The sequence below is a fragment of the Camelus dromedarius genome, chromosome 5 (assembly GCF_036321535.1).
Source record: "Camelus dromedarius isolate mCamDro1 chromosome 5, mCamDro1.pat, whole genome shotgun sequence".
Taxonomy (NCBI): domain Eukaryota; kingdom Metazoa; phylum Chordata; class Mammalia; order Artiodactyla; family Camelidae; genus Camelus; species Camelus dromedarius.
In genome coordinates this window covers 72,188,461-72,332,639 of record NC_087440.1, presented here as the reverse complement: position 1 = coordinate 72,332,639, position 144,179 = coordinate 72,188,461, and the positions used below count along the sequence as shown (strand labels likewise).

Here is a 144,179-nt window from a genome sequence, read left to right as displayed (position 1 = left end):
CTAATGCTTGTCTCTGAGCCTTGTTCTTGGGCCCAAAGCAAAATTGTGAGGCTTGGGAGCACTCAGCACCCCTTCTCTACCCCATGCCCTTTCTAGCAGCCCTACCCCACATCCCCAACCACACACACAGACATACACACACACACAAACACACACACACACACACAAGCAACTTCATATCACACCAGGCCAGACTCCATCGTTACGTAGAGAAGTAGATAGGGAGTTAGTGATATGTTATCCTTCAAGAGCACTTACAGGTCTAAAGTGGATGTAGAAGAAGGCAGTACTTAAACAAAGGAATAGTTGGTTGTGTACCTTAGAGTGTCTCAGTCAGTTGTAAGGTAATTTGTTACTATTAACAGTGAGACTACTACAATTTGTGAGCTAGCTACTTTTTGGAAAACTAAAGTCAATATCTCCCCTAAAACAACATCACAGTCCCCTGAATTTGAAATGTATTCTTAAGTGGAGGAGAGAGGATGGCGTGACAGCTAATTCACTGGTAACTGTGTAACTCACAGCCCAGTTTGAACACGGCACAATCTAACTGAATAATTAGGATCCCTGTATTCTTAGTAGCTGTGGCATTTAGAAAATATTACAGCACTTCACTTTCTCCCAGCCAATTTTTTTAAGACTGTATCAAAACCTGAGTACCCAGGGGAGTATATTCCCTGGCATGGGAGGAGTCCCTGTAAGGAATCCGCAGGCACGGGGGTGGGCGGGGTGGGGCAGTGCCTGAGACAAGAGGAGGCCCTGGCAGCTCGGAAAGCAAGCCCTGTCTTCCTTCAGCAAGGTGTCCGAACCCTGCCTCGTCCATGGACTCTTCCTCCACCAGGGTGAGAGAGCTCTCCTGTCCCACACCAGGGCCAGGTGGACCACCTGTCTTAGTCTGCTTGGCTGCCATACAAAATACCATAGACTGTGGCTTAAACAACAGAATTTTATTTGTCACCATTCTAGAGGCATGGAAAATCCCACATCAAGGTGCCAGCAGACTGGCTTCCTGAGGGGAGCTCACTTCCTGCCTTGCAGCCAGCCGCCTTCTTGCTGTGTCTTCACATGGTCTTTCTCCCGTATGTGCAAGCTTTCTCTTCTTATAAAGGCCACCAATTCCATCACGAGGGCTCTACCCTCATGACCTAATCTAACTCTAATTACCCCTCAGAGGTCCCATCTCCAAATACCATCACATTGTGGGTTGGGGCTTCAACGTATGAATTTGAGGGAGACACAAACATTGAGTCCAAAATACCAGTGATAGGAATGCTCAGTCTAAGAGACTGGTCTTCAGATGACTGATGCAAAAACTGAATCATTCATTCATTCATTCATCAAACTGATATTTATTAGAACTTACTATGGACCAGGCATGTACTGATTCTTATTAGTACTTACTATATCCAGTGCTCTGTGTTGGGGTTCCAGTGTTGATTCAAGTAAGTCTAGCTCCTGCCTTCAAAATATTACAATCTTCAAGACATGACAACCAGGGTCTGTGGGGAAGAGAGCACCAGATGTCAGCATAGGTATCCACAGAGTTCATTCATTCATTCAACAAACATTTAATGAGTTTGACTGTGGTCAAGGACACAGGGAGAAATCAGGCACAGTCACTGTCCTTACAGGGCTCACAGTCCAGGAGGTATAGGCAGATTGCAAATACAATGTAGTAAGCTCTACAGAGTTGAGCCGTGATATATGAGCATGTAACATGTGTGTGTATGATTACACAGCAAAAAGAGAAAGAAAATGATCAGAGAAATAGCACAGTAGTTCATCCACCATTCCTCCCACTAAGCACTGAGCCAGAATCAGCACAAGATGGTAAAGAGAATCTATCAGACCTTCAGTTTGTTCCACTCCCCATTACCTTTCTTGGTGTGATCATTGCCTGTCCCATTGACATCCATTTATTATTACAAACATACATTTTTTAATTCACTCAGTGTCCCTAAACTCAAGTCAACTACTTCATCTGGTCATCAGCCAAAGAGATGGGATCATTTTCACCACTGGCTGGGCTGAACTTCTTAAGGACTCTGATATACTTTGTGGATGGGTTGACCAGATAGTTTATCATCCAAACCAGGACACCACTGACAGAGAAAGTGAGATGATGTTGATAATTACACCAGAACAAGAGGCATAAACTGGGACTGTCCTGCAAGCCAAGCATATGGCATCTCTATGGGTGACTTAAGGGATTTTTTTTAATCTGAAAAGAGTTTTTTGGGAGGTGGGGTGGTGGTGATTAGGTTTCTTTCTTTCTTTTTTATGGAGGTACTGGGGGATTAGGTACAGGAGGACCTCCTGAATACTACGGATGCACTCTACCACTGAGCTATACCCTCCCTCACTGAAAAGAGGTTTTTTATTTAACAAATAATATATTTTATACAAGTATTAATTATAAGAATGTTTTCTAGTTTTTATCTTAATTTTATTTTTTAATAGATTAAACATTCACAATTATTCAAAAGGAACACAGTAAAAAGTCTCCCTCCCACTCTGTCCTCAGACACTCAGTTGCCCTCAGAGGCAACCAATGGCGTGTATATATATATACAATTTAACACAAATTATAGCACCGTATTCACACTGCTCTGCACTTACTTTTTTCTCTTAACAATATAACTTACAGATAATTCCATATCAACATGACAAGCTTCCTCCTAATATCCAATGCTTACTATTTTGCTGTATGGATGTACATAATTTATTTAAGTAGTCTCCATTGATGAGCATAAAGATTGTTTCTCATCTTTTGCTGCAATGAATGACCTTAACCATACATCATCTTGCAAATGTGCCAGTATATCTATGGGACAAATTCCTGGAAGTGGAACTGCTGAGTCAAAGGGCATAGCAGTTAAGATTCTATTTGGTTGTTCATAACAGAAAAGTCAGTAGAACAGTCACTTAAATAATATAGATATATTTCTCCTCTAAATAAAAGGACTCTGGAGGTGGACCATCCAGAGCTGCCATGGCTTCTTTTTGTTTTGTTTGTTTGTTTGTTTGTTTTAATGGAGATACTGGGGATTAAACCCAGGACCTCATACATGTTAACACACACTGAGCTATACCCTCCCTACTGTGGGCTAAGTGTCATAAGATACCAGGATTGTATCTTTTTTGCTCTGCCATCGTCTGTCTAAAGCTTATACAATTGTGGAGGCCTTCTTTTAAGTAAAAAAATACAAAATTGCAAATAATTATTTAGAATGAGGGTGGAAATCATAATATATTAGAGATTTTTTAAAGCTAAAATAACACAAATATCACTACAACCAGGAAAAATATTATAATTATTCAACTTTCCAACATATCTGTATAATAGTTTATTCCCTCCTTTTGGGGGGCTACATGATCTTTGATCACTTTTCCATAAGACAAGACTTTGTAATATCTTATGGAGAATAAATAAAAAGATAATTGAATTTTCCTTTCAGCATGCTTCATTAAAATTTATTTTTATTCTTGATAGCTGATATGCATAAAATATATGAGACATACTGTTAGTAGTACTGCTGGTTTTGCCTTACAAATGTAAGAATTCTGATAAACTATGATTCATAATGCACATCAAAAAATATTTGGTGCATTTATAAATATGTAAGCTAAGTTACTGAGCATGTTCTTGCTAGGAGAGAGCTTCCATTTTATTAGGCATCAGTGAGCCACAAATTCTCCATTTACAATTTTATACAAGTGGTAAGTGGAAGAATATTATCCTGACTTTGTACATTTTAACCTTTTTTTCTCCTCCACTACTGAAATCCTCTGGTGTTGAGACACATTCACGTTGTGATCTGACCTCTGCCCTGCACCATGGTAGCATAAAGCCTGGGGAGCTGGCACGGTGAGCAGTAGGGGTCTTCATGGAAGCCATTCCTACAACAGGATGGACTTGCAAGTGACTGCAAACCACAGAAGCAGATCCTGTTAGACACTAACTAACTGCATCCCCAGTTCAACTTCCTCTTAGCTGGATCTCCAAAATTCCCATGGCCATACTGACACCATCCAACAGAAGGGAAAGTGTGACACAAGGAAAATCAGAGTCGAAATAGACAGCAATCTGAACTATTTGCAGTTGAAATATATTACTTCTGAAAAGATAGTTACAAAAGCATATGAGCCTGTGAGCACATCTCTAGGGCACTCCTGGAGCCTTGGAAGATGCTTGTGGAAAGAAAGGGCCTGGAGGCTTAGGCTCCATTACCTGCAGGGTAATCTGTTCCTGGCCAGTAGGGTTTTAGGTTCAGCCTGGTCAATCACACACCCATGATTTGGAAGGAGGAAGGGAGGCAGAAGCCCCTCCTCCTTTGAGAGCGGCAGGTACTTAAGCGCCAGTTTCACTAGATAGGAGTTTTTGTGCTCTATACTCTGTGGTCCGTTAGGCTCTATACTCTGTGGTCCATCCCCCACTTTGGGTCCACAGGCTGTGTAGGGCAGCTACGTGGGTCCAACAGCAGCTCTTCCCTGTTTGTTGTTTGTCTGTTTCATTGTAATTTTAATTCTAATTCCAAACAAGCAAGAAAAGAATATAATAAATGTCCATGTACCACCACCTAGTTTCAACCATCATTAATATTTTGCCATTTTTTGTCTCATAACTGAATCATTTCTTAGTAAATTTAAAACATCATGTGTAATAACCTATAGTGAAAAAGAATATATATGTATAACTTGAATCACTATGCTGTACTCTAGAAACTAACACAACATTGTAAATCAGCTATACTTCAATTAAAAAAAAAAACCATGACACTTAACCCTTAAATATTTCTACATATATCTCCAATGAGTAGGGATATTTTTCCAATTAACAATGCCAATATTATATGTAAGAAAAATAGCAATAATTCTCTAATATCACCTAACACTCCCTTCATATTCACATTTCTATAATTGTCCTAAAAATATATTTTATACCTGTTTCTCTGAAACCAGGATCCAGTAAGTTTCATGCAGTAAATTTGTTTATTATGGCTCTTAAGTCTTGTCTTATCTAGGACAATTTCCCCTCATGACATTGACTCTTTGAAGAGATCAGGCCAGCTGTCATGTAGAATGTCCCACATTCTAAATATGTCTATTTCTTTATACTGTCATTTAATTATCCCTAGTATTTCCTGGGAAATGAGGTGGATCTAAAGTTTGGGTTTTTAAAAGCCATATTTATCGAGGTATAATTTATCTACAGTAAATAGCACCTTTTTTATTTTATAGTTCTACGAGTTTTGACAAATGCAAACAGTCATGTAATCTAAAAGCTTGGTTTGATTCAGATTTAACATGATTGCCAAACACTTTAAAGGGATGCTTTGAACTTCCTGTTAAACTTCATACTACATCTGCAGGCACATAATGTCTAGTTGTTCCACAGTTAATGATACTGATTTTGAACACTTCTGTACCTCTATGTCCATTAGCAAAAGTTAATGGAAAACCACAGTAATATAAGCAGAACCACCAAGAGAGCCTGAAGGAAGGAAGGTTTGGGTCGCTACACCAGATAGAGGACCCTGAACTGCTGAAGGTTGGCTGAGGACAAAAGGAACAAGGGCTAGAAGGCAGAAGGAGGAAGTTACAATAATCAACAGAGGCTGGTTGCAAAAATGTAGTAAATATGCACATATTCTTCCTTGCTTTATTAGGTATTTTCTTTTTCTTTCTTTCTCCTAATATTTTATACGAGGAGTGTTAGTAGCAGCTAATCTTATAATTTAGTCTTTAGAATAGCAAATGGGATGGGGACTGAACTAGAAGGGAGATGGACACAATGCCTGATGGGACTCTGGGTCTTTCTCTAGAGGGAGAGGGTGGCTACATTATTTTATGTAACCATGCTTTCCGTTAGATGGAAGCATTTTGTCCCTATTGATGCTGCTGGGAATTTAGATATGGACAAAAGGGTAAATGTGGATGCTGAGAAGCCACAGGGCTAGGCAGTATTAGACAGATACTGTCTACTAGCATTTGGTACCCCTTTCTATTCCCTTCCATACTCTCCCATAGGAGATAGGATATAGCTCATAGGAGCCAGAAACTTGGGAACTACATCTCCCAGACTTCCTTCATAACTGGGATATAAATACAGTTAGTTTTTACCAGTGAGATGAGCTCACATGAGATGAGCTCACATGAGATGCGAAAGACTGAAGGGGGAGGAAGCCATCTTTAACCTGATTCTGATGGCAGTTGGCACATCATCTTTGGCCACTGAGTTTTTGTAGTAGCCAGTCAATCAGTGGCTTCAGAGCCACAAGACAGCTATGACTTCCCAGTGTCTGAGTGGCAGCAACAGCTTTTCAGACCTCTTGATCACAGCTTGGGGCAGTATGATCAAAAAAGAAAGAGAAAGTGGCATAATCCTATAATTCTAACTTTTGCTCTTGCAGTCCTGCCAGTGGTTTTTTTTTACCATCACCTAAGTCCCTACATTAAACCCCTTTCTGCTTGAAATATCTAACATGGTTTCTGATTCCCTGAACTGAACTCTGATGTACTCTTCCAGAGTTTGTCCCAATTTGCATTCCCATCGGCAAAGCTGGAGAGTGCCTGTTTCCCTCGTACCCTAAGCAACACTGTATTATTAAGCTTTTAATATTAGTCCTTTGACTAACCTGATAGGTGAAAAAGGTATCTTAGTGTAGTTTTAGTCTGCATTTCACTTTTTATAAATGAGGGGGAACATCTTCTCATATGTTCAGAAATTATGTGGACTTCTTTTTCTATGCTTGTGCTACTGGCTTCCTATACCACAAGCTGCAGCCACAAGGCTTGGACCCCAGGCAACTAGTCATGCTAGGACACCAAAGACCTCCACATTGCCAAGTCCAATAATCAATCTTTAATTATTTTATTCATACTACTAGCAACATTTAACAGAAATGGCCAGGGCTCTTCTTTGAGACATTGTTCTTGACTTCTAGAGCCCATCTCTCCTAGTTTTCCTTTTGTATGTTCCATCTCATCTCCCCACCTCCATAGCATTGGGCTGCCTCAGCCCCCAGCCCTCAGACCTTCTCCACTGACACCCATTCACATGTGATCTCATCTACTCTTAGCTTTCAACCGTTTCTACAAAAACCTGGCAGTCCTTCTTGACTCCTCTATTTCACCACCCTCTCAACTAAGCCTCAACAACCTATCAGCTCTACTTTAAAAATTCATGCAGAACATCATGTCTACCACACCGTCACGGTCCCTGGCTTACTGGAGTGGCCTCCAGATGACCTCCCTGCTTCCACTCTTGCTCCCTACAATCTACTCACAGCATGCCTGCCAGAATGATTCCATTAATACGTAAGTCATATTAACTCACTCCAATCAAAACACTCCACTGGATTCCCATATTACTCCAAGTAACATCCAGCTCTTCCAATAGTCTTCAAAGCCCCTTTGGATCTGCCAGTACTTCTCCAATCTTATCTCTACTACTTTCCTTCCATATGCTCTGCTCCAGCCACACAGGCCTCCTTGTACCGCAAACACACCTAACATATCCAGCCTCAGGGATTTTGCATTCGCTATTCCCTCAGCCTGGAATAATCTCCTAGGTAGCCAAGCTGCTGGCTCCCTTTCCTCCCTGGTGTTCAAATGTCATCTCATCAAGGAGGCCTTTCTTATTTTAACTAGTAACTTTTACCCTTTCTCCAGAACTCCCATCTCCTTATCCTGCTTTCTTATTGCAGCACCTATGATTTGAGATATTTTCTACTACCACCCCCACTAGCACTATAAACTCCATGAGGACATGGACTTGAAGCTGTTTTAATTGTTGCTAAATCCCTAGCACCTAGAACAGTGTTTGGCACATAATAGGCACTCAGTAAATATCTATATGAATAAATGAATGAATGAAGCTAATATAAGACCTGTGGGACTTTCATGTAAATGGGATCAGGAGATGCAAATTTGGGGAGCAATGGGAGTGGGTGAAATTAACTTGAAGGAAAGAGGTAAAGCTGTGGATGGAAAATACTAAGTCATATGCCTTGTTAAGAGTTAAATGTCTAGTCAACTATATTTCAATTTTTTAAAAGTTAAGTGTCTAAACAGAAGATGAAGAGTTTAGTGAGAGAAAGATGAAACGCTGTAAGGAAGGTGAGGGTTAACAGTAATAGCCAACATATAAAACACATCAGGCACCTTCTATGCATTCATTTACAACAACCCTAGAGTTCAATACTATTACTATTTCTAATTTACAGGCAACTAAATGAGCACAGAGGGTTTGAGACTTGGCCAGGGTCACTGGGCAAAGCTGCAGTTAGAAGCTGGGCTCTAGCCTTCAAGTTTTTCCTACTGCACTGTGACTGCCTTGATAAGAGCTGATGAGGACTGCACCAAGGTTGTGGAGGGTGCTGTCTCCAGTCCCCATCTCTGTGCTCACCAAGAAATATGGGAAGAGCCCATCTGGAGTGAAGAAAAGTGGCCTTCCATGGGGGCTGAAATGCGTTACCGAAAGAGCTCTGGCTAGAGGACCGGGAGGCATGGGTTCTCATCCTGGCTTTGCCGCTAACTCTCAGGAACTGGATTAGTTACTACCCACTCTGACCATCCCCTTCCCCACTCTGCAAAGAGGGAGACAACTCATATAATCTCACAAGTTCCTTCCAGTTAGGAAATTCCACAGTCCATAAACAAGCACCAGCTCCATTAACAAGGAAGATTAGCACATAACAGAGACGCACCTTTCCTGTAACACTGGGTACAAGATGTTAGGGGAAAATTAACAAATAATTGGTGCCAGGTAGACAGACTTTTTCTGATGGAATCAAAACCACTAAGAAGGTTGCTGGGAATTACCACTTGGAAAAGGGGAGTTACAGAGAGGACTGGACAACTGAAGTGTTGTCCCTATATGTTGGCACTGAACACCTTGGAGGTGTGTTTATAAACAGAGTTCTTCCTTTTGTTATTATAATGATGAGCAAAAATGGAAACTCTGCAATATGTCAAGGGAGAGGCTGGGAATAAAATTTAATGCCTGACAACCTGGAAAGTAGAAGCCACAACCCTAAAAAGGAGGAGTTTTTAATGCATATACATAAATCTATAAATAACCTGATGTTTGTGTTGATTTCTACACACACCTGCCCACATACTGTGCTTATATGTGCATGCCTGGACACACATTTACATGTGCACATCTCAGAGTCCATAGGTATCTATATATACTCACAGGAGTGGCCAGATATATATTTATATATTAGAGCCTGGCTCTTTAAAATGGGGGATAATGACACTGAAAATTATTCTAAGCTTTTCAAAGACATAAATGACCAAACTGCCTCCTGACTCCTGAATAACATTACCCAGAAAGAACTTAATAACATGTTATTATCGCTTCTCCTCACTGACAGGATTTCAGGGCTGAAACAACAAACAAGAAGTGCGTTCGTAATCACCAGCACAGTCACCTCTGCTGAGCTGTGACCACTGCTAATTCCAGGTAAGCACTGTGGGGTGGAAGAAAGCCTGGGGCTGGTAATGTGACTTGCTGTTTGGTAATTGTCACCAGTTCAGTTGGACTGTCACCATCTGAGAGGGGGCTACAGGATGTTCATGAAACCAACAGAGAATCCCATAGCTGAAGGCCAGAGGAGAGAGAATGTGTTATGGAACCAAAACAGAATTTCTCAGTTCAACTGACATAATGTAGGTGAAATTCCCTGTAAACTGTAAAGTGCTTCACAAATGTGACTGTGAATGGGAAGGGCTGTGATTAATGGGTCTTGTTTAAGTTATCAAGGCTGCCATGTACAGTTGTACAGGCTGTGCATTGCTCAACTTCTGAGAACTTTATTCGTCTATATGAATGTTGTCCCATGAATTGTGCATTGCAGCAGCCCTGTCGGTGGAAGTGGGGCTAAGTTGGCTAATGAAGACTAGAATGGGGTCTGATGTTCCCCCTCGGACAATGCTTGAGCCCCAGTGACGAACCATCCAGAGAGGAGGTCAACAATTCTAACAGCAACTTGTCAATGATTTGGGAAATGTGCTGCAGGGTAATTAAAAGGCAATTACAAATAAGATACTTGCGGGCAGGAGCCATGCCTTATTTACTTAGTCTCCTGAGTCTTACAATATGTTTGGTATATGACAAATGTTCAGAAAATGTTTCTTGAATATAAGAATGGATGGATATTGAATGAATGAATGATGGAGACTCATCAGGGTCAGCTCCTGGGGAGAAGTGGTTGCAGTGATTGCCAAGGGTTTGTTTAGGTCAGCAGGTAAAACTGCAACCTCTGCCCCATGTCTCCTCTTCCACGAATCAGGTTATGACAAGCCTTTAGTGAAGGGCCATGGGCATGTCATGGGTTCAGCAAGGGTTTGTTCAAAATTTATGACCTGCCTCATCCAATACTGGGAGCTATGGGTCTGTGTAGTGGTAATGGCAGTGAGGTCAGCAAACAAGGCATAGTCATAATCCCTGCCACCAAGGATCTTACAGTTTAGATGGTTTAGTCAGATATAAGGTCACAGACAAGTGAAATAATGCTGTCTGGTGGTATGAGCTCAAATACCCATGCCTATAAAAGATGGTAAGTATTATAGGAGTCCAGGCCAGACGGCACAAATTTTTGCTCTGCCACTTGCTGTATGCTCATGAGAAATTTACTTACCTATTCTGAGCCTCCCTTTTCCAGTCTGTACGACTGAAGTAATCATGACTACCATGCAAGGCCCTTAAACAGATTAAAACAGATAATGTAATTAAAATGCATAGCATAGGGGGAGGTGCCAAGATGGCAGAGTAGAGACACTCACAGCTCACCCTCTCCCACGAATACACCAAGAATTACATCTACAAACCCACTGAATAGCACAGAACACCTACTGAACTCTGGCAAAGTTCAGTCTTTCACTTTGAAATACAGAAGGAGTCTCACAAAATCCAGTAAGAGAGAAAAAGAAAAAATCGGTGCGGGACCAGTCCTGCAGGGAGGGAGTGGCAAAGGAAGAAAAGCACCTTCACGCTGGGATGCCCTCTTTCTAGCTGAGAGGTCAGCAGGGGACAGAAGTGGAGCTTCTGAGGCCCAGAGGAGACAGTGGCAGCCACTTGGCAGACAGAACTAGGTAAACTGTCATGGAGGGTCCCTGCAATCTCCAGCCCTAGATACAAGCCAGCAGGGATGAGCCGGGACTGGCTTCTGGTGATCAGTAGGAGCCTGGGGAGAGGGCTGGGGCCCACTGCACAGAGGCAGCCTCAGGGGACTGGCAGACGGTGTGAGCTTAGGCTGGGGGTGTGTGTGGAACAGAATTGCCTGGGACCCCCATAAAAAAGCACCACTGTTAGTGTGTGTGTGGGGGGTGTACACAGCCACACCATAGCCACTTTCTCCACTTGGCTCCATTGTTGGTGTGTTCTGGTGAGAAGAGAGGCGGGGCTTGGGCTGCTGCACAGAGGAAGGGCTGAAAGCTGAATCCATACCCAGCAGCCCTGAAGCCTCACAGGCAGGACTGATATTTGCTTACAGCCCCAGGCAGAGAGGGTGGATTTGCTCTCTCTGGACCCTTTGTGGACCCGCGCCTCTGGGATGAACAGGCAGTGAGCAGAGTTCTGACTCATGATGGGGGCGAGTACAGGTATGTACAATAGGCCTGCGTACCTGACCATACGTGGAGGCAGGGCTCGGGTCTTTGCAGACCCTGCAGCACACCACAGATTCAGGTGTGTGACTACAGGCTCACTACAGCAGGTCCTAGCGCCTGACACTGGCAGGTCTGCACTGGTGGTTCCTGGGGCCCAGAACCTGGGGGACACCAGAGTGGGTGGCCAACATTCCCACTGCTAAGGCGGGGACAAAGGCAGCATCATCAAAGAGTACTTTCCAAGCCCACACAACAAGTGGCAGACAACACCACAGAGGGCACTCCCCAGTGGACATCTCCAGCCTGCTCTTCTTCCCAGCTGAAGCACTCCAACCCTGCCTACTACACACCACAGCTCAGAAACGGATCTAGAAGCCTCTATTCCTGTAACAGGGGAGCAGACCCGGCCCCTGTCAAGGTTGTGACAACCATGGAACAAAAAAGGAGGCCCTGCTCAACAACAATCAGGGTAGGCTCTGAACACTACAGCACCAACCACACCCTCAATCAAAGGAATTACAGCCAACACAGACGGAGGAAAGACGTGGCAAACATCCATACTAAGAACAGCCCTCATAACAAAACTATTAGATGCAACAGTCTACACAGGAACACTCCACTTTAAATAAAACAAGCAAACCAAAAAACAGCCCTTCAAGACCACAGTACATCACTGGTACTCCTAAATCCATAGAGCCAGAGAAATATAAGTAAAATGAAGAAGCAGGGGAACCACTCCCAATTAAAAGAACAAGAAAAGTCTCCTGAAAGAATGAACAATGAGATAGACCACGACAGTCTACTAGATCATGATTTCAAAAAGAGGGTGGTGAAAGCCCTGAAGGAAATAAGAAAGACTATAAATAGGGACAGAGAATACTATAAAAATGAGATAGAAACTATAAAAAGAAGCTAATTAAAAACAGAAAACTCAATGGCTTAGATAATAGCCAAGCTAAAGGCAGTCAAAAGCAGACTAGATAATACAGAGGAATGGATAAGTGACTTAGAAGACATGATAACAGAAGCCACCCAATCAGAACAGCAGACAGAAAAGCAAGTAAAAACAAACGAAAATAATATAAAGGGACTGTGGGATAATATAAAGCATGCCAACCTATGCATAATAGGGGCCCCAGAAGGAGAAGAAAGAGAAAAGGGGATTGAAAAGGTATTTGATGAAATAATGACTGAAAACTTTCAAAACCTAAAGAAGGAAACAGATATTTAAGTATAGGAAGCACAGAGGGTCTCAAAGAAGAAGAACCCAAGCAGACCTATACCAAGACATACTATAATTAAGATGGCCAAAGTTAAAGATAAAGAAGTGATTCTAAAGGCAGCAAGAGAAAAACAAAGAGTTAGTTGTAAGGGAACCCCCAAAAGGCTTTCAGCTGATTTCTCTACACAAACACTGCTGACCAGAAGGGAGTGGTAAGATATATTCAAAGTACTGAATGAGAAAAAGCTGTAACCTAGGATACTCTGTCAACACTACCCTTTAGAGTAGAAGGAGAGATAAAGAATTTCACAGACAAGTAAAAACTAGAAGAATTCAGCAATACTAAACCTATCCTAAAAGAAATATTGAAAGGTCTACTCTAAATAGAAAAGCAAAATAATAATAATAATAAATAAATAAATAAATAAATAAATAAATAAATAAATAAACAGAAAAGAAGCAGGAAGCTATAGAAATGAGAAAACCATAATTGAAATGCAATAACTACAATGAATTATAAGAGAATAAACACAAAGATATAAAAAAAAAGACATCAAAATCATAAAAGGTGGGAGAGGGGAGCAAGAGTATATAGATTTTTCTCTCTCTTTTTTTCTTTTTCTTTTTTTTTCCTTTCTTCTTTTTTTCCCCCTTCATTCTTTTTAGGATGTGTTTGAGCCTACCTGACTACCAGTCTAAAGCAAACAGATATAGTAAGAGGTTAAAATACTTGAAAAACAGGGTAGCCACAAATCAAAAGCATACAATAGAGTCACAAAAACCAAACAGAAAGCAAGTTAATACAAGAGAAAATTTTGAAATCAGAAAAATACTGTATGATATCACTTACATGTGGAATCTAAAAAAAAAAAAAAGACAAAGGAACTTATTTACAAAACAGAAACAACTCACACAGAAAACAAACTTACGGTTACGGCGGGGTAGTAGGGGAAAGGGAGTAGGAAGGGATAAACTGGGAGTTCGACATTTACAGATACTAATATATATAACATAGATAAACAACAAGTATACTGTATAACACAGGGAACTATATTCAATGTCTTGTAGTAACTTATGGTGAAAAAGAATATGAAAATAAATGCATGTATGTTCATGTATGACCGAAGCATTATGCTGTACACCAGAAATTGACACAATGTTGTAAACTGACTATACCTCAATAAAAATACATAAAATAAGTAAATATAAATAAATGCATTGCATAGTGCCTGGCAAATGGTAGAAATTTCCAGAATGTTGGCTCTTGTATAAGGACTTTTCAATCACAAGTGACAGAATCCCAGCTGATTGCTTTGTTAAGCAAAACAAAAAAGGGGGGGGGATTTATTGGTGTGTATGCATAACCCAAAAGTGCAGCAGTAAGTAGGCTTCAGGCAGAGTGGAATCCAGCAGCTCAATCCATGTCACTAGGGCTCTACTTGTATTTCCATTTCTTATACAAGCTTTCTCTACAGCTTTTCTAGGATAAGAATAGCTGCCAACAGCCAGAGTTCAGCTTAACCTCAGAAAAAAGAGCTTCTCTCCAAAATTGGGAAGAGGAACATCTTAGGGAGCACTCTGATTGGTCCAGCACAGCTCATACAACCATCTCTTATCCAATGGCTGTGGCCAGAATGAGATGGTCTGATTGGCGAGGCCTGAGTTGTATTCCCACTCCTGAGCTTGTTGGTTGGGGAGGTGTGTTGGGGGGTGGGGAGGAGGATATTTAGATGTATACAAATCTTGTGGAATGACTTTCTGAGAGGAAAAGGGATGCCTATTTCTTCTATATACTCTGAAGAAATTTAAAAAAAAAAAAACAGCTGCAAGTGTCTAAAAAAATTGGAGGGCTCATATTTCTAGATGGAAGCAAAACATATATTTCTATTGGATTAATATGCAAGCACTATGCATAAGTGTATAAATTCCCTCAGCTGCCAGACACACAAATGATACCCGCCAGCAGGGATAAGCGAGCTGAAACTTTGCGACCCCTGGTGAGCAGACCCAGTGCTACAGCTATTCTTTGCAAAGCAGGAAGCAAGAAAGTCCACTTGGGTGGGGTCAGGAGAGGTTGGGGGAGGTCAGAAGCTGAGTTTTGTTTTGAGGGTAGACAGTGGTGTGGTAAGAGGAGGGAGGCAGTGACAAGCTTGGTCTAGCAGACCTCCCAGTCCTCTATGCCTCAGAGCCCCTTCTTCAGGGGCCAGGAAGATGCTCGTGTCAGTGCCTATTCCAGACATGCACGGGCAGGGACGTCCTGGAGCCCAAGGAGGAGCCCAGGGTGATGCCGAGCAGCTCGCGATCAGAGCAGCACAGAGGGTCCCAGTGGGAACAGCCTCAGCCGTGACCGCTGGGAGGGTCCCGGCCAGGTGCCTGCACAGCCTCTGCACAGGCTAGCCAGCCTTTCTGAGACGCTGCGAAGCCGCTTCCGTAATGTTCTGTTCCATTTCTTGTCTTGGAAAAAAAAAAGGGAGGTGGGGGATACTGTTTACTTGACATCCTGTAACTGTGGCCTTGAGTAACCAAGCATTTAATGTCAGAGAGCAGGAGGGAGGAAAAGGGAGAGAGCGGGAGACAGAGAGAGAGAGAAAAATAAAGCAAAGGCATAAAATTTGCCATCACCATCGTCATTTTAAATCATTTATCATGTGTTTGTTTGTCAGTGCATATTCTTCTAAATTCAATTTAGGACAGGAGTTAGAGGAGGCCCCAGAGTCAGAGCACTAGTTCATATCCCAGCCTCCTGTAAAATGTAATCACTGTGTGAATTAGACAGAATAAGGGATGTTGAAGTACTGAAGAGCACCCAACATATAGAAACAATCATCCTCATTGGCTTTATGGTATCTTAGTCAGGGATTGCCTTCAAAAAGGTCCCCACCTTCTTGGAGTTTGTATCAACTCAAATATAGAAGCCCATTTTGGAGTTTCTACTTGTAATGATATCTGCTGGGCTGAAAAGGACACTTGGAAAACACATTCTGTGATTGGCTGACTTAGAAGAGGGCCCCCAAGATTCCCACACCCCACACACTCAACTCTATTCATTTTGGATAATCCCCTCCCTTTAAATGTGGGTGAGATTGCATATGATGGGATGTCACTCCATCATTCAGTTATGTTACTAGGCAACAGTGGAAGGATTTTGCAGCTCAATATTTTAACTCCTTGAGACGGAGTTAACTAAAATGGAGATTATCCTGGGTGGGCCTGGCTTAATCAGGCAATCCATTAAAAGAGGTCCTTCCTGAGGTTAGAGAGCTACTCTCCTGCTTGAAGAAGCAAACAGCCATGTTGTGAACTGCCTATGGAGAGGGGCAGCCATTGAGAGCCAAGGGCCTCCATCCTACAACCACAAAGAACTGAACTCTGCCAACAACCTAAATGAACTTGGTACAGGATCTCAAGCCTCAGGAAAGAACACAGCCAGGCTGTCTGGGTTCAGCCTTGATTGCAGCCTTGTGAGACCCTAGGCAGAGGACACAGCTAAGTTGTGGGACTCTTGACCTACAGGAAGTGTGAAAGAAATGTGTGCTATTTGAAGTGACTTAAGTCTGTGGTATTTGTTACACAGCAATAGAAAACTAATACATACTCTATATCTGCTTAAAGCCTTGTTGAATTCTGTTTTAAAATGGGGTGTGCCAGAGTGTGTGTGCGTGTGTTTGAGAGACTGGGGTGGGGAAGAAAGAGGGAGAGAATAATTTAAAGCATGGCCCCATTATTTTTGGATTATGATTAAAATACAGACTATCATTCGTTCATCAAATATTCACCTAGCACCTACTTACTATATGTAAGTCAACAGACAAGGAACTCAATCAGGATCAGAAACCGAAACTGGAAAACTGCTACTGCTGCTTCCTAAGGTAAGTAAAGGAAAAATGTTTAATGTTGAAATACGTCTCCTTAAACCACTCTTACCAGAGCCTACGCTTGTCAAGGATGAGTTTCTTTGAAATAGTGAATAAATAACAATAATAGTAATAGTAGTAGTGATGATAATAATAGCTAATGTTATTAAGTGTTTAGTATGTGCCACTTTACATGCCTCTTCCCATTCAATCGTCATCATAACACTAAGAGGTAGTAAGTGGTATCTTTATTATGTTTACGTTATAGAGGAAGAGACAGAGGAATAGAAGGTAAATGACTTGCTCATGGACTCACACAGCTGGCAGAAGGCAGAGCCAGAATTAACCCAGCTCTGTCTGGCAGATTCCATGCAAACAAGCTTTTGATGATCACCTACTATCCTGTGGGATCTTAAATGGTCCTTTTTGCTTCTTATCCCCTTCTCCACCCATCTTTCAGAGGACATCTCTCCCTTCTGTTTTTTTTTTCTGAGACAATGGTTGGCTGCTCTTGTCGGTCTCCACAAATTTCTTCCAGAACCAGAAGAAAACTTATAGCTACACGAAAACCACACCCTCAGCATAGCTAGAAGACAGAGAATGCCTAAACTTAAAAATCACTGTAAGTAAAAGAAGAAAAAAAATCCCAGTGAGCAATCTTTCACATTCCTGCTTCACTGCTGCGACGCCCTGCTGTGAGCTGCTGTGAGCTCAGCAGACCTACAGGCACATCTTCCGGGGGAGAAAAAGGGCCAAAGGAAGGGAGAGGCATCCTTTGGCAGTGGGGTGGTCCTGCAAGCCAAAGAGAACTTAAAAAACCAGACTTAGCTCATTATACATTCTTTAGCAAATGGAAGCCCCGGTATCTTGTGGCAGATGCAGATTTCGGCACTCCTCAGTGAGGGTATCCTCCCCCTCCCCATTTCCCCGTTCACTGCCGTTTTCCCCACCCCCATCATCAAGCAGCTACCAGAAGTCTCTGCTTATTGCCTGGGAAAGGAGGAAACTGCAAAACGGAGGCGGGGGAGTCTCTGATTGGCTTTTGATTCAAAAACCTAGCTATTTGGATTTTCCTTTAGGGAATGGAATAGACGCAAAACTTAAGCAAAGGATTTGGGAGGAAACATTAGGAATAAGATTTCCCCCTCCCCCTGCACCCTCCACCACTTCCCCCAATCCAACCCCAACTAAAAAATACTTTTTTCCAAGCCGGTAGGAAGGGAGATAGTCAGGGAAAATTGATGAAAGCTGAGACATCACTGGGTCCCAGAGGAGGAGTCCTACATCCTATTTTAGGTCTCAGGAGTCCCAGATGGGTGTGCGGTCAGAGTACACCTGCAAGCATTTCCTAGGTAGATCTGACTCTGGACTGGAGGCAAGACCCCAGAAAAGAAATAGTCTCATAGTGTCTCTAGTTTTATGGTCTCAGAGCAGCAGTCAGGTGACTATTACTTCCAGAAGTCATGATGAAGTTGCCCCGACAGGGTGGAGCAGAGAGGAATGAAGGTTGTCATTCTGGCAAACACTCAAGATAAGTGCCTCCAGGAAAGGTAAGTGGTGGCTCAAACTGGCTGAGGACTGGTCCAGCCCGGTGAATGCCTGCATGGCCAGACAGCATCAAGGGCAAGTTGGCCCCTCGGGATGCTTGGGTCCCATGGAAACCCTCAGAACTCAGGAGAGGGGGAGAGAGGACTATGACGAAGCCTCTGCCTTGTGACTGAATGGGCTCGAGTCTGAAGTGGGGAGACCCAGCGGCCTCCTTACCCCAGTCTCCATTGTGAGAGAGGTAGAACATGACTCTGGAGCACTGTTTGGGGAGCCCAGGCAGGGAGGGGCAGGTGGAGCCTGAGAGGGACTTCCCAGGGAGAAGAAAGGCGTCCCACAGCCCGGGGACTCTCAGGCTGACAAGACATCATTAGACCTGCTGCAATAACAACAGACATGATTACCACTCTTCCTCAATGAGACACGGCCAATACCCAACACCCCTTGCCCTGTTTGAATGCCCAGCACTAGACTGGGCATTACTGGAAGCTGAGGAGGGGTGAGGACAAGGAGAAAAGCAGAGGGGAAGAAGACTGAGGTGAAGAACTCTGGGAGTGGGGCCCTTTCCATTTGACCAGCTGGTTCCCAGAGGGTCCTCCGACTCAGGTCCCCAAGGGCTCCAGCCTGCCCACATGCCTGGTAATGCGGACATACAATCACCGTGACGGTAGGGCACGGCTGGTCCTTAGCATCCCCCAGAACAGAGCACCGGCACAGGTTGCCCCATGTGGGGCACTCATCACATTGTCATACCATATGTTTGTTTACATGCCTGCCTTTCCCACCCCAAGGGATGTCTTTTTTTTTTTTTTTTTTTTTTAACTTTGTCTCTCCTTATTCTGTAGGACCCAGCTCCTCCTAGGCGGACAGAAGGTATTCAGTGAATAAATCACTTCACAAACGCCTGGCCAACCTCTGGGACATGTCCCCTTCATTACCACATCTGAAATCACGTGGTGAGCTACTTAAGACAACCACTATCAAGAGAAATAACACTGCTCTGCCCTATAAAAAAAACCCACAGATGACGGGGAGGAAGTAACCCCAGTGCAATTTGACAGTAACTGTCCCGCTCTGGGAGATTCATGACTGCAGTCTCCTGAAGCTAGGTGTTTCATGACTTGGCTTTGGCTTCTCCCTCAAGGACCAACAGCACCTGAAAGGAGGGTAACCTAGTGATCCTGGCACCTGGCTACTCAATGTGTGGGCCCTAAACTGGCAGCATCAGCCTCACCTGGGGGCTTACTGGCAATGTAGGATCTCAGGCCCCACCCAGACCTGCTGAAACAGAGTTTGCATTTAACAAGAATACAGATTCAGGTTTGAGTAGCAAGGCCTTTGATTACAGAGAAAGGGTTAGGAGTGGGAAGACCCGTGAGGTGATGAAGAGCACCTTGGGGGACAGGTGTTCATTGCATCTATTAATTTCTTAACTAATCATTATTCAACAGTCAAAGAAAACCAGAGGGACCTACAGTACAATGTGTGACATTTGGTGCCAAAACCAGCCTGCCTGATCCCAGTGTGGCCCACATGAGATTTTTTAGCATAAAAACGTTCATAACTGAACCAGAAGGCCAGTGGGACGTACCCCCCTGCCACTTCCCTACCAAAGCCTTGGCCACTATCCCCTTTTCTTTAGGAGGACTATCTTGACAACCCTCAACCCCCCTGCACCCTCCCCTCCTCAGGAGAAATTGACCATTCCCTACTTTATTTGCAGCACAAAGTAGGAGCTCAATAATTGTGTGCCAAATAATGGAAGTGTTGTGCTTGTAGGCTTGGATCAATTAGTGACTGTAATTGAAGCTGAATGTAATTAATTATATAATTTTGGGCTGTTCAAGTTTAATTCTACTAAAATTACATCATGAGAATGGGGCATGAGGAAGGATTACAGATAGAAGGAGAGGAGCTAAGCTTCTAGGTACAGTGGGTACACAGGAGGTCGTTCCCTTGCCAACAATAAAAGATCCACGTGGCTGCACAACTAGGGCATTCTGATCCTGAATCCCATTTGGATACAGAGTCCAAAATCAAGGACTTCACCCCAGTAACAGAGTTACGCAGCAGTGGGCACTCTCAGCAGTGGACTCTGTCCAATTTGGGGACGTTAATCCTTGCCTTGATCCATTTCTACTGCTGCGTGTTTTCCATTATTCATGCCATGTGAATCTCCCTCGACTCCCACACTCAGAGGGCCTTTGAGCTAAAAAGGCTCTTTGGGGATCTTTAGGCCAGTGGTTTTTAGCCCAGTCAGACCTAACGCACCCTTTTTACAACAAATAGTTTGTAATGCCCCCAACGGTCCTGAAATGAAATCCACAGAAACTATAACCTACCTACATTACACATATATAAAACATCTACCTGCATAATTTTTGGAAGTCAGAGTGATACAGGTAGGTTACAATGGTCATTCAAATGCAGGCTCTGCATTGCCATTGGTTTTGTGCTTTCCCAAAGTAGTGAACAATAATTCCTAAAGAAACAAATCATCCCTCAATTCTCATGGTAATGCCATTCCTGGAAAATTCAACAGGTATTAAAACTATGGGGAAAAAATGCTTTGTGTTTACATGTAAAACAGGGTTAGGTTGTAGATTCAGTTCATTCTAAACAAGATTTTTACCCCATGAATATCTTGAGGGACATTTGGAAAATTCTTTGTGTTGAGTGAAGCTGTGCTGCCCATAGGAAAATGTCTATCATCCTGGCCCCACCCAATCAATGCCAGTAGCAGTCCCCCAGGCATTGTGATAATCAAAAATGTCCCCATACATTTCCAGAAAGTGCCAGGGGGTAGTAGCACCCCCACTGAGAACCACTGATTTAACAGTCTCCTTAATTTGCAGGTGAGAGATCAGAGGATGGGGGTCGAGAAGAGTTGCCCTAAGTGACCAGCTGGTCAGCACCCACCCATCTCTGGACTGTCATTCAAGGATCCCTCCTAGCTCCATGCTGCAGATTCCCAAGCTGAACACAGTGGGAGGAGATCAGGCTCTTGCCCAGAACTCCTTTGGTTCCATGCAGGAACTCATGATGACTCCCCAAAACCCTAGAAAATCAAAGTCCCTGCAGAAGAAAACAGCGATTTGGTGTCAAATAAAGTCCTCTAGGCTAGAGAATGACATCTCAATGCTTTTAAGTTAATCTGCCCAGATGAGCCCAAGATGACTCCTCCCCACCACCAGGAAGCTAGGAATGTTGTCATTGTGGAGAAGTTAATTTGTCCATCCTCCTGTCTTCATTATGAGAGCCCTTATACTATCCCAGGTAAAGACAGGATCCTACTCTGAGGCTCAAAATAGCAATCGGGCATTACATGCCAATACTGCTCAATCAGGAACAGTTGACTTTTGTGCTGTGTTAAGAAGGATTCTGGAACCATATCCCAGCTCAACCCAAGAGCATACAGTGATCAATTTGTGGAGTTTGCATTAACCACAGTAGAGGACAAGTATTTGCTATGTCTGTTTTAGAACCCTAGAGAAATCCAATTTATTTTCCTAGGTCAAAAGCTCATTAGCTTTGCCAGTGACAGCATTTCATGCTATTGGTTTCTCTGTTTAAAATCCAAGGCAAATGCCTCTTTCCTGATGGTTGACACAGTTTAATTGTGACATAAATTGCTTTATTACAAGTGGCAGTGCTAGAGTCTCATCTCAGAATCTCACTCATTCACTAAAAAGGCATGAGTTGGGCATATACTATGTACCAGTCATTGGAAGCGAGGAGATTTAGCAAACATGTCATATTGCATATAAGAGTCAACCTTTTTTAAAAGACAAAAACATTAATTTGAGAAGATACATGCACCCCAATATTCATAGCACCACTATTTACAATAGCCGATACATGGAAGCAACCTAAATGTCCATCAACAGATGAATGGATAAAGATGTGTACACACACACACACACACACACACACACACACACACACACGATAGAATATTACTCAGCCATGAAAAAGAATGAAATAATGTGATTTGCAGCAATATGGATGGACTTGAGAATATCATACCAAGTGGAGTCAGACAGAGAAACAAATATCATATGATATCATTTATATGTGGACTTTTAAAAAAATGATACAAGTGATCTTATTTACAAAACAGAAATAGACTGACAACATAGAAAGCAAACTTATGATTACCAAAGGGGAAGAGGGGAAGAAGAAATAAGGAGCTTGGGATTAACACATACTATTATATTATATACTTTATATATTATATATATATTATATAATTTATATATATATATTTATAAATTTATATATTTATACATTATATAATTTATATATTATACACTATTATATATAAAATAGAGAAACAACAAGGACCTACTGTATAGCACAGGGAACTATATTCAGTATCTTATAATAACCTATAATAGAAAAGAAACTGAAAAAGAATATGTCTACATACATATATATCTGAATCATTTTGCTATATACCTGAAACTAACACATTGTAAATCAACTGTACTTCAATAAAAAAAGAAGAAAGGAAGGAAAGAAAGAAAGGGAGAGAGAAAGAATCACCCTTTTCCAGGGTCCCTAATTCATATGGGACAATAATATGCACCACACAAAACTCAACATTAATACCCACCATTTTTCATCTAAAATTGATGTACCCTTAGTTAAGAAATCAAGATGACACAGTGCATAGCAATTGACTGTAATTAATGCCTTGAATATTTTTTGCTAGGACAGCTATATTTTGAGGAAAGTGTCTTTAGACAAAAATGGCTAAATACTGGTTATCTTTAAAGTTAATGAAAGCAAGCAATCTAGAAAAAGACATCCATAAGAATACAAAATAATCATTCAAAAAAGCTGCTTGTTTAATAAATACTTAATAGGAATACAAAATTAAGTTGACTACTCTTGCCTGAATTGGTTTTAAAAATTTACAATGAAAAAAAAGACAAGAACTAATAGGAAGGTTAAATGGATCTGAAAATACTCAAGAGTACTTAATTTGAGGTAAACTAGTCTTTGGGAGAATTGATCCTTGGGCAAAGAGGTTTTTGGCCATGTGACTGTAGGCAGGTTGGCTTTAGGTGAACTGAACAAGAGCCAGTTTGGTGGGACATGGTGGGAGGCAAGGAGACCAGTGAGGGGACCAGGTCTAAATCAAGATGCTAGTAGTAAAGGAGGGAAAGGAGAGTTGGTGGACACAAGACATACAAGATGGTATCGTTCATGGGGCATTGCTATGAAGGTCAACAAGGGGTAAAGGCTGACTCCCAGCTTTTGGACCTAGGTGACTGCTGGTGGCACCATCCACTGAGACAGTGAGTATAGGCCCCTTGGTCAAAATAAAATTTAGGAAAATACTGGCCCCAAGGAGAAACAAAGAGAAATACAGAGACAGTCTCATTGAAGCTTACTTCCAGGTAGAGCTGCTGACTGGCATCACTGGTCCCCGAGAGTTGTTTAAATCTCTTTCTCTCCTCCCAGACCATAGACTCCCAGTTCACCACTGCTCCCACTTGCAGGAGACTCTCTCCTTACCCAAAGCATATGCTCTTGACAAAGATACCCCAGTTCCTTAAAGGCAAGCATCATGTGTGATTCACCTTGTCTGTCCACTCCTCTCTCCAATAAAAGGGCATTGGAGGAAGGCACGCTACATGCATGAAGTGAGGCATGTGTTCATGGCCATATGATGACCAATCAAAGACCTACTATGGCCTCTGCTACCCTGGTGTCACAGAGCATGCAAGAGACAAAGAAATGTTCCTTGCCCTCTGAGGACTGCACGGGGCAGGTAGACCATTGAGTGTGGATGGTGGGAGTGGAGAGAAATGTCAAGAGAACTGGGAGGAGGAGGAGGAGGCAGATCAACAAGGGCACTGGTCTTGGGAAGCTCCCTACAGAAGGCAGGACTTGAGAGCTGTAACGAGTGTAGAAAGCAGAGGGCTTGGATGTCATGAAAAGCAGAGCGAGGCAGCGTGAACACCAAGAGCAAGGCCATGGAGATGGGGTGAGCTTGGTGTCTACAAAACATCAAGATCAGCCTGTTTAGGAATCTCACTACCCAGACAGGGAGAGAGAGGGGACAGCCCTCATGTGAGCGCTCATCTCACTCAACCAGACGTGTAAAATCAAGAAAAGCAGAAGAGAAAGGAGATTCCACATACACAGTCCAGTTCCCAAACTCATCCCTGGTTAAACATAGGCTCTGTGAACTGGCCAGCTCAGCTCTGGTCAACAGGGAACACCTCCGTGAGACTGTCTTTATCTTAAATGCTCCTAGGGATGTCTTTTTCCAACTAATACTGTGATTAAAGAGAGAGCTCCTGCCAGCTCTCTGGGGGTAACCTGTGTGCACAGCAACTAGCAGAATCGATAAGAGAAATTAAGCCTATTTCAGCCAAATAGCCAAGTTCTAAAAACACAATTAGGAAACAGGCATGACTACTATAAAAATTGTATCCATACAACTGGCATCCAGACAGAACAGCACGGCCTTTGTGTTGGTTATGACTGGAAAACAGCACCAAATCAGTAACCAGTCAGTAGCCCTGACTCTCATCGTCTCAGCACCAGCAATCACAATAATCACAAGGTCTCCATGCCTCCCACCATGTCCCACCAAACTGGCTCTTAATAAAACTTAACTCTGTTTGCTCTTCTTTGGCTCTCTGGAGAGTGTTCAAGTCTGTAATTATTTCTCTATTTTCTATCCCTGTAGACATCTTTGTTATTCTCCTCAAGACTTCCTCTGGGCTCTCCCCATCCTCCAAACATTGGCCAGCACCCTTAAAGATAATAGCTGCAATGATAAGGGCACTTTTGGTTAGAACTCAGATACCCAACTTAAAGTAACCTACACCAAAAAAAAGGAAGGAAGGCAGTTTTATTGGCTCCTATAATTAAAGAGCTAAGGGTGGATCTGGCCTGCAGGAATGGCTGGATCTAGGAGTTCAAAAGAGAGGCAAGCAATATAGCCACTGGAGCTTAGCAACCAGTGGAAAGATAGTCATTCTCCAAAGTCTTAGCTGAAAGTCAAAGGAAGGCCCTTGGAGTCATGACCTCATACTGGAACCAAGGTCTGTGGCCAGAGAGATGGCCATGTAAGCATTTCTGCAAGTACATTGCATATATTATCTAATTTCATCCTCCCAATGACACTATGAGGTAGGTACTATTGTTCCCACTATTCAAATCTAGGAATTGAAGCTCAAAGAGGTTGGGATACTTGCCCAAGGTCACACAGAACACTGAGGACAATAGGATTTGAACTCTGGCCAACTTGAGAGCCCAGGCCCTTAATTACTACCCTATACCTGCTGCCTCTGTGATGGCGGCAGCCACTGTCAGCAGTTGTTTGTAGATACTCTGACATGCATACACTTACATTTGGCACAAAAAGGAGCAAACACCCAGGGGCCAGGGAAGAAGACCTCCCACCTACACACAGGTTTGGAATCTCCAATAAGCAGGTAACAGCCAGAGTCCCTGACCTCTGGCCCCAGTTTCACCCTCTGGGGAACCTGGAAGGACTTCACGTCCCACCCAGTGTCAGCGTTGGAGGGTGGAGCCACTGCACCCTCTGGCCTTCCCCCTCCATTATTACTTACCAAGAGAAAGGACCACCAACCACTTGCATCATTCATGGCGTGGGCAGTCCGTCGTGGGCTTGCAACACTCAGCCACTAGCCCAAGCAAGACTGGTTTCCCCTCTGGGCACTGGGAGGTGGCTGTCAGGGCAGGCCGATGGAGGGCACCAGGCCCACCACTTGGGGTGACGAATGAGAGGGCTTCCTGCCAACCTCCCACTGGTGATTTCCATTTCTAGAACTGCAGAAACACCTGGAAAACAAAATTACTAGTGCCAGGCTGATCTTTTGAGGGGAGGGACTTGATGCTCACACACCTGATGTTACATTCATTTCTTATTGCATTTGTGTGTATGCTGAAAAAGTTAACATTTGATAAATGTAAACATTATAATTAAATGTAGCCATTCTATTACCTTGTGCTGGTGTATCCACATTTTGTAGTTTACTGGGAGCCTTTTAATTTGGAAATAGCCAGGCAGGCTTCTCAGTCTCAAAGAGGATCTCTGCCTAATGCCCACCTGTGGAGAAGTCCATAAGCTGCATTTCTTCCTTCTCCAGAAGACTCCTGGAATGTATGTGAGCCCAAAGCAGGGTCCCAACCCTGGCTGGGGCAATTTAAAGAACAGAAACAGTATGTCAAGTCAAAATGATGTTTCCCCAGGTATGATGTGATGAGAGGGTGCTTCACTTCTGTGCTACCCTTCCTCAAACCCGTAACCGCAGTCTCATCACAGGAAAACATCAGACAGAACAACCTTGAAAGACGTTGCACAAAATACCTGACCAGTGCTCTTTCCAAGTGTCAAGGTCATGGAAAACAAGGGACGTCTGAGGAACTGTCACAGAGCAGAGACTAGGGAGACATGACAACTGAATGTACAGTGTGTCCTATACCAGGGACACAGAGAGGACATTAGTATGGAAACTGGTGAAATATGAATAGCTCAGTTGAAGTAATGTCTAATGTTAATTCTTAATGTTAATAAAGGTACCGTGGTTATGTAAGGTGTTAACATTAGAGAGAACCGGGTGAAAGGTATGTGGTACTCTGTGGACTATCTTTACAAGCCTACTGTAAATCTAAAGTTATTTCAAAATAAAAAGTTTTTTTAAAATGTTTTAACTGCCTGGTCCTCACTCAAGCCAATTAAATCAGAATCTTGGGCACTCACAGCTTTCCCGGTGAGCCCAACGTTCAGGTAGGGTTGAGAACCATAGAACAGGGATTGCAATCGTGAGCATGTGCATCAGAACCCCCTGGAGGGCTTATTAAAGCAGATTGCAGGGTCACACCCCAGAGTTTCTGCTTCAGCAGATCTGGAGTGGGGTCTGAGATTTGCATTTCTAACCAGCTCCCAGGTTATGCTAATGCTGCTGGTCCCAGTACCACACCTTCAGAACCACGATCAGAACTTTGCAACCCAGAGCATGGTCCTCAGGCAAGCAGCATCAGCATCCCTGGGGAGCTGGTTAGAGATGCAGAACCTCAGGCCCCACGCAGACCCGCCGAGGCCGAATCTGTGTTTTAACAAGAGCCCAGGTGATTCATTTATACCTGGAAGTTTGAGAAGCACTGCTCTAGAATGAAAGTGCAGGGAGAAGAGACGAGGAAATGGGAGCTGAAATGTCAGGGATCGGTGGGCTGGACACCCATCACTTCACCACTTCCCCAGCCTGGCCTTCCTTTACACCCAGTAAAGAGAGAAACAGGAAGAAATATCAGAGAAATTATGCCACTATTAAACCAAAGGCAGAACCGGGCAGAAAGGGTGTTTTCTATCCCCAGCAGTGCTGGCCAGGGGCATGGTGACCTGGATGGGAGGGGAGCTAGCTGATGCTGGGGGCTGAGGTGGCCTCCGGAGAAGCCAGGTAAACCAGGCCGGGAGACACTAGCTGCAGGAAAACGGACATCACGGTCCAAGGTTTAATATTTACTCTGCTGAGGGCTGACCCCGACCTTCCTTTAGAAAAGGAGAGAGCAGCTTTGTAGTGGGCTTTACTTCACAGGAAGGAAGGAGGGAGGAACAGAGGTGATAGCCGAGTCTTTCTGAACAAATGGATTTTTACTAAAATATTTGCAGGCTTAAGGCTTAGGGTACAGGGCCTCCCACAGTCTGCCTTGGCCAGTTACCAATAGCAGTGGCACTAGGCCGCCTGGCATTCAAGGCCTCTCTCTAAATATGGGTCTCCCTAATTCAGCCCAACAAACATCATCCCCAGCAGGCCAGGCTGCCAGGAACATGGAATTCTCTGCAGATTTGTTCGTCCTATTTGGATCTTGCCCAGATCCCAACTCAGACCCAAGCTCCACTTAGCCATACCTCGAGGCCACGTAAGCCCCAAGTGTCACTCTGCAAGGCTCCATCCAACCCTTCTCACATTTGCTTCCACTGAGGGTAATTCTAAACCTCCCAAGCGCTGCCCCTGAGGATTTGTTGGGTGCCCTTTGGAGCCAGGATCATTTTCTGAGATGTCATTAGAAGTTCACATTCTCGGAGCCCTGCACCCCTGGCAGGAGGGCCCTGACAGCCTGTCACGCTGAGAGGGACCATCCCTGGTCCCGGGAGTGGGCTCAGACGCTGCAGAAATTAACCTGACAATCAAACAAGGCAGCATTCCTAGCGGAGGGAGAGTGGCACATATAGCTTCTTTTTAAATACACAGGTTTCAACATCCCTGAAAATAGTGGAGTATTCTCAGAGTCTGACTATCTGCATGTTTACTGAGCACTGACTACATATCAAGACATCTGCTCTTCCTATAAGCTGGGCACACATTTGAGAGGCTCTGGGTCAAGTGGGCATTGAGTCGGAATTCTCCCCAGGTGGACAAGAAGAGGGAAGGGGAACAAGAGCCAAACTGCCTAAATCAAAGAAGCCAACACCTAAATTGAATAAGGATCCAAGAGTGAACACAGAAAGCACTCTTCAAAGTAAGCTGGTGCTGACCTGACGAGTTGTCACTGCTGGGAGAAGAAACTCTTGGGATTTTACTGGGAAGCACCAAACCCAAATCAATTTATGGCAAGTTCCACAGGATGGAGAAGGGAGCAGGGCGAAGGCCCCCTGCAGAAGCTCACGTGAGCGCCTCTGAGTTGCAGAATAGAGATCGTAAGAGCCTCCGATGGCCTCACTCCAGAGACTGCTCCACCCCACTGAGCAGAAGGCACAGGCCAGCAGTCGGTCGGTCGATGAAGACACACCTCAGGCCAAATACACAGGATGAGAAGACACCGCAGTGGTTGTTATATAATGAAGAATTTTTCTGCTCTTTGTCCCTTTGTCTGCTCCTGGGAGAAGACCTCTAAATCCTTGGACTTTCTTCATGATGGGAGTATCTTTGTTTTTCATGGTGTGTCCCTGGATCACACCTGAGTTTATGCTAAATGATTCAAGATGGGGGTGAGCAGCCCACCTTCTCTGGAGAGGGTGGGGGATTGGAGGTTGAGTTCAATCATGTGGTCAATGATTCAATTAATTGTGCCTATGTAATGACACCCTGGTAAAGCTCTGAACGCTGAAGCTCCGTGAACACATTGCTGTGCCAAGAGGTTCCTTCCGCAGAGTCCAGAAGCTCTGCACTCGGGACCCTCCTAGACTTCGCCCTACGTGTCTCTTCATTTGCCTGATCCTGATTTGTATCCTGTATAATACACCTGTAATCACAAGTGTAGTGCTCTCCTGAGTTCTGTGAGTCATTTTAGCAAATTATCAAACCTGAGGGAGTTGTGGGAACCCCCAAATTTGTAGTCAGTTGGTCAGAAGTGCAGATGGCCCAGGGACACCCAAGCCTGCAGCTTGTGTCTGAAGTGAGGGCAGTCTTACAGGAACTGTGCCCTTAGCCTATCAAGTCTACACTAACTCCAGGTGGTCAGCATCAGAACTGCACTGCAGTATCACAGTGGTCCAGGTCCATCATGTCTTAGGCCTGAGGAACACTGGGACTCAGTCTGCACTTTCCAGAACTTTTTGTCTCCTTTACCCATCCATGCTCCTACCTCCAATGAAAATTCAACTTCCTCTGAAGTCAGGGTGTTTGAGACACAATTCAGGCACATATAGCAGCCTAGGGAGCAGGTGTAATCCATATCTACAGCACTGTGGAATAAAAGCAAAGCATGCACCAACATTCAGCAGCTGTGTGACTTCAAGAAAATTACTAAACCTCTCTGAGCCTCAGTTCCCATCTTTGTAAAATGAGGCTAATGACCCCGCCCCCTCATAGAGATGATGGGAAAATTCAATAATGTAACTTATTTACAAAGCACCTAGCATGTTCCTTCACACATGGAAGGTACTCAGTAAACATCAACCTACTTCCTTCCTATTTTCAAACTGCCCTGTACGGCAAACTCTCCCAGACTCTCAGTGCTCTCTGGATAACTGTTCTGGCAACATGCTGATGTTTTAGATCCCAGGACAGCAGGAAGCCAACCATTAAACCAAAAGTGAAAAGCAAGTAACCATTACCTTGAACAAAAAGGACATTTATATTTACTTCAGTGGCTATAAAAGATACCATAAAATATAATATGCAGCAGGCATCCTCATGATTCATAACAGATCTTGCAGATTATTCTCTCAGGTCCCTGGGGACATCCAACTGGTCACTAAGAACAATTAATTCTTTCAGGAAATGAAGGGATTGCGAATCATCTCTGATCAGTGTAAAATCTGCTTGTTGTATTATGAATAAAAAGAACAGAAAATGAGACTCAAATTTAGGTTTTCTCTGCCCCTGTGAATGGGGTGAAGTAAGATCAGAGAGATTCAAATACAATTACCATCTGTGAGCACAGGTGCTCCGAGAGAGTTGGGGGGGGGGGGGTTCTCAGGGAGCCTGGAGACCACACAGACACAGGAGTCAGAGCAGGAGTTTGAGGGTGTCCCCACAGCAGGAGCAGATACTCTAACGGGGGTGGGGGGGAGGCCAGCTGGCAGAAGTCAATAAGGTAGACACAGTCTAGACAGGGGACAAGATTTCAGAGTGGAACACCAGCCACAGTGACTGAAGTTTGGGCTACAGTCTCCAGGACTGGGGGCATCGAACGACACCTCCAAGGGCTAAATCGGGAGGCAATTAGTAGAACAAGGCAGGTGCCAAGTCACAGGGAACGAGGTGAGAACCCAGGGGAACCAGAGTTGGAGGATAAAGCTCAGCCTCTGAGTTCCTGGCCTTGGGCTTCTTAACACCTCCAGCCAAGATCTCAGAAAGTGAGAGAAACACACCAGAAGCAGGAAGTGGCCGCACAGTGGAGGCTGGAAGGATTACATGGCCAGAAGCCAAGCAGATCAGAACCACGCGGCATCCGGAGGCATCTTACCCAGCGGCCAGGGTGGACTTGCTCCCAACCCAGAATAAAAACCCCACTGACCAGGCCCTGCCCTGCAACCCTGCAGGGGTTTTTATTGAACCACAGTACATGAAACACCAAAGGGGTCATCATGACAGCAGGGAGCTCACAGTGGCACCAGAGCCTGGCTCGGGTGCTGAGTCTCCTGGCTCAGGTCGGCCCCTCTGGGGAGCGACATTGCAGGGAGAAGCTGTTCTCTCACATAGCTCAGAGACTAGGCTCCTCTCCAACAAAATCAAACCTCTGAGGAGTTAAATGTGCCCTCAGTGGGATTCATGGTCCATTCTGACAACAGGAAGGGTTAATGGAAATTGGGGGAAGGTGGCATCCAACCCAACGGCACACACGGGGAACAGGAAAGCAGACTGCTGTGCCTTCTCCCTGGATTTGGAAAGAAGTCTCTCGCAGGGCACAGCTTGGGGACGCCGAGACAAGGACTCCAAGGGAGAGGACTTTAATGGTGCTGTGGACAGTGACCGTGGGATTCTCAGACACCATGTGGCAGAAACAGGGCAAAGGGTAGAGATGTAACAGAAGAGTAAGGAGTGAAAAGACCACAGGGTCACACAGAGACCTCACACCGAGGTCACACAGCCAGTCCACTCAGTATGAAGCAGGCAACAGCCAGCAAAGCAGAGCTATGACCCAGCTGACCAGCCTCAGCCCCTTCACACGCAGGACCAGTTCATGAAGATCGATCCACCGTAAGTGGAAGGCCTGGCTGAGCGAGATCTGGGTCCTTCTGAAGAATGAACGTGTAATCTTCCTCTGGTGCCTGCAGGAGGGGCAAGAAGGAAGGTGAGAACAAGAGAAAAAGAGGCAAGAAACACTCAGTATCCTTTAGAAAAACAGAAGATGGTGGCTTTGCCAACTCACCAGCCCCCTGCCCCAGTGAACAACTCCAGGTTATGTGATTAGACCACTGTCCAAGCAGGGACCAGAGGAACTCAGCTACTCCAAAGGTGTTTTCCAGGTAAGTAGGGGAAGCAAAAGCCATTGTTTCATTGGGCATCAAAGACTTAGAGGATCCACTGGGTAGAACATTTGGTTTCTTTTTTTCCAAAAGTAGGGTTAATATTCATCAAGTCGGAATCCTCCAAATTCAAATGTAAAAGCTTTCCCAAACTGCCTGAGGGTAAGAATCACCTGGAAACCTGGTCAAGGTGGTCCTGGGAGGTTGAGGCCATTATAGATTCAGCCCAGCTCACTCCCTTCTGCACCAACAAAAGGACATGATGAAAATTGGTGTTTATGATGATGACCTATTCAAGACTTTGTTTCCTGAAACTCAGAATAAATCATGCTCAGCCCTTTCTGTATGCAGACTCTTTTGCTGTAATCTAACTTGCTATTTGATAGCGAGTGCATGATGTATGTGGTCAGCACTGCCTTCATCAGTTTGCCAGAATGACCCATTGGCTGCCAGGATGGATGGCTTGGAGCTGACCACAGTCTAGGTCTCCTCTCTCGGGTGAGAATATTCAGCCAGAGCATGGACCTTCCCATGTATTTGCTACCCTCAGATAGAAGAACCCAGAACCCTCATTCCTCTGCCACTGTCTCCCTGAGGAAGCACCTTTCCATTCCTATCAACACCTCAAGGGTGCTGAGGCATTTAAAAAGACCTGAGATCCAGAGACAGCCTGCTGGTGACACTATCCTGAGTCACAGCCACACTGTAGGGAAAAGAATACTGGCCTCGCTGCCTGGCTAATCTTGGGGATACAGTTCCAGCACCAGCTAGAGATGGGATGTGTACCAGGGCATCTTGATCCCATGGCCAGGGGACACTTGGATGGGGCTAAGATTTTCAGAAAACTTTTCAACTTTTACTAAGGGTAAGAATCACTTGGAAAGCTGGGCTGTGAGGGTGAGGTCCTAGAATCCACAATTTTCACAAGTAGAGGTGGCTCTCAGGACCACCCAAAACACTGCTCTGAGGTATCAGCCAGTTCACCAGAGCTGTTTTCTGCCCCTAACATCCTGCAGGGAGAGCTGGAGATGGGGGAAGCCAGGTGGGGCCCTGGGGGCTGACTGGTGGGAGAAAGTGGAGGTGTGTGGACCCCTGGGACTGGTCAGGGAACTGGATGGGAAGAAAGGCCAGAGCCCACACTCACTCGGCCAGTGCCCTGATGCAGCAACGTGACATGTTGAGGAAGGAGCTGGCGCTGGCACGGGTGCCCAGGGCGGCCTCAATGCCGCGCAGCAGGTCGTTGGTCTTGAAGATGAGCAGCATCTGGCGTGGCACGTGGCTGAGGAGCTGGCTGATCTGGGGGAGGTAGTTGGCCGCATTGTTGCGAATCTCTGAGTCCTGAAGCAGCAACAGGGAGACAGAGATGGACGGCTGATGTGGGAATTGGGGCCCAGGGTGGTGGATGTCCAGGCAGCCTGTGACCTGAGGGTCTGCAAGGAAGCTCCAGGAAGGAGCTTCTAGCACAGCTGCCTCAGCACCATTCCCACAGGGAAGCTTAGCCCAAGAAGCTTTGCAGCCTGAAAAACCCGGATGGGACGTCCCATCCCAAATGCCAGCCAAGCACTGGACGCAGCACAGGAGCACATCAACAGGGGCCAGGCTGCATTTCTGCTGCCTCTGCCTTCCGAGATCGCTGTGGCCAAGGACACCAGTACCCATCCTTCCTTCCCCCTGTACTGACTGGGGCAGGAAGTCTATCTCCCCACCAGCCATTTGATGAGGCTGGAGTTAGCCAGTCTCTCAGTTCAGAGGTCCACCCGTGCACTATTCTCTAAGGCTTCTTTGCTGGCCACCAATTTTAGGTCAGGCCTGGAAGGAACTTTGGAGGCTGGTACTGGTTGAGTCATTTCCCCCCTCCCTTCAGCCACGCCCAGGCTGTTGCAGTTCAGACGTCTGAGCTCCTGACCCCAACCCAGCTCCAAAGTCCAACCCCATACCCTGCCTGACCCCACCCCCCAGAAGACCTACTCACACGGCCACCATCTATTACTGTCCTCCATGCTGGAGCCAGTGTCAGCCCACCCACTGCACAAGGTCCTAATGCCCCCAGAGTAGGATTCAGGACTAGCCCTTGCCCTATCCTGGCGTGTAAGTTTGGGATCTGGCTTCCCAACCCTCCCCGTCTCTGAGCTCTGTATGGTTCTGGGGCAGATAACCAACCTCAGCCAGAGTCCTGAGTATACAGTGCGGCTCTGATCCCTTTTCACTCTCCAGAGAAACAGTGATGGTGACAATGACAATAGTTCACATGTATTGATCATTACTAAGTAAGCCAGACACTCTGAAAATGCTTACATGTATCAACTTATTTAATCCTCAGATCAACCCTATTAACCAAGTGTATACCCCCATTGGAGAGAAGGAAACTGAGGCACTGAGAAGTTAAGTAACCTCCCCAAGGTCCACAGCTAGTCGAGGATGAGTCAGGATTCAAACCCAGGCCATCCAGCTCTCAAGCCCTCACCCTCACCATCAGGCTACACAGCGTCTCATCTCACAGAGGACTGTGTGACCCAGTGTCCTCCCCTAAAAACTGGGCATGCAAACACCCTCTGTGCCCACCTCCCAGCAGTACCCAGAGGGTCATCAGAGACAAGGTATGGGCTGGCGCTTGGGTCCAGTAGAAGTCACAATGAGGGGACCAGCAGTGCTGCCAAACGCTCCCCCATCCAGCACTTTCTGCAGCAGAGGCAGAACTCCTGGCCCTTTCAGGAGCACATGTGCACCGCTGATAACTGAGCTGCTGTGAAACCTGAAACATCCCCCAGGCAGGAGCTATCAGACTGGAACATCTCAACATGAAGCCAGACACCAAGAGGCTGCCTGCCTCCCTGCTGCCTCCCTCTACAGCTGCAGGTCACCCTGCTTGCAGGCTAAGGCCAGATCGGGGTCCCACTCACCAGAGGGACCCCCTCTCAGTAGGGTCAGACTGGCCTGGCCACAACCCCTCTCGGCTCAAACAGAAGTACCTGTGTCCACCCAGGCTACCCCAAGGGGCTCTCAGAGCTGCATGGCCTTCAAGCTTGGACCCTGCGGATGCCTACCTGATAGAAAAATAGAATTCAAACCAAGTTACAAAAAACAGGTATCCTAACACAACATTGCAAATCAACTATACTTCAATGAAAAAACAAATAAATAAAATTAAATTAAAAACAAGATATCATTCACGAAGTACCTATTATGTACCGTGTGGTCTTGTCCATTCCTGTGGCTTTAATACCATCTACACACTGAGGACTCCCAAATTGATAACTCAAGCCTGGATCTCTTCTTTGAGATGTCTCTAGCTGAATGTTCCAGAGAACTACTGACTACCCTCACCCCAAATATGTCCTTGCTTAAGTCTTCCCTATGTCAGGAAATGGCACCCCTCAACCCCATAACTCACCCCAAAAAGCTATGATACAACTCTGACCCTTCCATTTTCCTCCCCTCATGTCCAAGCCGACAGAAAGGCCTCTCACTCTTAGGTCCAAAGCACACTTTGGCTGCAACTGCTTCTCTCGACTTCCACTGCCATTAGCATAGTCTGAGCCCCATCATCTGTCCACCTGGAGTCCTGCCCCAGCCCCCTCACTCATCACCCCACTGCTCATCTTGTCCCAGTTCAGAGACATACTTAAAATAGCAAGTCTGAGCATATCTTTCTCCTGCTTAAAACCTGTCAAAGGCTTTGCTTTGTACTGAGAATAAATCTGAACTTCTTCCCATTGTGCTCTCCCTGCCCAGCGCTCCAGATTTTCAGTCCACCATCCTCTGCACATGCTCCCGACCACCCCTAACTCTGTTTCGTTTAGCATATCGTGTGCCCTCTACCTGGATACTTTCTCCAAGCTCTTCTAGTAGCTGGTGGCTTTCTTGTCCTTCGGGCCTCAGCTTACATGTCAATACCCCAGCCAGGTCTCCTCTGCCACCCCCATCACGGCACCCGGCTTGTTTCCTCCCTGGCACCTCCAACCTGCAATTATTCCATTTACCTGTTTGTCCACTTGTTTACTGTCTGTCTCCGTCTGCCACAGTGCAAATTACATGGAAGGCCTGACTGTCTGTTCATCACTGGATCCACAGGCTCCCAGTCCAGGGTCCAGCAAAAACAAATGTTTGTTCAATGAACAAATTTCAGGGACTATGGGGAGGCACTTTATATGCATTATTGATAAAGCAGGAATTATCATCCCTACTCAACAAAGGAGGGAGGCTGTCTCTCTTCTTCTGAGACGATGAGCTGAGAGCCATGTAAGCCTGGGGCAGTGGTGGTATCTATGCCATCAGGCTTGCTGGGGAAAGATGTCAACTTGGAGGAAAGCAGAGCCAAGAGATGGCAAGAGGTGGCCTGTTTGGTGACATTGTTGGAGACTCTGGACTCAGCCTTTCCTAAAGCCTCCACCACAAGGCAGCTTGCAGGGGAGGATGCTGAGGCTCAAACAGGTGATGCGAACCATCCAAGGTCACGCTACCAGGAAAAGCAGGTACTGGAATAGAACCCAGGTCTTTCCAACTGCCACAAGCAGGACCCTGTCCCTTGTGAGCACAGCCCTTCCCCACATGGATATGGGCAAGTCTGCACAGGTCTGGCAAACTGACAGACTGGGAAGACAGACGGCAATTCCATGAGGGATTGGCCTGGGAGGGAGCTCACCCTGAGCCAGGAAGAATGAGCTACCCTGTAAGTCCCTACTGTAGGGGCAGAAGTGAGGCTGAGTCTGGGGAGAAGGGGTTCCTAGGATTGGTCTCAGCCCAGACTCCGTGGGACTCTTGTCCAGATCCAATGGAGGAAAGAGCTACAAACAAAGACTAAAAAAGCAGTCTCTCAAAAAACTCCACTGGACAATGAAACAAGCAGCCCTCGAGTCCAGCATGAGGAAGTGAAGCTCTCTCCCCAGTAGGATGCCCCAGAGGAACCCCGCGATGGGAGATGGTGCCCCATAGGTGACAGTGGGTGGTGCCAGACTTATTTCCTGGGCATTCCCAAAAGTCCTGGGGGACAACTTGGTGGAAGGCTGAAATCTCATGAAAGCAGGTTGGAGTGAAAGTCACAGAGCCTGGATTATACAGTTAACATGACCCACTTACATTCCAGGCTGACAAGGCCGGGAGGGACAGAGTGGGACACCATTCCCTTTCCCTCTGCCCATCCAGGGACACTGATTCTCCTCCCCTCCCTCCTACTCATCCAATACATCTCCCGTTCTGCCCCCCACCACATCTCCACAGCCCCCCAGTCTAGGACCTCAGACCCTGGGTTGGCAGGGCTCCAAAGGCCATCCCCAGCTCTGCCCCTTGCACTAGGGGCAGGGCAAGCTCACCCACCTCAGTAGCAGTGACTGGAGTCTGGCCGATGCCCCTGTTGACTGAGTCCCAGGACCGGGCTGTCAGCATGCAGGCGAACAAGGGGTAGAGGTCCCCGGCTCCCAGGCGCTGACTGTACTTCTTTACATTCTTCATGTCAGTCCAGATCAGTGACTGCCAGAGGTGGCAGTAATCCAGGCGGAACTGTTCTGTGAGCACCTATGGCAGGGGCAGCATGGCAGGAACTGAGCCTCCTCTCCCCATGGACCTGGTCCCTGGCTGTTACCACCGCGCAAGGGACGGATGGAGACCGTGGCTCCCGCATAATGTTGGCTTCTCCCACACAGTTCACCCATCCCTAAAGGTCCAAGTTCAGACCTACTATTTGGCTGGGGTTGGTCCTGAGTGGCAGACTACCAATGGCCCACCAGAATCTATACTCCCCCCTTCTTCCCAGCACAGGCCATGATGCCCGCCTGCCTCCTGGTTAGATGTGGCCCTCTGCCTGAGCTCTGACTGATGGAATGTGGCAGAAGCTCCACTTCCAGGCCCAGACCGCGGAAACTTCCCCATGCACACTCCTCCAAGCCCTTATCCCTGCTGCTGGTGGATGGTGAGACCCCCAGGGAGGCCTGGGAGGCACAGGCTCAGTCAGCGCCTGCCTTTGGGCTCCTCCACCCACCCTAGATCGGTCTGTGGGCAAGCGATTAGACATCTGTTGTGTCTCGGCCATCAACCATTTGGGGGCTGTGTGTGACAACAGCTAGCCGACCTTAAACTAACACACCTCATGTCAATGAGCCTTTCAAAGGAGGCCTAGATATGGCAATGTTGGATCAGGGCCCTGAGGGGGAAGAGCAAGAGACCTTCCTTCATGCCTCATAGAATCAAGCCAGGCCCTGGGTCCTGGGATTGGCAATGAACTTCTCAACTTCCAGGCAGGAACTTGTGGCTCTTCAAACCAGATCTGCATTTCAAGTTCCAGAAGACAGAATTGGGGCCATTCAATCTCTACCAGTTCCCTGTGCCCTTTCCTAGTATATATAACCTCCTCACTGGGGCTGAGTTACCCCTCCACCTGGAGTCCTAGCTCATCTAAGGGCATCTCACCTCCCACAGTCTGGCTGGCTTGGGCTTCCCTAGGAAGAAGGGGTTTTTGCAGCTGGTTTTTGCACAGACATCCAGGCACAATCTCATCTACTCCTGACAGCAACCTCTAAGGGAGGTGTTATCATTCTCAGTCTATTAGGAAGAAGCTAAGGCTCAGAGAGCTCATATGACTGTGACCTGCACAAAAGGACAGCTCTGGGGGTAGGGCGGGGCCCTCTCCAGTTTGCTATCTGCCTCCCGTTTCTGTGGCCGATAGGGGAGTTCAGCTGGCTCCAAGGCCAGGCAGGACCAGACCACGGGTCTGGCTGGGTGGAAACAGGCTCTCCTACCTGGTAGAGCCCGTGGTCCAATAGGACAATCTCCGCCTTCCCCGTGCCTGGGCACTTCCGCACTAGCACGTTGCCTGGGTGGGGGTCACAGTGCACAAAGCCGTTGACAAAGATCATCTCACTGTACATCTTGCCCAGGTGGCGTGAGATCTGAAAGAGAAGGGAGGCAGGTGGGAGTTATTCTGCATTACCCCCTGCCTCAGAGACTTCTACACTGGTCCCTCGATCTGGCCACTTTCACGAACAAGGCTTGAGCAGTCATGGTGGGAGACTGAGAGTGTGTAGTTCTTGAGTTTAAGACAAATGCTCATCCAGCTCTTCCTAACTTCAGCCGCACATTAGATTTCACCCAGAACTCAGAAATGTTGGGGGTGGTTCCCAGGCATCAATATTTTTTTTAAATGCCCAAGGCGATTTTAATGCATGGCAAGGTAGGAGAACCACTGCTTCTGGTTTTTCCAAAGGCTATAATTCCCACCTCCCACACTTGCCCCTCTACTCTTCCCTCTTACCAGTCTCACTTCATTTTTTCCTCAAAAATGAATATGGGCTGGAAAGCTGGGTTGGGGGTAGAGGGTCATGCTACCTACCCCTTCTCCAAAGAACAAGGCTAGGGGTTGAGGATCAGGAAGAGGTGACCCCACCACCCTCTGGGGCTGCCCCAGCAGCTCCAGGCCAGTCCCAGGAGGACTCAGAGTCGCAAACTCTTCTCCCTTCTCCCTGCAGGCCTCTTTCCCCACTCCCCTCCCCACCAGAGCCCAATGCTGATCTGATTTATGATGTCTGCACAGAAGAAATGACACTGGAGAGGCCGTTTAAATCATCCTGTCATTGCTGCTCTCCCTGCTGAGGCAGCCTCCTTATCTCTACTCCCTTTTTATTAAAGCTAAAAGCCTCTTCCCAGCCAGGGAACAGCTGCTGAATAGAGCCAGACTTGGGCCCACAGATGGTCTGCTGATGGGTTTCCATGCGACAAAGAGATGCTCAACCCAGAAAGCTGATGCCCCAGGACACACACTGCCCTTGGCATCCCTCAGCCTCGGCTGGACCCCACAGTCACTAACGAACATATCCCAGCCAGAGGAGGGAAGCTGGGGCCCGTGGGGTTGGGAACACAGGATTAGGGTCTTAAGACAAAGACGCAAGTTCTTTCCTTGGCCTACAAAGTCCTGCACGACCAGGCTCAGCCTCCCTCCCTGGTCTCATCTTGTACCACACTGACATCCTAGTCATAGTTGCTCTCTCTCTTCTCCAATAATCCCTGTGCCTTACTACCTCAGGGCCTTCGCATGTGATATTCCAGGAGCATTGCTCCATTTCCCCTTCATCTGGTTCACTCCTCTCTTCCTTCCCATCCCAGCTGAGCATCACCTCCCTGGGGAAGCCTTTACTGAACTCCTAGACTAAATGAGGTTCTCCTGCTATACACTCTCATAAAATGCTGTACTTTTCTTTTACTAGCACACTTTTCATGTTATTATTTGATTATGATCATGTAGCCCACTATCAGAAGCTCCCAAGATGGCAGGGACTGGCTCTATGTTGTTAAACAGCTTTTTTGAGATATAAGTTACATATCATAGACTGGCTCTATTGTGCATCCCCTTGCCTGTAACAGGCCAAGCATGCGAGTATAGGACTCCGGCTTCACATGATCTCCTCTGAGGAGATCTCCATTAATCTCCTCTGAATCCCAACCAATTATAATTGGCCCCAAATTAAACCATCAAGAATAATCCTATAGCTGTCATCCTTATCAGTAGCCCTAAAAGTAGGTACAATTATGATCCCCATTTTGCAGATGAGGAGCTGAGATGCATCGAGGTTTAACTTACCCCGAGCTACCTGGCTGGAAAGATGTGGAGCCAGGATTCAAACCAGGTGTGACCCCACGGCCTTCTAGTAACCGCTAGTCTACACTGGCTCACGCCGACTTCTGCACTTCTCAGTTGAACTTCGTGACCTTAAACAAGCTACTTATACTCTTAGCTTCAGTAAAATGGAAATAACAGTATTGCCACTCTCAAGGGCTACTTTCGGGTAAATGAGAAAATCACGGTGCTTGGAACCTAGTGACCCCTCCTAGGTGCCCCTGATTCCTCATAACACTCCCGGGAGGGTGGCAGACTAGGATTAAAGAGGTTATCTAAAGTCCTGACACCTAGACTTGTGTTACACTGTCCCCACACCAGCCCTCCAGCTCCTGACATTTTCCTTGGGTGAAAGGAAGGCCCAGTACTCAGTGTCTGTTGGCATCAGAAACAGAACTTTGCCCTGTGTCAGGTTCTCAGACTAAGGCTGAGATGTCAGGTGTCCCGGGGCCACCATTTTCTGTTTCTTGGGAGAGGGGACCCAGCCAGAGCTGGTCCTGGATGAGCCAGCGGGCCCCCACCTCCGTGCCACTGAGAACTCTTTCTGTTAGGCTCTTTGGAGCTCCACGGAGCCAAGTTCTGAAAGGCTATACTTGCCAAACCAATTGTATTTATTAAGTAATAATTCATTTTTATTTGTCAAGGATGCCTATAAGGTCCAATCAGGGCTCCTGATCAGCCCAAGATAAGCAGTCCAGCCAGACTGAGCTGACGGAATTCCAGCCAAAAGCAGAGAAATGACATTTCATTTAGTCTGGGCAGACCTGTCATGGGGAGATGTATGATCGCCCTTAAGCTTTCTGAAATACTGCTAATCGCTGTGGGCCCTATTACTACATTGAAAGATGGCCCCTAGGGGTCTGGGGACTCAGACTGGGGGAGCCCTGGCCCATGAGGAGTGAGCTGCTGCTGTGGCAGAGGAGGAAGAGAGGCTGCCAACTGCACTCAAGTACACACAGGCAAAGCTGCCAGAGCAGCCCTCCCTGTTTCAACACCCCATCCAGCTGCCCCTACCTGGGTGTCTTTCCATTTAGGGGCTGTTCTTGATGTTCATTTTAACCAGATTTCACCAGGATAGGCAGGTGTAGAAGGCAGAGACAGGAAGGGGAATCAGCCTATACCACTGGCTTCACTCTGGGGCCATCTTGGTACTGTCACTTAGGGCAAGGGTGACCTGGGGGACAAGTCACCTCTCTTTTCAGTCTGAGTCTAAGTTGCCTTAGCTTTTAAGTGGGACTAACCCCATCTATTCTACTTCCTCACAGAGCAACCTCGAGATTCAAGGTCAAAATATGATCACATATGGGAAAGCACTTTATACACTGAATGATAAGATATAAACGTGTTTGTTTTCTATAATGTAGTAGCCTGTTATTCTTAACTTGGAAAAAATAGACCCACTGTCACCATCAGCGGGTAATTTCCAAAAAGTCAAAAACTTGACTCTCACACGAATAGATAATGAACACACATGAAAGATTGTTTAATTCATCACTAAAGGAGCAAGTTAGAAGGTAGAGCTGTTTCAAAGAGAATTTTGAGGGACTGGGTATTTATGCACATTTCAACAGGAATAAGAGACTAAGATTCCTGGATCAGATACAAAACTGGTTAGTGGCCTACTGGGCAATAAGGAAATCATAACCTTTGGGGTTATCTTTTCTAGTGGGGAGAAATTATTTGTGCTTCTACTGGATAAGATCCACAGGTTGACATACGACTTCAGTCTAAGCCCTTGAATAACTGTCAATAGCAACGTCAAGCAAAAGTACATTTGCCTAGATATTAAGAAATCCTCAGTACTATATATAAACAACAAGTTTATACTGTGTAGCACAGGGAACTATATTCAGTATCTTGTAGTAACTTATGGCTAAAAAGAATATGAAAATGAATATATGTATGTTCCTATATGATTGTGCTGTACACCAGATATTGACACAACATTGTAAACTGACTATACTTCAATAAAAATACATTTTAAAAAAAGAAAAAGAAATCCTCAGGGGGGCTGCTTGAACTATGCCCAAGAATAACTTTGAAAGTACACACTGCACACTCCTATTTCTAAAATTTGGGTGATTTTTCTTAACATCTATCAGAGTTGCAGTAAATAGTCTCTGGGAACCAGTTTGCCCAGAGAAAGGCAGTCAGTCCCCTCCTCCCACTCACAAGGGCACTGAGGGTCCCAGGGTCCCAGGCACTGAGGGTCCCTAAGGCCATCAGTGGGCACAAAACCCTCTCTCAGTCCCTTCCAGATACTCAGCTACGTCTCCTGCTCAAGAACAGACAATTGTAAGTAAGGCTGCAATGAACATAGGAGTGCAGCTATCCTTTCAATATTGATTTCGTTTCCTTTGGATATATGCCTAGGAGTGGGATTGCTGGATCATATGGTAACTCTCTTTTCAGTTTTTTGAGGAACCTCCATACTGTTTTCCATAGTGGCTGCACCAATTTACATTCCCACCAACAGTGCACAGATTTCCTTCTCTCCACATCTTCACCAACATTGTTATCTCGTCTTCTTGATGACGTCCAATCTAATAGGTGTGAGGTGATCTCTCACTGTGGTTTTAATTTGTATTTCCCTGACAATGAGTGATGTTGCGCACCTCTTCAGGTACCCCTTGGCCATCTGTATGTCTCCTTTGGAGAAATGGTTCAGTTCTTCTAAGGCTGCCCCTTGCCCTATTAATGGTGACAACTGCATAAAGACAGGCATCCCATCTTTTTATTTTATTTTGTTGTTGTTTTTTTAATGGGGGTACTGGGGACTGAACCCAGGACCTCATGCATGCTAAGCACACACTCTACCACGAGCTATTAGCTATCCCCCCCTGTTTAGAATAGTACCAGCTAATGCTTTATGCTGCATTCCATTCCACTCACAGCCACCCTTTGCAGCAGACAGATGAGGGAAGTGAGATATAAAGAGGAGGGAGCTTGGTCATCTGGCCAGCAGTTAGTAAAATGGGGACCTGAACCCAGGTGGCTTGGCTCCAGGGAACAAGTCCTCAATCGCCAGTCCATCTTGCCTCTCCAGTCACTGGGAAGCTCCTTCCTGGAGGCAAGGGCTGCACCAAAAACCTCTGAAGGTCCCCAAGGCAACCAAGAAAGCATTCCATTTGAGTCTCAGTGGGAAATCCAGAGCTGTTTGTCTAACCAAAAATACACTGTTAACTAAAGCCATAGTACAGCTCTTTTTAGAAATAAAAAGTGACAAGTCTTCAATTGTTTCATGTAAAAGGAATATGCCACTCACATAAGTTACTTCAGTAATTAGGCAATGCCTTTATGCGCTAACGGTAGGGAGGGAAAAAACCAGGAATCTATTAAAAAAGTCTGAATAAAGAATTAATTTAGTAAATAATATTTAAATCAAGGAGCTATTTTTGGATTTTTCTCAAAACCTGAATCGGCTGAAAGTACTTTAATTATTCTGTAATTGCATGGATTAATTTTTTCCCACCCCCCAAAGAAAAGTCTATTTATGTTTTTGGGAGGTGCCATGGAAGCAAGGCTAAGATCTCCTGAAAGAAACACAATGTTGGTGTTGCAGGATATTAGTAATCACACAAGTAGCCCAATATTAAGTATAAGGAGGTTAATAATTTAAGCTCTTTGCCCTTCCCCTGGTGTCCATTCAGGCTTTGAGAGGCAGAACCACAGCCTGAAGGACCAACCAGACCACTGCCTAGAGCATTTCACTCTCCACCCCAACCCCACCCCCAGGAACCAGCCCTGGGATATATAAACCTCAGACTACTTGCTGCTGCCCATTCTTGGACTCGGTCAATCTTGGACCAGCAAGCACTGAGATGAAGTCCCTGAATGTGAAGGCAGTGGGAACCTCTTCAGCCACACACTGTGTTGGGAGAGGTAGTGAGGAAGAAGAGGCGCTGGGTTCATCACAGGAAACTGGCGGAGTTTCTCTAATCTTGGAGCTTCTATGTGTTTGGTGAAAGCTTCTTGAACCCACACAGCACCTGAGAGCCAGGGAACAGGGTATCCACAGGCCACAGGCCAATGAGGGAGGGCTCCTCCATTCTCGTGGCCAGTCAGACTCAAAGGATCATGGCTACCAGAGGGGTGGGGAGTCGATCCCAGGGGCACGGCTGTTGGAAGACACAGATGATGACATCTGACAGCCCCTCCTTGGGCAACAACTCATCCACAGAAACATGTCCACATCTGTCCATCTTACCTGGGTTAATATAAAAAACAGGGGAAAGGGTTTCTTCCCTACATGTTTCTCCCTTCTCCTGGCACATATTTTACTGCCAGCACCACAGAGAGGGCTGGGGGTTAGAATTCCAGCAAAATAGCCTGTGTTGAGCTTGGACTGTAGGCACTGCACCACCTGCTTCATGTTTCAATCACCAAACAGTCCTATGGTTACTCCCTCGCACCCACTTTATGGCAGGAAGCTAGGCCTTCCCAAGGGTGATGAGCTCCACAGAGAGGGCACAGCTCATGAGCAGCAGAGCCAGTGCGAGAATTCAGGAAGGCCAGCTCCAAAGCGACACTGTTCCCCACTCCAGACACCCCTGCTGTTGGGGAAACAAGTCTGCAGGAACAAATCTGTGCATCTGGACCCTACCAACATCCCCAAGCTTCTCAAGGTTTGCTGTGAGAAGTTACAGAGGGTGGACAACGGAAGGAGATGTTTTGGTTCTAGCGATTTCGGTAACCGGGGTCTTCATGCCTCTTCAGCTTTTCTTCCTGGTCTTCTGAGCACTTTCTATTGTAGAGCCAGAGAGGCCCAACAAGTCGGAGATGATGCTGAGCACCAAGGAAACATCCTGCTCAACCCAAGCTGGTGTCAGGGGACAAGAGGAAAAACTTGGGTGGCATGGCTTTAAGAGATGGGGAAGGGGTCACTGCTCAATCAATGACCACTGACCACTCCTGAGTATCCATACTCATGGATAACAGAGGTAGGTGGACAAGAGAGAAGCAAAGAAGATTCTCGGAGATGCTATGGAGGAAGACATATCCCTGTGAATAATAACCTCATGAATTATAAATGATTTTTTTAAACAGAACTTCACAGTCTGCAAAGTCTACACAACGAACCTGGGAAGGAAGTATTGTTATCATTTCAACTCCAGAGATGAGGAAACCCAGACTCGGAGTTTAAGTTAACTCACCCAAGGGCACCTGGCGAATAAATGGCAAAGCCAGGCATAACCCCAGGTGTCCCGACTTTGAACCCTCTGCCCCTTCACCACACGCCCAGCCTCGGTGATGTCTGACCAATCCACTTCTCCCAGGCTCTGTTCACCCTCGGCTACAGCACTGACATGCAGGGCCAGCACGTGGTAGGGGCTTAATAAACATTGCTAGAAGACATATTTGAGACCCTCTTAGTGCTTCTGCAGTGCCACGGAATGGGAAAGCCATGGGAAAGAAGAAACAAGGCAGGGACGTCCGGCTACCTGTGGCAGATGGAACCCACGCATGGACTGCATTCCCTCACCAGCACCACTAAAATGATGCTAAAAGAAACAAAAAGGCCAAGACCCCACAGCAACAGAGAGCAGGAGGGCCCACAGTGGCAGAAAGAGATCAGCAAGATTGCGTTTGCCCGGGGAACTAGACCGCTACTGAGAAATGGTTCAGTCGGCTAGACGACAGGGCACCCCAAGCCAACAGTAGGGGAACCTGATGTTTGCTGTCTCGGAGCCCAGGAAGGCTTGGCCACTGAGGGGCCCTGGCACCTCTGAAACAGAAGCTGAGGATCCAAAGTAAGAGCTCAACCTCCAGTGTCCCTTCTGATCCTGATGGAAAACGAGATGCACTCTCTGGGAGGTAGAAAGTCAGGCTCTGCAGGCCACGCCACACACCAGAGGGCTGTCTGAGGACAGAGGACTGGGCCTAAGTCCACATACTGACCACTGGGAAGCCCCTGGCCCTACATCCCTAGCGGGCTCCTGGGCCTCTGGGGTGGACAGGCAGGCGTCTCTTGCAAGCCCCCCATCCTGCACTCAGCCCCATTCTGTATAGACTTCGGATGTTCCCACCAGGCCTCCAGTCCCTGTCTCACCCAACACCAGCTCCTGCCTCTGTCACCTTTCTCTCACTAATTTCACACAAATTCAATTGGGCCTCAGCCCAGGTGGGGCCTTATACACACACTCACTGAAATCCAATTAACCTTCGATAAAGGTCCTGCAATCAATAGTCGTCCTGTGGCTTGAGGAGGCTCCGTCCAGCCCAGGAAAGTGCGCTCCTGCACGACCTTTATTTTTAATGAAATCAGTGACAGTCACTGTCACCAGTTCTTAAAGTGACTGGCAAATATGATCACCGGGTCAGGACCTCAGTAATATGCTGCTTCTGAGCTCAGAGCACAGATAAATGAGGGCCCCTGCAGGCTGCTAGCTCTCCAGGCTCCGTGCTCCACGGCCTGTGAGCACACTGGGTAGGGCTGCCTCCTGCCTGGAGGTGCCAAACAGCAGAGGTGAGGCCTGAGGGCTCACCCTGGGTAGCCAGGGATCCCCTGGCCTTGTCGCAGGTGGTTCCTGAACTTCAATGAGTGTCAGCCACCTGGAGAATCTGTTGATAGGCAGATTCTTATAACCCCTTGCAACCCTTCCCAACCTAGATTCTCATAAGATTGGGGTTGGGCCCAGGAATCTGCACTGTTAAGCTTCCTTGGTGATTCTGAAATAGATAGTTCAAGTTTTATCTCCCAGCAAGCCAAGAGTCACTGTTCTGTAAAGTATCCAAGCAGGACGGACCCTTAGAGTCCAGCTAACCCAACGCCTTCAGTAAGAAGATGAAGGCCCAGAAGCAGGGAGTGATTTGTCCAAGGTCACACAGAAGGCCACTGGCAGAGATGGAGTTTGAATTCAGCTCTCCTGCCTCCTAACTTGGTGTTTCCTTACTCAAGTCTATAAAGACCTGGCTACTTAGCCTGGTCTTCAGGTCCTCACATGCTGGACCCAGCTGGGCCGGTATGCTGTAAGGTGAGAGGGCCTGTTCAAAGTGGAGTGGGGATGAATAGCAAGTGTTTGGAGGGGTCTGGAGCCATCCCCACCCACCTCGAGAGAAATTCCTTCTAGAGCCATTTTCTGCTGGGGCCCATCTTCCCTGAATCACCAGCTTGTAGCAGCCAAGATGCCACTAACTACACTACCCACCAGGATTTGGGGTGAGATCTTTGCCCCTTGTCACTCACTCCACGTGAGTAAAAGTCGTTCAGATGAGAGTACATATCTAGTCCTCACAACATCCCTAGAAAATGAAATAACATTTGTATGAAGTGGATAAAACAACCCTTGTTGTAAGCAAGAGAGAGAAAGGCTGCATTCAGATGGTGCCCTGGGAGCTGGGTAAAGCTTCTTAGCCAGAATTCTGACTCCTTCAAGGAGTTACTGGTGTGGCTGTCACCTGGTGGCCCCAGGTTCCACTGCGGCCCCAGGCAGATTTCTGGGAGGGAGAGGGAGTAGGTGGAGGAGCAAGGGCTTTGAAATCATGCACATCTGGATTTGACTCCCGACTATGCCCCTGCTAGCTGTGTGATGTTGGGCAAGTTGTTTAACCTCTCTGATCTTCAGCCTTCTCATCTATAAATGTGATTAATGACATATCCTTGGCAGGACATCTATAAGGAATAGAGATTCTACGTGTCACATGCTTGGTACATATTAGTTGCTTATAATAATTATTGCTATTGGTTTTCCCAAATCACTCATGTCAGCCTGCCTGACTCTGTATGTCCACAGAAAACAAAAACCAACACTCTACCCCAGCTCTGCCTCATATAGGCTGACCCAAGGCATGAGGCTGGCTTATTTATTCATTTGCTAATTCACAGGATGTCTACCGAGGGTCTACTCTGCACAGAACGCTGGCCTTACCCATAAAGCTGTTTAAAGAGGGGTGGAAGCAGGAGCAGAAGAACCCAGGCCCTCAGAGGGCACCACCCAGCCCAGCTCCCCCAGGCCACCTCCAGCCTCCTCCCAGGTGTCTCACTCAGCCACAAGCAAGCAACCACACCAGAGCACATCCTGTTTGCACTTCTCTCTGAAAAATCAAAGCTGCCTCTGATTAAACGCAATTACAGCCCTCAGCTCAACAGATCCAAAGCCATGAGTAGATTCTGGGGTGCTGCTGGCAGGAAAAGCCCACTGCCGCTGGCAGTATGTAAACGCCAGTAACCTGAGGCCCCTGGGATCCTTCCTGATCAGCAGGCAGAGAGACCCTGGTCCCCTTTAAGGCTGACCAGGATAAACAAGAGGTAACCTGCCTTCCCTACCCTCCTCTCTCTTCCCCTTCTCACTGGAGCCAACAACTTGGTACTCAAGGGTCCTGGTGGACAAAGGATCCCTCAGGGATGCACCCCCATCCCAACCAACAGCGGAGGAGATGGGCAAGCAGGTCTTCCCCCTCCCTCCTCTGCAGGAAGTTCTGCCCAGATGCCCTCCCCAGGCCCACCCGAGAAACTGACAGTGAAGGAAGCAGAGTGAAAAGCCCCAAGTTGTGCTACTCAGGAAAGGCATTTGCTCGCTCTCTCTCCATGCTTCGAAGTCAGTAAAGCGGAGGGTTGAACTGGAGCAGCAGTTTTCTTATCCTCCCCTGCCCCGTGTCCCCAAGCCGCAGATCACTTCCAGGACAGCCCAATAGGCAACTCAGGTAATGGCAGAACTGCCCAGGGTGAATCAGCTTAGGGAGTAGGGAGGCCCATCCAGCCTCCCACACACATACCCTGCGGCACCTAAAGGGTTCCCCAAGTCCAGGGACAACAGCTGCCCACAGGAGGCCAAGACTAGCTGTGGCTGAACCTTTCCCAGCCGTGCTCCTGGCAGCCACTCCACACCTTCTGATGCAGTCACTCCTTTTATGAACTAAGAGAAGTATTGGAGTCAGAGACTTGGGTTTCAATCCCAGCTCTACTGGCTGGGTGACCTGGGGCAAGTTACCTCCCCTTTCTGAATCCCTGACTCCTCTTCTGCAAAATGGGGACAGTAAGACCTCCCTCCTAAGTTTACTGTGGAGAAAAGGGCCTGGCACAGGGAATTAGACATTCAGCAAACATTAATGGTAAAAAGAGATAAAGGAGGAGGGAGGAAAGGACAGAGCCCAAAGAAAAGAGGGAAAACAACAATCTTGCTACCATTTGGGAGGGCCAAGCACACGCCAGGCACTGTGCTAAGCACCGCTGTACACTAACTCTTCTGGTCCTCACAGCCAATCAGAAGCAGGGCTATCATCCTCCCCATTGACAGAGGCCACACAGGCACTCGGGGCCTGGGCTTCCAACCTGCACACTCTCCTGCCACCTGGCTGATCTGCTAAGCCAAGGTGCAACTTTTTCGTCTAGGCCATCCCACCACTGGGACCATAGGCTCCTCTTCATGTGTTGCCTGGAGAGAGTAGGAAAGAGCATTCACTTCTATTGGGTCCAGTCCCTTTCATTCCTTCCTCCCACCAGCCAGGTGGGTCACAGCACTGCACTCCTCAACACCCTTCAGTGACTCCTCAGTACCTTGGGGCCACACCCAAGGCCCCACACCATCTGCCTGCAGCCCCGCAAAAACTCACCACTCCTTCTCCCTTCCTGGCAGTGCCAGCTCTGCCCCCCACCTCCTCCATTCTGACACACACACACACACACTCACGCCTGGCAAATCCCCACTCATCCTGCTAGAGAAGCCAACCTGGGCAGAGGTGAGTGCTTCTTCCTCGAGGCTCCCGGGGCACTTGCTCATCCCTAATGCTGCCCAAGAGATGCCTATTAAGGATAAGGTTGTGTGCCTGACCCCAACACCAGGCTGTGGACTCGTTAACAGAGGGGATTGTGTCTGGTTCCCCTCTGAACCTGCACACCTAGCACAGACTAGGGACTGAAAAATGATGAATGCTGTTGAAAAAGTACAACTCCACCCCTACCTGTGGCACCTTGTGATTACCAGTTAGAAGAAAGTGGGGTACAAGCCCCAGCCCATGGGCCGGCTTTCCCTGAGGCCATGGTGTGGCAGGTGGGAGGCAGAAGTCCCCCCTTTTTAACTCTATGCTACTAGTTGGCTATAGCTGTGCCCTTTTGGCTGATGCCTGGAGATCTGGGGGGGCAGGCAGAGGGAGAAGGGGTGTCTAGGCCCCACAGGGCAGAGGATCAAGTCCCATGGATTTCACACCACTGTTCTCCAGCTTCTCTGTGCTGTGGAGCTCAGATGGTACAAGAAGACAGGTGGTCATCACCTGTCCAGGCAGGAGCTGCAGAGAGGGGCTCAGCACATGCCCGCACTTGGCTGCGTGCTGCCAACCCCAGCTCTGGAAGATGGGGCAGAGGGCTGCCCTAGATGACCTGGAATGCTGCTCCGTGCTCAGAGATTTTATAATTCTTCAGACAACAGGCCTCACTTCAAGGCCATGAGATCTCACCTAGTCACACCTGCGTCTGCAGGGCAGCAAGCAAGCCCATGTCACTCGCCATCAGCCAGCACTCTCCACCTCACCTCATTGACATCAATCTGGTTCCTCTCCATGTAGTCTCTGTCGTTGACCTGCCCGCCTTCCACAAACTCCATCAGAAGGACCCGCTTGGTGGACAGCTCCCAGTAGATTCGGGGGACCTGGCATAGGAAAGGGCATGTCAGGAGTCAGGGGCAAGGGCTGCAGAGAGGCACAAAAGCCAGACATCAGCACACACTCCTCCTAGGACCCCAGCAGGGATGGATGGAGAAAGCGGAAGGCAGGCCAAGAGAGGAGGACAGGCTGCTCCACCTCCCTCAGGGAGGCCCCAGCCTCCTTTAGTGGCCCCTCTTGTTTGAGGACCCCCCTCAGTGCCTTCCAGACACAATTAGGAGCCCACACTGAAACTGGGACTTAGGAGAAAATGCATGGAACCTCTCGTATCTGAGTCAGAGTTGGTGTTAAAAGCTATTTCCCTCTCTCACCAGGCTTATTTCAGCCTCTTCATGCGAATCACAACCCTCTGTCTCAGTTTCTATATCTGCAATGGGTGTTATTATACATTATGTATGTATGAATGATGGAATAAATGAATTTTTACCGGGTGATAAATTTTTTGGTGAAGAAGTCATGAGTTTTCTCATGCCTGTTTCCTACAAGCCTCCTGTGGCAGACAGTGCTGAAGCCTAACCCAACACCTATTCCCAGTTTTCTTCCCCAGAGACAGGAAAAATTCAATGCTTTCCTTGCCTGCCTTGCAGTAGGTATGGCCACGTGACCCAGTTCTGGCTTACGAGACATAAGTGGAGGTCTGCCAGGGGCTATAGAAAGGTTTTTATTTTTTTGAGAAAAAGTGACGTTTGTAGATAGTCCATCTCTTCTTACCCTTTCTTCCTACCTTGAAAGTGAATGTGATACCTGGAGTTGCAGCAGCTATCTTATAACTAAGAGGAAAAGTCTAAGAAAATCACAGATGCCAACCCTGATTCTGTCAAATCACTGAGACAACATCATCAGGTAACTCCTGCAAGCTTTCTTGCTATGTGAAGAAAACACATCACTTTTGTTTAAGACACTCTGAATTGCACTGCCAGTTACCTGCAGACAACTGCATTCCTAACTAATATGCTTCTCCAACCGCCTCTGATTCTAAGAACACCCAATAGTCAAAAAGAGAACAAATTTCTTCAGGAGTGGCCAAGAGATTGAGCTGCACCAAGGACTGCCAGGCTGCCATGTGAGTGACACCTCCATAGCCAGGAGGGAGGGATTACCAGGCTATCAGCATGCCATAATTCCTCAACAACTTAATGATCTTATTCCACTTACAAATAAAGAAGCAAGGAGAGCTCATTCAAGTGTTTTGGGGAATGAGGGCTTCCCTCATCCCAACCCCCAAAGCTCATCTAGCAGTAAGATAGTGGCCCTCAAGCCAAGAAACCTGTTTCCTGTTCCCAATTCTGCTAACAACTGTTGTCTGAGTCCAGCCACTCAACTCTTCCATGCCTCAATTTCCCTCATTAGAAAGGAGATTGTTCCTGCTCCAACTCAGTAAGGAGCTCTGGGGACACAGGGGGGCCTGTACACACAAAGGCCCTGGGCTCCCTGGAACAAGGCTCCAACTGAAATTACGGTGTCATTTTGGCTTAGTCCTTTCCTGCAGTTTTTGCCATTTGAAAATCTGGGCCAGTAGAGAAATCTGGAAGTCTGTTACTTTGAACTTAAAATTCACTCTCATTTGGCATTTTTCAAAAAGTCTCTTTAAAAGTATGAGTTCAAGACTTAGTAAACAATCTTACGGTTACCGGGGAAAGGGGGTGGCAGGAGGTAAATTTGGCAGTTGGAGATTTATAAATGTTAGTCACTACATATAAAAATAGATTTTTTTTAAAGTTTCTTTTGTATAGCACAGGGAACTATGTTCAGTATCTTGTAATAACCTTTAATGGAAAAAATATGGAAACAAATATATGAATGTATATGCATGACTGGGATATTGTGCTGTACACCAGAGACTGACACATTGTAACTGACTGTACTCCAATTAAAAAAAATATATATATATGATGCAAGTTGCTCCTGTTCTATGTCGCTTCCCAGTGGAAGGGACATATTAGGAGGTTACATTCTTTCCTCAGTGTGTCTGGGACCAAAGCCTGGCAGTGGGTGACTGGGGCTCTGGAGACATGAGGTCCGACTCGCCTCTGTGCCTGCCTGGGGCAACATGGAAAACAGCCTTGAAAGAGGCACAGATGCAAATAGAACCAAAAGCCGGAGGCTCTCTGGGCTTGTTAGTCAGGGTCATGGGTGTGCTGGGTTTCCCGCTCCTCCACCTCTCCATGGGCTCCCTCCAAATGCAACCGTCCCAGGCTCACAAAGGAATGTGTGCCTGCTTCAGATGCTTAGCTCTGAAATGGCAGAGATGTCAAACCTGGGAGACAGAAGGGTTTGTTGTGGGAGCTCAGGGAGGGCTACAATTGCTGCTGGTTGGATGTAACATGGAAATAACTGCAAAATGCAAAAGCGCTTCCTGTTCAGTTAGAGAAACTCAACTTGACAGGGTGACACAAAGTCAAGTGACTTGCCCCTCAATCACCATGTGGGCAGGAGGGTTTAGGGGTATAAGGTGTAATTAATTCACTTCACTCCAACACCCATGTTTCATGACCATTCCATCCTCAGCTTCTTCCACCAAAGACGGGAAAATGAAAAAGAAAATGTTTACAGGCAATAAGAACCATCCTGCCCCGGGCCCCAAACAAACAAAAAAAACCCTGGGAGGCTCATGGCCAGGGTGCCTGCTGACCCCACAGGTAGGCTCACACCCTCACCATCAGGACCTCTAGGTCTGGGGTCTACCTCCTCACCACAGAGCAGAGGCCACACTCCTCTAGGCTCCGTTTGCCCACCAAAACTGGAGTCAGTCCTAACTCCAAGAATGAGGGCACAGATTATGAAAAGTTCCAGCCCAAGAACCCTGGCCTCAGCCTCATTAACTGGCCTTGACCCTGGCCTTGGTCCTCTTTGTTCCTGTGCTTGGTCAACACACCAGGGAAGCAGGTCCTGGCTTATCTGGGACAGCGCCCATCACCCAGGGCCACAGTCCTCCCAACACCAGAGCCCAGTGGAGTAGAGCACAGACGTGGAGTCAGACTGTCAGGTGGGAGCCGCAGCCCTGCCACCTCCAAGCTGTGTGACTTGATTAAGTTTCATAACCTCTCTGAGTGCCAATTTCCTCACCTGTAAAATAGTGATGACAATTAGAATGAAAGCAACATTCCATGCTTCCTACTAGCACGTATGAAGTCCTGGTGCTCAACACAGCAGCACACACTTTGCACCTGCTGGACAAGCAAACAGCTGCCACATGACAGCCATGTGGAATGTGACAGGTGGTTCTGACACATGACCAGGGCTGAGAGTTAATGCTCCAGACAGTTCAGCAAAACTCAGATCTGCCCATAAATTATCGCAAAGGCAGAAAAGCACAGTGGTTTAACATGCAGGCTTGGGGCCATGCTGCCTCCATTCAGAGTTTGCTTCTGCCTCTTACCAGGAAGCTGCACAACCTTTGGCAAGTGGTTGTACCTCTCTGGGTCTCAGCTTCCCTGCTGCTGACATGGGGCTGGACATATTTTCCTTGTGGGCTGTATAAGGATTAAAGGGTAAATACACGTACAGTACTTTATAAAGTGTCTAACACATCATAAGCATATTAAAAATTAATATTAATTATTATACATCAGTGGGTCTGAATCTTTGAGATTCTTAGGAAGTTAATGGCATTTCACCAAAAGCATGTACATCCTCTCAGGGTTTGCCCACAATTTCCAGAGAGATCCAGGCCTCTTTTCTAGCACTAAAAAGCCCTGGAGTGGCCTTGCTCAAGAGCCAACCCCCCACCAAGCCCCATCTCCATTTATACAGACGCTCATCTCTTCCAGTCCCAAACCCCGTGTTTACAAGGTTTCTCCCTCTATCTTGTCCCAGTTGTCCCCAAGGTCAATCACAAAGCTCACTGCTTGTCCTGTCTGCTCCCCACAGCACACACAACCTCTGATGCCAAATCTACAAATGCCCTGGTCTTGACCGTTCAGCCTGGCTGCCACCTCGCCCTTTTCCAGTCTCCCTGACACCACATTTGCATTCAGTGCTTGTCTGAGGCTTGGAGATTTACAGCATAGGGCTGGGGTTATTAAACCCCACTGGAAGATGCCTCACACACTGAGAGGTAAACTCTTTGCTGAGGCTTAATTACGCACAGATGTTGTGATGGGGTGCCAGTGTGCAAAAGCAATCTATCTCCTGTTTTAAGAGCTGAACTGGGTTCGCAGTGCAAAATTTGCTTCCCACTTGTTATGTGTTTAGGCAAAAATTAATTACTCAGGAGCCTTAATTCCACCATTTTCTTAGGAATGGTATGCAGGTTTTAGAAGCAGCAGGTCAAATCGTTACATTAATTATTTACCCATTTGGCATCCTCGTTTCAAAAATTTGTGTTATTATTATTATTACATGTCTTGGTCTGACAGATGCTAGCTGGCCCCAGCCAGAGGACGATTTTGCTGTTTCCATGGGAACAGTGGAGGAAATGGTTCTGTTCGTCTGGTTCATAGTTCTGGCGCTGAGGACCACCCCTGCCGGGTAAGAGGCAACAGAATGACCTTAGACGAGCACCAGAGTTGAAGTCAGAAAATCCTTTTTGTACCCTAGCTTCTTTCCTCTAAAACTGTCATCTGTAAAATGGGACAAGGGTTGTTGGAAGGCTTCAGTGTCATGGTATCTGCATAGTGTTCAGAGCCACAGAAGAAATAGTCAGTAAATATTGTCTATCTCTTTGTACAATCGACACTCTTGGAAGCCTCCGTTGAGCTCCTTATCCTGGTGGAATTAAGTACTTCCTCCACAGAAACGTAGATCAGTCTCTGTCATAGAGCTAACCAACCTGTGCTGTAACAACACACTGCATGCTCGTCCCCCACTAAATGCGGAGTCTCCTCAGGCGGGAGCCAACCAGCTCTGACTCATCCAGGTACAACCCACCTCCCAGACTCTGGCACAGTAACAGGCTCAGGAAATGCTCAATAAGTGTGGAACAAAGGAGTGAAAGAGAAGGGAAATGTAAGTGGAAGCATAGTTTAGACCCTATGGTATTATGCTGATTAGTTAATATTATTACTTGTGTGAGAAAGCCAAGTTTTCATTGAAATGGTGGTTTGAACCTCAAGGCTGGGGCAATGTTACCAGATTTAGTCTGCACATCTGGATCTGCACACACAAGAGGATCAGCATGAATAATGGCATTTCCTCCCTAGGGCTGTATAAGGAAAAGCCATTTGGGGGGCATCTCGACAGACCTGACCCCCAGCACTCCAAGAGCTGAACTTTGCCAGAGGCTAGACCTTCCACCAAATCAGTGTAGCAAGACACCACACTGGTCACCTCAGTTGTGGGTCTTCCTCCCATGAACCAGGCTTTAGGATTCCTAGGCGGCTGGTGTAGACATACCCTCAGTCTCCCCATCTCTGTTAATCATCTGGTAGCAGCAGTATAAATGCTGCCTCCATTTCTCATGAGGTCCCCAGAAGCCACGTGGACACTGTGGCTTCAGTGTCCAGAGCAAGAGACTGCAGCCCACATGCTGAGACACCTTCCCCAAGAAGAGCTTCACTTGACTATTTGCTCTGGAACTAGTACCCGAAGCCCTGTGCCTCCCCCTCCTGCATTCTCCTGGCCTCATCAGTGAAGAGCAAAGGGCTGATCTCTTCCAAGAGTTAAAAGCCAAGCTCCCTTTGTAGACTGCCAGAGATGTCCAACCCCTGCACTGCTGCGATAAAAGGGTACCCCTGGTAAATGGGTCCAAGCCCCACCAAGGACAAAATATGTTGGAAAAGCAGCAGTGTGGACCTGTATCTCTCTCATTCCAACCTCCACGGGCCCCCATGGGGAACATCAGGCCAGGCTCAAAGACCAGCTCCAGTGCCAACTCCTCAGCAGAGCCCTCCCTGCCCTGCTCCCCAGGGGAGCTGCTTCTTCTGAATCCTTGGAGCCCGTACCAGCAGGACCTCTCACTGAGCTGGGACTTTGTGTCATTTGATGTTGTTTCCCACAGTGTCTTCTATCCCAGGGCAGTTCTGCTAAATACTTGAGAACACAAATCTGCTCCAATGTGACTGATAAGTTAGGGAACAATTTGATCACAACACAAATTTTCCATTTGCTTATGTGCAGTTTCATCCGCAAGAATCTTTGGGAACACAGAAAACTGCATCTAGCTGACCCACACAGGAATACACAAAGCACACACCCCTCAAACATCGCCACGTCTGTCATGGGTCACACCCACCCACATCTGGTGTCACACGTTTCTGTCCAATTTCAGATGACCCTCACCCACCTCTTTACAGTAACAGCCACTCTTCTGCTGCCCACTTCCACAAGCACGTGTCAAGGAAAGTGCCAGGTGTACTGCACTCTGGTGTATTTCTTAGCCACTTAATGTGTAAATCTGCTGCTACCATTTTATTAGGTTCCTATCTGATTTTATTTTCTGGGTCACTGGGGACATTTCTGAGTGTTGTAAGCCTAACCTCATCTTCTCCATAAACCCTGTGGTTTCTGTTGTGTGATTTTGCATACTGTGGAGACTCCAGGACGCATATGTTCTGTGAAAGCAGACCTGTATATTCAATGAGCCGGTATAATATACATAAAGTGTTAGGAACTGTGCCAGAGTACAGCAGCATTAGCTATAGTCATCATCATTATCATCATCATCATTGTCATCAATGCCATCATCCCATGGATCACAGACTGCAGGGACCACGACCTACAGTCCCTCAGAAGTGCTCAGGGTCTTGCAATTGTAGATCACTCAATAAACAGCTATTTGTTTGACAGGTCAACCATCCCCTTTGATAATTTGTAACTTTGCCTTCAAGGGCTTTCATGTGCATCACCAAGGACAAATCAGTCATCCTCAGAGAGAAGACTCAGGAAGGAGATGTCTCCACTCATGTCCTACAAGGTGGGGATGCACGGGGCAGGACAAGTCCTCCCCCGCACTCTTCCGTCTGACCACCAGGTTCTTTCCCGTGGCCCTGCCCCTCCTACCTTTAAGAAGTCAAAGTGTTTGAGCATTTGGGCCACTTTCTCAGCGTTCCTCCCCTCATTGAGGAAATCCAGCTCCAAAGGCAGGTTCTTCTTGGCTTCATCCACCAGCCACATGAACTCAAACTCTGGAAACAGCTGCTTCACAGCCAGGACGAGCACCTAAAACCCACCAAGCACCCCATCAGTCAGTCCACAGCACCTATCAAGGGAGGTACGTTCCCTGCTCTCCTGCCCTGGTCTTGGCGTTGACAAGTCCCAGGTCCTCCCCTGAAGTAAGGGTGAGTGGGGTAACGGCTCCCTTGAGGCTTATCTCTGTAGTCCAAATCCAAGATGATAAAAGCCCAGCAGCCACCAGGAACACCAACCAGAGCCATCTGCTGAGCACTCCCCACTTTCCCTGCACTGATTAAGCACTTGACTTACCTTGTCACTCCATTTAGTCTTCACAGTGACTCTGGGAGGTACAAACTTTTATCATCCCACTTAACAGATGAGGAAGTTAAGGCTCTGAGAGCTTATATGATTTTCCTGAATTTTCCCAGCAAGGAAGCACAGAGCCAGAATTTCACTTGGGTCTACCCAGCCCCCGAACCCTTGCTCTTATGCACATCACTGAACTTCTGCCTTTGCTGCTCCTAGATCAGTGCTTCATGGTCCTGTTTGCAAAGGGCCAGGAGGGGCAGTGACTGTAACTGCACTTTGTTTATTTCTTAAGCTGAGTGGTTGGTACCTGAGCATTTATAATATTGTTTTCTATGCTTTTTGTGCATCTAAAATATTTCATGATACAATAAAAAAATGTAAAAATAAATAAAAAGTAAAAAATAAAATATTTCATGATAAAAAATTGAATTGGAATAAGAAAAGAAGGCTGGGTAAGACAAAAGGAGTATGAGATAAGGGATTTGACCACTTGGATGAAAAGCCTGGATTTTTGGCAATTTGGGCCCACTGTGCATTCTTAAGACAGGACATGATTAAAGAGGGGGTTTTAGAAGACTTATCTGGCATTTCAGTTGTCAGTTTAATGATGTGAAATAAATATCACTGGCAGAGAACAATATCCCAGAGACATCTGCAGAGCACACTACAGCCCCTCCGTGGGCAGGGACTCCATCCTGAGGCCACCCTACCCCTGGAGCTCTGGATTTGAGACAGTCTCACAAGTTCACCAACAGTGGCTCTGTGGTGGGTGAGCAAGGGTGATGCCAGGGACGTGGGAGATGTTCTAGCATTGCCCGGGGGAAAACGCAGAAGGCAACTCTCCTATTCTCCTATAAGCCCTCCTGCCAGTGTTTAAAGTCAGGCCTGGGGAGAACCACTAACCAATCCCTCCTGTAATTCCTGGTATAGATTATGGTCCAAGTTCTCTCATCCATCTCCACCCCTGGATAGGGCAGAAGAACAATAAGCAAGAACTAAAAAACCATGGGCCTATTGGTACTAAAAGAACTTCCCCATCAGTTATGGACTAAATGCTTGTGTCCCCCCCAAATTCATAAGTTAAGCCCTAACCCCAGTGTGATTGTGTTTGGAGGTGGGGCCTTTGAGAATTAATTGGGTCTAGAAGAGATCATGAAGTTGGGGCCCCTGTGATAAGATGTGTGTTATTATAAGAAGAGAGAGACCAGAGCTCACTCCCTCTCCACCAGGTGAGGCAGTGGGAAGGCAGCTATCTGTCTACAAGCCAGGAAGAGGCCCTCAACAAGAACTGAATCAACCAGCATCTTGACCTCGGACTTCCCAGTCTCCAGAACTGTGAGAAATAAATGTCTGTGTTTAAGCCACCCTGTCTATGATATTTTTTACAGCAGCTCAAGCTGACCAAGACACCACCCAGTTCATCCAGAAGGACCTACTGAGCCCTGGCTATGAGCCTTGTCTCATGCCTCTGCTTGCCTTGGTCTAGGACATTATGCCCAGCACTGTGTTAGGCACGTGCGGCACAAGGAAATAAATCTAAAGCAGGGCCATTAACTACAAGGCATTTACAGCTTTGTTTTTAAATCCTACATCCTAGGCAATGTACCAGACGCCATTCTAAAAGAATCATCACACAGGGTTATTATACTCAATTTCTCTCAAAATCCTTTTTAATTACATTCGGCTGCAGTCTAATTTCTTTTAAGTCTTGTCTTGTCTTTCATAGGCTAGACCTGTGACCTTATGATAATCGATTTAGTTTATGTTTTGTTTCTGTTTGTGTCACACGGAACAAGAAGGGAGAGGTGGCAACAGCAAGGCCAGAACTGCACGTTAGACTGAGATATCTGGGCACAGCAGCCTCCAGGCATCGCATCTCATCACTGTGCCCTCAGATGGCCCTCAGCTGCCGCCAAAGGGGAGGCAGAGCTGGTGCACAGGAAACAGAAGCACCTGCCCTGGCCCAGGCCAAGGGCACACCTGTCATCTGAGCCACCTGACTTCCTATCTTGGGGCTCCTAAATTCTGGAGTTTCTCACCCAGAAGGGACAAGGAAAAGAGCCACAATGAGTCTCACTCATTTGTTCCCTCAAAATGCACTGATTACCTTCTAGGTAATGACTCTGGACCAGACGTTTAGGTATAGACAGAGGCCTACATGCAGCCCAGTGGGGTCTATACCAGGTGATGAGGCTTCTGGCCACACAACAGACCCTCATCATTTATTGCATGGTCACTGTTATTTGTGAAATTTTTAACTATCATGAATATCCAAACAGCACTGAAAGGCACTTAAAAGACTTTTCTGTTACTAATCAATTACATGATTAGTCATTGCTATACTTTGGTTATTATTAATACTCAATGTCATTAATCATAAAAGCAGTTAAAGATTTTATTGGTTGATATTAATTGCTAGTAACTAGTTAGTAAACTAATTCACAACTCAGAAACCTTTGCAATACTCATAAAACTGCTTTCAAAAGCATTTTGTAGGTGGTTGGTGAATCACTCCCTTGGTTACTTTAAAATGAGAGGGTCTGTTTGTATGAATTCAGTGGTTCTTAGCTTTACAAGACACCATCCTCTTTATAGGAAGTCACTAATTTGAAAATTTGGTGCCAGCTACGAAGCTAAAAAAATATATGTACTTCCATAATTTTGTACATAATTCAGGGGGTTTATTAACCCCTTAAACTTCAAGGGGGAGGAGATGGGGGTCAGGTTAAGAGTCATCTGGTCTAAATCTAAAATGGTTTGGGCTGCTGCTATTTTAGACTTTCCTTGGCTTGGGAAGACAAAATAAAACTCCTCAGTTTCACCTTCTGTTTTCATTCAATTCCCTTCTTAAGAGCCTGCCCTAAGTAGATTCATTTAAGTTTTTCTTTTTGACAACAGATGCAATCAACTAAAATAAAACAGGTGTTGTTATCAATTTGACTTTTCAATTTATCTCCCAAAATGTATCTCCTCCATAAAATTCTTCCAACAGCCAGTGTTTTCACCAGGGCCTACCACGTGCCCAATACTCAGCAGATGTTTACTGAATACTCACGTGAACGAATGAGTGAATGAATAAATGAACATTCCAAAAAGTTGTCCTCTCGCCAGAAATAATTACATGTCCACAAGTCCATTACTCAAACGTACTAAATTTTTCTGCCTCTTGAGATGTTGGTGAAGAAAGGGATTACCTCTGAATTTGGGAGAACCACCACTTTGAAATGCCTGAGAATTTTCTACTTGACTTGGATCCTCAATCAAAGTATATTCAGCAATTAATGCTTCCTTCCAGGTAGAATAATGAAATCACTTTCCTATAGGGTGATTGGCTTACAGGAGGAAAAATAAATTTGGGGCCATACAGAAACATCATGGAAAAATTCAGAGTCACATAAAAGTCTGAAAATTAGTGATTGCTGTTTACAATAGCAAAAAAGAAATGGGAATTATCATTATTCAGGCACCAGCACTGTGCTATGAGGCACTTTAGTCACATACTCTCATTTCTTCCTCTTCTTACCCATTTCACAGAGAAGGAAATCAGATGCAGGAGGTTAAGGAATTTCTCAAGGTCACATAGCTTGTAATTTCAAATGCAGGACTTGGGACGCTTTTTGTTTGTTTGTTTGTTTTTCTTCTTTCTTTATGCAGTCCTGTCTCAGGCAATACAACACAGGACAATACAATAGGAAACTTCAGATAAGGCATAAAAAGAGCTTTGTAAACTGTAAAATGCAACTGAAATTCAAGTTACTGTTATCAAGTTATTATACATTATGAAAGAAATAATGTTCTACGGGAAAACAGCACACTAAATAGGACGCCTGCACAGATCCGAACCGGTAAAAAAGGATGTTCGACAAGGATCGAAAATCAATTCAGAGTGATGTAAACAGCTTACCATTCATGGGGATTATCTTTGTTCTGATAAGTTATTAAAGTGCACACTTTTTAGAAAACAGAATTACAGGGTGACGGGAAGTTTCCATGGGATGATCTACATCTCTGAGGCTTTTTAAAATGTATTTTTTTAAAAATAAAATCAGCTGTTGGATTCTGTGCCAACACAAACATTACCTAGCCACCCACTGTTCAATCAACATATTCAGAAAAGAAACAAGATGACAGACAGCATGCACTGAAAATGCTGTTCAAAAAACAAATAAAAAATGTAACTGTCACAGGGGGTGGATAGTGCCTGGAGGGCAGGGAACCTGGCCATGAGTTAGATGATTTGAGGGGTGATAGAGCAAAGAGGTGTTCAGCGTCGATTTCAGAAGCTTAAGAGATAACAGGGAGTAATACAGGGTAGTGCTATTGGGACCTGGAAATTATGGTCTTACCACTGGCTCACAGGTCACCTGAGTCCTACCCTGTTCTCAAACAGTGAGAATGGTAGTGATATCCGGCCTGCTAAGCTCCTTGCTGTTGTGGGCAGGCGAACACTGCTGCAAGCCAGCCCGCCAGCAGACAGATAGACTCTGCCTTGTCAGTTCACCCCTTCCTGCTGAATCATTGTTGCAATCTCTGGGCCCAATTAGTCTGGCTCTGGACAGCCACTCAAATCAATAAGAGTCACTGGCCGTGCATCTAGAAGTAGAGTTGCCCCAACTATTAAAGGCACAATATCAGGTGATAATGACAAAGCTGAAAACACCCTTGGCTGTGCCTTTCTCTTTTGTGCAAAGTCACCAACACCATCAGGTTCATCACCACTTACTGAGAGTCAGCTCCCATTTCTCTGCCACCAGAGACAGTCTCCTTCCTCAAGAGGAGAGCCAGGTTCATAGGAGACACAAAACACAAGGGTGGCACACGCTATTGGGTGCCAACCCAAGAGCCATTTCCCCTGTCTTTCTGGCTTAACAGAACCTCAGTTTTGTGCATCTTTCATGTCCTTCAAGGAAAGAAAAGGTGAATCATGACTGGTATAAGTCAATCAAAGTGGTCCCAATGCTCTTGCCAAGACTGATTCAAGATTGGACTTGTGGGTTTGCTTCTGGCCAATGAGAACTGAAAGGAATTCTACTGAGGGGCTACTTTTTAATAAGGAATATGAGGGAAGAAACAGGCCCTCTCTGGCATCTGGACATCATCTACCTGTAACAGCAGGAACTGTGCAGCTGTTTTGGGACCAAGAGGAATACTACCTTGGAAGGACAAGCCAGGAAGCTGAGCTGACAGAGTAGAAGACAAAAAGAACCTAGGTCCTTACAAACCACAATGAAATGCTGGATTAGTCAACCTTGAAAAAGTTGACCCTACTTTCACATGACTTGAAATGTGAGATGATATAGGTTACTATTATTTATACAACTTTTAGTTGGATTTCCTGATACACACAGCTAAAAGCATCCTGACATCCTAACACACAATAACCTGGAATTGACCTGAAAGGAAGCACCAGAAGGCTGTGCAGAAAAGTAGCTTTGCCTCTCCTCTGTCTCCAAGTTTCTGGTGGGTATGGCAGCCCTACTGCCTCCTAGAAATCATTCTTCTGCCAAGCACACCTGAGCACGTGTCATTCCTAAACTCAAGGCAATATTTAGGTCTGGACTTTAAAAAAAAAATCGTAATACTCATTTCAGATATCAAATAAAATGAGCTTTCTAGTTGGCATTTCTTAGTTTTAAAGCAGAGAAGGGTGACCAGATAGGGCTTTTTTTCCTACCAGAGATCAAGCCCAGTGAGAAGGCAGTACCACATCGTACGGCTGCTAATGCTGACGGTCCATGGAGGTGGTGACCTCAGGCCTCAGGCCTCCAGCTTCTCTCCTGAAGGCTGTGAGTGAGGGTCTCTGATCTGCCTCAAGATCCCAGCCCCAGCACTGCCTCAGCCGTGGATAAGGAGCCACTTTGTACTCTGCACACAACCACAAGGCTGTTATTTCCTAAGAAAAGCATCTGATGCTTATCTCAGGGAGGAAGATGCCAAATCTTTATTACTGCTATTATTGCTATTGACCTTACGGCCACCATTGCTTAGGAAGAAGCAAGGCTCTCAGCAGAGAAACAATGTCTGCTGTCCTCTCAGCCCCAGTGGGTCCAGCTGGCACCACTGGGCAGAAACAGGTTCCTGTTCAATGCAGGAGAGGCTGTAGGTCTCAGGACACCCAGGGATCCTCTGAGACTCCTAGAGCACTCCCAGCTATGGCTGTTCCATAGCTTCAGAACACTCAGGTTTCCCAGTGGATTCTCTGTGCCACTTGGCAACCCCGCCCCCGAGTCCTGGTCAGCTCCCTCTTCCACTGTACCCAGCAATACCCCAAACCTTCATCCCCCTTCAAGCCTCCATGCCACCTCCCACCCGATTCTCAGCAGATGGTCTTGCCTCCCACTTCAGAGAAAAAATAGAGGCTATCAGGCTGGTACAACTCAGCTGCCCACCTTCCTCGCCTTCCCCCCTGCCCCACTCACTCATCTGTACCCAGCCTTACCACCTTCCTCTTGTCTCAGAACAAAGGCTGACCCCCTGAAGTAGCTACGGAAGATGGACTGCCACCCCTCTGCACCCCCGTAAGATTATGGGAGTGAAATCTCTGAGAGGGGAATGAGACAGGAGGGAATGGGGCAGGGCATAGCCATTAGAGGAATCACACAGCAATTAGCACCAAGATGGTGGAGAATTCAAATCCCAATAGACCTCGAGGCCAAAGATGGTGGGAGATTTGACCTCCAGGGGACCTTGAGCTACATTATACACTTTGTAATGTACTAGCTTCGTGAATGACATACCCATAGGCGCCATGACAGTTCCAAGGCTAATCATGAAAGGTCAAAGAGGGTGGTGGCCCAATTCCTGTGAATCCTTGCCCTTTCCCCAAAGTAGTTGGAATAATCCTCTCACTTGTTAGCATATAAAAACTAGCAACACTGCACCTCGCGATGGCTCTCTCTCTCTTGCCTTCGTCAGTCATACTCTGTCTATTGAGTGTGTATCTACCTTTACTTTAAACACTCAGTGTACATCTCTCTAAATAAATCTACTTTTACTCAAAAACAAACAAGCAAACAATGGCTGACCAAAGCCTAATGTTTCCACCTGTGTCCTTGGAGCCCCAGCCCTCCAGTCTCCTCCTGAACCTGATCTACCAGTCACTCCTCTCTCCTGAACCTCCAAGTACCCAACTCCACTGCCCCCTTTCCCATCAGCTACAGCCTCCTCAAGTCCCCTGCCTCTAAGCCTGTGCTCTGCTCTAACCACTACCCTCACTCTCCCCACTATCCATGGCTAAACATGAAAAGAATGTTCTACATTAAACGTCTCTGCTCCCTGGGGCCTCGGTTCTCTTTCATCCCACTCACCCCACTCTCCCTGCTCTTCCCAAGAACTCTAGATAAACAAATCTCAAATATTCTTTTCAGAACTTTACTAATTTATATTGTGTTTGACAACATCAAGTAATTCTGACAGACTGCATTTTCCAAAATGGCTGCAATAATATCTCCCACTGTAACACACTTCAGGAACAGTGCCACTCCCCCAACAAGAGGTGGAGTGTAATATACAAAATAGACAAGCAACAAGTTTCTTCTGTAGAGCACAGGGAACTATATTCAATATTACTATATTCATTATAGTAATCTATTATGAAAATGAATATATGTATGTATATGTATGACTGAAACATTATGCTGTATATCAGAAATTGACACAATGTTGTAAACTGAATACACTTCAATAAAAAAAAATAACAATAATCAGAGAAAAAAGAGATAGTCTATTTCCCTGCCCCTTAAACCAAAGGGGACTTTGTGACTCTTGCTTTTACCAATAAAGTAAGGAAGAAGTAATCTATATAACTCCCAGAATTAGGTCATAAAACTATGATGTACTTTCAGCCTTATTCTCTTGGGACACTCATTCTTAGAACCCAGCCACCATGCTGTGAGGAAGTCCAATTAGCCATGGAGAGGCTCACATGGACAGGAACTAAGGCCCTGGCCCACAAGCCCAGCTGAGCTCCTAGCCAACAGCCAGAACCAGCTTACCAGCCATGTGAGTGGGCCACCCTGAAGTAGATCCTCCAGTTCCAGTCAAGCCACCCCAGCTGGCATCACATAAAACAGAGATGAGTCTCTATACCATGCCCTGCCCAGACTGCAGATTCAAGAGCAAAACACGTGACTGATGTTTTAAACCACTACGTTTTGAGGTGGTTCATTACGCAGACTACTGGTTGCGTCAGTTAAGATGCTAGGTAACTGACAGTGCTCTCTTGTTGACACTGTTTTCATTGGATGTAGCTGCTCAATCCTTGTTCTCTTCTAATCCCTCTGTCTATGCCTTTTTAGTTCCCTCAGGGACTCATCCTCCTTGGGGCACACTCCTCAAATGATGGTGTTCCTCACGTTCTTTCTTTGTCCTCTCCTTTCTTTTTTTAAACTCTGTAGAGCTAAGTGATCTCAACTGCTTCCCTAGATTCAGCTCCCATGAGTCTCCTTGCTGATAAACCTTGAATTTGTTTTTCCAACCTGCATTGCAGACTGACAGAGAGATTCTGATCCAAAACTACTGACAGCAGATCTTACAGCACATGGCTGCTCCATCATCCACCACTTCAGCTGCTCTGACATCCCTCCCACCCCATTACTCTCATAAGAAACTACATTCCCCAGGCTCCTTTGCCAACTGGCTTCTGGTTAGGTTTGGCGGAATAATGGGGACAGGAGGAGATGAAACACCCATGGCCTCAAACAGCATCTATGGCTCCAACCTACAGGTGACAGGCCCTGAATCTGTGACCCACTCTCCTCGGGCCAGCTTTACCAGGTGGCCCCAGCACCTGGGCCCAGGGAATCACCTCTTCTCTTTGTCCCTCCCTCTTCCTGCTGCTGGTGAATGTCTCACCATCTCATTTGGCTTCTTGGACACTCCATCCCCTGTGAACCCTACTTTCTATTCTAAATTCCTTCTGAAATACCCAGAGCAATTTCTTTTTCCCCAACTGAACCTCAACTGATGCACATGGTAAAAGACACCCAAATGTCATCATGTAAACCAGAAACTTACAATTTATTTTCATTCTCATTCATACCAGTATTTGCCCCTACCTCATGTAAAGCTGATCACAAAGTCCTGATTGCTACACCCCAAGAATTCTTGCCTCTCCTCCACCTCCATTACACTGCCTTGGTTTACATCATTATTTCTCTCAGACCAGTGCTGCGGCCCCTCAATTAGTCTCCCTGGCTACAGTCTTTCTGCCTCCCAATACATCCCCCAGACTGTCAACAGACTTTAATTTCTAATGCACATCTGATTATGACATTCCCCTGATTAAAATTCTTAAATGGTTTCCCACTGACTGCAGGAGAAAATCAGATCTGCTCAGTTCCATAGTAAGTACGTACTTACTGTGTATACCATTTCTGCACCTGAGCCTGGAATACAGGGTCCTTCATGTCCTGCCTACCTTCCCAGCCTCATCTGCAACCATGCTCAACTCATACCATCTGGACTAGCTGAAGCTCTCCAAGCACACCCTGTTCCTCTAAGACTCAGGGCCTTTGCACAGGCTGGGTCATCCTTCTCCTGCTTAGCTGTCTCATGGGCTCCTGGGTGAAGCCCTCCTGATGCTCCCATCAGTCCAGGCACAGGGCCGCCATGGCACTCTGCAAACACCCCTTTGACGGAGCTCACAGTCAAAAGCTGTTTGTGTACAGGTCTGTCTCCTCCACTAAATGGGGGCTCCCCAAGGATGAAGATGGAGGTCACTCACTCTTAGTCCTGATGTGTGTGTTAAGTTTACTCAAAGTGAGTGAAAAAGAATTAACTAAGAATCCAGAGTGAGGAACAGGAACAAAGGAAAGGGAAAGAGAAAAGGAAGAAGAGGGACATGCTGGCAGGGTAAACGGATTGCTGACCTTCCTTTGGGGATGCTGGCAGCTCACCCTTTCTCCTTGCTCCAGGCATGGAACTAGAAAAGTCCAGAGGCACAGTCACCACTAGAGATTCCCCAGGGCCATTTTTGGGCAGGCACATTCATTCATTCATTCAAAACAAGTATCAGAGAAGCAAACATATAATCTGATAAATATTTCTACGTGATCTGCCTGTCATTTTTATATCCCTTGATTGACCACATGCTCCCTTTTGTTGGAATTTAACAAATTAAGATGTAACTTTTCCTATCCCCAAGGAAATCACCTGTGGTTCATCTCATTTCTACACTATCCCCCTGAAGTCTCCATGGCCCAGCAGCTGCCCTGCGTGTTCAGAGACATCCACAGACAGTTCCTAGGAATGCGTCAAGAACCAATCAACCCATGACACAACATTGTAAAATGACTATTACTCAATAAAAAAATGTTTAAAAAAAGAAAGAAAGAAAATCTAAAATAAATAAATAAATAAAATAGAATAAAATAAAATAAAAAAGAACCAATCAACTCAGCCACAGATCCCCTGGTCACAGCATTGTCATGACACCTCCTTTGTCATGGTCTCAAGCTCTCTTCTCCCATTCTGCTGCTCAAAGAGCCACACTCTACCCCACAGGCCTTGAACCAGTTTCACTGGGGCTACCTGGATCCCAGGGAAATACAGAATGAGGATGAAGGTAGGAGAAGGGGGAAGGCTCTCACCTCCATCAGGAGAATGTCCTTTGAGCTCTGAGCCTGTACCTTTGGGTGCTGGACCTTCACGGCCACCGTCTGCCCATCATGTAGCACCGCCTTGTGGACCTGGGCCAGGGAGGCAGCCCCCAGAGGGGTGTCGTCAAAGCTCACAAACAAATCTTGAATCTGTCAAGAGTGGAGAGAGGACAGAGCAATTAAGATGACTCGATTCGGTGAGAGGGCCCAGGAGGATGGTCAGGGCCAGAGCTGCCCCATGTCCCCATGACAGGTTTTCTGCTTGATCAATTGTATGCCAACTCAGTGCTCTGCCTGGGCCCTTTGCTGCCGTGAAAATTCACGCCGGCCATATGAAGGGAGTGAGAGAGAAAACACACATGGAAGGAGTGTCTCATACATGTACACGAGCACCTTGAGTACCTCCATTTAAAGCCAAAAAAGTGCCATCTAGAATGTTCAGAACTGTGCATCATTCACCCATTTCATTACCTACCACTGTGCCTCTGAGGCTCTCACATATGGATAAAATCAAAAGTTAACAGAACTTGGGCCCAGGGTGGCCCAAGACAGGGATCTGATGGAGATGTTCCAACCCCACCAACCTGGAAAGCTCAAGGAAGCCCAGCCTGGAGGCTTCAAACCCAATAATTACCCCTTGCTGCTGCCTGAGCCTCAAAGTGGGCCCCCAAGTCCACTCTTGGCCTGGCCAGCTGGCAGAGATCCCAAGCCCTGCTTCTGGGCTTCATGTGCAACGCCACCCAAGTCCCTTGAGCAGATCCGCTGCCCCTTCTGTGCCTCGCTTTCTCTCTCTATGAAGTGGAACGTATATCCATTGCTCTTCCATCTGCTCTTCCTTTCTTCCCTCCCTCTTTCCCTCTTAGAAATGACACACCAGTTTTCCTGAAGGAAAAAGTCTTTCTGACTTGATTGCAGCTATATGGTCAGATATGAATATTCTACCAGATGGGAAGGAGGCCTCCAAAAGCCTTTTGCAAGATTGTCCAGAGCTGAAATTCTCACCCCCTCCATTTCTTAAATTCCCTGTATAGCCTCTCTATTCTGGAAAGGCCAGACATTCACATACACACTCCAGTGTGCAAATATGTAGATGTATAGTCACCTGCCTCTCCTCACACCATCCAGGGTCTCGTGCTGGGGTCTACTCAGTCCGTGACCCCCACTGCATCCCTCTTTCCCCCTTCTGCAGCAGCCACTCAATTCTGTCCCTCAGCCTCTCTCCTCTCCTTGGATTTCAGAAGTTGCATGACCCACAGCCACCATCCCATCCCTTTGTGTGCTAGGCTGCACCATCACTTTGCTAATCTCATCTCATAAATCACTCCCTCTAGCCCTGTCATCATTTCTGTAACTTGCACTAACTCCATCCCATTTATCAACATCCTGCAGAGGCTAAAGGTCCAGGCAACATGGGAAGGGCTTACAATTTTCTGTCCCCAGAGATGGGTATGGATTGGCTTCCCTTCCCCTTCTTCCCCAACCACGCAACTTGTCTTTTTCCCTCCCTCGTGAGTTCTCAGCTCCCTGAGGGCCAGATTCTTCCCATGTCATCACCCTGAATCACCCTGGGTCTCTCCACCGAGAACCTTTATCCTAGACCTGGGCTTAGACCAAGAGAATGAAAAGACCACCAGCCCTATATATCTTATTAGAATATCAGTGCCAAATGGGCAGCAGTTTTTTTCTGCTTTGTTCACTGCTGAATTCCCTGCACTCAGAACAGGACTAGAACTAGTCAGTGCTAAACAAATACTTGTTGAAGGACTGAATCCACTATTCTCTCTATTGGAGAAAAATTAAACCAACTCTTCCTTCCTTTTCAAATGGCTGGACCTTCCTGCTCCCACACTCCTACTAATCCAAAGGCCTAAAATGTAAAAGCACATATCATGCATGGGATTGACCTAGGTGGACCCCAACTGTTACTCCAGGGTGGGTGGGAAACCCTGGCCTGGCAGTCAGAACCCTGAGTACCTTGAGCCACACTGATTGGTTCAGAGATAGACATGTGACCCAAATGGTCCAATAAGACTCATCTGTTTTACTTTTGTTTGAACTGTAAGAGAAGGGATTTTCTTTCTTCCTGCTCAGCTTGAAGCTCAAAATTGAACTTGAAGCCTGGAGCTGCCAGAGGGGTCACAAAATAGCAACAAAGAGGAAAGCAGAGCCAACAGACAGAGACACTGAATCCTGGTCACAATGGCTGAGCCCCTTGATCTAGCCATGCCTGAATGCCCACACTATATCTTTTTCTGCTTAAAGCAGTTTGTTTTCTGTCACACACAGCTGAAGGAGCTCTGACTGATGCAGTGTGTTCACAAGCCCCAGCTGGGATACATGAAAGAAACATAGGCTTGGTGCCTGGTACCCCCAACAGGTTCAGTATGTGTGAGTGCCATTCCTTCCCCACCCTCTTGCTGGGACTGGGCTCTAGGAACAGAAGGAAGGTAGAACATCAGCAACATTCCCATCCATTATATAATGAGATCAGCACCAACTCCCTTGGAAACCCTCAGGTAGTTCCTGAAGGAGCACCAAGAAGAATGTTTTCTGGAGCAAAGCTGTGAAGTCAGACCCTTATCTCCTAGGCAGTTAGAATGGCCCAGTCTTCCCGCTGCAAGGGGACCTAGATGACCTGACTCCCAGTCCAAGCCTCCACCTGGCTCCCTGGGAACATTTGCTCATTCTCTGAGAAGGACAACCAGTCTTCAAATCAGTGTCATTGCAGGGACGTTGCAGAGTCACTGCAACTGAAGAGGACATGGCATCACTGGGACTGCGTGGCAAGAGCAGCTGCCAGGAACACTGCAGGGGGAGGGGGAGGAAGAAAAGGGCCGGACAAGGATATCCCAATCTCCAGGGTAAGAGGAGGACTGGTCCACCATCTCCAGGGAACGAGGAGGGGGCCTCCCACAAAACCCCTGCTCCCACTAGGGGTTGGAGGGGTCCCAAGATACCACCCAAGCCCAGGTACCAGCTCAGTACCCTGAACAAGGCCCAGCTGTGAGGACTTGCCCAAATCCCCAGTGTGACGAGTAGAAGCAAAGAGACACATGGGAAGTAAGGATGCACCACTCACTTCACACAGGAAAACTGTTGGGCAGCTAGCCCTCCCCACCCCCACCCCACCCCTGACAGCTTACTACCTCCCCAGTGCCCCTCAGCCATCCTGGCCCCTCTATCAGGAAGCAAGTCACGTGCCCACACCCTCCTGTGCTTACACACACACACACACACACACACACACACACAATAATTGATTGCTAGTGAATGTTCCTAGCTGGCTTATTAAAAAAAGGTAATTAAAGATTGGTGCTACAGCTTGTAATTAAATATGAATAAAGTATCTCTAAATGGAACCTTGGTTCAAAGTGTTCAGTAGAAGTACTTTACGCTGATAGAGAGTAAGGAAAAATAGGCCCTGTCCTGAAAGCAGAATTATACCTCCCATGCAGCTGAAACAAACGCCGCCCCCCTCCAATCAGGCCTCAACCCCCAGCCCTTTCAGCAGAAAACCATTAGCAGCATTTGCAGCAATTAGAGTCAAGCAGGGCCCTCAGCTGCCTCCAGTCACTCGCAGAAACCTGTCTCCCCTTCTAAGGCTTTCTTTCCCCTGTTCTTTTTTTCTCCCCTCTCTGGGTCTGGAGGCAAAATCAATTAAGTAAAACAACTACATTTTAAAATGACTAGTTATGTGCTTTTTAATTACTGTCGGCCCATGATTCAAATATATCGATGTCCCTGTCTGGAAAAGGAAAAATAGGAACAAAGTTTCTCTAGCTTTGTATGGTCTGGTTTTCTCAGTGTGTATGTGTGTGTGTGTTTGTGTGTGTGTGTGTGTGTGGTAAGGGGTGGGGGAAGTTATAAGCAGAAAAAAATGTTAGAAGGGCAAGAAAAAATGGGGCTCCTAGGGGTTTCACTGACCCTTCACTCAGGTTAAGACTTCAGCACATCTATATGAGACAATGGATGTTAACTAAACTTAGTGATGTTTGTTTCACAACACCTGTTAAGTCAAACAATTATGCTGTACACCTTAAACTTATACAGTGATGTATGTCAGTTACATCTCAATAAAACTGGAAGAGAAAAAAGATTTCATCAGGCTGGCTTTGGCTGGGGTCCAGGAATCCAGAGACCATGTGACATTATACCCCAGTCCTGGGCAGAGTGAGAAACTCTCCAGAAAGTCAGCCAGAAAGACTCCTGTGAAGCCAGGTTACTGGACAATGTTTCCAAAATGCCACACTGTGCAGCTGAGCACTGGCCAGGGTCCTCATTCAGTTCAAAGTAAGGTGGCAGGAAGTCAGATCTTCTGATGAAGCCTCACTATGACCCCTGGGGCAGGTCCACCTGGGCCTCTTAGCAAGCCCACCAGAGCCCCAGCCTCGTGGGGACTGGCTCACCAGTCACAGGATGAGGGATGTCCCAGAATTTCCAAGATAGTCCAATTTCAAAGATTCTATCCTTTGTCCTCATTCAGGGTTCAGAAACTACACCACCATAAGATAATGCTAACAGATCTAACAAACCCTGAATTGGCCAGTTCCAGATGAAGACAGAAGCCTGCTTCAAAGCAGACAAATCCAGGCCTTGATGCCAAGGCCAGGCAGTTCCCACTTAGGAACCGGGAAGACTGCCCAGGGCACCTGAGCAGGTTACCATGGCATCAGCAGCAAACAACATCTGGCTCTCGACATCCTGAGATGGCCCACCGCACACCTGGCTGGATGCCAGCAGCCATCCGCTGCACCCATTGGGGAGAGGGACAAGTCCCCATGCTAATGAAGTGGCTGGGGTGAACCACATCCACCCCCTTCTCCACTCCCACTCTTGGGCAGATAAAGAGCTCTAGCAGGCTAGGACTGTGAAAACACTGATGTCTGCCTTGGGCAGAAAACCCACCACCACCTCTTATATGCCTCTGCTTGGAATCCATCCCCCATCTCAGCACCATTTCCCAGGAACCTGCCTCAGGAACCCCTACATCTCACAGTCACCCTACCAGCTGATACCCCATTTTGCTGCAATTCCTGCTCTTCCCCTTAAACACACCTGGTTTGTATCCCACCTCTTCAGGGTCAGTCCTGTTCCTTCTACGGTATATTAACACCCGACACTGTTAGCAAATATTTGGCATGCATACCCTTTCTCCCCTGTGCTGGTGTTCAAATATGCTCACAAGTCTTTAAGTCCTCCTCCCTCTGAGAGATGGAGACTATTTCCTGTCCCTTGAGCAGAGGCTGGTCTTGGTGACCCACTCCTAACAAACAGAACATGGCAGAAGTGAGGGTCTGATTTTCAAGACTGTTACCACAAGAGACTTTCTCTCTCTCTTGGAATGCTTGCTCGGTGGGGAGCCAGCTGCCATGTCATGAGGACACTCAAGCAACCTATGGAGAGGTCCATGCAGTAGGAACCCAGGTTTCCTGCCAACAGTGGGCCATCCTGGAAGCAGATACCCCCTCTCCATTCAGGCCTTCAAATGACTGCACCCCAGCTGACATCTCGACGAGAACCTCAGTAAGAGACTGAGCCAAAGCCATCCAGTAAGCCACTCTCAAATTCCTAACCCACAGAAACTGTAAGATATCAATTGTTTGTTGTTTTAAGGCACTAAGTTTTGGGGTAATTTGTTACACAGAATTATATAATTAATATACCCCAAGCATACCCTGCCAGACATCACTAATCCATCACAGCCTTCATTCCTGCTGGGCCCAGATGATGCCTCAAAATCTCTCTCGACCCAGTGCTCTAAGCAGCCTCTTCCTATTGAACAGAGTTAATATATGAAATAAAACCAATTTGCCATTCTGTAGCCTAAGCCAATCAGCCAATAAATATTGACTACAGGTCCATCACATGACAGAAACCACGCTAGGAACATGGGCCAACAAAACAGACAGTCCCTAGCCATGAGGAGACCTTGGTCCCTCAGAATGTCCTAACAGAAGAAGGCAACAGCCTCTGAAAAACACACTTGCATTTCAGCAGGACCTACTGGGGAGGGTGCCCCCTGCCCAGTGCCACAGGTAATAAGAGGGGGCCTCCAATTTTGTCATGTAGACCCTTCGGGGGTCAGGGCAGAGGGCAAGGCATCCAAGTGTCTCTTCCTCTCCCGACTCAGTACCTGCCCTGCCTCAAAGTGGGAGCACCCCACCTCCAGCCTCCCACTCAGAGCAATTTATTATAATAAAAATAATGACGGCAACAGCTCAAGGATGCACAGATCCTGTCTTCCATGAAATCTGTGTTCTTTCTGGGGTTCTAAGACCTCAAACTGCCGGTTCTACAGAGCCATTAGCTGTTGCTACTGCCAAGCTGGGAAGAAAGAACGAAGGGCCAGCAGCATAACAGGAGTCCCTTCTTGACAAGGGTCATCCCCAGAAATTACAAAACGGCACTCCTGTCTAAATTCCTGCAAAGTGGCTGGCACTGTGCTCAACTCTCACCAATTTGCTAAAGAGCCTCCAGGTACAGGATAATCAACCACCTAGCTCTGCCAAAGTCATCACAGGTCACACCAATCTTCTTTTCTCCCACAGGATGGTGACGAGTTGCTGACAGAGAAGCAAGAAGCCAGAAGCAGCCACTCCCTAGGACAGCCATGGGCATGCTCCTTGGGAATGCCCACCTGCTGGCCAGGACAGCCAGACCTGAGAGGCAGCAAGGCATAGTGATTCTGATTTAAGCTCTGAGTCACACTGCCCAGACTCAAACTCTGGCTCCAAGGTGCATCAGCTTGGGCAGTGACATAACCCCTCTGTATCTCAGTTTCCTCAACAGTAAAATGGGAATTTTTGTACCTATCTCATGGAGTTGTTGTATGAAACAACACACATAAAGGGTCTAGAATAGAGTCTAGAAAACCCCCAATTTGTGATTGCAGCAGGAGTGGTGGGTACCCCATCCGATGCCTCCACGAAGGGGACAGGGTGGTATAATGAAAAGAGCACTGCACAAGGAGTCAGCAATTCTAGGCTCTCAGTTCTGTTCTGTCGGTGAGTAAAAGACACCATCTTCTTTTGCCCAAAGACACGTAACTGGTCCATCCATTTGCATTCCTTCCTCTGCCAAGCCATCTTCCACATACAGCTAAGGTGAGTTTTCCAAACATAAGCTGATCGTGTCACTTCTCTCTGCTTAAACAACTTCACCAGCTCTCCAGGGCCAAATCCATAGCATGACCCACAGGGTCTGACCCTGCCTACCTCACCTGCTCCATCTTCTCTCTCTGCCCCTAGCTCCCTCTGCCCTGAACAGATGGCTTCTTTTGACCACCAGCATACTCCCTCCCTGCCCACTGCAGGGCCTTTGCACATGCCATCCCTTCTTCCCAGAAGGCTCCCTTCCTACTCCTCATCAAAAGAACTCCTAGTCATCCTTCAACTCACAGCTCAGCTGTCACATCCTCAGGGAGGCCTCCCTGTGTGCATTCTCAGAGTTCATTGCCCTCCTCAAGAGCAATTACACAGCTGCACCTTTGCCTCGATTTATATTTGCTTCATCTCCCTCTTTCCTTGTAGACAATAAACTTCTGTTTTTGCTCAGCATTGCATCCAAGGCACCTGGCACATAATTGGTGCTCAGTAAGTATTCCCTAATAAATGAATGGAGGTGAGGTTTGATTTTCCCCATCCTCTTCCAGCTGATTCAGGGCAGCTAAAACACCTTCCAAAAGTGGCTACAGTTCCTTCAAGGTGGCTGGGCACTTGGAGAGCCGTGGGTGGAGGGACTCTATGGAAATGTTGTGATAATAATGATTAATAAAAAGCAGATAAACACCCAGTGTGGCTGGCCTGCCTGGGAAGCCATCCATTAGATCTGTCACTCATTAGAGGTGGAGGAGGGTGGAGGCCAATCAGATCTCCTCAGTTTAAGCAAACCTTCTGTAAATTGTAGGCTGCAGGCGCTGACATTTGATAAATTATTCTTCATAATCCACTGTTGGCTGTCATAAATCTAATCTTTCAATGTTCCCCATCTTAATAACTTGTCCAGCCACACAGGGTGACAGGTCTATGTCTCTGCCTGTGAGAGATATCTCTGGGGTTGAAGAAACCAGAGATCCTAGGCAGTGCAGTGTGAAGTTGAGGACCCCCACAGCCAGGTCCCTGCCCAGGCCCTGGGATGGTCAGAATATAGAGGTGATGAACCATCTGTGATGCTGCAGAGTGCCTGGGGGTGGGGGCCAAGTGCTCACACCCCATCACAGGGCCCAGAGACAGATGGTGCCAGGAGCTCAGACCAAAGAATCAGACAGACTGAGCTCTCCACCCTACACTGAAAGCCTGCCCGTATGAGGACTCACCACCTCTTCCTTGAACTTGAGCTCGGGTTGGAATAAGGAATGTCAGGTATCTTTGTTCTGCAGGGACTGAATCCTCAACCATGGGTTTGCATAATATTTGTTGCTCTTATGCAACTCTCAACCCTCTCTTCAAGGTTAGGTAGAGGAGATATAATTGCCCCCATTGTACAGAGGAGAACATATTCCTTAAAGGTCATTTGTTTATTCATTCAACAAATGCTTACTGAGTGACAACTATATGCAGGGCACTATGCTAGTCACTGGGGACTCAATGGGGAGCGAGTCTAAACTGGGTACAGCCACCACCCTCTGGGTCACTACTGGAATGTGAAGTCCAGTGGGGAGATAGGAATTAATCAAGAAATCACAAAGAAAGGTAAATGTCCAGCCCTGACAGTGCATGAAGAGAGGCAGTTGGTACTATAAGAGCCTGTATTCAGAGGGCTACACCTGGGCAGGGAGAACTTCTTGGAGGAGGTGACAAAGAACTGAGCTTTGAAGGATGAGGAGCCAGTTAACTAGTTAACTAGCTGGAGAAAGGAAGGAGGAGCCTTCTAGGCAGAGGGGACAGCCTGTGTGAACCATAAATAAGGAACAAGTTATGGTGGCAAGAGAGAGCCAGAGAGAAGATGACCAGTAACTCCCAACCTGGAATCCAGGTCCACTCGGGCCCCCAGGGCTCCCCCTGGTAGGGATCGGGGATCCACATCCACAGCTCATGCTCACGGCAGAGAAAGCCTAGCCACAGTGACTCACATTCATAATTCTAAGACTAGATGGGCTCGCCCTCACAAAACCCCAAAGGCCTTTTCCCAAAGCCTTCAGATGTTCCTACACCCAAAAACATGGGACGGGAGAAACTAAAGCATTAGCATTCGTTGCTTATGGTGGTACCATTTGCTGTCAGGACAGACTTCCTTAGCCCCTGGGAGGTGGCAAAATGCCCAAATGAGCCCAAGCCTCAGAGCCCCAAACAAAAGGGTTCGGGTACCAATGCCTTTTCAATCTTTCTACAACACCAGAGGATGTTTCATCCAATAAGTTTCCCAGACTTAATCTGCATATGACAGCAGCAGTGCCCAGGGATTTCAAAGGGAGGTAAACCCAGACTTTCTGGATCTACAGGGAAGACAAAGCCCACATTTGGGGAAAACCACGCACACTCCTGGCTGAACCCAGAGAGCAGAGCATTGGTTAAGAACATCAGCTTTTGGGTCAGCAGCCCTATCTGCCGAAGTCTAACCAAGTGGCCTTGGGCTAACTGCTAAACTTCACTAACATTCTGCAAACTGGGAGTGATAATAACAGTGCCCACTTGGTAGGGGAGTCCTAAACATTAAAGGACATATGCATCCAGAGCAAGGGGTAAGCAAACTGTCGCCAATCGGCCAGATCCTGTGCATTGCCTGCTTTTGTATGGCCCACAAGCGAAGAATGCTTTTTTCACATTATTAAGTGTTAGAGAAAAATCAAAAGAATAATATTTCATGATGTGAAAATTACATGAAATTTAATTTCTGTGTCCATGAACACAGCCCAGCCGGCACCTGAATTTTAGGACTTCTGACTCACAAGACAGTATGATAATAAAGGTGTATTGTTTTAAGCCATTAAATTTGTGGTAATTTGTTACAGCAGCAGTAGGAACCTAAAACAAGCCCTTTACAGAAAAAGTTTACTTACCCCAGAAATAGAGCTTTAGTGTAACACTCTCAGTACATCAGTTTTAATTCTTTTGCTGCATTTCCCAGCACAGAGGTAGGGCTGGAAAGCTGGAGAATGAGACAAGGGGCTGCACTGGCGGTGTGGGGAACAGAGGTCAAGTGCGAATGCTAACCCTGAGATGTGGAACTAGGAAGACATAACACAGCTTCCCGTTCTGCTGGGCCAGGTGGACCATCCTCTCCCCACCCCTTCCTCTGCCTCCCAGCTGCCTCCTACATGTTACTCTTTCCAAGCCCCCTGGTCAAACCCTGATACCTGCTCAGCTAAAAAAAACATCTTCCCCTCTTCCCAAGGAGCCCAGTTTCCTCTTAAACCTCATATAGAACTACCAGTCAACAGCTCACACCCCAAAAACGGGAAGGGCAGTGGGGGCCCATGACAGGCCCCTCACCACAATTTGCAGGAGCTCTTCTAGTTGTTGAAGTAACAGCCTCTCTCTCCTTCTATAAAACCCGTTACACACACACACAGAGCCCTGGAGCTCTCATCAGAGTGGGGTGCTGATATCTGGAAACCAGGAACCCAGCGCTGGATCCCAGCCTCTCAATGCTGAGCCCCAAATTACTCAGTCCCACGTGGACTGTCCGGTCTTCTCACCACCAACTCTAAACAAACTATATAGAGACTACACAAACCTCAGGCCTGTAGAAAAACCCTTCCTCAAATTGCTAGCAGGATGACTTGTTAACACACTCCCCGCATCATCCCCCTCAGTGCTGTGGTCAGAACCCTAGGAGTCAATTGTGGTCCCTCCCTCTCCTGGACCCTCCCCATTTGATTCATCCTTGAGTCCTGTTAATTCAGCCTCCACCCCTTGTCCACGTCACCATCACCTCTTGCCTGGACAACCACCAGAGCCTTGTAACGGGTCTCCCAGTTCCTCCCCAACCCCCTGCTAGCCTGCAGGCTGTATTGTGCTGTTCTCTGCAGGTACTCGGTCAGTGCTGACCTCGGATCTCCTGAACGTGCTGAGCATCTCTGCAGCCTCACCTTTCAGAGCTTCTCTGCCCAGCCACTGCCACCCCTTTCCTGCCCCCAGACAGACCCATGCTCTTTCCCACCCTGAAGCCTCTGCCTTCTCTGTTCTCTGTCCTGTCCTCCCTTCCCCTAACGACCCTCTGATCTCAGCTTAATCCTCACTCCCTCAGAAAGGCCACCCAGGCCCCCACACTCAGGGCACTACTCTTTCATGTCACTGATCACGAGTGTCATTAGGTTTTTCTGATCGCTTGTGTAGCATCTGCCGTCCTCACAACTGGATCATAAGCACCATGTCGGCAGCTTGCTCATGCACATAACCCCTGGCGCCCGCACAACAGAGCTCAGTAAACATCTGCTGCGCCAATAAATGAACAAGTAAATGATTGATTGGTGAGGCCCCTGAAGGGAGGGAGGTGCGGAGGGGCCACACACAAGAGCCCCAGCCAGTGGGGCAGCCAAGCTGTCCAGGCCCAGCACCTGCCCCCACCGGGGTCCAGACTCAGGCTCAGATGCCTCCCTGAGGTCCTCAGCCCCGCCTCTGCCGTCAGCTCAGGTCACTCCACCTGCCCAGAGGCCCTCTCCAGGCCTTTCTGCTCACACTCCTTTCACAGCCCCGCCGTCCCAGTCAGGCTTCTCCTCCTTCAGAAAGTGTCCTAAATCACCCCTCTCTCCAACCCTATTTGTGGATTCCAAGGATTCCTGAAAGCTGTAGCCCAAACCTGAGAGAACTTTCTCTTACCTTGTCTCCACCTCTTATCAAGTTACATCTGTAGCTCGTTTGGTACCTAAAATACAAGCTCCTTGGAGATATCAGAGTTGTGTGGTGTCAACACCTCAAGGACAGCAGCCCCCTCAGTACTTTCCTCTGATTCTGCCCTACTCATCCAGCTGCGGAAAGTGTTCTGCCCTTCAAGTGAGGGGTTCTAATCCCACCTCTGCCACCAACCAGCGGTGTGACCTTAGGGAAGATGCTTCACCTTTTTTGGGTCTTAATTCCTCACTTGTAAAAGGACGTGTCAGGGTACTTGAGCCTTACCTTCCATCCTACTCTCCCCTAACTGTGCCCCAGCCCATACATAACCAGCCACCCTCTACACATGCACACACACACACACACACACACACGGAGTCCCCTCCCAAGAGGCCTAGGTAAGACCCCTGAGGGTTCTCCTTAAAGCAGGGCCTCCTACAGCAGAAATCACCACGGGAGCCTGGCCTGGGACCTGGGCTTGTTCCTGAAGCTCCATGAATAAAGAAACAGGCACAGCTGGCCTATTCATAATCAGCATAAAAAATTGATTAGCCCTTTCCAGATTAAACATTATTGTTTCAACGATGAACATAAATCAAGCAGACGTGGAGGGCTTACCCCCTCCGCTGCCAAAGAGCAGCACCAGGTAGACGGTGAGCAGAGGCAGCAAAGGAGAGGAGGGCCCCTCCCTGGAGAAGTGCTAGAGGAGCAGCCCAACCCCTGGCACCAGCACCCCGCCTGCATGCACAAAGGGGTGGCACCTTGTCCACGGGTGAGCTGGAGGAGGAGAGCTGGCAACCTCACCGCAGGCTCCTTAGAGCACCTCCTCAGCCATCATCTGATTGGTTCTCGAGGCAACATAGGCCCAGGCCAGCCCGGGACTGAAGGCAAGGGGACGGACTGGGGTGATGTCAGAGGGAAGAGCATTGGCCTCGGAGGCAGACTGGGTCTCACAGGCCCAGCAGCTTGGCCTGGAACCCGCCCCCCACCTCCATGAAGCAGCCTGTATAACTGAAGCATGTGTGTCTCTGGAGTCAGACAACAAACACTAAGGTTCATTTCCCAGTTAAGCCACTGTCCTGCTGTGTGATCCTGAGTGAGTTACTTAGTGTCTCTGAATCTCAGTTTCCACATCTGGAAAAAGTAGGGAAAGGGATACCTACCTCCTGAGCTGTTGTGAGGACTAAATGAGACCTTGTGTTTGAAAACATCTGACATCTGCTAGGGAAGGAGAATACACTTAATAAACACTCAGCTCCTTGATCTGCCAGGGTTCCCCATCTGCCTGTCCTGCCTCCCACTCAGGAATGCTGGGAGAAGCCATCAACTACTAGAACATGAAACCTTGTGAAAAGCACAGGGCTCCTTACAGAGGACAAAGCAACGCAGGTCTCAGGAGCTCAGGTTCTGCAGTCAGCCCTGGCTTTTGCTCCTACCTCCACTGGTACTCTCTGTGTGACCTCAGGCATGTGACTCAACCTCTCTGGCCTTGCTTTGCTCCTCTGTAAAATGGGAATAGTAGTAGTACTTCCTCTCATAGACTAGCTGTGAGGATGATAGGAGATGTCACCTGCAAAGCTGCCCAGTGCCCCACTCATTCCCTCGGATCTTTCCTCTTGCTCTCACCTGACGTGCACACACATGCGCACACACACACACACACACATGCACACACTATTAGCTGATTTGACATTACTGACTTAACATTATTTCTAGGACTTGGGGCCTAGGACCACTCCCAGAAGCCTGCACATCAAGGCCCAACACCTACGCCCACACTAATGCCCTCCAGGAACCAAACAGCCCCTCTTCAGGGCTAGCAGCTGGGCAGCAGGAGCGGTGGGGCCTTAGGCAACAGAGTTCAAAGCCTGGCTCTGCTTCTTTTAACTATGTGCCTGCAGCTGTTACTTAACCTCTCAGGGCCTCTGTTCCCTTACTCGAAAAACTGGAATGGTAAAATCTATCAACCCTGCAGAATTACCGTAAGGGTTAGAAACTGTATCTGTAAAACACCCCAATGTGTGCTACACAGCAAGCACCAAATAAACAGAAACTGTAACATTATCACCTGCTGAAATGAATACCTAGAGCATCTGTGGCTCTGTTGGCCTTACCCATCTGTATGCCTTTTTCTGCCTCGCTGCTTCCCACCCCACGCCAGCTCTAACCTTGTGGTTGAAATGAGGAGGGTGACATCTTACAGATCCCACCTCCTCTGACCACAGTGATTGGTCTGTACGGAATAGATATCTGTATTTTCTTCTTAGGGCCACCATAACAAATTACCACTAACTGGGTGTCTTTAAAACAACAGAAATGTACTGCCTCACAGTTCTGGGGACTAGAAGCCTGAAATCAAGGTGCTGGCAGGCCAGCATTCCCTCTGAAGAGTCCAGGGGAGAATACTTCCTTGCATCTTCATAATTTCCAGTGGCTGCCAGCAATCTTCGGGCTTCCTCGGTTTGTAGCCACATACCTCAAATCTCTGCTCCTATTGTCACCTGGCCTACTTATAAGGACACCAGCCACTGGATTTTGGGCCCACCCCAATTCAGTATAAAGTCACTTTAAGTTGCCTAATTACGTCTGCAAAAACCTAAGTTTACAGTCTCAGGTTCCAGATAGACATGAATTGGCGGTGGAGGGGGGAGCGAAGGGGGACACTTCATTTTATAAGATGAAACTAGAGCCTAGCAAGAAGTCCCTCCTGGGGCCAAAGCTGGGAAGAGGTGAGGCTGAACGCTGCAGGTTGCAGGTGGTCATGGAGGGAGCCAACCGTGAGTGCAGCTGCCCGGCATAAAGTTGAGAGACGTAAGAGTCCTGGAAGAGCTCCCCAAAGGCCCAGCTCCATCCCAACCCTTCCTAAACTGTGGTTACAGGAGAGAAGACATCTGCCCTCTTGCCTCTGCTCGTTCAAGTTGGGGTTCTTATCCTCACAACCACAAAAGACCCAAAGTACCCATCTGCTGTGGGTTGAATTGTGTCCTCCAAATATACGTGAATTTATTTGGAAACAGGGTCCTTGCAGATGTAACTAGTTAAGATGAGGTCATGATGACATAGGGTGGGCCCCAAACCAACAAGACTGCAACACAGAGAGAAAGCCAGTTGAGGGTGAAGGCAAGGATCGGGGTGATGACTCTACCAGCCAAGGACCCCAAGACCGCCTGCAAGCCACCAGAAGGGAGGGGAGAGGCGGGTAACACATTCTCCCCCAGACCTCTCAGATGAACCAACCCTGCCAACACCCGAATCTTGGACTTCCAGCCACCAGAAGATAGATTTCTGTTGTGTAAGTCACCCAATTCATGGTACTTTACTACACCAGCCCTAGAAGACTAATACACCCCCAGTACAGTTCCCTGTCACCCAGCCTCGCTCGTCTGCTCTTGGTACAAAATGAGCTGTGCTCAGCACCCGGCACAACGCTGTCCAGCCTCGTGTGCCCTCCGTGCATCTGACTCATCCTCCCAGGGCCCACCTCCTTCAAGAACCCCCTTCTGAACTTCCCCTGAACTTTTGCTACATCAGCCCTATAGCTGAGCGCTTAATTGTTCTCTAATTACTCCCTCTGGGTTTTGTTCTGTCTGCCTGGGTCTGCAGGGGGGCAGGGGGCGGGACGTGGCTTTGACATTTTCTGTACCCTCCACGGCCCTGGCAAGGAGGTAAGAACCTATCAGCTGCTCAACAAACCTGTATTTTCTGAACGAGCAAAGCAGCAAGTGGTCGCCCCCGATGAGTTGAGGCCCTTTCCTTCTTTGTGACACTGCAGCTGAGCAGAGGGTTTGGGCAGGGTCCTGCAGGTTAGATCCCAAAGAAGGGGAGCAGCTCCAGCATGGCCTGGGGGCTTAAGAGGAGTTGGTGATAACCGTCAGGAACCACAGGCAAGGGGGAGGGCGGACAGAAGGATACAAAGAACAGTATCCTATCCCCTCGAGCGAAGAACTTAGGAAAACACAGCTTCCTCCAAGTCCACAGGAAACTACAAGGTCCCAAGTAGGGTGGCAGCTACTTGAGGCCCTCTGGGTATCGTTGACAGCAAGATTGGCCTCATTCCCCGTGCCGGCCTTTCCTCACAGGCACTAAGCTTCCAGCCCTGAACGGAATAGTCCAGGAGGACGAGCGCTGGATCAGGAGTCAGGAGACCTCAGTTCTCATCCTGCTTCTGCTGCCAAGCAGCTGTGCCACTCTGGGCAAGTTCCTTTCCCTCTCTGAGCCTCAGTTTCCTCCCCTGCGAAACACAGGGGCTAGACAAGATGATTTCTAAACCCTTACCAACCATGAGTTAGTGATGCTTTTGGATAATCTGTGTCTAAAGGGCTTGCCCCCAGCCAATGAGGGCTGAACGAGAAGACCCAGGGTTTGTCAAACCCCGAGAAGATCGAGGCACCAGGTGAGGGGCTGTCTTACTGCTTCACTCTTCCCTCACAACCCTGTACATGACAACCCCAGCTAACAGCTCCTGGGATTCACTACACACCAGGCACCACACTTTAGATGGGCTTAATCGTTCAATTCTTGTTGCAGCCCTATTAATGTGAAGGTTCTGTTATCTTCTCTCTTTACAGATGAGGAGACTAAAGCTCAGAAAGAACTAATGATACAGTTACGATGTGGTAGTTTTTCGGATTCGCGCAAGGCCCTCTGAACCCAGAGCTTATTTTATGAACCTGTATGCCATGCTGTCTCAGAGATGAGCCTTTTGCTCCTTCTAGAAGCCAGCCCCTGTCCTAGCCTCAGCCTGTAGTTTAGATAGCCCCAAACACACACACCGCCCTCCACAATCTCATACAGGAATGTCCCAGGGAACAATGGGACCCAGACTGAGGCAGGGACAGAGCTGGCCACCCCGAGGACACCAGGCCACACAACCCCAGGCCATGATGTCCTGCAGTGGGTGGACTGTCCCTATCTCAGTGCACATTACAATCCATTATTGAGCATCTGTAGGTGCCAGGCACTGAAAAAACCCCAAGATGAGTGGGAAGCGGCCTCCATTCCAAGAACATAGACCGACCTTTGAGATGATGAGATGACCAGGCTGGAGTGAGAGGACCGCCCTGTTCAAGGGGACAGAGGCATCGGAAGCAGTTCTGCAACTCAACCCAACCACATTGACTAACAGCTACTATGTATAGAGTCCACACTCGGCCCCACGGGGAATTCAAGATGTGGACGCAACCAACCTTAACACAACACAGAGCTACAACGGGGGGAACACAAAAGAGCCACTAATCCTGACTGGGGGATGGGTGAGGAGGCCCAAGGGAACCACTTCACCAGATGCTGTACCTCAGTTTCCCACCTGTAAAATAACTAACAATAGTAACCATCTCAGAGGGTTTGAGTGAGGAGTTGATTAACGTGAAACCTTTAAAGCAGTGCCTGACACCTGGCAGGCATTCAGAGAGAGAGAGTGTGTGTGCTGTTGCTAGATCTGGAGCTTAAAGGATGAGAAAGAGCCCAGGAGTGAAGAAAGAAACCGAGAGGACAGGTCTGGGGTCAAGTGCAGGTTGCTTAGTGACCCCTGTGCGGCCAGGGTGCAGCCCTGTGAAGCGCGAGGAAGGCGACAGGGCTGGAAAGAAAGTTGGGGGTGGGGGGCGGCTGAGTAGGTCTCTGGGGACCTCTATTCCAAGGCACGAGATGGATGTGGCCCAAGATGTGTCAGGTTCACCCAGAATAATCAGACAGAAGGTACCCCAGAGACTGGACAGGAGCCCCTCCAGCGCCCGCCCAGGAGGAGGCCTCACAGGCCTGGGGAAGGGTGCAGGGCCTGGGGAGGAGGAGCCAGCGCGGCTGCCTCGGTCTCTCCTGGTGACTAATGGTGCGCCATCCGTCCGGCTGACATTAATGCTTCCTGCCATCCATCTCCCACTCGTTAAATTACCATTTTATGGCCAAAATCTCTCTGTCTCATAATTGATAAAAATCTCCTTTTGATGTTTGGAATTATTGGGGGGAAAATGTTTTTCTATTCTTCATTATGTTTTTAATATAAATGTACTTTTTATTGAGAGCTGCTGGGAAGGCTGGATGAGCCCAAGTCGGAGGGAGGGTAATCTCTCCCCAGCCCCTCCCCGGTCCTCCTCGCACTCCAGCTCCTTCTGTTCCATTCCCAGAACACTCACACAGTAGCCCTGGGGGAGGCGGGGGGGCTGTCTGGGGAGACAAAGAAGCCAGACGCCAGAATGAACAAAGGTTGAGCTGAAGACCAAGAGAAGCAAATCTACAGACAGGTGAAGCCCTCCAGGTGGTTCTCAGCTCAGGGTCAGTAGAGCAGCTGAGGGGTGGGGTGGTCATGAAGGGAGAGCAGACCTTGGCTGGCCCTGCCAGTGTGTGTGGGAACAGGGCAGGTGTCCCAGAGGGCAGGGACCCCCCAGGAGCCGGCACAGTGCCCGGCACAGAGGAAAGCTCAGCAGATATATGTGAGTAAATAAGAGAAGGACAGGGAGAGGTTGCATGGCCATTAAAAGAAGGCACCAAGAAACATGAGAGCATGGAGGCATGTGTCATCAGGGGAGCAACGTTTCTGCCCCCTATCAGGAAGGGCTCTCTGCCCTCTGCCCTAATCCAACCCAGGGTGTATTCGTCCCTACACTCACCCCAGATCTGGCTCCTCCGGGACAAGGGAAGCTGCGTCTGGCTACCATTCTGCAAGTGAGGAGGGCTGGGTGGGTCCTGGACACAGCACAGCCAACAACTTGTGCCCCTGGGCCCCCGGGGCTCCACCTCCACCCACTCATCCGCAGAATCAGACCAAAAGCACACAGTAGGTGTCACCTATGGGCCTCAGGAAACTGCCAGCGGCCCCCAAGGTAGAGGTCTGTTGGGGACAGTCAGTGGGGTAAGTGCTCCAGAAGCCCAGACGACAGGCTCGAAGGTAGCCTGTGGGGGATCTCTAACAGTGGGCAGGAAGGGGCTGGCCTAGACAGAACACACACTGGGCACTGATCAGGGAAGGGAAGAGATGGGAGGATGCTTCTACCGTACACCATATCAGAAAATCTGGTTCAAGACCCAACTCCACCCTTCAAAATCTTTCAGAACCATAGTTCCTCACACATAAAAGCATTCAGCTCAGCACAGAAATAACAGCTAATGTTTGTGGGCCATTTGCTCTGTGCCAGGCATGTTCCACATGCTCCTCATTCATGAATTCACCTAATTCTCACAGCAGGCCCGTGAGGCAGGCACTTTTATTACTCTTATTTTACAGATGAGGAAACTGAGGCACAGAGATGCTACGTAACACACCCAAGGTCACAAAGCCAACAAACCAACATGCAGTCTGGCTCCCGCCCACTTCAAAGGCTCAATAAGCTTGAACACCAGGTGAAAGCAGAACCCAGGGTACAAACGTGCAGGCCTGGCCGAGGGCCATGTGGGGAACCATGAGGGGTAATTTCATGTGTCAACCTGGCAGGGTCACAGTGCCCAGCTATCTGGTCAAACATCATTCTGATGTTTCTGTAAGGGTGTCTGGGGGTGAGATTTATATTTAAATCAGTGGAATTTGAGCAAAGTAGGTTGCCCTCCATAATGTAAGTAGGCCTCATCCAATCAGTTGAAAACCTGATTAGAACAAGACTGGCCTCCCCAAGCAAGAGGAATACTGCCAGCACGTGGCCTTCAGACTTGAACTAAAACATCAGCTCTTCTTGGGTCTCCAGCCCAAAGAGCCACCCTGGAGATTTTGGACTTGCCAACCTTCAAAATTGCATAAGCCAATTCCTTAAAATCAATCAATCAACCAATCACTAATTTATTTATTCTGTACACATATACCCTATTGGTTCTGTTTCTCTGGCAGACCCTCACTAATAGAAGAATGAAATCCAGCCCTGGTAGAGCTGCTGCCGCCTGGAGGAAAGGGTGCCCAGCTCGGATACCTTTTCCTAGTCCTCACAAAGTTCTCCACAGGCCAGCAGAGGTCCCATGTGCAGGCGTGCAGAAATGATGAGGGTCACCAAGAGTTGGCCATTTACTCTCCATGCCCACCACCCCCCAGCCCAGCCCCAAGGCCTCCACAAAAGCTTCTGCTCGAGTCTCTGCACTGTTCCCACCTGGTGCTTCCACCTCCAGGAACCCCTCCCACAGACCAGGTGAGCTCTCCTGCCTCACCTCCCTGCCTTCTGCTTTCACTCCTGCTGGTCCTCACGTCAACAGTGTCTTCTCTCTGCCACCCCCACCAAGCTTGACAAATGAATGATGTTCTTGGGAGAAGAGCTTCTTTATCTGTTTTTTGAACTTTTGCCTACACCTTAAACGTCACCCTCCACTTGTACCTAGAAGTTCAAAGGAAATACCGAGCGGTGCATTCTCCCCCCAAACCATGGCGGTTCTCATCTGCACTCTCAGAACCATGCCAGTCAGATGGTCTGTCAAGAATACTGAGCACTTGTCCCTGGGGGTGGGTGGAGTAACAGAACAAGATCAAGTCTAGATCCCCACCCCGTGGGCACTCAGGGGTTTCAGAGTACACAAGCCAAACCCCAATACCCCAACACCAGTACAAGCATTGCCCCTAACTAAGGAATTTCTATGCTCCACACCAGCCCCTGACCTCATTTTCTTTGGTTTTTCATAGAATTTCAGAGTTGGAAAGAACATTATCTGATACAACTATGTTCTAGGACAACAACAAAACTGGATCATTCACTGAAATATCTTGTAGAGAGATTGGCCTTGTCCGTACCTGTTGGGGAGGGGAATGGGGGATGGATACAAGTGCATCTATGACCACAAATAACTGTACCACTGCAGCCGACAATTCTATCATCTCTGCCTAAGTCCCACTGTAATTCCTATCCCCTAGCTCTCCCCCACCTCAAACCTCCGGCCTCCACCTTCCCCATCTATAAAAGATGACCTCACTTCCCATGTTACTAAGAAAATCCAGCCCCACTCTATCCTTCTTTGCTCAGGCCCCTCTCCAAGTTCTCCTCTCCCCCAGGCTCATGTTACGAAAAAAACATTCAAAGGCCCTTCGTAACATAACCTCAGCCCCAGCTTTGCAGCCTCAGCTCCACTACTCACCAGCTTGGACCTCATATACTAGCCAACAAGACAATTCACCATGCACTCTCCAAGCTTTATGCTTTATTTGGCCCATCTCGTTCATCAGTAATCCCCACCTCCAACCTCCACCTGCACCTCCACCCATTTGTGAGAGCCTGGGTCATATGCCACCTGCTTAAGAAAGTGTCCATCCACCCAAATGTAATCTCTCTTTCTCTCCCTCTCAAACCCCGAAGGCACTCACATGGCCAGGTATTACAGTGATGAGTCTACCTCCTAATGACCCCAGACAACAGGGACCAAAATGAGGTCTTACTCATTTTGGCTGCAGCCACAGGCTTCCAGCTCTGTGCCTTTTTCACTAAATACCAGCTGCTTAGATGACAGAGAGAGAAGAAATGGGAAAATGAAGGAAAAGTGTTGAACCACAGAACTGCATGCTGTTAGAAGCTGCACGGGGCCTCAGAGGGCTCCTACCCCAAACAAGGAAGCTGTAAGGATGGGTTGGTGGTCAGCTTGAAGAACCCTGCCAGGTCCTCTAGCACAGAGCCGAGAGCTCCTGGGGCCCAAGTGGTCAACAGCCTCATGGCTTAGGCCTGGGTATGCCCCATTCAGGGTGAAGAGGTGTCAGCCTAGCCTTCCTCCACAGCACAGACCATGCCCAGGAGTAGAAAGAGCCTGAGTCTCATCCAGCTATCCCGGCTCCCCTAGGCAAGGAAGGGCCATGTCTTCAACACTTCCCTGACTCTCAAGCTCAGGCACCACCTGCTGGTCGAGATCAGCACTGCACCCGGACCCAGAGCCCCAAGGGCAGTCAGTGGACCGAGGCTGAGACTAACCCCAACCTACCCCAGACCAAAGTCTCTTTGGGGGCTACAGAAATGACCCCACCTCTTAGAGTTCTGACTTCTGACTGCTTCCCAGAATCTGTTCTTCAATACTTAAGCCTAACATTTAAAATAAAAGGAACAAGTAAGTTTCTCTCTACTAGAAGACTCTACTAAGGCACAGATACAGACACATAGAAAAGTGACTTCCCAAGGACTTATGCCAAACAGAAGCTCTATTACACAAGGGACAAAGCCCGAGCCAGAAGAAAAGAAGATCTGAGTCTCATCCTGTCCCTCACATGTCCCTCCCTTAGTTCCATGGTCCCCCCACCAGCAGCACACTCCATGGCCAGGATGGTGCCCCTTGACTTGCCCTCACCTCTACACTGATGGCACTGGCTGCTGTCCAGGAATCTGGACTGACCCAGAACCACATGCAAATCTTGGGGTCCAGAAGAGCTGTAACCTCTCCCTCATCCCCCATGCTGGGGACACCCCTCAGAGCCAGCCCCATCTGCCTGGGACAGGGATAGGTCTGAGGACACTAGTGATCCTCCAAGGCCTGTGCTGATGGGAGGGGTCCCCAAGAGGCACAGATGGAACCAATCAGTTTAAGCTGGAACACACCGGCCTCAAGCACCTATCTGGCTGCCCTACCCCCAACCCCACCTCTCTTCAGTCTGAGATTTCAGGGCAGCAATGCAGTCTTTGTGCTCCGGGTGACCTCAGAGCCTACCCAAGGACTCAGACCTGGAAAAAAGTCGTGATGTGTCACAGGCTGGGCTTCCTTTAACCACATTCCTGAAACCAGGGGTGAAATGGAGGGTCCCAGGGCAGGCATAGAGCCCCAGATTCATGGGGCCGGCTCAAGTATCTTCCTGGGGATGGGGCTGCTCCCCGAGAAGTGTCATGGGAGGGACTGGAGGAGGAGGGAGGTGCACAGTGAGTGACTTTCCCCGCCCTCACACCCCCACACCCACCTACCCTGCTTCCCACGTCCCCTTTCCCCTCCCTCCACCCACAGGCAGAGAAAGTGTGTCATCAAGAACAAACACCATCTTCCCAGGAGGGAGGAGGGGGAAGGGATGAGGAAAGACTTGATTGTGTGCCTGTGGGGCCCACGGGGTAAGAAACCAGAGTTTTCTGAGCTTCCCAGCTGTGAGGGACACCCCCTCTGAGCCGTGACCTTGCCATTAGCCTCCTCTTCTCGGAGGGCTTGAAACAAGCTGTGCGGCAGGAGCCACAGGCCACCAGGCTCAGGACTACTTGGCCGGGGTCCTAGAGAAGATGCCCCGAAGGTGCAGGCAGCATCTTCCAGCCCGACATCCTTTGGCCAGCTGGGTGAGCCCACCATGAATGCTGACACCCCGAGCATCCCATCTCGCTCTGCCCTGGCTTGGAGGAAGTCACTGACCTGCTCCTGCCTCACCATCCAGCTCTCTACAGACATGTCAGTCTCCAGGGGTTAATCTGCTGCCTTCCCTCTCTTGCCTCCACCCCCACGGAGCTGCCACATGCCAGCAACGATGCACTTCACACTGTTATTACAGTGATTTATTTAGTTTTAATTTGGGGGTGCATCTCGTGCTGTAGGAAGCAGGAGGCCAATAGTCTTGGCAAGAAGTAAAGCCCCACACGGGCTGTGCCAGGCCAACCCCATCCCCTCCGCCTGCGGCTCCTCCATCCTAACCCTGCTCTTCCCAGCCTATGGGCTGCTCCTGACTCCGGCCCTAAATCAGGTTTACTCTTCACTCAATCTCCCCTGGTCCCTGGGAGGGGATGTTCCTCAGGAGGAGGGGAGTCCACAGAGGTTTCTGTGCTCACCTCCAGTGTGATCCAAGCCCCCTAGAGAGTAAGTTAATGAGGCCAGCTCAGGCCAGGCTCTCACTGAGGAGTGGGACATCTTTGGCTGGATGCTGGGCAAATGATACCAGCTCTACAGTAAAGGATTGGCAGCCAGGGCCACCTCCATGCAGATCAGCAAAAATGGAATAACTGGTCTTTATGAAGCTCTGCCCCTACTCTCCGTCCAGCCCTTGGCAGCCTAAGGAATGTCACTCATCAGCCATTGATTCATTAAACAAACATTGCTGCCCACTATACACTGTGTCCTGTTCTGGAGCTATAGCCAGAAGTAAAAGGACCATCCTGGCCTTCATCCCCAAAGACCTTACAGCTTACAGTGAAACCAGTTAGACACAACTAAGCAAGCCACAAGAGTGCAAGCTGAGGGAGCGGAGGTGGGCAGAGGGTCAGAGAAGACTTCACGGGAGAGCTGGGATGTGGCCGAGGCACCCAGCATGTAGCGTAGTGCCCGGCATTTGGTAGTTGGATAGATAGATGGACAAATGGCCTAGAAACACAAGGAATCACTTGACAGGGGGAGAATGGGGTAGAGAGATTCCAGGCAGACAGAGACTGTGGCAAGTTGAAAGCGGACCGGGTGGACATTGAAAATCCTGCTAAAGATTCTATTTGGAGAAATTGGGAGGCATCAACGGTAATAAAATAATCTTAGGAAAGGCATCAGCTGATCTAGGCTCAACTTTGAGACTTTTTTGCTCAGAAAAATTCTAGAAGTTCCAAAGGATTCTCTAAGAGGAGAATTTCAAATTCAGTAACAGGTGAAGGGAGGAAAGCAGTTTTTTCAGTAGCGCTCTCTGAGGTACCATGAAACTATAGCACATAATTTGGAAGATCAGCAACCTGCAGACAGCTGCTCCCACCCCACCCCATCCCCACAAGCAAGATGAGCAGAATAGGCCAGCAAGGATCCACGCCACGTGCCCAGTCTGAGCTCCACACATCCTGCAGGTCACTGGAATGAGTCCAAAGGAGTGCAAACAGGGCTGTGTACAGATGGGCCTTTAGCCCCTTTCTCTGGCTGCTCCAGGGGGTGAAATGAAGATCAGAAACATGAGGCAGGTTTTAGCACTTAGGAGGAAGAACTTATTACAATTGGAGTTGACTGGCAATATATAGAACAGACCACTTTGGGCAGCAGGTAAAACAGTAAGCTTCCTATCACTGGAGGTCATCAAGCAGAGGCCCAGAGAGGTTCTAGGAAAGCCACTGCATTGAAGATTTAGGACAGCTCATTGCTGGCATCACAGAGCAGGGCACTGGAACCACTTACTAACAGTACCCTTGGATGCTTTACCTGACTCTAAGCTTCCACATCTCATCCGCAAAATGGGGTTAATAACAGTGCCTACCCCATAGGTTTGCCATGAGTACTATGTGAGATAAGGTGTGGAAAAGAGCACAGCTGTCAGCATGAAGTAAACCCTCAATAACTGATAGATGTTATTAAGTTGAACCATATGAATCATATTAGCTCACAGGTCATAAATAGTCAAATACCAATTATTTCATATGGTCCCACTAATGTTTTTTACTGAAGGCCAGTCAGGTTCCTTCTAAGCTCTCTGATTTCACACCAAAAGTTTCTGTGGAGCGTGGTTCCTCCCACTGGTGGATCCCAGGGCCTGAGGTCAAACAGCGAGAACTCTGCAGGAGGCCTCTTCAGAAGCATACTGCCCCGGGGCCCATCCCTCCCTGGCAGAGGTGGGTACCTCCTTGCCCAGGTCCTCACGGATGACCTGGCGGACCTCCTGCATGCTGCTCTGTGGGGCCTGGCTGTGCAGCACCTTCAGTGTGCTGGTGTACTCCTCCGGCAGCAGGTAGTCCAGAGCCCCCAGGTGCTGGCCCACCTTGATGAACGTGCCCCGGTTGGCACAGCAGAGCTCACAGAGGCGCCTGGCAGAGCGGAGGTGCACCTGCAGGGAGAGAGGCAGGGCCAGAGAGATGTGAGTGCGTGCTGTCCGCTGGATGTCATTCTCCTTTCCTGCCCCCTCTGCTTGGAAACTCTGATTCACCGCCCAGTGTACACACACACACACACACTCTCTTATTCCCCTTCAGTTTCCTAGTACCCAGAGCAGTCAATTCCAACCTCAAACCACAACCAGCCTTCTCAGATGGCCCAATGCTTCTGATCTCTGTTTTTCCTTCAAAACTTACCTGGTCCAAGTCCCACTCCCTCAGAAACAAGCGTTTGTTCAAGGCTTTCAATCAATTCTAACCCACTGACGATTCATTCAAGGATACATTGAGTTCACGTATTTGCCACCCACCCCTCAGCCATACTGAAGCTACTATCTGTTTGGAGATGAACAATTTATAAAACATAACATGGTCATATTCGTTATTTGTTCGAATCCTTACAGCAGCCCAGGGAGGCAAGTGTTGGTATCTTTAAGGATAAGAAACTCAGAATTTTTGCTTATAAAGAAACAGCTAAAAAAAATAGCTAATAAATGTCAAGGAAGGTCTAGAAAACACTCTAAACTTAGGGCTCTTTAACTCAGCAAATTTTAGCATGGGTATCCTATTAACTGAAGGAAATCTTTTCTGGGGGGGCATCAGACACATGGAGTTGGCAGTTGGGCAGGCTGTCCAGGACAGGCCAGCCTTAACTTGCAGTCTGATGCCCACCTACCCTTACAGAGTGGGAGGTGGCCCCCATGGCCCCCAGGCTGGTCATCCCCAGTCACCACCCCAGCTCAACTGAAGGTCTTAGAATTTTGAGGGTCCTGCCTTGCTGGAGCTACAGTTCCTGAGGCAGGATGGGGCCATGGGCACACACAGAAGACAAGGCAGCCCAGTGCCCTGTGGGAACCTGGTACCCTCTTCCACCCGCAAAATCAACCAACAGAGTGAACATCTATGTTGGACTTATACTCTCTTAAGTGCTTTGAAGGATGCTGACGTAATTAAGTGCATGTTGGAGGCAATAAACCACATGAAGAGTTAAATAACAGTTGGCAACAAAGATGGAAGAAACTTTCAAAGATCCTACATAATTAGTTCCTGATTGAACCATATAGAAAACCATTACTTTAGAAATTAAGACGAGAATGCTGCAGCCCCAAACATCCTGGTCCCAGCAGCCAAGGAGCCCATCTACCCTTCTGGCCATAGCAGAGCGATACCCCAGACTCCAGGCACTCACAGGCTGTCCTGAGGCCCTCAAGGTCTCTGCTGGGCACTTCTGCCTCCCACCCCACCCAACTCCTGGACACACATGCACACATGACTGCATCCCCTTGGACAGAGTGCTCCAGCCTTGTTGTGGGTACCTGGTCCAAGCTGGGCCAAGGAGAGTTTTTCCCCCTGAAAGGAGGGCACAAGGAGAAGTGGTTGTTATTTTTAACCTTGCCCACTATCTCTGTAAAATAGCTCTTTAATATGTGTCTTTAAAGATGAAGAAATCATCACAGAGAGGTTCTGTGATATACCCAAGGTCCTAGAGTCAGTAAACAGTAAAAGGTAGATGTGTTCAACCATGTGCCAGGGAGCTGGCTTTTACTGAATTTCTCTACGTAAAAGCATTGTGGGATTGCAAGGAAGTATAACCGCAATCCTCACGGGCAAGGAGCTTACAGTGTAGACTGAGAGGTGGATACACACCCATGAAACTAGAATCACCAATGGCAGGCAGTCAAGGTAGCCGCCCAGTCACTCCCAGGTATGATAGGTGCTGGTGAGGTCAGCAGGCTGGGCACCAGGGTGGCCGTGGATGTCAAACCAAGTGTATACAGTTTAGAAGGCCAACACAAGCTGCAATTGGTCTTGATTAAAACAAGAAGGGGTCATAAAACCTAACGACTAATAGCAATGGCTTTAGAATCAAAAAGACCTGGGTTCAAATCCTACTTTGCTACTTTCTTGTCATGGAACCTTGGGCAAGTTAATTAATGGTGGAGCCTCAGTTTCCTCATCAGTAAAAGGAGGAGAAACATGATAACTGTCACTGTGGTGATCAAAAGAAGCAATGCATAAAAAAGAACTTAGCACAGGGCTCAGCACATAGTTCGTGCTCAATAAATGAAAGGAAAAAGACAGAGGGAGGGAAAATCAGTTTTCCTAGAAAACAAAAAACAAACAAACAAAAACACTCCGGGCCCATCCACTCCTTGTATTTTGTTCAGTCCAACAAGTCTGGACCACAATCTAATACACAGAAACAATAGCTAATTTCATGCTCTGTCATCTAAATTACAAAGCATCTGTGTATAAGCAACCAGCTATCGAGCATTATTCTAAATACACCGACTTACGGTTCTCCTCCCCAAAGACTTCCCTACTTCTGCTATGTGATGAGGAAAACAATTTTTGAGAAAAAAAATAACTTTGTTTTTCTGAGTTGCTGCCTAGGCATTTTACAGTATGACAACCCTACTCACCCACAGGGTCTGGATATTTGGAGAAGGATCTGAGTCTAGGATTCCGCCATAAGATCCCACTTTACTTTTCCCGGGGTACCCTTTAAAGTAACCAGTTAGAAAAGTTTGTGACTCGAAAAGTTTGTGACTTCTGCCCCAATCACCTTATAAGTTCAGTTGACCTTTGAACATCATGGAGGTTAACCCCCACGCAGTCAAAAATCCAAGTGTAATTTATAGTCAGCCCTCAGCAGCCAGGATTGGGCATTCACGGAGTCAACCAACCACAGGTCATGTAGTTCTGTAGTATTTAGTTAAAAAAAGAAAACCAGCATTTAAGTGGACCCACACAGTTCAAACTCATGTTGTTCAAGGGCCAACTGCAATAGGTGCTTGATACCCCCTAATTCCTGCTTGCTGGGGACCTGGGATGGAGGACTGCCCTTCCCCTGGCTCACTGAGCTCTCTCACTTCTGGGATCTGTACTTCTTCTGTGTGGGTGTATTTAAACCGGACTTTCCATCAAAAGACCCAGTGGGTTTCACTTCCCCAAAGTGAGAGTTTGGATGCTGAGGGAACTACCTGCTGACCCCATGTAGGTGGCTTATGCCCCTTATTCAGCAGGTAATAATCTACATATTCATAATTCAATATACCAGCACTGGCTTCTCAACACATGCTACTACCCTAACATGGACCACTCATTTGCTCCCCGGATCCGAGTCCTATCCTTACCCAACACCTGGTTTCACTAGCTGGTTGGGTGTGTGACATCACTGCAGCATGTCCTTACTGCAGAGCGTCCCCACTCCCCCTTCCATTCCTGCCAAAATATGGCAGGAACAGCTGGCACAGGCTCTCTGCCCCTCCTCCAACTTCATTTTCACTCCCAGCTCAATAACTTGACTTATGATTATCTCATTACCAATAACCCTGTTGTAATGAGTTTTAATCTGCCTCATATTAATTAAAAGCATTGTCATTAGCCAGCTTGGTTTGGGCTTTGGGAAGGGGACAGTGAATAGATAATAAGATCAACTTAGTGCTGATGAATTATTGATTGGGAGGGATGGAGCAAAGGCCCAAGGAGGGCTATCCTTTACTTATGCCTAAATCCCCAACAGTAGAGGCCTTGGCCCCCAAATTTGGCAGAAAGGTACCAAAGCCATACTAAATCAGTGGTGCTCCCATCAGAACTGAGCAGTATCTCCAATGGGGTTCAGGGGTGTGAGTGTGAGACAAAGACGAATGAGATAAACGCACATACGTACCCTACACAGGAAGAAAGAGGCAGTGAAAGAGAAGATCAAGACAGACCCCAAAACAGACAAGCCCTTGACGAATTCTTCCAGTCAAAAACTCAGGACCCAAATGACATGCACTGACATGTAGACAGTGTTATGTCTGGGCTGTGAGATTACAAGAGTATTCTTTATAGGTTTTCCTGTATTTTTCAAATTTCTTGAAACAAACATGTATTATATCAGTAACAAAGGAGAATTTTTAAAAATAATCCCCTCTTCAACATCTTCTAGAAACAGAAAACTCCAGCTGACAAGACTCTGTCATGCAGACTGGACCAGGCTGGTGCAGAATCCAGCAGCATCTCTTTCCCAGTTTTGCAGGGTACTATGATCTATGTGTAACACCATTTTCATCATGAAAATGGAATTGTAACTCCTCCTTCCTCCCTGAGAAATCAGGCCAGGATGGCCTCCAAGGGTTCTTTTCTGGATGTCACTCTGCTTTAAGTTGTCATTTAAGCAACAAAGTGAAATTAACATATCACGTCTTGGGGGGGAAAAACAAGTTGCAGTTTATGAAAGTTTTGAAGGAGCTTGACCACAAATGTAATTCCACCCCTTAGGAGTGTCCTCTGTCTCTCTTTGGACCACATGTTGGGTCAACCCTGGTTAAGAACACAGGGTCAGCATCACACGGCCACAGCCTATATCCTACTTTACCACTCAGGAGCTGGTGACCTTGGGCAAGTTATATAACTTCTGTTTACTTCTGTCTGCTCATCTATAAAAGAAAGATAATAATAGTACCCACCTCACAGGGCTGCTGTGAAGATTAAATGAGGTGAGACACTTCAGTTAGCCAGAGCCAGCATTTCTAGACTTGTTGTAAGGGTACCTAGAATTTGTCTTAAGGTATGGTAAGACACACAGACATGGAAATAAAGAAAGACTGTCATAAAGAAAGAAGTTTTTGCTAATAATTCCTTAAAAGCAGGAGAGTTGGCATGCCACGCAGGGCCACTCAGGGAAACACCAGGGCTGGTCAGGAGACGGAACAAGGGGAAACGTGGGCAGAGTTTTTATTGTGGATTCCATGGCAAAGAATGGGCAAGGCTTAGGAATGGCTAGTTTTAATTATTTCACTTGGCTTTGGGGCATAGGGGCTGTCCCTGGTTGATGGTACCTGGACCTGGGGAGACTAGGACAAGAGGATAGTGGCCTAGAGTGTAAGAGTCTAGTAACAGTGGTTGGCAGGTATAGACTCTGGGTTGATTGGTTTCCCTATGAAACACATGCTCACAGGTGAGTTGTTTGCTGTCTCTTAGAATTAGTTAAACTTGAGAGCACCCCCTCCCCAGTGTCAGCAAGGCCCTAAGATGTCAAAGCATCAGAAAATAAAAAACATGATCAATACAATACTCTGGCTATACTCCCGTGAGGAATTTCACCCAGTATCATAGTGGTAAATACTACCTACAGAGGGGAATACAGGCAGTGCCCAGAAGACTTTCTGCATTGAGGAAATAGAGCTGAGAGTCCAGGAAAACAAAAGCAGCTAGAGTTCACAGGACAGAGTACTAGAGAGGAGAGAGAGGTACAAAGAAAGAGCCCTGAAGATCTGCAGAGGGTCCATCTTACATATTCAACTTAGTACTAGTCAGTGCATGCACATGAGAGAACTACCTGAGTCCAGAGAAATAACAACTCAGAAAGACTAAGGTTAGCTGTACCCAGCATTCACAGAGGGTCTATTTCCACCAGCCAGACCAGAAAATCTCATACTTCTTGAGGCATCTGTTATAATATCCAGAAGGGGCTTGACTCACTAATGGGGAATATCCCAAACTAAACACTGCTCCATTCCCATCTAACAGTATTAAAAGAAAGACTTGGAAAAAAAACCCAAACTGTTTCCAAGTAACTTAACTGTGTCCCAGAACAAAGCTCAAGAAACCAAAGAGGAAATCAAAAAATACTTAAAGACAAATGAAAATGAAAACACTATGACCCAACACCTATGGGACCCAGCAAAACAGTTCTAAGAGGGAAGTTTATAGCGATACAAGCTTACCTCAGGAAACAAACAAACTCTCAAATAAACAACCTAACTTACACCTAAACCAACTAGAGAAAGAAAAACAAACAAAACCAAAGTTATTAGAAGGAAAGAAATCATAAAGACCAGATTAGAAGTAAATGAAATAGAGACTAAAAAAGAAAAGAAAAGAAAACATCAATGAAACTTGGAAAAGATAAACAAAATTGATAAACCTTTATCCAGACTCATCAAGAAAAAAAAAAGGAGAGGGCCCAAATCAGTAAAATCAGAAATGAAAAAGGAGAAGTTTACAACCAATACCACAGAGATACAAAGGATCAAAAGAAACTACTTCATGCAACCATACACCAATAAAATGGGCAATCTAGAAGAAATGGACAAATTCTTACAAAGGTACAGTCTCCCAAGACTGAACTAGGAAGAAATAGAAAATATGAACAGACCAATCACTACTACTGAAATTGAATCAGTAATTTAAAAACTCTCGGCAAATGAAACTCCAGGACTGGATGGCTTCAGAGGTGAATTCTACCAAACATTTAGAGAAGAGTTAACAACTATCCTTCTGAAACTATTTTTTTTTTAAAAACTGCAGAGGAAGAAATACTTCTGAACTTATTGTATGAGGCCAGCATCAACCTGATACCAAAGCCAAACAAAGATACCACAAAAAAAGAACATTACAGGCCAATGTTACTGATGATCACAGATGCAAAAATCCTCAACAAAATAGTAGCAAACTGACTCCAACAATACATTAAAAGGATCATACGCTATGATTAAGTGGGATTTATTCCAGGAATGCAAGGATTTTTTAATATCCACAGATCAATTAATGTGATTAACAAATTGAAGAATAAAAACCATATGATCATCTCAATAAATACAGAAAAAGCTTTTGATAAAATTCAACATCCATTTATGCTAAAACCTCTCCAGAAAGTGGACACAGAGGGAACATACCTCAACATAATAAAGGCCATATTGACAAACCCACAGCTAACACTGTACTCAGTGGTGAAAAGCTAAAAGCATTTTCTCTAAGATCAGAGCAAGACAATGCCCATTCTCACCACTTTTATTCAACATAGTTTTGGAAGTCCTAGCCACAGCAATCAGAGAAGAAAAAGAAATAAAAGGAATCCAAATTGGAAAAGAAGTAAAACTGTCACTGCTTGCAGATGACATGACACTATACATACAAAACCATAAAGACACTACCAGAAAACTACTAGAGCTCATCAATGAATTTAGTAAAGCTGCAGGATACAAAATTAATATAGAGATATCTGTGCATTTCTAAACACTAACAATGAACTATCAGAAAGAGAAATTAAGGAAACAATCCCATTTACCACTGCACCAAAAAAATAAAATACCTAGGGATAAACCCACCTAAGGAGGCAAAAGACCTGTACTCTGAAAACTGTAAGACACTGAAGAAAGAAATAGAAGATGACACAAACAGATGGAAAGATATATTATGTTCTTGGACTGAAAGAATCAATATTGTTAAAATGACCATACTATCCAAGGCAATTGACAGATTCAAAGCAATTCCTATCAAATCACCAAAGGCATTTTTCACAGAACTAGAACAAAAATTTTTAAGATTTTTATGGAAACACAAAATACCCTGAATAGCCAAAACAATCTTGAGAAGAAAAGAACAAACTGGAGGAATCACGTGCTCTGACTTCAGACTATACTACAAATATACAGTAATTAAAACAATATGGTACTGGCACAAAAACAGACACAGATCAAATGGAACAGGATTGAAAGCCCAGAAATAAACCCATGCACTTATGGTCAATTAATCTATGACAAAGGAGGCAAGAATATGCAATGGAGAAAAGACAGTCTCTTCAATAAGTGGTGCTGGGAAAACTACTCAGCTACATGTAAAAGAATGAAATTAGAATGTTCTCTAATACCATATACAGAAATAAACTCAAAATAGATTAAAGACCTAAATGCAAGACCAGATACTCTAAAACTCCTAGAGGAAAACATAGGCAGAACACTCTGACATAAATCACAGCAATATTTTTTTGTATCCATCTCCTACAGTAATGGAAATAAAAACAAAAATAAACAAATGGGGCCTAATTAAACTTGAAAGCTTTTGCACAGCCAAGGAAACCGTCAACAAAATAAAAAGACAACCTATAGACTGGGAGAAAATGTTTGCAAATGATGCTACCAATAATGGATTAATTTCCAAAATATATAAACAGCTCATACAGCTTAATCTTAAAAAAAAAAAAAAAAAAAAAAAAAACAATCAAAGAATGAGAAGAAGACCTAAATAGACATTTCTCCAAAGAAGACATACAGATGGCCAACAGGCACATGAAAAGATGCTCAGCATCACCAATTATTAGAAAGATGCAAATCAAAACTACAATGAGGCATCCCCTCACACCAATCAGAATAAATGTCATCAAAAATTCTATAAATAATAAATGCTAGAGAGGATATACAGGAAAAGGAACCCTCCTACACTATTGGTGGGAATGTAAATTGGTGTAGCCACTACAGAGAACAGTATGGAGTTTCCTTAAAACTAAAAACAGAGTTACCATATGATCCTGCAATCCCTCTCCCAGACATATATCCACAGAAGACTCTAATTCGAAAAGATACATGCACCCCAATGTTCATAGCAGCACGATTTACAATAGCCAAGACATGGAAGCAAACTAAATATCCATCAACAGATGAACTGATAAAGAAGATGTGGAGTATGTGTGTGTATATATGCATATGTGTGTGTATAAAATAGAATATTACTCAGCCATAAAGAAGACTGAAATAATGCCATTTGTAGCAACATAGATGGACCTAGAGATGATCATAGTAAGTGAAGTAAATCAGACAATATCATGAAATCACCCATATGTGGAATCTTAAAAAATGATACAAATGAACTTACTTGAAAAACAGAAATAGACTCACAGACATAGAAAACAAATTTATGGTTACCAAATTGGGGGAGGAATAAATTAGGAGTTTGGGATTAATATATACACACTATTATATATAAAATAAACAACAAGAACCTACTGTATAGCACAGGGAACTATATTCAATATCTTATAATAACTTACATGGAAAAAGACTCTGAAAAAGAATAGATACACATCTAGGTTTAACTGAATCACTTTGCTGTACTCTCAAAAATAACACAATATTGTAATTTAACTCTACTTTAACAAAAAAAATGGTTAAAAATGGAAAAACATGTATCATGCCAACACCAATTAAAATAAAGCTGGAATGGCTATGTTTGTAATAGGCAAGGAAACTCTGACCCAAGGTGGTGTCACAGTTAAATTCTAGCAAACATTTAAGGAAGAAATATTGCCAATTCCACATAAACTCTTCCAGAAAACTGAAGACAGAATACCTCCCAACTCACTCTATGAGACCAGCATAATTCCAATATCAAACCCAGACAGAATACAAGGGGGGAAGAAGCTATCAACCAATATTCATAGTGAACATAGATGCAAGAATTCTATTTTAAAAAGTGTTATCTAAATAATAAAAATGTTTAAGTGTTAGCTAATTAGATCCAACAATTTATAAATAGGCTCTGTTCTTTTCATTAGAACCTACCAGGTGGTGCACAATTTTTATTTCTCCCCCTACAGACAATGTTAATTTTGATCACATCATTAAGATGGTTATCCACCTAAATTCCTCACTTAAAGTTACTTTTCTCTTTATAATTAAGCATTTTGTGGGGAAGTACTCCAAATTTTATAAATAACCAGCTCTTTATCAAACTTTCAATTAATTCATTTGTTTATTTATATCAGTTTGAACTCATGGATTTCTAATTTTTCAATGAATCATAATCCATTACTATTATTGTTTGTTTTAACAGCCTCATTGAGGTATTTTGACACAATAAACTACATATATTTCAAATGTACAACCTGATACTTTTTGACATATGTATATACCTATGAATGCATTACCATAATCAAGCTAGTAAACATATCCATTACTCCCCTCCAAAGCTGTGATGTCCCTTTGTAATTCCAGCCCCATCTCTCCGCATACTTCCCATCTGCAGACAACCACTGGTCTAGTTCCTATCAGGATAGACTAGAAATTTCTAGAGTTTTATATAAATGGAATCATACAGCCCATATTCCCATATTCTTGTTTTGTTTAGTTTTTTCCACTCAGTTTTTCTGAGATATATCATATTGTTGCATGTAGCAATAGTTTATTCTTTTTTTCTTACTGAACAGTATTCCATTGCATAAATATACTATAATTTGTTTCTTTATTTATCCGCCAATGTACATGCGGGTTGTTTCCAGTTTTGGAGTACAAATAAAGCTCCTATAAACACTCATGTACAAATCTTTGTGTGAACATTGCTTTCATTTCTCATGGGTAAATACTTAGGAATGTAATGGTCAAATTATATATTAGGTATATGTTTAACTTTTTAAGAAAGTAAACTGTTTTCTAAAGTGGCTGTACCACATTACATTTCCACCAAGAGCGTATGAGAGTTCCTCTACATCCTCCCAATGCTTGGTGTAAGTCTTTTTCATTTAGTCATTCTAATAGATGTGTAACAGTATTTCATTATGGTTTAAATTTGTGTTTCCCTAAGACGAATGATGTTGAAAATCCTTTCATGTGCTTATTTTTCATCTCTGTATCTTCTTAGATGAAATGTCAATCTTTTGTCCATTTTTAGTGGCTTGTTTGTTTTCTTATTCAGTTATAGGAATTTGTTATATATTCCATATACAAGCACTTTATCAGATATATGATTTGCAAATATCTTCTCCCAGTCTGTGGCTTGTCTTTCCTTTCTCTTAACAACATTTTTAAAGTCTTTTTTACTATAATGAAGTAAAATTTACCACGTTTTTCTTTATGGATCATGCTTTTGGTGTTGTATCTATGAAATCTTTGCCTAACCCAAATTAAAACTATTTTTTCCTATGTTTTCTTCTAGAAGTGTTCTAGTTTCAGGTTTTATATTTGGGTGTGTGATCTATTTGGAATCCATTTTTATATATGGTATGAAGTATGGATCAAAGTTCAATTTTGAGTAAAAATATCTGTTTCAACACTGTCTGTTGAAAAGACAAATCTTTCTATGAATTGCCTTCATACCACTGTGAAAAGTTCATTGTTCATATTACATGTGAGTCTATTTCTGGGCCCTCTAATCTGTTCCATAAATCAGTTTGTCTATCTTTACACCAGTACCACACTATCTTGATTACTATAATTTTATAGTAAGACTTGAAATCAGATAGTATTAGTCCTCAACTTTGTTCTCGTTTTTTTCAATGTTATTTTCTAGAGTTGACTTCAAAACCCTCTGTATTCTTATATAAATTTTAGAAACAGCTGATCAATTTCTACAAAAAAAAAAGCCTGCTGGGATTTTGATTGGGATTGTTACGAATCTATAGATTTATTTGGGGAGAATAGACATCTTAACAATATTGAGTCTTCAAACCCATGAACATGATTTATCTCTCCATTTATTTGGTCTTCTTTAATTTCTCTCAGCAATGTTTTGATTCATGCATATCACTCTGGAAATTCGTCCTGAATAAATAATCTAGGACATAGGGGAAAACCCTGTGTACAGAGATGTTTAGTACAGTGCTAAGTGTAATAGGAAAACATATATGTAGATGTATCCTAAAAGTAGAAAAAGGGTTAAGAGTAAATTATGGAACAGTCACACAGTGCAGTATTAAGTAGCCATTTTAATTGAAAACTATGAAGATTATGTAACAACATGGAAAATGCTAAGGATAAGATGTTAAATGAGAAAACCAGTTCATTATATTCATAGAACACTATAGATATAACAGGAAAGGATTAGATGACAGCATATCAAAATCATAATGAGTTTGAATTGGTGAAATTATAGGTAATTTTTTCCTGAATCTCTAAATTTTTTATAATATAATTACTGCTTCAATAAATGAAGTTTTTCTATTTTTTAACTGAGATATAATTCACACACCATAAAATTCACCATTTTGAAGTATACAATTCAACAGTTTTTACGATATTCACTAAGTTGTGTAACTATCACCGGAACAGAGAAATTGTTTTATTTCTAAAAATCAATTATAATATTTTAATTACACTTTACATAAACATCCACTTTGAGTCTTTGAAATAAAAGATTCCTCTCTTCATTCAATTTATCAATACTCATTAACAGATGATAAAGGTTGTGAATGCCCAGTACGTATGAGTTTCCTGTCATCTTATGTTTCACTAACACTTAAGCTCAGTTAAAAATTTCATATTAAAATGAAGATCAAACTTAAGATGCCAAATGACTTGTCAGCACAATTCAAGCACAAATAGGTCCATGATTTATAATTTTCACATATTCTTCTCCATAATCATTAGCTTCTATTTGAATTATTGATTCACTATACTAGCATATGATATAAGTTCTCAGGAAACAAAATACTGTTCATCACATGCTCTGTAATAATGATCCTCCATAGCAAATACATAATCCTTCACAGTGCATTAAAACTGTCACACACATTATGTCACCGGACCCAGGTAAGAGCCCTTTGGGTGGGTACTATCATTCTCCCCATTGCACAGATGTGGAAATTGAGGCTCAAGCAAGTTAGGGCCCTTGCTGGGGTTACTCAGCCAGTAAGCAGTAGATCCAGGGTTTGAGTTATTGTATTCTGGCTCCAAAGCTCATCACTTTTCTTTTTTAGAGTCTGCTGCCCCTCCAAACACACTGTTAAACATTCTTCATGAATTAAAAGGGAAAAATCCAGGTGACCAGGACCTGTTATGGGACCCCAGTTTTGCCCTTCCCACATGCTCACAACCTCCTGACTCTCGCCCTCAGCTTAGCCCCAGCTATTTCCCAGGGCCAGGCCACATGGCTGTCACAGCACCTGGCTGAGTCTGGGCTCCCGGGAGCTGTTCCAGCAAGCTGGCTAACACGGAGATTAGGAACGAATTCATGAACATACAGGGGCCTGGAAAGCACCAGTCACACACACAAACTGCGATCGGGGAGCTATTCAGAGAAGGAAGCAAGGGAGGCCCAGGAGGCAATAAGGTGTCACTGTAGACATTGGACAAGACCACAGGACTGAGCAGCCCAGGGAGGCAGATCAGGAAGGGGCAGGACACTGACCACAGTGGAAAAGGAGAACAGTCTTCAGTGATAACCTTCCAAAAGTCCCCACCAAACTCCTACCAGGTCCATCATGATGCAATCCAGGTGCACTCTGATTTCATCTCTTACCCTCCCCACTCGCTCGCTATCCCCCCACCACCAAGTCCTGCACCATCAGTCCTCCACCATCCCCCGCCTGCCTTCCGCCTTTGCACAGCAGTTCCACAACCTCACCACCCCTCTCCCCTCACCTGTCAAAACCCTCTTCAGCCTGGACCCAGGCCTCACTCCCCCCACTTCTTCCTAGCCCCAGCCTGGTCCATTCTCCTCTCCTCCACTGCCCCCTCTCACAGATGATGCAACTACCACCCACCATCCCAGAACTAACGGCAGAGCCAGACTTCCATCTCCAGTGTGCCTCTTGATCCTCCTTTTTTTTCAACCTCCCTTGGAAAAAACTGGGCTCCTGCCCATGCTGTAGCTCTGGACTATGACCATCTGCTCTGCTCTGTGCCCAGACAGCAAAAAGCAGGGAAGCCACCCCACACATGACCAGGTTGCAAACAAACTAGGCTATGACGCAAGGTGAGAGGCCCAGAGCGACAGAGCTTCCAAATGTTAGGGACAATGGCATGACCATCCTCCAATGAGGATGGCATCCTTCCCACAATCCCCACTCCCCCATTTCTCTGCAGGGGACAGAGAGGCAGGCAGACCCCAAGGAGGCCTCTATTTGAGGATCCAGAGAAGAGGTGTTTCCCCCACAATCAGTTAGGACTGGAATCATAGATGATTCACTCAACAGAAGCCACACACCCATCACAGCACCCAGAGAGCCCTCCCCACCACTGCCGCTCCCTTCCCCTATGCACTCCCAGAGGAGCCACCAGGCACTGCTTCTATGAGGAAATGAGCACGCTAGAGCAGACCATTCATCCTGCAGGAGTCAGCTCAAAGTCCCACCACCCCAGGCCAGACATCCAGAACTACATGGACTCCTTCTGGTTCTCAAGGCCTCCCACTCAAGGTCACCCAAAGAGACCACTGACAAGGGCCTACATGGCCAGACTAAGACATGAAGAGGACCCCAGCACAGTTTTTTAAGCCCACGGGAGAGGTGGGTGTGAGGGGAGGGAGCAGGTACCAGCTGGGCATTGATGTCCAGTCTGCAAACTAGGCTGGGGGTGGGGGAGCACACACCAGCTCAGGGGAGCAGGGATGGTCTGGGGAGATGCTATAGCAGTATTCTGGCCAAGGAGAGAACAGGCAAAATGGTCACGGAGGCCCCATTTGGCAGCTAGTCCTTGGGGAACCCCACCAGGCCTCCAGGGCTTTGTCAATGCCCCAGAAAACAAACTTCCGTGGAGTGTGAAGTATGACGCCCCAAACCGTGGGCATTTACAGACCTAGCACCATCTCACACTTGGTCATTAGTACTGTGGGTCTTTTCAACACCAAATTACAAATTCTAGGAGCACATCAAACAGAAAATCCCAGAGTATTCAATAGGGAAGGAAGAGAAGCAGGTATCTGAAGGGTAACTCTGTGGGATACTGCAGAGAGGGTGACTGTGGGAAGATTTCTTGTCTGTATCCAACGATAATCTAGAAGGCCAATGCAATAAAATGTACCATTTTAAATAACACATATTAAGTACTTAATATGTTTAGGCCCTAATCCAAACACTTTATATGCATATTATCTCATTTAATTCCATAACCACTCTATAAGGTAGGCACAATTATCATCCCCTATTTCAAAGATGAGGAAGCAATGGTCCAGAAACGTTAAACAACTTGGCTCAGGACACACAGCTAATAATGACCTGAACCCAGGCAGTCTGAAACCAAGACTGCCTGCTCTTTAACCACAGTGAAATGCTTCTTAAAATATCTAGATACTTCAAAAGAAAACGTTTTTGAACCAGGATTCAAGGGGCCTGGATTCTGGGCCAATTCTACCCCTAATTTATTGCCCCTACTTATATAATCTTAACAAATCATCCCAGCTTTGGGGACCTCAACTGGCCCATCTGTACAATGAGAGATTGCAAAGAACCAGGATTACATGTGTGGCATACATGCCTCCCTCTCTATTACCATGGCACCCATCACACATGACTAATCAACTACAGCACCCACTCACAGAGCCCCGGTGAACACTCACTTATTCTCCACCTTGCACTCAGACAACCACCACGTATCAACCGGAGTTGACAAATGAAATGCATTTGCTTTCCCAGAGTTAGGTTGTTTCTAAGGTGTCTTCTAACTTTAAATCTACAAACTGTGTTACTGGGGTTCTAAAAACAAAATTTTAATTTTAGCCCCATTCCAACTAGATCTTGTTACACTTTGATCTTTCTTCTGCAAAATGGACATTATGTTATGTGCAGTCAGCTCTACTTTATCCCTGATCCACAATGAATGGCACTCCAAGCCAATACTTAATCTGAGTTACACGAACTGGATAACTGTCTCTATAAGGGAGCCCAATAAAAGGGAGATCTAAGGCCAAAGCCACTGACATAACAGGATGAAGGGGTACAGGTTCCTTTGTACTAAGCACTGTGTTTCCAGAAAGTTCCACTTAAAATATAAATACTCCCTAGAGATGATAACACAGAAAATTATTATCAGTCAGTGACACCTTGGCAGGAGTTTCTATCTGTTTTTCCAGCTTCAGCAACTAACTGAGAACAGAGTTCTATGGAATGGGATAGGTTCCAAACATAGGTTCTCTTTCAGAGAAGGCTATCCTAAAAAGAAAGTTGCAGGAGGGGGCATTTGGGGAAGGCAGACACTAGTGGCTAAGAAAACTTAACGAATAAAACATGTTACACAGCTGCCAAAGATACTTGCATTTTAATAGGAAGCAGTTTTGTTCCAAAGGAATTAATCTCTAAGGGTGGAATTACAAGCATCAGCAATGATTCAGGGAGGTATTAAGCATAGAAAGTTGTTCCAGCATCCCTGAAATCCCAACAAGTGAGCTGATGTGAGTGTGCAAACCCTCAGCAAACAGCAAATATGCTGCAAATTTAAGGGATTAATAATATTATTGCTGAAAACTTGTGACTCTGCCTGCCAGTGAGCAAGCCTGCCACTACAGAGACAAACCCAGATGCCCACGGGAGCCCAGGACGTGCACTCTTTGTTCTGGAAAGCATCCATTTGGGAACCTAGTTGCCAGAAAAACTGAAGAGAACCCTTCCCTCCATCTGCCCCTTAATCACACACACAGAGAAGATCATAATTAATTTGTTCTCAACAGTTGCTCTGTGGCTAGAAGAGTGAGGGCATTTCTGGAATGGCAATTACAGGCAAAAAAAAAAAAAAAAAAAACCCAGTTAAGCCACAAGCAGAATAACATCCAGCCAGCCTGCTTCCTTTCCCTTCCTCTTTATCCCTTTTCAGGTCATGGGCCTGGGTGTGAGACAGGAGTGGGAAGGAACAAAGAACAAAATCCTGAAAGATACAGGGAAGGAAGACTCACTCTAACCTCAGAAAGAGGAAATGGGTGCAAAGCTCAGGTGTGACATGAAGATCAACAGGCAAGGTATTTGGGGAACAACTGAACACACACAGGAATTCGATGAAGTGAAGGAATTCTTGTTAATTTCGTTCACTGTGACAATGACATGAATATTTAGAAAAATGTCAGTTGTTAGAGATGCACACTGAAATTACAGATGACATGCCAGGATTTCTATAATTTAAAATTCTTCAGCAAAAATAAATAAATACCTGAAAGAATTATGGCAACATATTTTAGATCTAGGAGCCAGGTATAGAGTTCACCATATTACTCTCTCTGCTTTAAATTACACTTGAAATTTTTCATATAGATATATTTTATTAAGATATAAGGCATATTCCTGCCAGCTGTTCCTAATCCTTCATCGTATTCTAAACCCAAGCCTCTCCTGCATCATTTTGTACCACACACCCTGCCATCGACTCCATCATGCCAGCCTCCTTTCAGGTCTTTGAACAAGCCATGCTCGTTCCTATCTCAAGACTTTACGGCTTGCAGCCTCCTCTTCCCAGGGCCAGCTTCATGGGCATGCGACCAGTGCAGTCACACTGCACCCCACACTCAGAAGGGCTCCACACTTGCGGTTTAATGTGGAAGACACAATAATGTGCCCCCAACAAAGATGTCCATGACCTAATCCCTGGAACCTGTGAAAACGTTACCTTACATGGCAGAGGGGAATTAAGGCTGCAGAAGAAATTGAGGTTGCTGATCAGCTGACCTTAAGACTATCTCAGATTATCCAGGTGGGTCCAGTGTAATCACAAGGGTTCTTTCAAGCGGAAGAGGGGGGCATAAGTAGAAAATCAGAGAGGTGGCAGCGTGAAAACCGGGCCAGACGTTGCTGCCTTTGAAGGTGGAGAAAGGGTGCTTTGAGACAAGGAGTGCAGGTGGCCAATAAAAGCTGGAAAAGACAAGGAAATGAATTCTCCCCTAGAGCCTCCAAAAGGAACACAGCCCTACTGACACGTTTATGTTAGTCTAGTGAGAACCATTTCTGACTTTTGACTCCAGAACTGTAAAAGAGTAAATTTATATTGTTTTAAGCCATTATGTTTATAGTAGTTTGTTATAGCAGCATTAGGAAACTGATACAGAGTAGCTGTCTTGATATGCTGAACTTTATCTTTGAATTTGTGTTTTGCAAGTGAAGCCAAATGGGACATTGGAGCAACCATGGGGATTTCAGCTCATGCACAGTCCCACCTTCCCACTGGGTTCTCGGCTGCCCACTCCTCACCCCAACCCCAGTGCCCTGGCTCCATCAGCCTCCTTACCTCCGCCCCACAATCACAACTGCTCTCTACCCAGTGTGGCAACCAGGTCACGCTGGTGGGGGAGGCCTGCATTCTTCCATTGCCCTTCATCCCTGCTGGGGTCTGCAGGACAGGCATAGGAAGAACTGAGGTCATACACATGTCATGAAGATCCCTCCCTGTCCTAGACCAGCATCACCACGACAAGGTCAGCTCAGCAGGACTTCTCGCTCATGCCCCATCCACAGCCTGAAGCTGTCATCTCTTGGGAGCTTCCCATCCACTGCAGGTCGGGGCAGTGCGGCCATGGGAAGCAGAGATTGACTCCCCACCCAGCCAGAGCCCTGCATGGTCACTTTGCTCTGGGCTGTACATTAAATAGGCCACCTATTTAATGCCTCTAACAATATTCTCCCAGCTCTTCCCTTGATGGCTCTTGCATCACTTTTCAGTTTCAACTGAAAACCCTGTGTCAGAGAGCTTTTCCTCAGCCCAGCATCAGTCACTCTTTAACCCATGACCACGTTTTATCTCTTTTAGGGCATTCTTGTTAGCAAGAGCTGACATTATCTCGTTTACTTATCTCACTGAGTCATTACAAAGTATTCACTGAACCTGCAGTGTACCAAGCACTGCTCTAAGCACTGAGGGAACAGCAGAAAGAAAGACAGATCGAGTCCCTGCCCTCCTCAAATGGACATTCTTGTGAGTTCCATCAATTCTTAAAGATCTCTATCCCCTCAAGAATAGACCATTGTGTACCCAGCGCCTCACACAGTGCCTGGCACAAAGTAGATGCTCAATAAGTACTTGCTGCACAGTTGACTGTATGAATGGTGTGTGGCCCAGGTTCTCTGTGCTGTGACCAGGCACAGCACAGAGACATCCCTCTTCATCCTGTAGAGTGTGGGGCAGGAAGATCTCACCCCAAAGCAAGAAATGGGAGGGGAGGAGACACCTGCAGACAGACTGGGGGTGGGAGAGGGGGCAGTGCCCAAGCTCTCGAACCACATTGCCTTAAATCAGCCGCACATATGTCTGCCATTATCTGTCAACAGTGTATTTGTATATTTAAGTGAAGTTATTCTGCTAATTGGACATATGTCTCATGGTTCTACAAGGAAAAATCTATTAAAAAGTCTTGCTGTAACAGGCGAGAGCTTTGAGGGTACTTTTATAAGGAAGAGGAAGGGAGCTGAGTGGATTTTAATTTGGTAGAAAATCGCTGCTTGGGGCCAAGACAGTGAGAAGCAGGAAATCAAGAGCAGGCTATTAGATTATTAGCACTGTTAACAAGCGCCTGCACCGCCCTGACAGCCACAGAGTGCCTTCCATCAACTTTACTAGTTACATGATGGCCTTCCATCTAGCCCTGCTATCACAGCAATTCCCATTTTGGAGACGTGGCCACTGAGGCAAGAAAAATGCATCTCATCCAAGCCAGTATGAGTATGGCCTCATAGCCCTTGCAGCCTCACCTCCCGAGCACATCAAGGTGCAAGAATTTCAGAGTCTGAGGTGAACAGCCCAAAGGGTTTCAGGAGAAATGGCAGAGGGTTGAGGGGATGGGAGAGAGGTGGAGGAAAACACCGGTTTGTCAAACTCCCTGATACAACAAGGTAATCTGCACCTTGACTGCTGGCCTAGAAGAAGCCTGGAAGCTCATCCAGGCCAGGAGAGAGAGTGGGGAAGCCAAGTGGTTACAGGCACAAGCTTAGGAGACCCACTATCTGGGATTCAATCCAAGACCCTGCAATGGGCTGAACGGTGGCACCCCAAAAGATATGCCCATGTCCTAACCCCCAGAACCTGTGACTGTGACCTTAATTGGAAAAAGGGGTCTCTGTAGATATAATTAAGAATCTTGAGATGAAATCATCCTGGACTGCCCAGGGAGGCCCTAAATTTAATGACAAGGGTCCTCAGAAGGAAAGAGACGAGAAGATGGAGGCAGAGACTAGAGTGAGGCAGCCACAAGGGACACCTGGAGGCACCAGAAGCCAGAAGCAGCAAGGAAGGATTCCTCCCTAGAGCCTCCAAAAGGAGCATGGCCCTGTTGGCACCTTATTTTCAACTTCTAGCCTCAAACTATCAGAGAACAAATTTCTGTTGTCATAGGCCATCTCATTTGTGGTCATTTGTCATGGCAATCACAGAAAACTAATATAGAAGTTTACTAGCTATGGGCTCTTGAACAAGTCACTTAATCTGTCTGTGCTTCAGTTTGTCCATCTGTAAAATAGGGATGGTAACAATAGTATCTACCTTGGGGTTGTTGTGAAGTTAAAGGAAATAATACAGAGAGAGCTCTGAGCACAATGCCTGGCCCATGGTTTTCTGTCAATGTAAACACTTGTTCTAAGCATCAGAAACCCACCTGAGGAAGCCTACTTTAAAAAATGGTTTTCCAGGCCTCACCCCACAATCATTAGAAACAAATTCTAGAGTATAGGGTCTAAGAATCTATACTTTCAAGGCTCCCAGGGAACTCTGGTCATCTGACAGGTTAGGAACCATCTGTGAGCTGTCACAATCCCACCTCCACAACAGACAGGCAGAATCTCTTATATTTCTGGAAAGCTGCCCTTCCAGATATAGATTTCACGACTGTCCTTGGTAACCCAGTACAGTACCAAACCACCTTAGCAGTAAGGAAGTCCTAGCTCTTAACTACGTCAAATCTACCATCATGTAGCTCCACCCCATTTCCTTGCACCACTCTCAGCAGAGGTAGAAACAGCTTGGTCATGGTGGACACCCTCAGTCCAGAGCAGGAAAGGAAACTGCAGGGAGGTTTTCAGTGGAAAAAGCAATCAGCAATGAGAAGCCCAGCCATGGTTAGTCTGGGATGGGGTCTGAGATGGGCAAAGACAGGCTGAAGCTGGGCTTTCTCCAGCTCCTGCCCCATGGGGTCATGAAGGGCAGGCTAAGCCATCAACACAGCACTATCTCTGGGCAGCAGGGCGCTCTGCCCTCCTCCAGCCACCCCACAGAACCAGGCAGCAGGGGCAGTTGGAGAGCAGCTCTGCAGCAGCAGGAAGCCAGCCCTGAGTGTCAAGGCAGCCCATGTAGGCAAGAGAGCTGCAGACACTGCAAATGAGGAATTGGCTAATGGTGATAATCGTGCTGATCAGGATGGAGAGACGCCCAGCATAGGCAATGGCCTCCCATCACTGGAAACCCAGGGGCATATTTTGTTTCATTTCAGCTGTGGCCTTTGGAAAGGGATCACTGCTTCTGAGCAGCAGGAGCAAATACCATCCCATCAGGCAGCTTCAAGCCCAAAGCAGCCCCAGGAGATAAACAGGGTGAGCTAGGAGACGAGAAGAGCTGGAAAAGAGTGGCCAAACCCAGCAGGGGAAAGACCGAAGCAATGGTGGATGCACGCCAGAGTTTGGTCCAGCGTCTGCTACAGATGGTGCAGCCTGTGTTTCTCCAAGTGTGACCCAGTACCAGTGATAGTGTGCTAAAAAGTGGTACAAGAGGCAATTTTGGGTGGTATTCAGAACACGTCTTATTTGCATATGCATTAGACTCCAAAAAAGAGAAAGCTAGTCTATCAAAACTGCAATTTCACAGATATATTTGCTTAGAACAAAACCAAGTAAAGGAAAAAGAGTCAACAAAATGAAAAATATCATATCGATACATAAATAGTTGGGTATTAAGAAGTGCATGGGAATGATAACCAATAAATTCAAGATAGTGTTTGCTTCTGGTTGTGCATGAGGGAGGCTGAAATCAGGGGAAAATTACCCTGGAAGCTATAATTATATGAGTAAGGTATTATTTCTGAAATTGGGCAGTGAGCGTAAGGGTGACCACTAAATTATTTCTTATACCTTTTCTTAGGTCTTATTTATTTCACATGTTTTTAAAAATACAGGAGGTATGCAGACATGGCAAAATGGGTACCGTTATTGGCCACGGTCCATAGGTCACTGACAAGTCTAGAGCAATCAAGAACACAACTTGGCATTTGCGTGGTCTGCCGAGGAACTATAAAGAAGCCACAACATAGTGGGCCCAATCTCCAGGCGGATGCTTGACGCACACCGCATTTTCCCTCAGGGTCCCCAGTGATGGGAGGAGACCCCACCAAGTCTCTCCCCAGCCCACACTAAGGCCCAACAGCCTACTGCTATGAACTCCCTGAATCAGAAAGGCTCTGGGGTCAGGGTCACTGCATAAAGTTGTGCAGGTTTGCAATGCAGCACTCAGAAAGTTTTAGGTCTGCAGAAAACTGAAAAGGAGGTACAGGATTCAGTAGCAGACTCTGGTTTCTCTACTCCACAGGCCTGGTCCTTAGATGACCCATCCAGAGCAAATTAAATGCAGCTCATGCTCCTGCAGAAATTATCACAAACACTGAGAAAGCCAGTCGCCAAGACAGCAAAGATCCAATTTCCCTCCTCCTCTGCGAAGAATACTCTCAGACAAATATTCCATGATGACAAAAGAAAGCAACAAAAGGGGAATCTGAGGGACAGAGTGCATGAAAACTCCCTGAAAAGTGTCCAAGCCAGGTTGACAGACACTGCACATGCAAAGGAACAGGGGCATGATTATAAAAGGCTACTTCAGAGGAGGCCTTCCCGGCAGGTCCCCCTACCCCACAGGCTGGGTTGGCAGCCCCTCCAATGCAGGGCTCCTGCCCCCATTCCTCTGTGCTGGAAGTTAGCTGCTATCAGGGGCCAGAGCTGGAATGAAAACAAATCGATCTTCTGCAACTGGAGATTTCATGCCTGGTCCCCCAACTAGATTGTGAGCAACTGGAGGGCAGAGGCCGAGTTTTATTTCCCTTTATATCCTCTGAGCTGGAACCCCACGCAGAACCTGGCACAGAGCAGGCTAAGTTAATGTTGGTTACAGTAATGGGTGGATGGAAGAATGGTGAAGACACACCCTGGCTTGGGCATGTATTCCTAAAGAGCCAGACGCTGCTCCAGTTCCCCTTGCAGAGCAACAAGATTTTTTAAATGCTTATTGACTTATCATATCCTCACTAAGCTGGGAGTATGGTTATCCTTGATACTGCAGTTGTTCAACAGCTTAAGAGTTGAAACCCTTCCCCAAAGCAAAGAGCTAGCATCTACCAATTCCTTTGGAGGGTCTACCCTCTCCTCCATTGGGAAATGCAAATGCCAAATATTTATTGAATTAACTCTTTTGTTGATAGATCAAATAAGTAAAGAAATCCCAGGGAGAAGGCTCTATTGCCCCTTTCTCTCCTCCTGTTTCCCAAATCCACCCCAGGCAGCACCACGGCCTCAGGGCTCATACCAGGAGGTGTGGACCAGGGGGAGAAGCTGCACAGGCATCTTTGGTTCCACTTTCTATCCAACTTGCTACATTCCCCCAGATTGCAAGTGGATAAAAAGGGAGACAACCAAGTATAAAGTGCAAAGAACACAAGACTGGGCAAGATCTGTATCTGGATGTCCAAGACCAAGTCCAGGATCTGCCACAAACCTGTGGGGAGAGGCCTGAAGAAATCACATCCTGCCTCTGGGCTTCCACTTCCACAGCTCTACATTAGAGGCCCGAGCCAAGTGATGCCAAAGATGTCTTTCTCAAGTTCAATGGAATGATTATAAATAAGAGTCACCACCCCACCTTATTCTAAGGGAGAAAGTTATAATGAACTCTGTGATATTAGATTGAAATTGGAGATATCAGTATGAATTAATTATTTTTAATAGATTTATATACGCATGAGGAAGTATACATAAATATATTTTCTAGCTCTGTCTCCTGGAAGAGCCTAGAAACAATTGCACCCAATAGCAATATGCACATCGAGGATCTACATCTTGGTTTCTAAATACCATTCTCCAATAAAAGGAACCAGGGTTCCTTGGAGAAGTGGCTGATTCCAAGGCTGAGGCAACGAAAACAAAAGATGAGCCTGGGGCATCTTGTGGTACCAGAAAGTTAAGACAGTGCTCAAAAACTGATGGAGCACATCAAAAGGACACAGCAGACAACCTGAAGGTGCTCCCAATGGCTAAAGTCAGAACAATTTGAGCAATAAAAATAAGTAATGATTGTTCTGGATTCTAACCCATAGAATGAAATAAATATTCATGAGTTCATACTGATTAAAAATAAACAAATGAGGGAGAAGGGAATTCTACAGGCTTTTTCTTAAAGAATAATTTCAATTAATACTTGTAAAAATAAAAAAAATAGAAAATCATTCAGTTGTTCATTAAAATGACAAGGAGCCATCAAGGGAAAATCTGTTCTTGTGGATCTCCTCTCTGGCTGGATTCCATTATCCATAGTATTTAATTAAATAAAGCTTCTCATCTCTGTTCTTACAAACTCAGCTGGGACAAAGGCCCACTTTACAGATAGGGATGTAGAGGTGCTAGGTGTCAGAACAGGAGCCTGAGGCCCTGGCTCTAGGTCCAAAGTGGCTCAAGTTCTACCGAGCATCATTATCCTATCTCCTCACCCTCTGTGGGCCTTGGAATTTCTGAATTTCAGTTCTTCCCTTGAGTTACTGGTCCCCATATGACCTATCAAAACCCTAATTATGCTTCAAGATCCAGTATACTTCGCCGAGAGTGTATCAGGACACATTTGGTTGCAAATAATGGAAAAGTGAACTCAAATCATCTAAAGCAAAAAAAGAATTTCCTGACATACATAACTGAAAAGTCCAGTGGGAGTCTAGCTTCAGGTTCAGCTAGATCTAGGGACTCAAATGACACATCTCTCCATCCACAGATGGGCTTTCCCCTCATGCTGGCAAGATGGCTGACAGCAGCTCTAAGCCAACATCCTATACTCTCAGCTAACCCAGCAGAAAAGACAGTGTCCCAAGGGGGACACCCCAAAAGTCCTGAAGCTGACTGATGTTCACCGAACAGCATTGGCTCAAGTGCCCATAAGTCTCTGGATCAATCTCTAGGACAGAGGAAGGGACTCCACTCATAGCCAAAGTCACATGCCCACCCTTGGAGCTGAGGCGGGGGTGAGCCCCACTCAATCCTCATGGTGTGTACATGACATAGGGGTAGCTCCCCAAAGAAAAGTTTGGATGCTGCTCCCCAGAATGAGAACAGCTCTTGAGCTGCAAAATTAATATACGTCCACTATACCCCAAACCCTTAGCCAAAATCAACTCAGTCTTGCCTCCTCTAGCCTATTGTCTGGATGTCTGTACCAACAGTGACTTCTTTCTGTTCTATGCACAGGCCAGTTCACACCCATCACCTCTGTTTATGAGCATCCTGAGCACAAGTAGTCTGGTTCTCCAAAGCAACTGGGTCCCACTCCATGCCCTCACTGCCTAGCAAAGTGCCACTGTGCCCCTAGAAAACACTACTTCATGCTGGCTCCCACCCTCTCCTGATGCAGAGCTGAGTCACTGCGATCCCAGCCAGCTGAGCACCAACCTTGAAAGTGCTTCTCGAAGTCACTGCCTGCCGAGCTCATCTCCTGGCTCTGGCATACTCTGGGACCTAGAGACACTGGCTTGACAGGTGAGATAATTATGTTTTACCCTTCATTCACTTCTCTATCAGTCTCGCAGACCAGAACAGATAAGTGTTCCAATGGAAGAAAACACTCCTGCAGTATTTACTTGTGCCCTTTAGTACCAGCTGGCTCCCCTTTCCTAGGCATAACTCCCAGGAACCAGCCTACACCTTGTTATCTGGTGCCAGCCACCACGTGCTGCCCTCCTGTCAATGCCAGGCTGCATTTCCTTAGTGCATCTCCAAAGCTGTCAACTTCTCCAGAACCTGCAGCACCACGGCTTTCCAGATGACTGACAAGTGAAGGGCACTTGTCTTCACAACACCCATCCCCCTGCCTGCTCTGCAGATTCCCCAAGGCAGAGGGCTTACCCTCTGCCCTGGCCCAGACCTCTCTGCAGAATGTTGCTCTGGTGGGTTCCAAGGTTTATAGCACTGGTTAGATGGAGAAAAAGGGGGTAGGGAAAAGTAGGGAGCATTAAGTCTCTGAGACAAGGACTTTGAAATCTTCCGATACAAATTAACATTTCATTCATTCATTCATTCAACAAACCTTTATTTAGGACCTACTGTGTCCTGGGTACTGCTGTAGGTGCTGCAGACATTGAGATACACAACACAGACCATCTCTGTCCTCATGGAACATACCTTCTAGTAGACATCTGACCTATTTCTGATAACTATGTTAAATTTACATTCACAATACACTGTCTCAGATACTATCCATATAATCCTCAGTAAGTGGTATAACCACTATAGTTCACAGAGAAGGAAAATGGCACTCCAAAAGGTCAAATGAACCTCCCAGAGCTGAGGCATAACCTCAGGTCCTCTGACTACAAACCTTACCCTCTTTGTGTGGCCTCTCCCAAGGCAAGAAGCTAGCAGGGTACAACCTGGCATTGAAACAGACATTAAATTCAACTCAGTCCCCGGCATCATTGCTGGAGGTAGAAGATAGAGAAAAGAAAGGCCCAATCCTTATCTAAAGGAATCTACAGTCTAAAGAGAGAGAAAGACATGTAATCAACTATCACCTGTGGCAGGAATAAAGAAGATAAAGTGATTAAATTCAAATAGGTAATTTCTCTGGAAGGATATATAGGAAATAATGATCACCTCCAGACAGGAAAATTGGGTACCTAAGAAACAGGGAAAGGAGGATCATCTTGTATGTTCAAATATTATATAGTTTGAATTATGTATCATTGAATTTATTTTCCGTTAAATGACATTTTGAGGATGCAATCGGCCGAATCCTGAACGTGGGAAATTCCACAGGATAAATGATCTGGTTTCTTCAACAAGCAAATAGCTCAAGGGGGAAAAAAAAAAAAAAGAGGGAGGGGAAATATTACAGATTTGAAAGGATTTAAGAGACATCAACCAAACGTAATACACACACTTTGTTTGGATCCAGATTTGAATCATTTAAAAAGAAATTTGAGGGAAAACAAGGGAGATTTGAATATGGACTAGCTGTCAGAGGTTATCAAGGAGCTAATGTCAACTTTGTTAGGTGTGATCGTGGAATGGTATTCTTTTTAACATCCTTATCCATTAGAGATACATACTGAGGTATTTACAAATGAAATAATATGAAACCTGAGATTCACTTTTAAATGTTTCTGCAAAAAAAGAAACAAATCAATAAATAAAGAAGTAAATGAAGGAATGAATAAAGGAGAGAGTAGATAAAACAAGATTAGCAAAATGTTGATAATTTCTGAAGCTGGATGACAGTTCCACAGGGGTTCACACTGCTCTCTCTGCCCTTGTGGATGGTTGAAATTTCCATAATGAAAAGTTTAAACAAAAATTTAAAAATTAGTTATTCCATCCACCTAGGATGACTGAGGAAAGTGTCACAGAGGAGAGGTGTTTGAGCTGAGTCCTGAAGGATGACTAGGAATTTTCTAAGGGACAAAGGGCATTCCAGGCTGTGCAAAGACACACAGACCTATCACAAACCTCTCTCTAGAAGAACCAAAGGTATCTACACTTGACCCCAAATTCAGCTTCCATCCCACACAAGTGCCCCCTTGCTTGATCCTTCAACTCTCTGGGACATGGAGACAAAGATTCAAACTCAACGACCCTGTTCCAAGTGAGAATGGAGTGTGCGGGGTTGACAGCTCCACTCAGAGGCCTAAGACAGGCGCTAGTGTTGCCTTCAGAGGACAGGAAAGCAATTACCCTCTTTCAGCTGGGTTTTGCCTGACAAGGCAGTTTGGAAGTCAGCCGGGTGATCTTAGGGACAGAGCCTTCATCCCTCCTGAGTCATCCCAGACACCTGAGCTCTCAGAAACCCACAACAGCCTTCCGAACAGCCCCTTATAGACTTACAACCTCAGTACCAGGGGATCCAGCTTGACGACACCTGGTAGCCCAACCTATGGGCACTAAAACACCCCCCTCCTTCTTCCCAAGCCCCCAGCCTCAATCCCCACACTGTCCCCAGCCCACCTCCAGCTGCACACGGGATGCTCGCTGGCTCTGCAGGCACTTCAGGATTTCTCCAGGCCTGGCCTGGCTCAGATGGGTCCCACGGGTCCCTTACCTTGGATCGAAGCTGCAGGTATTCCTCTGAGCCATAGGGGACACTCCTCAGGGAGGTAAGGTAGTCGTAACTGATGACAGCTGTCTGTGAACCAAGGAAGAAAAAGCCTTAGCACCAGACATCTGTGAACCAAGGAAGAAAAAGCCTTAGCACCAGACATCAAATATTCCTCCTCTGCCCAAGGCCTACAGCTGCAGGCCCCTGATGCAGGCGGTATGTCTAGAGAAGTAGTCCCACCTTTAAGACACTCTATCCCCAGATCTTGGTCTGGCTGGCTTCTTCCTGTCATTCAAGGCTCTGCACAAATGCCACCTTTGCTGAAACCCTCAATCTGCAGTTACCCCCAACCACCAGGAACTCTCATTACTTATCACAATAAACCACCGTCCAAAATTACCTTGCTCACTGTTTCCTTGAATATGGACTGTCTCCACTTCACTAGAAATTAAGCTCTATAAGCTCAGGGGCATAACCTCTGCACCTTTTACAGTGCCAGACACACAGGTAAAGTACATAAATACTCAGTAAATACTAGTTGCATGAATGCTAATGGATAAACTTATCTCACCCCTCTATCACAAATAAACAACATTTCATATTTACATTTGCTCTAATAGCATAAATTTTAATTCTGGGTCCCTTAGCCAAAACTCCAAGGAGGTTCCCTTATATTTAGTGAATCAGAAAATTACAGGCAGCCAGGTATCTCAGGCACAGAGGAGCCTTGAGGGTTACTGAGCCCAAACATTCTCTTTTAGAATTGAGCCACTGAGGCCCCTAGGAGTTCAGGGGCTAATGAGGCTGGGGTTTTTTACATATTTATACATGTTTTTTATCAGTAAATTTAAGTGTTTTCCTATATACATAGTCTAAAACATAAGTGATTTGTATGTTCCCAATTGAGGTGAATAAACTACCAATTTTCAAAAATTTTAGCCATGATGAGACAAACTAATACATTTCTAGTGGTACAATCTTTTTCAAAAGCATGCTGACCATATGTTTAAAAAGATACAACCATATTCATTCTCATTGACTAAATAATTTCAGTTTTGAGAATATTTCCCTGGGAAATGATCAAAAACCAACCAAACAAAAACTGTACCACAACCAGTGTTCATTCTTCACAAAACAAAAAAAGTGGAAATAATTTAAATGTTCTGTTGCAGCAAAGTATGTTACAGCTCAGTATTACAGCTCAGTTGTGGCAACAACCTGGATCCTGATAAGAGACTAAGCACCACTCTGAGGGTTGAAGAATTCAGGTTTATTATGCAGGCAAGCCCAGAAGAGTTAACACTCCAAGCTCTGGACCCCATCTGTAAGTTTACACAGGCTTTTATAGGCTGCCAGTCTAGACTTTGCAACATCATATGCAAATAAGGTATAACAAAGTTGACCAATCAGGAATGAGCTTTTTAGAAACGGACCAATCAGGAGTGAGATTTATGCAAATGAGGTGTTACAAATGGACCAATCAGGAGTGAGCTCAGAGAACCAATAGAATCTTAGGGGTAAGTTCTGCTTTCCTAGAAGCAAGCCATTTTATAGAGGCAAAAAGCAAGATACTACCACCCAGCCAGGGAACCAGATGGCACTGGTAGGAAAGTAGCAGCCCTACCTGGGGGTCCTGCCAGTCTTTTCATGGGGCTTCCCACCTCAGTTCCACAATATATAACTGGTTTAGTAAATTAGAGTGTATAAAGTTGAGGAATGTTACATAACAAGGCTGATATTGAGAGGAGTCTGTTCCTTTGTCTAAATCCTTAAAGCTTTATTTCATTCCACACATACTTGTCGAATGCCAACCACCAGCAAGACCTGGTCTGAGTGGTGCACAAGGCTAATCGAGACCAGAGCCCTGCATTATGCTCAATGAAATGAGTCAGACAAAAACTGAATGATATCACTCATAAGTGAAATCCAAAAAGTACAACAAACTAGTGAGTATAACAAAACAGAGGCAGACTCACAGATACAGAGAACAAAACTAGTGGGTACCAATGGGGAGAGGGAAGCAGGCAGCAATATAGGGGTAGTGGATTAAAAGGTACAAACTACTAGACATAAAATAAGCTATAAGGATATATTGTACAACATGAGGAATATAGCCAGTATTTTATAATAACTATGAATAGGATATAACCTTTAAAAATTGTTAGTCACTACATTGTATACCTGTAACTTAAATAATATTGTACAACAACCACACTTCAATTAAAAAAAAAAAAACTTTTTTAAAACAAACAAAAAATCTAAATGCCCTCCCCACACACACCCCCCCCCAAAAAGACCAGAGCCCTGGCCTTTAAAGAATGCACAACCTAGTGGATAGTTTATAAAACACTGATTTATACCTTCCTCCCTCCTCTCCAACTATTCAAATCCCTAAGGTTCCATCCAAACCTGCTTCCCCTAGGGCACTCATCCTGATTCCCAGCCCATAGTGCTCACTCCTGTGTCCAAGGTCCTACAGAAGCGGTCACTTGAGTCAATACATGGCTTTAGGTTGTTTTTGGACCCGTTCATGTGGATACTCCTCAACCAGAAGCTCCTTCAAAGCTGCGTCTGGGTGGGACAGTTCACTTCTACCCCTAAAGCATATAAGACAACGCTGGGCCCAAAAAAAACCACTCAGCAAACACTTGGGAATCGTTTCATATTCCATGGTCTGTCTATCTTGAGTTTACAACTCAGTTTACCCCAAGTGGTGTTACCAAATCCAAACTCATTCTGCTCACCGCACGACAGGCCAATAAATTGGGAGACGAGGTGATGGGGCAAGGAATAGCGACTTTATTCGGAAAGCCAGCAGACTGAGAAGATGGCAGGCTAATGTCTTGGAGAACCATCCTACTCAAGTCAGAATTCCGGCTCCTTTTATACTAAAGAGGGGAGGGGGTGTGGTTGGTTGTTGCAAACTTCTTGGTATAGGAATTCTTTGTTCTTATAGATGTCTGCAGTGGGTCAGGTCATGGTGCCCCTATAAAACCTCTAAGAAAATAAGTGTTATTTTCTATTCTGCAACTTGTTATCTTTATATAAGTGCAAAAGTGTTAATATCCTTAAAGGTCAGAGCCTTGAGAATAGGCTGTCCTGTGTATTTCAGGCTAAAGACAACATTATTTTACAAAAGGTGTAGAGCTAGCAAGACTAAGCCTAGAAAACAGGGCACAAGGTTAAAACCAAAGAAACAGATATAATATGGAGTCAGATTTGTTCTTTTCTGTTACAGAGGCAGGCACCACATCTGAATCAGGCTGGGGAGAAGACTTGACAGCACTGAGGATTCAGGAAATGCTTAGACAACAGCCCAAACAGACTGTGCAACAGAGTATGTCTACACCAAGAGGAGGAAAGGGTGGCTCATCCTGCATCAGACAAAGGAGGAAAGAAAAGCATGAAGCCTGTGGCAATCTACCTACCAAAGGAACAATGATACAGGCATGTCTGGGAGAGCCGCTTGTAACAGAGTTAAAAAGGATATGATCCCACCAGAACGATGTTCCTGACGCCCTGGAGAAAACCTCGAACAGTCAAATATTCAACTCAGATTCTCTTAGTTTGGGGATTGGAGGGGATCCCCAAAGTTCTTTGAGGCCTAGATACTCAGTATGAGCCCTGCACACAAACCACTCCCTCCAGCTCACTGGAGGCAGACCAAGTTTTCTGGTAAAATTTATTCAAAACTGCAAAGTCCTCTTTTCATGCACATTTGCTGAGAAGACCACCCACCCCGAGTCTATCACCAAAATACAATATAGAAGGTTCTGTAAAGATAAAGGTTTCAGAACAGAGACACCATGCAATCCCACTGTATCCTACTTCAGGATGGCAGAGGTTGTGTGTATAGGGATGTGGGTACATGAGGGTGCACATCCATGCCTGTGCAACTGTGTAGTGGGAGCTTCACACATGTAAGGACACAGACATGTGACTCCACAGACATGTGACTGGCATGTCCATCTGCTGCACGTAAGAACACCTGCAAGTTAACACTGCAGTTCCTCTGTCCCTCCCTAAAGGAAGAGAACCTACCGTGGCAACTGCTCTGCCCACCCTGACAGCGCCAAAGTCATTGGGGTCCAAGTACTTGTTGCCATAGAGATAGAAGCCAGAGGCAGCAAGAGCCATGCTCGTCCACGAAGCAAGCTTGAGAGCCCTTCTGGCCATGTTCCCGACCCTGCAGAAGGAAGGCAGAGAAAGGGGAGCAGTCAAGCATTTCACAGGGAGTCAAATTCAAATCCAGGCTCTGCTACTTAATCGAATGTATGACCTTGGGTCATTTTCTTAATCTCACTGCACCTGAGTTTCCTCATTTGTAAAACAGGATGATACCTACCTCAAAAGTTGTTGGGATAAAATGAGATCATGTATATAAAATGCTTAGCAAAATACTCAGCTAAGTTAGCTCTCAAAGTCATTCTTCCTTCCACAGCACCAGGCACTGTTCTAGGTACTGGGAAGACAGTGAACAAAACAAAGTTCTTACCCACGTGGCGCTTATGCTCTAGAGGGGATGGCAGATCGTAAGTAAAAAGACAGATACTAGAATAGAGGCATTATTAAGTGCTGAGAAGAAAATCAAAGTGGGTAAGAGGAAGGATGATGAATATGAGATAAAGGATGCTGTTTTAGATAAAACAAGCCAGAGCGTGTTAACCACCGTTACCTGAAACTATTGTTAAACCACTACGCACGCACAGGCATCATGAGCCCTGTATGTCCAGGTCAGAAGTGGCCACAACCAAAACGCAGCTGGTCAGAAGCAGCCAGGTAAGCTCTCCACGTCTGACTGATTTTGAAAATATTTATTTTGGTTAGAATAGACAACCCCTTGTCTAGACTATAAGTTCCGTGAGAGCAAACACCATGACTATTATTAGTTTGTCCACGCACAGTCCCACAGAGTGCTTTATGGTTAGGGGGTCAAGGTTCACCTGCTGCTTTGCCCTGTTTAACCAAACTCCCACTCCCACTCAGTGGGACCAAGTGGGCTGCCTGATACCTTTCCCCATCATACTTGCACCAGCTCAGTCCGCCAGGTGGCTGCACAGTCTTTGGGCCACTGCACCCAATGGCTGCTTCCCCTTCAGTTCCTGGGAACTCTGTATCAGACTAAAACCTTGACCACGGCTGTGGCTGCCAGTAGAGAAGTCTCACCCAGGAGAAGTGCCACCACCAAGCCACCTGGAGGTACAAGCCCTGCACAGACACAGCAGGAAAATTTAGGTCATCACCCTGTTTGCTTCTGCTCTGGACTCAGTCTGTGACCATGCCCTCCCTGCTCTGTGCCTGCTTCCCCTTCATATGGAAACAATTGCTCCAAACAGCTGTGTCTTCATTTTCTTTAAACTCTATTTTGACTCACACCTCATAATACGGCCACATATTTTTTAAAGTATCCACAGGGACATCTTTTTCCATTCTTTTACTTTCAACTTATATTTTATACTATTTCTCTAAATAGCATATACTTGATTTTCTTCTGTTTGCTTTTAATATAAACACTTATGTATGGATTTAATTTTACCATCTTCTTCTGTGCTTTCTATTTTCCTACCTGTTCTGTTTCTTTTTCTCTCCTTTCTTGACTTTTCTGGACTCATTTCTTTTTATAGTCCTATTGTTTTTCACTCTGCAGTTTTCTTTTCCTAGCCAGCATTTCTAAAGTGTGATCAGAGGAACACTTGCAAAGGATATCAACCTGGGTGTCATTTCAAAAATGCAGATTTCTGAAGTCCGCTCCTTGGCCCACTGAATCATTAAAGCTGTGGGTAGGACTCAGGAATCAGCATTTTAATAGAAAACATAATGGGTTATTTTTATGCAAACTTGAGTTATCACACTTACCTCCCCACTACCTATCAAAAAGTCCAAATTCTCTTAGCAAGACATTCAAGGCCCACCCCATTCCCATCCAAACCCACCTTTCCAGCTTCATCTTCCAAAATATCCCCCACCACACTCAATCCCCATTATTCCTCTATTCAAGCCTTCTGTAAACCAATCAGAATTCCTTGTTCCTTCCTCTCTGGTCTTATTCCGCATTGCTTTTACCTCTAATAATCTGGTCCTATATCTGCCTCTTCCACTAGATGCAAAGGCCAGAATTCACTAATAAATAAACAAGCGAATAAAATAAGTCTGCTAATTTTAAAAAATGACTGAATGAATGAGTGAGAGAGTGAATTTTTCCCCAGTCTACCTTTAACAAGGAAACTTAAGTCCACGTATGCATTCTTCTGTTCTCAACTCTCCAATGGCTGCCACCTCACTCAAAGAGCCAAGGCCTTGGCATAGCCTATGAGGCCCTTCATGATCTGACTCCCCAGTTCCCTCCAGAGTCTCAGGCTTTCTCACTTTCCCCCTTGCTCGCTCCACCCCAATGACACTGGCCTCCTTGCTCTTTCTTAAACACGCCAGGCACATTCCAGCCTCGGTGCTTTTGCACTGGCTGTTCTCTCTGCCTAGCACAGGGGTCAGCAAACTTTTTCTGTAAAAGGCCATAAAGTCACATTTTTGGCTTTCCAGGCTATAAAGTCTCTTACAACTACTCAACACCGCACTGCAGTGCAAGGTAAAAGGAAGCCATAGATAATATGGAAAGTAATGGGCATGGCCAGACGTGGCCTGCAGGCTATAGTTTGCCAAACCCTGGCATAGCCCATAGTAATAGGTACTCCAAAAGTATTCACTGAACAAATGACTCAATAAGTGGAGAAACTATATCCCATGAGACCTGTACAGAGCCAGCAACAACAAAGTTCCTCAGTGAGAATCACGTACTCAGGGCTGACAATTCGACAGCCTTCCTCCTCCAGTCACCCCAGCACCACCTCCCAGCCTTGCCTCCCCAAACCCCACCCTCCTTTTGCACCATCCTCTAGGCCTGTGTCTCTATGCAATGAGGCCACCCCTCACCTTGAGACCACCTCTGTGTAGGGGAGCAGCAGAGAAGCAGGTATGACTCCCAAGACCCAGTTTTCATGCAAATGTCCTCAGTAATAAAAGAGGTGGAAATTGAAAACCATAAAATAGATGATATAGGAGCCAAACTGTGTCTAAATAGACTGGAGCTGGAGTTTTCCATAGGGTGTCAGTGAGTCTTTAACATGTAAATGAGTTGCTTCCCTCCGGGTATTTTAAAAGACCCTGTCAGCCGTGAAATATGTCTGTCGATGAAAAACACCTTTCATTATTAAACATTTTGCTAATGAATCACCTGCCCTATTCTGTTTACTTGTCTTTTTGACTTTCATCTGAGTTGCTTCTCATAACAGCACACTCTTTGTGTGTGTGTGTGTGTGTGTGTGAAAGGGACCTTAGGCCACTGGACCCTAAAACTAACCATTAGACAATAATATTGCAATAACTGACCTTTACATAGCCCTTTGCACTCATTATCTCACTAGATATTCCACACAACCTAGTGAGGTGAGATAAATATTACTACCAGACCCAGGTATAAATGAGGAAAACCAAGGAGCAGAGAGGGTGAGTGATTTGCTCCAGGTGGCTCAGCTAGTAAACGGCAGGATAGACCTTGGGCCCTTTCTCTTCACCACATGTGATCTCCCTGACAGGGACTCACAGACCTGGATCACCAACATTCTACCCTCCATACTCAAGTAACCACATCAGTCACTGTGGGCAGAGGCTATAACTTCTGACCCTCTACCACCCGCAGACAGTGCCAGGCACGGGGAAGACGCTGCTTTGCACCCTGGAAATCAACAGCACGTCACAAGACCAACCAAAACGCACCTCACTAGACAAAACCAATTGCAGGCTATGAGATGTTTAGGAGAGCTGTGTTATTGTCAAATCAAAGATGAGAATGGAATCCATCTCACTGGACCACAAGAATCATACCGGCAAGTCATGAGACGAGGCAAGAGGAGAGTCTGAGAAGTTCTACAAATGAAAAGTTGATGGTCAGATGAAATTCCATCCCCTGTACAGAACTAAATAGGAACCAAACACTTCCTGGTCACAGGACTAGGCCTTTTCAGCTGCCATCCATCTGCTGCCTCCTCCCCATGCCACGTTCCAGGACAAGAGCCTAGAATCTCCTCACCCTATTTGGTGCACAGGTAAGAATGGCCAAAGAGGAAAAAATTCAGGGCTCTAATCCTATTAATCCATAAAGTGACCACAGCTCCTCCTCCCATTTCCTAGAGAGACTGTTGGGCAAATGAGCAGTATTTCTTTTGGTGTGCTCCCAAGACTGAAAAAGAACAATAATATCCTTGGAGAGAGTGATCAGGTTTTCAGGGAAACCTGGTTAGTGATGTGGATAAAAAGCAGCCAAGGTAGATGATATCATCATGTCTCAAACCAATGCCAAGGGACCATCTAGTTGGCCTGAGCAGGTTTAGTCTGCCCTGCCCTGCAGATAGGAATGCAGCCCAAATGGAATCACTCCCTTTCCTAAATGTTTGATCCTAGAGGGTGATTCAATCAATATTGATTAAATGGAAGGACCCCTGACTGACGCCGAGGTCCCAGAGTAGACAGGGGAAATAAATCTCATCCAGGTGAGGAATAGAAATTCTCCATTCACTTCATCCAGAGATAGGGAGACTCAGGGAAAAGAGTGGAAAGCCAAGCACAAAGAGCGAGTAGCAGGTAAGAAGAGAAAAACGAGTGAGCTTCTAATGGGAGAGGTACAGGGCCAAGTGCTCTACATCTCATGTAACTCACACAACTACATTCTGCAGTGCATACTAGTAGAGCCTCATTCTACAGATGAGGAAGCTGAGTTTTAGAATTCGTAAGATATTTGGCCAGGAAGCTAGTAAGCGGTGCAGCCAGAACTTGAATACAGGTGTGTCTGCTCCAGCCAAGAGAGCATAAGGTGGACGAGACAGGGCTTACACAGCCCTGAGGTGAGTTGCTGGAGTGCCTCAGACATGAATAGCTAAACCCAAATGGTTTATTCAGTAAGCTGGGGAGTTGAGGGGAAGAGGTGTGGATGCCTAAAGCAAGCACCATTCTTACAGGTCCCTTGTGTGACATGAAAATAAGTATATATGTGGGAAAAAAAGGTAAACACTCTCAGCAGAGGTCAAATTTTACATCCCTGAGGGCTGCTGAGATATAGCCAAACAAATAAAGACACAGTAAAATAGACTATGATGTAACCCAGAAAAACTGACACGAGTGTAGGCTACATGAAAATCTGTATATAATGTGGGGGAAGTAACAGTGAAAAAAGTAATATGCACATGTTTACTATCACTACCAAAGTTAGACTGGCAAGCCAGGGCAGAAAGGCCCATGACCAGAAGTGAAGATTTGGTGCTTTAAGTTCACAGGATTTTTTCCTACAAAACAGTAATACTCAAAAGTATATCTTCAGAGCAGCAGTAGCCGCATGTCCTAGAAACATGTTAGAAATGCGAATGCTTGCTCCCCACCCCGGACCTACTGAATCAGAAGCTCTGAGGATGGGGTCAGCATCTTGTGTTGTAACAAGCCCTCCAGGTAATTCTGACGCACGATACAGTTTGAGAACTACTGCAATAAGAAAATGCTTCAAGAAAATGTACGAAGGGACAGATAAAGTCTAATGCACTTTCAGCTCGGCAAATAATTTCGTGAGCACCCAACAAGTGCGTAATCAATAAATAGTTGTTGAACTGAATTACTTCCTAGAAAGTAAATGCCACTTAACCTGAGGAGAGAGCTGTACTTGGCGTCTTCTAAAGGCTGCTCTCCGCATACCGCCTGTCATCAGCACACGTTTATTGTGCGATCTGGAAGCTCGGGGTCCTGCAAGTGCTACAGATGACGTGCGCTCTGGGGCGCGTGCCGGTGCAGGCGGAGGACAGGGATATCCGCGCGCCCCCTACTCGTGCCCAGACCTCGCCGCGACGCCTGCGCCTCAGAGCCCACAGACCACCTGGAGGGAGGATTTCTGGGTGAGCTACCTGCTCCGCCCTCCTCAAGGTAGGAAAACTACACCAAGACTGCGCCACGCTTCCGCCCACTGGTCAGCCAGGCTGGAGAGTCGCTGCAGAGGGGGCGGGGCACTGCCAGTCACCAGAGTCACGTGGCCGCGCGCCGGGCCCTGGGTGACAAGGTCACCCGCCCAGAGTTCACTCCGGGCTGGCGGCCGGAGCGGAGGCGGACGGCCGACGCGCCCACGCTGGCTCCTCCGCGCTCGCGTGCCCTGCGGCCCTGGCTGGTCCCGCTCTGCGCCGGCCTCTGAGGGGCTGCCCCTACTCACCCTGAGGGAAACAGAGCCGCGGCGCCTGGTTTCCGGCCGCAGCCCGGTGGCGGGGTTTCACAGGGTACTTTGCTCGACGCTCCCACTGATTGCGTTTAGTTAAGCCGAGGCGCCGCGAGGCCTGCCGGGACTTGTAGTTCTTCGTGGTTCCCTAAGCCGTGGGGACAAGGGTCAAAGAACCACCGCAGTCCCTCTGGACCGCTCCAAACGGGGAGGCAGAGGGGTCACAGACACTTTACCTGTCTTTGACTGGTCTGGGGACATGGAGTCTTCTTGAAAACTTACTTTCAAGAGGCTTTCCAAATTGCTCATAGATTTACGTTCAGTGGAGGATGGAGTTAATGGATTTGTGTATTTTAAATAATGTATTAGAACAGGCAAGGAAGAATTTAAGTGATAGTTGCTGAATGATAAGAAAGTACTAACCAATCTTAGCCATCTTTGTCCCTCGTTCATTCATGCATTGACTTCTATTTATTGAATAAGATGTACTTTGTTTAAAATACATACTTTGGAGACAATCATCAGAACTTCATCTCCTGAGCGACTTCGTCGGGGGATTGAGACAGGGCGGAAGATTCATCTACCAATCAATGCAATTCCAATAAAGTTTCGAACAGGATTTTTTTCTAGGCCTTCACAAGCTAGTCTAAAATTTATATGGAAAAACAAAGAGCAAAGCATAGCCGAAACATTCTTGAAGAAAAGTAATATGTTTCAAGGACTTGCCCTTCCATATAGCAACATTTATTATAAAACAGTAAAAATTAAGACCATAGGATAGGCAGCAGGGAAAAATCGAACAGCCTAGAGAGCCTAGAAACAGATCCAGGCATATGTGGAATCTTGATGTATGACAAAGCTGGCATTAAAAGTCAATAGGGAAAGATAGATTATTCAGTATATGAGCTGAAACAACTAGCTATCTGTTGGATCCCTAAATCACCCTCCACACAAAAACTAGTTCCAAGTAGGTAAAAGAATTTAAAGGGAAAAATGAAATAAGAATTTTTGAAAGAATATTGTGTAATAACCTTTAATGAAAAAGAAAATGAAAACATGTATGTATGTACATGACTGGAACATACTGTACACCAGAAATTGACACATTGTAACCGACTATACATCAAATTTTTTTTAAAGAACTTTTGAAAAGAAAATAAAGGAAAACATCCTACGACCTCAGGGTAGGGTTTATTAAATGACATAAGCACGGTATAGAAAACTTTGATAAATTTGGATTACATTAAAGTTAATAAGTTTTCTCATAGAAATGCATAAAGAGAAAAGTCAAGCCATTAACTGGGACAACTGTAGTAAAAGCTAATAGTAGTATAGAGTCGCATAATGCAGCCCCCACCAACTTGAGTTTGCAATGTATAGGTGTTAAAAAAATGAATAATTTTCACGTGGTGTGAGAAGTGTTAGAGATATGGACAAAGTGGTATAGGAACACAAAAAAGAGAGTATTAATTTTTCCCAGGACATTTTGAATGCTTTGTAAACTAAGATCTGACTTACAGGCTGAGAATCAAAAGTTGAATAGGGGTTCCTTGGGAGAAGGGTGTTGGAGAGCAGTCCAGGGAAAGTCATATAAAAAAGCATAAAGATGTGGAATACAGTAAAAGACATAAAGATATTTAAGTTAAAAATGGAAAATTTAAAACCACAGAGAGAGAAAATATATTAAAAACTTAATATGTATGGTTACTCTAATTGAAACTTAACTTTATGAAATTGTTAGTAGCAGGCTAGCAACTAACCCTGAGGAATGGAAATGGGGCAGGGGGGCTATAGCGCTTTCAGTTTATACTCTACACTTTTGTAATACTTAAATTTTTTTACAATGGATGTGTGTATAACTTTTATAATAAAAATCCAAAGGAAACAGGACAGGAGACAGCAGCAGATAGGATAAGTAAAATAATAACTGTGGGAAGCTCCAAGCAGTAGGCAAGTGAGGCACTTTTAAATAAGCCAGTGCCTGAGACCTCTCCCCCAAAATTCTGATTTTAGGGTCTAGTGTGTAGTCTGGGCCTCCAAAATTCTTAGAAAGTTTCCCTGGTGGTTTTAATGGACATCTTAGTGGAAAGGCTCTGTTGAGAAGGCAGTTCATGTAGTGAAAGGTGGGTAGATGGAGAGCAGTGGTTCTAGCCCTGTAGAATTACCTAGAAAGCTTTAACAATCCTCCTGGGCCACACCTTGAACCTTTTAAATCCATTTTCTGGGGATGAAACCGAATGAAAGTTATAAAGCGCCCCAGAGGATTTTCATGCATAGCCAAGGTTAAACACCACTGATTTAGAGTCACAGAATCTTGTTTGCACTGTGTGACTTAAAGCAAGTTTTCTAATTTGCAGAGCTTTCGCTTTCTTTTTGGTAAAATGATAAAATGGTGATTCCCTTCTTGATAAAAGATATTAACTATCATCTGTCCTACCTACCTCAGAGATTGTTGTGCAGATCAAGTGAGATGATGTGTGTGCTTTGGAAACTGAATGTTGCTGTGCAGATGTGTCGAAATGTTGCAGAAAAAATGTGTTACAGCTCAGTGTTATAGCTCAATGTTACAGCTCGGTTGTGACAGCAACCTGGATCTGGGAGAGAGACCAAGCAGCACTCAGAGAGTTGGAGAACTCAGGTTTATTACAGCAGCGGGCCCAGAGGAGTTAGTGCTCCAAGCTCTGGACCCCATCTGTAGGTTTACACAGGCTTTTATAGGCTGCCAGTTTACACTTTGTTACATTATATGAAAATAAGGTATAACAGAAGTTGACTAATTAGGAGCAAGCTTTGTAGAAATCACTAATCAGGAGGGAAAGAAATAACCAATTAGGAGTGCGGGAAATGGACCAATTAGGAATGAGAGAAATAACTAATCAGGAGTGAGCTTCATGCAAATGAAGTACTACAAATGGACCAATCAGAAGTTAGGGAAATGGACCAATCAGGAGTGAAGGAAATAACCAATCAGGAGTGCGCTCAGGGAACCAATAGAATTTTAGGGGTAAGTAAGCTGTTTCAGAGGCAAAAAAGTGAGATAGAGCCTCTGGGCCAGGGAACCCAATGGTGCTGGCAGGAGAGTAGTGGCCCTGCCTGGGGGGTCCTGCCAGTCTTTTTATGGGGCTTCCCACCTCACTATCACACTTAAAAGAAAACCCAAACTCTTTACCAACCTTCCCTTTGTCTCCAGCCTGTGTCTTACCCTTCTCCGCCCCGGCTCACACCACTCCAGCCACACCAGCTTCCTTTCTGTTCCTCAACCTGCCAAGCTCGCTACTGCCTTGAGGCCTGTACCCTTGCTGTTCCCCCCATAACTTCCCAGCCACCTGTTCCCTCTTCCAATGTCACCCCTCCAGAGAGGCCATCTCTGATCACCCTTATCTAACCACCACCACCCCTCCATGTTCCCTGAGACATACTCTATCTCCTTATACTGTTTTATTTATTATAGTACTCATTATTTGAAATAATCAATACTTAAAATTATATCATTCATTTGTTTAAGACAGCTTTTCTCTGTCTCCTTTACTAGAATGTAAGCTCCATGAGAGCAGGGATTTAGATCCACAGTGCCTAGAACAGTGTCTGGCACACAGTAGGTGCTAGGTGCAGGGGATATGGTGGAACAAAACAGGCAAGGTTCTTGCCCTCGCAGAGTGTCATTTGGCTGAGATGGGGGGAGGAGGAGATAGACAACAGACAAGCAAGGAAATAACAGGATAGTTGAATAATGTAATAAACCCTGTGAAGGAAGGAAGCAGGGGAGTGTGGTAAACAGTAACTGGACAGAGGCCAGAGATTGCATCTTTGGATACAGTAGTCACTCAAGGCCTCTTTGAGGAAGCTGCAACCCAGTTGATGAGGAAGTCAGCCATGGAGAAGATGAGAAAGCATGTTCCAAGTAGAGGGAATAGCAAGTGCAAAGGTCCAGGGGTAGGAAAGAGCTTGGCATGTTTGAGGAACAGAAGGGAACACAGTGTGACTGAGCAGAGAGAACAATGTGGGAGGAGGTAGGAGAGGCAAGCAGGGGCTCGGCCACACAGGGCTTTGGAGGACTCATCAGTTTGGATTTCAGTCCAAGGGCACATACTAGGAAACCATTGAAGAGTTTTAAATTGAGATGAAGTATGACTAGAGAAACTAAATAGAAAATGCACTGAGCAACCAAAGCCATTAAGGGAAGCAACTAACTTATTCCAGAACCTGCCAGAGACCCAGCTGTATTGCTACAGCAAGGCCTGGGGTTGATAAATTGAATATTTAGAACACTGTCCAAGAGAGGTTTTCATTCAGGATGCTCAGTGGCTTGTCCCAGAGGTGGACCATCTGGGAGAAAGCATCACATAGCCAAACAGAGGGAAAGGAAGAAAAACTGAAGTGCAAGGTTCTTCCTTAAGGCAGCAAGACAAGAGCGCTGCAGAGGAAGTGATAAGGGAACTGTGTTCTGTGCCGATGGGGGAAAGGCTTAGGGCCCGTGGTGAAGGAAACAGGAACGCTGCATGGGCTCCCAGCAGCATCCCAAGGGAGAGCAGTGCCCCACAGGGGTCCAGCCACATCCACAGAAGCAGCAGCAGAAGGAAGCACGGGCTGGAGGACCGAAGCTTGTGTTAGCACCTGCCCAGGACAGAATGTTCCAGCAGGATAAAGGCATTCCCCTCAGACCCAGGGCCAGAAGGCAGGATCCAGCTGCCCCAGAGGGCAGTTTAGCATTTGCCAGAGAATCAGAGACCAATCCATATGCCATATATGTTTGTGTACTCAGGAGTAAGGGCAGAAGTCAGGGGTGAGTGAGGGAGAGCAAGACCAGCTGACACTTCTCAGTATCAATGACCATGACATAAAACCTGCTGGGCCTGCCCCATGAGGTGGTCAGACTGGCCTGGACTTGATGGAAGGCTAAAGGGATTTTTTTTTAATACCTGGGAGGAAGTAAATCAAGGTGTGTAATCTGGAATTAATTTCCATCCCAGATCTGGAGTGATATGGAGAATGGGGATTTCTTATCTGCCTCTGACTGGCTGAGGACTCCCACAAAAGGCACATCACCCAGGCCCTACAGGATTTTTTTTTTCTTCAGCTTTATTGAAATCCAACTGACATACCCTTCGGTTTTCTTATCTGTCAAAGGAGAGAGGAAGAATCCCTAGTGAAAAACAGCTAATATATATATCTTGGTAAGGGTAAAAACCATATAAATTCTTAACCAGAATTCCAAATAAATTTATTGGAATACATATCCCATACATTTATATATTCAAATAAATATTATATATACATACATGCTATCATTTATCCACAGCACTTATCATTGCCAGATGCTAGTCTAAGTGCTTTAAGTATGTACATTTTCTCATATAACCCTCATGATACATAAGATAGATATCATTATTAATCTCATTTCATAGTTGAGCAAACTAAGGCACAGAGTTAAGTAACTTGTCCAAGATCACACTGAAGGGCAGTGCCAGGATTCCACCCCATGAGTCTGACTCCAGAGTCCACACTCTGGAATGGCCAGCCCACTCTGATCACAGATGTATTTAGAGAGGGAATCATTTGAGGTAGAAGTCTGGGGCAAAGGAAACTACACCCTGAGGTCTTTGAACAGTTTTAACAGGAAATAGGCAAGCTGGCTCAGCAAGAATCCTTTACTACCAACCATTAATTGACCAGAGCTCTCAGGTTAGGAGGCAGGATGGACTGGGAGTTAGGGAGCTGGGTTCCAGTCCTACCTGTGCTACTGACTGGCTGCTGACTGTGGACCTGTCATTTTCCCTCCCTGGAATTCAGGATCCTCTTTTGTAAAGTAAAGGGACTTTATGGGCAGAACTCTAAGGGCTCTTCCAATGTTTGAATTCTGTGATTCTTTGAGTCTGTAAGCAATGTCCTACTCCTAGAGACTGACATGGAGGGCCTGTTTCAGTGAGCCCTGTGCTGAATAGCTTCTGTATTCTCCCCGAGGTCCTTTCTCCACCCTTCTTTTCCTGCCCTGTGCCCACGAGGCTGACCAGCACAGGCTGTGAGCCTAGGGCTCCCCTGCCCTCTGTCTTCTTGCTGAGTTTGGCCAGAGGTAAGAGTGATAGGATGGGGGGTTGCCAAAGGAGAGAGAGGCATGAAAGTCCGTGCACACATCTTCCAGTGTGTGCTTCTGCCCTTCCTGTCTGCCTTCTGACAGGAGCTGTGTCTTTTCCTGCCACAACTCCTGTCGGGCACTCTGCCCTAGCCCCAGCTCCCACTGGGCTGCAGGAACACCACTCCCACAGCACACCCCTTTAGACTTAGTGGTGGTGATGGCTTCCTGCTATAGTAGTGCCCAGCTGCTTCCCCACTGCTTCTTGGTTTCCTTAACTGCCCACGCCTCCTCTAAGCAGTCCATTTGTTCAGTGTTCTGGATTTAAACCCTTGAATGTACATCTGTTTCCCGTAGGACTGTGACTGCTGCAGCCCTCAGGGAGTGGGTGAGGTGGCTCTCCTCCTTGTCATTGCCACCATCTCTCCACGTATCATAAACCAGCATAGGACTCCCAGACCTCCTTTCAGAGTCCTGCAGGCATCCTCCTCACCAGAGGACCTAGAAATAGGCACTTTTCAGGGTGAAGGGGCAGGATTCCCCAATTCTCCTGTGGTGGTGGGAGCATCAGTACCAACATTCTGTTAGCCAAAGTCTATAAAATTCTCAGACTGTTTTAAGAGAGGCGACACGGAGTCAGACACACCTGGATTTGAATCCTGGCTCAGCTACTTACTGGCTGTGAGAACTTCCTGTGCCTTAGATTCCTCATCTGTAAACTGAGGAAGATAATATCTGCCCCGCAGCCTTGCTGATTGAATAAGACAACCTATGCAAGGGCTTTGTACAATGCCTGGCACATTCTAAATAGATGCTCAGTAACTGTGAATTCCCTTACTCTCTATTAGGCAACTGGGAGGAAGAGAGGGGAAGCCATGAGAGCTGTGAGATGGGTTAGAGTAGCTTCTCTCCAGAAGTACCATACCACCTCCTTCAGTTCTCCAGTGGAACAGCCAGGGGCTGATGTGGCAGTGGACCAAGGCAGGAAAAAAGAGAAAAGAACAACTCATTAGATACCAGGCTTTTGTTAAAAAAAAAAAAAAAGAAAAGAAAAAAAAGAAAACAGAAAAAAAAAACCCCAACAATGTTCAAACCCAACTGCAGCAAGCAATTAAGGAACAATAGCTAAATACTTTCTATAATTAGAGACAGAAACCATGGCAAGTGATCAGAGTGCCTTTGTCTGCACTGACCCTCTTTGCCCAAAGAATATCTTGGCTCACATGAGATGGAGACTGGGGATCTTTGTGTCTTTTTTAGTTTTCCTGAGAAATTTAATCTCCCACCACCCTTCTGTTGCCAAGAAGGGAGGGCAGCGGAGGCAGCGAGGACCCTCTCATCAGAAAGAAAGGCAACTGCAAATGTGACTCATGTCTAGGACTATTTCAAGCCTGAAAGAGGAGAAGGTCTCACAGTTTTGCCTGAGAGTTATTGACACCCTGGCCCTACCCTGCTCGTGGGGCAGGTGGCTGGGTTGGCACTTCTGTAGGAAGAGGAGGCAGATGGTTTTGACATCCACCTATCCTGCCCTTTTTGCTAAAATCTGCAAGGGAGCAAATCCTTATTTTTTAACAATGGATATTTCAGACAAAAGTAAAGGAGGAATATTTCCACAAACATTTGTGCTAGAGAATCGCTCTCTTGGTCTCAACAGAAGGAGCAAGAATCTTCCTGACCCTGGTGAGTCTCTTTGCCTGCCCAGGCACTGCTCTTCTCCAGGCCCCTGGTTCTAACCCAAGTCATCCGTTTTCCTTCATTCTCCTCACCCCCTCACCACTCACTCAGCCTAGTGACACTTCCTTCCATAACCCTTCCCTTCTTTCTCTTCCTTGCCACTCCTATCCCCGCAAGCACTGTCAAGCTCCCCACACAGCCCACGTCTAGACTTTTCCACAGACTTCCATTCGGTCCCCCTTCCTCCAGACTCCTCCCCATCAAAGACTTTCCAGAATGCACCATCTAACGCACTGCATTCACCATGCCATTTTCTACACCCAGACTTTCAAAACGATGTGCCCCTGCTGGCACAGTAGATAATCTTTAGGTGGTGAGGTGCACATGGTTAGTGTCCTGGCCAGGTCCCCTTGACCAGGCCAGTATGCCAGTCACTTAGCTGCTCTGAGTGTTGGTCTCTAACAGCTCACAGCTGCCTCATTCTGCTGAAAATTGATGGGCTGAAGGGAGCTGCCTTGCCAGGAAATGGCTGGAAGGTCACCCCCCCCCCCACATTCCTACATCATGTCTTCAAGATCTTGTTTCTTGAACACTGGAGTGCTACAGACTGTTTCTTTGGGAGAAAACCAGGTCAGCCTGGGAAAATCTAGGACACCTGCAATTCAGTTCTGTGGGGCTGTGGAGACCTAGTCATCTCCTACTTCCTGCCTGGAAGAAACAATTATTGGGGGGTCTACCACGATCCAGGTACTGAGCCACTGTTAAGCGCCAGACCTCATTTTGAGGATACTGATGCAAATAAGATGATGTCCCTCCACCGCTGAGAAGTCAATAATTTGGTGTTAGACACAGATTTTTTTTTTAAATTTTACAATCAGTTTAAAAAGTGCTATATAGACAAATGTGTAAAATCATACTGTGGGGAGCAGGGAGCCCCTCTGTTCCTGCTACAATGGAGCGTAATGAAGTTCAGGATTCAGCAGCTGGGTTCCCATGTGGACTCTCCCTTACTTGCTGAGAGACCCCAGGCAAGTCACTGATGGTGTCTGCTGGCAAAAAAAAAGGAGCAATTGAAATGTCCTTTAGAAGTCTGGAGAGATATACAGCAACTTCATGGAAATTATCTCTGAATTATAGAATTGCAGGTGGTTTTTATTTTCTTCTGTTTGCTTTTCTATTTTTAAAACTTTCCACAGAGAATAAAATCCTTTTGAAATCAGAAAAAGAGAAACACTAAATTGTTTAAATGTGGTTTAATTCTCAGAAGTAAATTCCAGGGTGCAATCTTTTAAGGTATAACCCCTCCTCCCCACTCTTTATCTATCTGTCTATCTATCTGTCTATCTACCTACCTACCTACCTACCTATCTGGCAGTGTTCCTCAGAGGGTATATTTTATGACTTATTTCAGATCTGGGGATGGAAATGTGTAAGATGATCCTGGAATATCTTGTCATACCAGAAAGCATGGAAGTTATCAGACACTACTGGGATTGGGTCAAAAGGATTCAGAAGTCAACATAGCCTCTCACTTGCTAAAGATGGGACAATTTGATTATCAGTTGACTAAAAACATCAATGAATTAAAACATATCAAATATGTTTAACTCCATAAAGTTTATGATACTCCAAAAAAAAATTGTCACCTCTGGAGAATGCTAGGAAACCACCTAATTATTTTTAAAACTGATCATTAAAGAGAAAGAATCGACATTCATTCTCTTTCTTTTGTAATCTGTTCCAAAGGGTAATCAAATAGCTGATGAAGGGAAAACTCTCTTTTAGAGCAGTATTCCAGCTAATACATGGAAAAGGAATAATAGAACGTCACCAATTTGCAATGACTAATGATTTATGAGTGTAGCAATGATCATAAACGGCTGCTAACATCACAAGAAAGACTACTAGACTTTGGATCTTCCTAACAAGTAAACACTGCTATCTGTGAAGTCCCTTTATCCCTCCCCCTACTCTATCACAAAAATAAAGCAAACAAAACCGAGTCTGATCAGGCCTTTAGATCTAATGAACAATTTACAAGAAACAGATAAGGGAGGCACAACATCATGAAGATACAAAATAGAAGCTATGAAAAACTGTACAAGGCAAGTGACCTGATTTCTCTAACAAAATATTGCATGAAAAAAAATAAAAGTGATGGAAGGGGAATGTATAAGTAAAAGAGATACCAACCAATCACAATGGATAAAACTTATTTGGATCTCAATTCAAGTAAGCAAAATATGTGTGTGTGTGTGTGTGTGTGTGTGTGTGTGTGTGTGTGTGTGTGTGTATAAGTCAAAATCAAGGACATATAAACATGTAAAACAATTTTAAGATAATCAAGGAAATTTGGACACTGGATGTTTGATGATATTAAGGAATTATTTTTTAAATTAAGGCATGATAATGGTACTATGGTTGTGGTTTTTAAACAGGAATCCTTATCTTTTAGAGAAACATGATGAAATTTTACAAATGAAGTACGATGTTTGAGATTTGCTTTAAAAGAATCTGCAGGAGGAAGTGGTAAAGGGTAGGATGGGCAAGATTGGCCCTGTGTTGAAAATTGTTACAGCCAGTAGTAAATTTTCCTGTTCTTGCTATTTTTGAATATCTTTGAAACTTTCATTAACAAAATATTATGGAAGTTCATGGCTGAAACTTGAAAATTTCAGAGAAGTAAAAGAAGAAAACTTAAATTATCTATAATCCCACCCTGCAGAGATAATCACTAGCATCATTTTACAGTATATCATTCTTGACTTTTAAATAATACATACAATAGAAATCCTGCTGTGAATATTGTTTCGCAATCTGCTTCTTTCACTTAAGATAGTATATTTTTGTCATTAAAAATTCAAAAACATTATTCTTAGTTGCAGTAGTACTTTAGTTCCCAGCATTTGTTTAATCAAAACTCTATTTTTGCTGCTAAAAATTTTGCTTCTGTAAACGTACTTGAAAATTTTTATTTGGGGGCACTACTTATTTTTCAAAAGTAGAATTAGTATTTAAAAGACTAAAAAACATTTTCAGGTATTTAATACATACTGTCAAACTACTCTCCAGAAAGTTTATTCATTTATGTTCCTACCAGTAGTGAGGTAGAATTCCCCTTTTTCCCAAACCTTACTCTTCTAGAAGCGTTTAATTGTTCTTATTTAAGAAATAATTCTAAGTTGAAAAAGCAATTGATAAGTGTTTTGGAGCCAGACAGGTCTACCTTTGAATCCTATTAGCTGTGTGACATTGAGAGAGTTGCTGAACATCTCTGGTCCTGGGAAAAGAGTAACACTGGGAGGTCATAGCCATTGAATAAGTTCATAAATGTAATGATATATTATCTGTTAATTTCCAAGCACCGTGCCTGGCTTGGCAGATGTTAGCGATAACTATCATCATTATCATCATCATTATTGTTGTTGTTACATATTACTGCAGTGCCAACTGATGCCTGCGGCCCGCAAACTTTCAGCCCTTAGGCGCCTGCCTGCGCCTCTTCAGAAGATAAACTCCTGGCGGATGTTTGCCTTAGCAAAATTAACAGCCCTGGGAAATGACTAGCCTCACTGTAGGTCAGGATGACTTGTCTCAGCCCATGTCTCCTCCTTATCGGAATCATAAATTCCACTACCTTGCTCATGTCATCCCATGTCTCCATCTTACTGGAGTCATAAATCCACTATCCTCCCGTATACCAAAGCCCGTTACCTCACTTATAGCTGATCAAAAATCTGTTC

General features: G+C 46.0%; 2 protein-coding genes across 5 annotated transcripts in view; both read right to left on the bottom strand.

Moving 5' to 3' along the window:
- The window catches only part of NRXN3 (neurexin 3), a 1,627,094-nt gene extending 1,624,693 nt beyond the window's left edge, over positions 1–2,401 (bottom strand). The window contains exon 1 of the mRNA XM_064486155.1: positions 1,402–2,401. The gene's annotated coding sequence lies outside the window, so the exon portion shown is untranslated. The remainder of the gene's footprint in view (positions 1–1,401) is intronic.
- Positions 2,402–30,287: 27,886 nt separating this feature from the next.
- Positions 30,288–132,774, bottom strand: ADCK1 (aarF domain containing kinase 1). Of its 4 annotated transcripts, none has more exons than XM_010976419.3 (11): positions 132,690–132,774; positions 126,494–126,638; positions 122,456–122,539; positions 94,496–94,699; positions 69,293–69,451; positions 58,281–58,439; positions 51,212–51,328; positions 38,875–39,024; positions 37,457–37,654; positions 33,288–33,481; positions 30,288–31,945 (listed from the first exon to the last, which is right to left on the bottom strand). In XM_010976419.3, exons 2-11 carry the CDS (start codon positions 126,626–126,628, stop codon positions 31,774–31,776), a joined length of 1,572 nt encoding a protein of 523 aa, XP_010974721.2. In that variant the 5' UTR covers positions 126,629–126,638; positions 132,690–132,774; the 3' UTR covers positions 30,288–31,773. The 4 variants fall into 4 exon arrangements, with proteins under 4 accessions (XP_010974721.2, XP_064342231.1, XP_064342232.1 ...); XM_064486161.1 differs by lacking the exon at positions 132,690–132,774 and adding an exon at positions 132,135–132,462; XM_064486162.1 differs by lacking the exon at positions 132,690–132,774 and adding an exon at positions 132,391–132,461.
- Between the last annotated feature and the right edge of the window lie 11,405 nt (positions 132,775–144,179).

What these genes read in the sequence shown, in the direction of transcription:
- ADCK1 (XM_010976419.3), bottom strand. Translation starts at nt 126,628, where the DNA reads ATGGCCAGAAGGGCTCTCAAGCTTGCTTCGTGGACGAGCATGGCTCTT. An exon ending in ACCAGATTGATGTCAATGAG is followed by an intron (nt 39,025 to 51,211) that starts GTGAGGTGGAGA and finishes CTTCTCTTTCAG; the next exon opens with ATCTCACGCCACCTGGGCAA. An exon ending in CTCCAGTCACTGCTACTGAG is followed by an intron (nt 33,482 to 37,456) that starts GTGGGTGAGCTT and finishes TTGCTGCTTCAG; the next exon opens with GACTCAGAGATTCGCAACAA.